General features: G+C 38.3%; 1 protein-coding gene, 1 long non-coding RNA gene and 1 other non-coding gene across 11 annotated transcripts; 2 read left to right on the plus strand and 1 right to left on the minus strand.

Moving 5' to 3' along the window:
• Window positions 1-8,539: 8,539 nt before the first annotated feature.
• LOC144295244 (uncharacterized) lies at window positions 8,540-88,853 on the plus strand. The gene is made up of 4 exons (XR_013362585.1): window positions 8,540-8,711; window positions 12,542-12,638; window positions 88,004-88,079; window positions 88,758-88,853. It is a non-coding gene; the product is annotated as an uncharacterized LOC144295244 (long non-coding RNA).
• Window positions 19,999-20,102, plus strand: LOC144295604 (U6 spliceosomal RNA). Its single transcript, XR_013362686.1, has one exon. It is a non-coding gene; the product is annotated as a U6 spliceosomal RNA (small nuclear RNA).
• Window positions 53,612-84,261, minus strand: LOC144295242 (uncharacterized). Of its 9 annotated transcripts, XM_077867650.1 has the most exons (8): window positions 84,242-84,261; window positions 76,709-76,744; window positions 68,419-68,509; window positions 61,366-61,542; window positions 60,038-60,117; window positions 57,266-57,393; window positions 54,888-55,070; window positions 53,612-53,791 (listed from the first exon to the last, which is right to left on the minus strand). In XM_077867650.1, the coding sequence occupies exons 3-7, from the start codon at window positions 68,420-68,422 to the stop codon at window positions 54,974-54,976; spliced, it is 486 nt and encodes a 161-aa protein (XP_077723776.1). In that variant the 5' UTR covers window positions 68,423-68,509; window positions 76,709-76,744; window positions 84,242-84,261; the 3' UTR covers window positions 53,612-53,791; window positions 54,888-54,973. The 9 variants fall into 9 exon arrangements, 5 of the variants coding, with proteins under 5 accessions (XP_077723776.1, XP_077723779.1, XP_077723780.1 ...); XM_077867653.1 differs by lacking the exon at window positions 60,038-60,117 and having other exon boundaries at window positions 53,613-53,791; XM_077867654.1 differs by lacking the exons at window positions 54,888-55,070; window positions 60,038-60,117 and having other exon boundaries at window positions 53,614-53,791.
• Window positions 88,854-144,179: the final 55,326 nt, after the last annotated feature.

Consider the following 144,179-nt stretch of genomic DNA (forward strand, 5'->3'; position numbering starts at 1 on the left):
TTTGCCTACTAAAACACTAACTTAATACCTATGGGATGTTTGTTTGTCTCATTCACTGCTATGTTTCCAGTTGGAATGATGTCTGGTATTACTTCCTCCATCAGCATTATAGAACAAATGGATGGACCTCATTTGGCATGCCATTTTTCCCCAGCATTGTAGAATTAGTCCTTCAGCTTATTAAGAAAGGTCAATAATGCTATTTTCCTGCTGAGAAAATGATGTGGAAATATTGAGTGTAAGTCACTCACAAATTAACTGTGAAAACCTGCTGGAGTTCTCAAATTTTAGAAGGAAAGGGAACATTTTTTAGGAAGAAAGCAGAAGAAGATGGGGAATTGCCATTCAGGGAGGATCTATCATGTGTCAAGTAGTATGTTAGGTGGTTTTCTCATATTACACAGTTATTAACCATAATAATAATAACAAAAGTATTGAAGACCTACTATGTGCCCAACACAACTCTGAAATCTTTCATTTTATTCTATTTTCTCATTAAATCCTCACCATTAAATTTATGAGGAAGGTACTATTATATCATCATTGCACAGTGATGGAAATCTTCTTGGGAGGTATTATTTTCTCATTTAAGACAGGAAAACCAAAGTTAATAGTAATTTTTTCAAGCCTACAAATCTAGTAAATGACAGAATGTAGATTTGAACACAGACATTCTATAACCTATGCTTTGCTCTTCTTGTGGCAAATTTCTATAGGTATATAGTACATTTGTATTCATGTGAGGTCTATCTCTGGTCAAAGATAGTTATTGATCCTTCACAGGGGAGTGATGGAAGATTCTCCAATCCCAGTGAAAAATCAATCATTTTCTGAGAGCCTACCCATGTGCTGAAATGAAATTTTTCTTAGAGTACACAAACAGCATAAAGGACAGGATAATCCGCAGCAGATTTGCTATGGAAGGATATAGTATAGGACATAGTAAGAATGATAAAAGAACAGGATTGGCTTGATTATTCTGTTGATTGTTGGATATGAGTGGAAATTCAGGACAAAGTTTTAGGGAGGGAGTACAAGATGCAGGCTATAGTCATTGGAAGAGGCTCCACATCATGGTAAAGCTTGGGAAGGTTCTTGAAGGATGGGTAGGAATGAAGAGAATAGAGAACATCAGAGAGAGAGAGAGAGAGAGGAGAGAGAATAGTGTTACCAAGTGTGCAGAGCAAGAAGCTAAGCATAATTGTGAAGGTATAAAGGAGTAGGAAGAGGTTAACTAGATTGGAACTGAGAGTGAGGGTGAGAGGTAGTAAGTGGCAGGTCCCACATAAGAATATGCTATTAAATGTGTATCTCCTTTTCCTGCTCTCCTTCTCTGCTGGCATCTTCCTGGCATGGGTGCTGGAGGCAGTGCAGGAAAAAGGGGAAGGGGAAGCTGTCTCCTGTTGTAAGTACAGTGATTGACCACAGGAGTCTTTAGGAAACATGCTGTAAGAGTAGTTTGACAAAAATGAGCCCCTCTTCATGATGCCCATTACAGCCAGGAATGAAATGAGTTACTGCAGTGTAGAAAGGCATTCTGACAATACAGTTCATTGTGCTTCTGATCAGTTTTCTATTTTTATGGTTAATTGCTTAACTACGGGCTCCTGCTTTTCTTATGAGCCTAGACGTCTTTATGAGGACGCCATATTTTCATGGACTAAAGAGACTTAAAAAAATGTCTCACCTCTTAAAATTAATTCTGGCAGGAAAAGTCAGTGTATAACATTAGCTGTTTGGGAGGCATTCTATCAACGAGAAAATCTGCTCTTGCTATTGCTTTAGCAGTACAAAGATAGATTGATGTTTACAAGAAAATTATCTTGCAACACAGAAATTCAAAAGTCAGAGTTTTTGCCAAGCATGCTTTATTTTGTTCTGAATTTTAAAAGGTTAATTAGTCTATACTTTATTCAACCAATATTCAATAATTAAATCTTTGAGGAACTACCATGTGTCCTGTGCTTTCACGTATATTATTTCATTTAATCTTAACACCCTTGTAAATTTATTAAAAGACTGAGGGTTAACTTTTTGCCCAAGGTCAGACAGTGAGTGGGAAAATTGGAATTTAAGCCCATGTGCTCTGACTCTATGTCTTAAGCTCTTCTTCCTTCCCCATAATGTTTTTATATTCTAGCACTATGCAGTTCCCTTACCTTGCTGGGTAATTATGATCCCCCCCTCCCTCTCTCCTCTCTTTCCACAGACAATTCATGATATCTAAGTTCCAGGAGTTATTCTAGGAATTGTAGATTTAAAAAAGGCCATTCCCTCACACGAGGAAGGAGTTACTCATCTACCAGGGGGACTAGGTATACAAATAATAAATGCAGTGGAGTACCAACTATGCCATGATTACGCCACAGTTGCCCCATTTTGCAAAGACAGTCATAAAAGGCTTCACAGTAACAGTGACAATTGAGCTGAGTCATAAAAGATAAGTAAGCATTTTCAAGACAATCTAGAGCCCAGGGCAAGTGACACCCCCCCACCCCCAGGGAATAGCATGTATGAAGGCACAGAGACTTAGGAAATATTGCAAGCAAAAGTCTCACATTTGCAAAAACACATGAAGAACAACAATCTATGCAGTCTTTCATAAATTCTCTCTGGGGTAATTAGCTTTGTGGAATATTACCAAGCCGCAGTAAATTTTCCTTTCTCAGCATTCTTGGGAATATCTGAAATACAGGACAAATATTCTTGCCACCAAACAGTGCTAACGTACTTAATTTCCATGGAACTTATGTAACGACACCTGTATTAAATGTTAAGTGGGTTGACTGCTTCCACACAGTTTCTGGGCAACTTTGTTCTGTAAGCCTTGTTAACCTCACCCTCAGAACTGATGTTATTCCCTTTACTGAGAGGGTACTCTGGCCTAGGAGTGCAATACCTGTGTTTACCTTGAAGCATGAACAGAACCACAAGTTCCTTCAATTCAAATATTCTTTCTCATGCATCATAACACCACCTCTTACGAATGCATTGTGCCCTTATCTCTTCCACACTTGTGCCTCAAGGAGAGCCAGACTTTCTAATTTTTATGTTCATTGCTTTGTCAACTCTCTCCTAGGAAAAAGTCTAGAGTTATAAACACAACAGTCATAATGACCCAACATCATTGGGGGAGGAAGACCCTTGCCTTCAATATGTTGGTCGCCATTTTTTTTCTCCATTGACATTTTCTCCCTTGGTTAGAATGTCACTGGCTCATCCAGGGGTCACTCTGTTCCTCCCTGCATTACAGCCTTTGTACAGACACATCACACACAAATTCTGCTGAGCCGGTACAGGTGTGTTCAGCAGGTGCCTCAGCTGTGTCACACCTGCTGTCAAAAACAGCCTTTTATAGGACATCAGTGTGGGCTTTACCACAGTGGGAGGCATGAAGGGAAAATTCTGCACTGGATTAGTCACCTCTAACTGCCTCATTAGGTTTGATGCCCATAATGAACAAATTGGTCTCAATTTAGACAAGACTAAGGTTTTTAAACCATATTTATTGAGCTGCTATATTTGGTACCCTCTTTGAGAGTGCAAAGTGGGTAAGAAAACTAAACCGTGGGTTTAGCTCCTCTCTTCTCAAAACATTTTCACTGACTGGGATGGTTGGGACAGGCTTCTAACCATGTCTTCCGAAGTTGCAGGGAAGTGCAGGCGATGTCTGCTGAACTGGGCTTGTGAGCTCCTCTGACTCTCTGTGAGTGGCTTGTACGCCTGCTAAATCTCCTCGCAAACACTCTTCACCAATTCCATTCTAACAAAATACCAATGTGCAGAGAGATAAGAATTTGAAAGAGCAGAGTCTTGGGCTATGGAGGTTGATAGATCTAGATTCGAGTTCTTGTTCCAGTCATTTACTAATTGTGTGACTTTGGACAAATTACAGTTGGAAACATAAGCAATGGAAGGATTGGTGTCTGGCTTCTTCAGGTTGTTTTCTTTATTTTATCCTAGAGAAAGAAGTTAACTATTGAAGGGCTGGTGATAATTATCACTCGATAGTTCATTTTGTGATAGTCAAGTATTTTATTAGTAATCCTTAACGTGTAGCACTTTACTACTTACTTGGCATATACTAGCTCATTTAATTGTCATAATGTATACAATAGGATATTCCTCAGCCATTAGAAACGACAAATACCCACCATTTGCTTCCACGTGGATGGAACTGGAGGGTATTATGCTGAGTGAAATGAGTCAATCGGAGAAGGACAAACATTATATGGTCTCATTCATTTGGAGAATATAAAAAATAGTGAAAGGGAATAAAGGGGAAAGGAGAAAAAATGAGTGGGAAATATCAGGGAGGGAGACAGAACATGAGAGACTCCTAACTCTGGAAAACGAACTAGGGGTGGTGGAAGGGGAGGTGAGCGGGGGGTGGGGGTGACTGGGTGACGGGCACTGAGGGGGGCACTTGACGGGATGAGCATCGGGTGTTATTCTGTATGTTGGCAAATTGAACACCAATAAAAAATAAATTTATAAAAAAATTGTCATAATGCACCTAAGTGGAAGACACTATCATTATCCCCATTTTATAATTAAAGAAGACTCAAAGCTCATGAAGGTCAGAAAATGAATTTTCTTTGCTGCCATGAAAGACATATTCTGTTTCCTTCCTTACCTGGATCCAGTAGAGCACTGTGCTCTCATCCTGCTCCTCCGCCACTCCAAGTCTGGACTGACCATGTGAAATGTGAAATCATCAACTCCCTGCGCCTCCCTGCTCTTTGGAGTTGTTCTCAGAGCAGCTGTGTTTGTGGTCCTGTGGACTCCCTGAATGTGGAAGAGGCACCTCCATGGATACCGATCAGGCCCCACAGCCTTCCCCAAATTTCAGAGCCAGCCAGGGCAGAGCCAGGCAGGGCTCAATAAGGGTTGTACGCCACATGTAATAAAAAATGCTTAAAATGGGATGTGCTTTTCAAGTCAGGAAATCAGAGAATTCCATTTTAAATCTCCGCATAGTACAAGGAGGAACATGTTATGTTCCCGTATTAAAGTTCACAAAGATTCACTATGAAAGATCTCATGTGAAGGGAGAGTGTGTATTCTCTGTAATTTTTATAAGTGGATTTTTTTTTCTGAGTAAATGTTCTACTCTTGCTGATTGTGTTCTTGAAAGCACATATGACTTCTCTGATCCCTTATGATTCATTAAGGGCACATTTTAACTTTAGACACAGCATAAACATATGCGCTCACTGGTTTGTTGTGTTTTTACAAATGTGTACAAACTTTACTAAAAAATGATCAGTGAGTCCTGTCCAACTATGAAATCATATTTAGGACTACTCAAAATATTTTTGCTGATTCCAGATTATCAAGATTACAAACAAACAAACAAAAAGAATAAAACAACAAAAAGACACTAGGGCTTTCACAAATCCATTCTGATTTTTTTCTTTTCCAAACCATAAATTAAATTCTCTAAGCCCAAATATCTCAAACTTAGCTTTTGGGAGATTCACTGTTTTTTTTTGGCGGGGAGAGGGGGGGTTCCCTCTTTTAACTTATAAGTCATGCATCACATATGTGTTGACAATACATTACATTTGTGGTGACAATAGACTCACTTGAAAGCATGCTAATGATTCAAGGTCACTTTGGAATGGCTTGGAGCTCAAATTGAATTAAATTCTCTTCTTGCTAACATCCTGGCATCTCCCTTTACACTGCCCAAGGCTCACCTCAATTATATTGTGTTCCTTCCCAGTCACCGTGGTGAAAGGTTATAGCTCTATTTGCCTGATCTTTGTCACTATTTCCAACTTCTTAGACTGGTGACATGACGTTTCATTTCAGCCTTAACTTGGTCAATCAAAGTAAATGCCTAAATTACAAAATTTCAGAGCTTCTATAAAGCTGCCAGCCAACCCAAAGACCCTATCCAAATAGGATAATGCCAAGTTACACCTGAAAAACTTTGGCAAAGATATAAATGCATGATGCATCAGAGCTGTCCTTTTCTATTGCTTTTCTCTTAGATACTAAGGGGGAGGTGGGTTTTTATTTTCTTTCATCTGTTGGATATCAGAGGAATAATACTCTTTCAGTTCATATAATTAAATGTTAATTATAATTGTTTTGTGTCATAATCCTGTGTGCCTATAAGAGAGTGGGAGGGCAAGTAGAAATGGGAGTAGAGATTGTTTTACATCTTACTGCTACCCTAGTCTTTGGGATTCCTTTCTAGCTATTACATTAAGATTCCATCATTCCATATTTTCATTTTGGGGTCCGGGCCATGAATTAATTCTGACAAAAGAGGGGCTGATAGTTATTAAATTTAAGTGAAGTCAAGCTCAGCATAGTCAGACAAGGCAAAACAAAAAAACAAACAAAACAACAACAACAAAAAAACACATCAAATACCATAGGTTGAAAAAGAAGGAGAAGAAGAACCCAGGCTATAAAAAAAGGAACAGGTAAGACAAAAGTTCTGGCCCATAAACATTCAGAAACTAAACGGGTATTTCATGCACAGGCTATTAGCAGCCAAACTTCTTCCTGTTATCTGCTATTGTCTTCATTGCCACGAGAACTCACCATGAGAACTCCTGAATCACTTCTCCAGAGATTTGATTCTGTTTTCTAAGGTGACAGCCAATTGGACAAATTATGTTCATATGATCCCAAGAACAATGGCTCTAGGCCCTGGCTGCACAGTATCGTCATGTTATCATCACCTGTAAGCTCTGTAAACATAAGAAAAGCCCAGGTCTACCATATACCAGTAAAATCTGAATTAGCCAAACCCTTGCTACTCAACATGTGGTCCCTGGGTAAGTAGCATCAGCATCATCTAGTAGCTTGTTAAGAATGCAGACCCCTAGGACACCTGGGTAGGTCATTCATAAGAGACACACAGAGAGAGACAGAGACACAGGCAGGGGGAGAAGCAGGCTCCTCGTGGTGGAACCCGATGCAGGACTCCATCCCAGCACCCCGTATCACACTCTGAACTAAAGGCAGATGCTTAACCACTGAGCCACCCAGGCGTCCCAGGAATGTTTTTTAATGAACTTCCTAGGTGCCAAATCAAGGCTGATAAGCAACATATTAGAAACTTTGTGTCTTCATTTCAAGTGTTGAAAAATGTAGGCAAAATCTAGATTATAATTCTAGAAAACAAAGAGAAAGTCCCCACATGTTTCAGAACATTCAGAAGCATCTGTAAATCCAATCAAGCCCCGCTTAGACCCTGACACACTGCCTAAACTTAGCCCATTGGGGGGTTGGAGGAGGAGGAGAGCAGATTCCACCCCCTTGTCATCTACTTATTGGATATTGACTGGCTATGGGCACATTGTTTGGATCCACACAGTTACCATCTGCTTCCTGAAGCCTTAGCATGTGCCTTGCTCATGGTGTGTGCTCTCACCATGGCTCACCATCTGGACTATGGGGCACTGAAGTGGTTTATTTGGTCTAGATCAAAAACCACAGAATCTCATCTTCTATTCCTTTTCCGATAGCCAGTAAGCCTGACTTTTGTAAACAAACACTGCCAGGCAGTGCCCTCATTTCTATGGGTCCAACAGCTAGCCTGGTCTACTGAAACTTTGCAGTACTGAGTACTGCTCCAGCACCTTCCAATGTTCTGACCAAAGTAAGTTGCAGCAGCTAATCATTCTGCACCTGGATCTGAAGTAGCATTCTTATTTTCCCTTCATTATCCAATAGTTTTCCAGACTCTCTCCCACTCTCCTGAGGATAAGCTTTATTCTCACTTCCTCCCTGAGGCTCTTTCATACGGCAAGAGCCTACAAACCATGGGCCTTCCAGCCCCCACTTACTGTTCCATGACGCCAAGTTGTTGGCCAGGAAATTTATAGAGCAGTTGGTTAAAAACTCTTAAATCAATCTGGCTGTTTAAAACTGGAGACTGCCTTTGGCAGAAACATCCTTAAGCATCTTGCTTGGCTGGTATTTTTAATTAACACAGCTAAATGCCTTGTAGTATTAGTCCAGGCCAGCAGGACAAAATTAGCAGAGAGACAAAGGCAGAGATGTTGACAGGGCTCAGAACTGACTTGGGAGAGCTTGGTTTTCATCTCATTGTAAGGCTAAGTGAAATCTCCCTAAATCCTTTGACACATTGCTCCTCTCAGACCTTAAGAAGGAGGTCACTAGCCTTTGGCAGCAGAGTTCATTAGACTGGTTCAGGCTCTGAGGACTTGAAAAGTGAGGGACTAGATTTAATTTATGCCTGATGCCTCACAGTCGAAAATAGCTATTCAACATGCAGTACCTATTCATGAATAGTGAATAGCAGGATTTTAGGCTGAGTAAGTATGATTAATCCACGAGCTTATCTCATTCTCCAACCAACCGCAGAGGTAAATATTATTATCCCAGTTTTTGGATAGGGAAACTGAGATGCAAAAGCTTTAACTGACTCTTTGAGGAAGAAAGATGTAGTAAGTAAACAGTGGGTTCAAAACTTAAGTCAGTCCTTTCTAATTTCAAGTAATGACACTGTGGTCACACTATAACTGATTTAATGAAGATTCTGACCAGTGAGCAAACTGCCAGTTGATACTTTGGGAAGTGCGTCCTGCTCCAGGAGAGACGTGCTCAGCATAGCACACCTGATCAACCCATCCAAGACGGAAAGTGCTGGAGACAGTCATCTGCAGTGGCCTAACTGAAGCCTGTGCTAACATGGGGAGCGCAGCTCATTGTGTTCCCTCTTGGTGAGAATTAGCTTGGCTTATGATCCAACTGCCTTGAGAAGGCATATTGGTATTTTTTTTAAGTAACAAAATAGGGAAGGAAGAGGAGGAAAAAAGAGACAAAGCTCCAGATTGAGGATGGAGAAGCTCCCTATTTTAGCCAGTGTTTGAGTTACAAATGCAGTGAAGATTCAGGCTGGTTAACCTGTTCCTCCCTAGCGTGTCTCTCTGCCTTAGAGTCCATGTTTATAAAAGTTTCTAATATGAAGGTTTAATTAGCAAGTAAAATCTTAGTTAGCTAGAGCTTAATTAACTAGATGATTTGCTTAGCAGATTTTTTTTTCTTTTTGAACTGTTCTCATCAAGAGAAAGATATATTTCAAGATAACAAGCTGACAGTTTAGATAAAGACAAAATAAAGATGTCTCCATATCCAAAGTGTGTCCTGAGTTTGGTACATATAGACCCACCATCCTGCACCTAAATTAACTGTGTGATCATGGACACAGCCACTTAGTCTGTGAAGTCTTCATTCCCATTGTGGCTAGTTGAAGGTGGTAGCTTGCAGGGGAGATGGGGGAGAGGGGCTCCCACCTCCTGAATACTGTCACACTCTGTTTCCCTTTGCTCATCTATAAAATGAAGATATAATCATCAATTTTTGAAAAGTTATTTTAAAGGTTAATTATGATAATTTTTTTCAAAACTTTTATGACCTGTATAGTACTGTGCATTTAATAATGAGTGACATGATTGGAGTCCTTGCTATCTACAGAGCACTATGCTAAGAATATATGTGTATTTGCACACATACACATATGTTAATTGTTGGATAGCAATTCACTTCATCTTCACCACATGTGGTAAGAGAATATTATCCATTTTAATTATGAGGAAACTAAAGCACAAAGAGTTTATTTGCATATAAGAAATATTATCATTCATTCAAAAGTATTTGTTAAGCACATTCTTCAGGCCAAGTACTTCTCTCCTTTTATCTTTTCTTCTCTTAACTCCTCCTCCCCTCTCCCCTTTCTCCTTTGCTTCCTCTTTTTCCCTCTCCCCCTTCATCCTCTTCAGATACTAGAGGTAGAATGCTGGACTCAGAGGCAAAAGATCAGTGCCAAATCCTGGTGCTGTGTGATCTTGAGCAAATCACTGTGTTTCCCTGTGTTTATTTTCTGCCAATCACACAGACTGGTCGAAACAATGAGAACATACTTCCTAATTTCAGAGGCTTATGCCAAGATAATATAGTGAAAGTCTTAACCATTGGTATTACAACCATTCTATTACTAGAAACCTCTAAGATCCTCTCGCTCCCGATCTCCTATGAGTCATGATTCCCAATCTCTGATACAGTGCAGAACCCATGCGATAGGATGAGAACTTAGGAAGCCATCCAGTGTCAAAGGTGGGCCAGCAGATTGGAGTGCAACCTTTAGTTACAGAAAAGGAAAGCAGCTAATCCATGCTTTGAACAGTCTGGTTCATAGATGTATTTAGTCTGCATGGAATAAGGGCTGATCTGCCTGGGAACCTGATAGAGTAGGAGACAAGACGAACTACTGAATATGAAAAGATATATAAGTTATGGTAGCAATTTGTCACATTCTAGTAACTGAATTAAGTTATATACTCTTATGAGGAAAAGAAATGGAGACTGTCTGCTCTCAAAGGGCAGGGAATAAGTCACTTAAACTTGCCCTGTGAAGCACTCATGTGGTTGCTGAACAAATGCTTATTGATGATGAACATGAGCAATTAGGAATTGGGAGAACAGTGATAAGCCTTGAAAACACTGGTCAGAAAGTCTTTGGCCACTATTCTAGACAACTGAATGAATCTGTGAAGAGTCCTGGTGATTTTCACTTAATTTAGCCTCAGTCAGTAAGCGTTGACCTCATGACGGGTGCTGAGCTTGATACAGCAATGACTGCTTCTCTCAAGAAGCTTTGCACGTGTCATATTAGTTGGCCTGGTTGTGATGATAGGTGGGGGAGAGAAAATGCCTCAGCTGCAGTGGAGTTTGGAAATTAATTGGATACAATAAGCTTTGCTGGGGTAGAATAAGAAGAGAAATCCAACAAAGCCAAAGGAGTCCAGCAAAGTCTCCAGACTGGTGTTCAGAGGAAGAATGCACAGCAAAAGGGTTCTTAGGGGGCCATAGTTCTCCAACTTTGGAGCATCTCAGTTTGGTCAGTAGGAAAGCTATGGGCAACAGCCTTACTTCTATTGGATCATGAAAATTCCCCATGTGGGTTTATGTGTATAAGGGAGCAGGAGGATTAAGATCTTGTTTCCAAACTAATATTCATTAAATGCTGGTATGCAAAATGTTGATTAGCGATTTGAAAAGAAAGGGTTCAATGCACAAATAATTTTGAGAAACGTTGTGTCCATGGATTACAGTGCTTCATGGAGACTATACCATGCCAATGCAGCTCATAAATCTCTAAGAAAGGCCACATCCTGTGACCGTGCATGGGGCCAGGACCCACGTTAGCATTCAAACCAGTGACCGACTGACCAGTTCCCACTGGGAATGTACAGGCGGCAGGAATTGTGCAAATATTTTAGTGAGGTTTTTGCATATGTCCTTCCCCATCTGGAGGAGTGCAACAGGACTGCCAAGGCTGCCTTAAGCCCTTCAAATTTCCTGACCAGTGCTTTCTATCAGAATTTCCCTTCTTATATCCTGAATCACACGTGGACACCCTACACTTATAAAATTCCATTTAGTTGCCATGATATATTTGGTGGCCATCAGCAAGTGACTATTATGGGTTTAGGGTGTGCATGCATGCACCCGTGTGTGTGTGTGTTCTCTTTTCAGAAGACAGAGCAGCAGCAAGTTCCCCGCTATTGTGTGAATGCCAAATACCACAGTGCAAGTCATTTATTTTACCCTGAATTGTTAGTGGCATTAATAACTGTGGAACTATGGCAGTATTTGTTGTGTCAGGCAGACATATTCCCACTATTAACTTTTGGATAAGAGCAGCAGCTTGCCTAATGAAAAATAATGACCTTAAAGCAAAGAATTCCAAAAAATTTGATTCCACAGGGAAGCCAATAACAGAAAAAGCAGGGCCTCCTCTTCAAGTTCCCATATTTCCTGCAGCACTCGTTCTGAATGACTTTATTAACTGTGTCTTCGTAGCAGTGTGGGAGACGTAAAAATTAGTATTAACCTTTTTTCCCTTCACTCCTTAGGTCTCTGGGGATCTGAGCAATGCCACTGAAGTGGTTGATTGTAATATTCTATTGGTTAAATTAACCTCCTAGTGTGTGGTGCTTCAAATCAGAAACAGATCGCAATATATGCAGATCTAATAAGCTAAAGAGCCTGGGTTTTGTTTTGTTTTGGTTTTTTTTCTTTCTTTTTTTTTTTTTTTTTTTTGGTAGAGGAGGTAGGATTTATCCATTCCTCTTAGTAAGTTGCAAGGTTATAAAACATAGGAAACAATCAAATTCTCAGCCAAATAAAAGATATTTTTTTTTGCATATTGCTGTGCCAATTCTAAATGTGCAATTGCAAAATGGCATCTTGGCCTATAAGGCACACTAGTTTGATTGTGTGGATTATAAAGTCATTTATTTATGCACCCATTTGTATACAGTCTTCATCGCTACAGCATCTGGGAGTCTGACATTACTTAAAAAACACAATTAAATTTGAATACCTCATACTGGAACCTTATTATAAACTTGTTATTTCCCTCTCCTTAATTTCATCCCATTACTCCTAATTATAGTTTTCTATCATAAACAGTTCTTCAATTATTTCTCCCCTGGGGAATTTACAACCCAACACGCAACCTTCTTTCTTCCTCCCACCCCTATTTTAGTCTCCTGAACAGTGGCAACGGAGTCCATGCAGCCCACACTTTCTATTTCTAGAACATTTCTGTGAGAAGCTCCTTAAAGAACAAAGGTCTTGCTCAGGTGAGTGCAATTTATCTGTAACTAAATTACCTGTAACTAAACGCAGCGTCAAAAACAGATGAAGCCGACAGTCAGCTTGGCCTTTAATTTTTGCTAGAATCCAGTTAAAGGTGCTCATTTTCTTGAAGACCGTATTTCTTTATTTGTAAAATATGCATAAAAATTTGTCCTCCCTATTTCATGGGGTGTTTTGGGCTTGTAAGTCCAGGAGAGTGTCTTCAAACCATGGAGTCTTATTCAAATGTTAGGAAAGAGTGCAGCATAGCTAATGCTAATGGAGCTTTTTCTGCTCCAGGTACTGTGCTAAGGAATGTATGGATGTTCTTTTATTTATCCCCTCAACAACTCTTGAGGTATTATTTTGTTCCCATTTACAGATGAGCAAAATGAGGCACAGGGGGATAAAATAGCCCAAGGTGAAGCAAACAAACAGATAAATAAATACTGAGAAGGAGAAGGCCTGGAATTCAAATACAGCTCTTTCTGATTCTCTAATCTGACTCAAAGTAGCAGAATTGGAACACGGATCATAGGTATTGCCATCTCCATTTTGGAGGCCGAACCTCTTGGGAGCCTGAAAGGTGGTCAGGGTAGGAATATTATCGATACTTGAATAACGAGAAATGTAATGCTAAGTTGAACTTTTTTTTTAAGACTTTATTTGAGAAAGAGAGAGACAGAGATAGTGAGAGAGCATGAGTGGGGAGGAGAAGGAAAAGCAGGCTCCTCTCTGAGAAGAATCTGAGGCAGGGCTCCAGCCCAGGACCCCGGGATCATGACCTGAGCTGAAGGCAGACACTTAACTGACTGAGCACCCGGGTGCCCCTAAATTGAACTTTCAAGAGTGGATTGGGTTTGAACTATGGAACCGGGGTTGTGATGGTTAATTTACGTGCCAATCTGAGTAGCTAGAGGTTCTCAAATTAAACATCGTGGGTGGGTCTCTCTGTGAGGGTGTTTCTGGATGAGATTAGCATTTGAATTGGTGGACCCCCCCAAAGTAGATTGCCCTCCCCAACACAAGAGGCCCATCCTATCCATTGAGGGTCTCAATAAAACAAAAAGTGGAGGAAAAGGGATTTACCCTCCTCTCTTTGTTTCTTACCTCACTAATTGAGGCAGGAAATCACATCTTCTCAAATGGAATGTATGTCACAGGCTCCTCTGGTTCTCCAGACTTCAACTCTGAATTACACCACCAACTTTCAGAGGTCTCCAGCTTGCAGACGGCAGATCGTGGGACTTCTCAGCCTCCATAATGGCATGAGCCCATTTATCTATCTATCATCTATCTATCATCTATCATCATCTATCTAATCACCTCTGTGATGTGTGTGTGTATGTGTGTATTCTCTCTCAATCTCTTTCTCTCTCTCCCTCCTACTGGTTCTGTTTCTCTAGAGATGCTGACTTATGTAGGTATAAATAGACCAAGCAAGGCCTCCACTGCAGGGAGAGGTCAGGGATCTGTAAATGGTGCCATTTTGCTAAAACACATGCTACACAAAGGGGTTAACTGGGAAGTAAGGCAGGCTGGGCCTTCTTACAGAGAACTCTGAAGATCAGAGATTCTGGGTTTTCTTTAGTAAAATAAATTGTTCAGTTTTGGAATGATTTTGTCAAAACTTAATACAAGAAGAGGAAGTATACAAGAAGAGTAGAAGGAAGGCGGTAAAGAAGAAAGGAAGGATAGGAGGAGGAAGAGATGCAAGGGAAAGAGGAGGTGAGGAAGAGAATGAAAGCGGGGACAGCAAGAATAAAAAGACCCGGTATTTCTGGCGTCTGCTCAGAGACAGAAGAGAGTTTTATATCCTCCACACTCCCACTCTCTACCCACGTTCCCCACACTCAACACACAGGCCAGGTAAACTTGTGCCCATGAACCTAATCCTAAAGCCATGTCCTGAATATTCAACCTCCATGCTGCTGGTTGCTTTGTGCGGAGGCTCAAGCCTCCTTTATTTTTTTTTTAATTTTTATTTATTTTTTATTGGTGTTCAATTTACTAACATACAGAATAACCCCCAGTGCCCGTCACCCATTCACTCCCACCCCCCGCCCTCCTCCCCTTCTACCACCCCTAGTTCGTTTCCCAGAGTTAGCAGTCTTTACGTTCTGTCTCCCTTTCTGATATTTCCCACACATTTCTTCTCCCTTCCCTTATATTCCCTTTCACTATTATTTATATTCCCCAAATGAATGAGAACATATAATGTTTGTCCTTCTCCGACTGACTTACTTCACTCAGCATAATACCCTCCAGTTCCATCCACGTTGAAGCAAATGGTGGGTATTTGTCATTTCTAATAGCTGAGGAATATTCCATTGTATACATAAACCACATCTTCTTTATCCATTCATCTTTCGTTGGACACCGAGGCTCCTTCCACAGTTTGGCTATCGTGGCCATTGCTGCTATAAACATCGGGGTGCAGGTGTCCCGGCGTTTCACTGCATCTGTATCTTTGGGGTAAATCCCCAACAGTGCAATTGCTGGGTCGTAGGGCAGGTCTATTTTTAACTGTTTGAGGAACCTCCACACAGTTTTCCAGAGTGGCTGCACCAGTTCACATTCCCACCAACAGTGTAAGAGGGTTCCCTTTTCTCTACATCCTCTCCAACATTTGTTGTTTCCTGCCTTGTTAATTTTCCCCATTCTCACTGGTGTGAGGTGGTATCTCATTGTAGTTTTGATTTGTATTTCCCTGATGGCAAGTGATGCAGAGCATTTTCTCATGTGCATGTTGGCCATGTCTATGTCTTCCTCTGTGAGATTTCTGTTCATGTCTTTTGCCCATTTCATGATTGGATTGTTTGTTTCTTTGGTGTTGAGTTTAATAAGTTCTTTATAGATCTTGGAAACTAGCCCTTTATCTGATATGTCATTTGCAAATATAATCTCCCATTCTGTAGGTTGTCTTTGAGTTTTGTTGACTGTATCCTTTGCTGTGCAAAAGCTTCTTATCTTGATGAAGTCCCAATAGTTCATTTTTGCTTTTGTTTCTTTTGCCTTCGTGGATGTATCTTGCAAGAAGTTACTATGGCCGAGTTCAAAAAGGGTGTTGCCTGTGTTCTTCTCTAGGATTTTGATGGAATCTTGTCTCACATTTAGATCTTTCATCCATTTTGAGTTTATCTTTGTGTATGGTGAAAGAGAGTGGTCTAGTTTCATTCTTCTGCATGTGGATGTCCAATTTTCCCAGCACCATTTATTGAAGAGACTGTCTTTCTTCCAATGGATAGTCTTTCCTCCTTTATCGAATATTAGTTGCCCATAAAGTTCAGGGTCCACTTCTGGATTCTCTATTCTGTTCCACTGATCTATGTGTCTGTTTTTGTGCCAGTACCACACTGTCTTGATGACCACAGCTTTGTAGTACAACCTGAAATCTGGCATTGTGATGCCCCCAGATATGGTTTTCTTTTTTAAAATTCCCCTGGCTATTCGGGGTCTTTTCTGATTCCACACAAATCTTAAAATAATTTGTTCTAACTCTCTGAAGAAAGTCCATGGTATTTTGATAGGGATTGCATTAAACGTGTATATTGCCCTGGGTAACATTGACATTTTCACAATATTAATTCTGCCAATCCATGAGCATGGAATATTTTTCCATCTCTTTGTGTCTTCCTCAATTGCTTTCAGAAGTGTTCTATAGTTTTGAGGGTATAGATCCTTTACATCTTTGGTTAGGTTTATTCCTAGGTATCTTATGCTTTTGGGTGCAATTGTAAATGGGATTGACTCCTTAATTTCTCTTTCTTCAGTCTCATTGTTAGTGTATAGAAATGCCACTGACTTCTGGGCATTGATTTTGTATCCTGCTACGCTACCGAATTGCTGTATGAGTTCTAGCAATCTTGGGGTGGAGACTTTTGGGTTTTCTATGTAGAGTATCATGTCATCGGCGAAGAGGGAGAGTTTGACTTCTTCTTTGCCAATTTGAATGCCTTTAATGTCTTTTTGTTGTCTGATTGCTGAGGCTAGGACTTCCAGTACTATGTTGAACAGCAGTGGTGAGAGTGGACATCCCTGTCTTGTTCCTGATCTTAGGGGAAAGGCTCCCAGTGCTTCCCCATTGAGAATGATATTTGCTATGGGCTTTTCATAGATGGCTTTTAAGATGTCGAGGAATGTTCCCTCTATCCCTACACTCTGAAGAGTTTTGATCAGGAAAAAAGATGGGGAGGAGCAAGATGGCAGAAGAGTAGGGTCTCCAAATCACCTGTCTCCACCAAATTACCTAGAAAACCTTCCAATCATCAAGCCTCCTTTAGATGGCCCTTCAGTTTGAGAAAAGTCATTGCCTGAGCATGTGTATGATGTAATGGTTGCTCTTACACATGCAGTTTTGGTTAGAGGAGTCAAACGGCTCTCTACAATGAACTACTAGGACTTTTAAGTTTCTCTTTCATGAACAAAGAAAATAGAAGCAATGTTTCTGGACTTTCACAGAAGAAGGCATTCAAGGATGGGTTTTCCGAGAGGGTGAAGTGAGGCCTCGGCAACATGGTGAGAAGCCATAGCCCACAGAGGTTGGTCACTGCCAACTTCCACCTCACAGATGGCTGATGTTCAGTTTTAAGGTGTTTTCTGATTGAGTCTGTGATTGTGCTTTGCCTTCCCTCCGTCTTCCATTAACTTGGCTTAGACATCTTGTGTAACTAATATGGAGAAAGTATGGTGTGGGAGAGGGGCAATATGCTTAAGTTTTGAAGCAAAGCAGATCAAATTGAGAGTTGGAACAGCTCCAGATCTTGGCAGGGTATCAGAGTCCATCTGAGAGAGGTCAAAACTGAGCCGGGAGCTGGACCAATCCTTGGGGCAGTAGACAACCTGCCTCCTCTCCCAATTCCAGGAATTCTCAGGCACCCAGTAGGGCATTTAACTTCTCACATTTGGGGAGACTGGAGTGTGGGGCTCTTTTATTTAGATATTAAAGCGAGGTAGATTCAGAATGTTGGGGGATCTGCTGGGGGATCTGGACAATGCAAATAACAACTGTGAGTGTCTACAGTCTTCCCTGTTTGTTGCTGTATATATTTACTCTTCTAAAAATAAGGGGTTTAAATGGTTTCCTGTAGCATCAAAGGTGTCCTAACTGTTGACACTTGACTATTGATGATAGCACTTTGCTTCAAATTACTGCCAATATCACACTCTGTACCAAAGTGTAGGTTAGGCCCTCGGTTCCTGGCTAAAGGCAGGAAGCATTCTATTCTCACTTATCATTGGAAAACATTTAACCTAAAACTATTCTAAGTGGTTTTTTTTTAATGTTTTGCTGTTTTTCACATGCTACTTGGACGATTCTTATCAGAGATTTTTCTCCTCAATAAGGTAGTTCTATTGAACTAATAATTCGTGAGGGGAAAACCTATTTATGGTTTGTATACCTGGCTGTGCCATCCTGGTTGACTAGCAGTACATGGGGGGAAAAGCTGTTTGCTTTCCCTGGCTTGTTTTAGGGCAAAGGGCCCTGTCCAAAAGATGTCACAAAGGAGATGCTTACTATGGATAGAAGCAATGTAATTGGATACAAAATATAATATTTTCATGTTAATCTATATCTTTTGAATGTCCTATAGCTACACTTCACCTCCTTGTAAAAAAATCTAATTATTTGGCAAGCACAGTGTTTTAGACAGTTACTGAGATTCATAGCAATTAGGACTAATTTGCTTTTCAGGAGTCCTCTTTGGTTTTTGTAGTTTTCTGAAGATAAATCATTTGACCTCAGGCTCACAGAAAAGATAGGCCCAAGGGAAATGTGACTGGGAAATAGCACAGCCTCAGCAAATGCTGAGCCACGAGGGCTTGAGTTCACCAGTGGGGACCCTAAACCATATACACTAGGGGCTTGCTCAAAGTGGTAATGAGGGGCTGACACAGCCTGAGAAGAAAGAAACTTTTTCTCTGAACTACCAGCCTGGGTATGTTTCCACTACATTCTACCCCTATAATAAACCGTTAAAGTTGGCCAGCATGCTTGAGCAATGTGTGCCTTTTTCCTATACTAATGTGAAGATCAACCTCTATCCTTGAAATTTTCCCTTAAATGGATAGTTTTCCTGACTTTTGTCTTTGCCATATTAATTTACCACAGGAGTCTTTTTGTGTTTTTGAGTTCCCTGTTCAAGATCTTCTGGTGGTCATGTGATCAATGTCTTAGAAATAAAGCTTCCTAATCTCACTCTGGTATTCAGTTTTTTTAATAATCTAATGTAGTAGCAATTCACCTTTGTCTTCTATTCATAAAAAAGAAATAGCACTTTCCATTATGGAGCACTATTCAGTACTAGACACTATATCTACAATTTCATTTAACCCAATGAAATAGGCAATACTGTTATTTTTATGTTTACAGATAACATCGTAATGCTAGAGAAGTTAAATAACTGGACCAAGGGTACGATTCAAATGCAAGCTATCAAGCCTGTCCAAGGCTTAACTCTTGAGCTGTGTCCCTTCTGGTCAGGAGCCTATCCCACCTCTTCAAACTGGTCAGGATCATACTTCCCACGGTAGGCTTGGTTCATTCTCACATATTAGCCTGCTTATCATCTACTACTCACTCAAATTGTCCCTCTTTTATTGTCTATCCAAGCACTTCTTTAAAGGCCTGTATTAATTTCCGATTGCTGTTAAATTTAATGGCTTACCAGGGTTTGCGATATAGACAGCTGTGTGGGCTTTTAATTCTGCTACCACAATGACCCATTCCAAGCTCATCTCCACTCTCAGGGTTTCCTGAAAGCCTCCATCAGCAGCCTATCCCATTCTACAGCTTATTGCTTGTATCTTCTGAGCTTGCAAAAATTTGCTTTCCACTCAGTTGTGTGATTTTGAAAATTGGGTTCCATTTGTTACGGGTTTGGAGTGTCTCAGCTACAACCTTAGAGATTATCCAGTCAAGGGATAACAAATAGGTTTTGTCTTAAATGTCACATCCATGCAGCTGGTAGAAGTAGCTCAAGGTTTTGCGTTGGGAGGATTTTGAGGCTCCTTCTGTTCTCAAAACAAAGAAGGCTGTGATCAAATAGAATGTTTGCCGTGAAGGCAAGAAGTGAAAATGGCAGCTTGGGTGCCACATGCTGGCCACTTCTGCTCTTCTCCCCTATCTCTCCATCTTCAAAATGAGGAAAAACAGTTGGAAAAGGGCAACTGGCTTTTACACAGGGCCTACTATGCATCTGACGCTGTTCTGGTATATTACCTAACTTAGCTTTTTTGACCTTCATAGTGACCTGCTCAATAGAAGCAGAAATTAGGGTTGAAAAGTTTATAACTTTACATTTTGTCCCAAATGTCCACTGAAAGAATTTGGGACAAAAAACAGAGAGCTATCATGCTCACTTCTGCAGCACAGATGCTAAATTCTGAAATTGGAAACACTATAGAGAAGATTAGCATGGCTCCTGCACAAGGATGACATGCAAACTCATGAAGCATTCCATATTTTTGACAAACAAACAAAAAACCAGTCTCTTAACTATAGAGAATAAACTGGTTGTTACCACAGGGGACGTGGGTGGGGGGAAGGGTGAAATAGTGAAGGGGATTAAGAATACACTTATGGTCAGGAGCACTGACGCACAGAATGGTTGAATCACTACATTTACGCCTGAAACTAATAAAATGCTGTATGTTAATTACACTAGGATTTAAAAAAATACAGACCTATGTAATTGCAAATCCAATTCTGTCCACTATAATAAACTCGAGACTTAAAGGATTTACACAAGGCCAGATGAAACTAGAAACAAAGTTGCGATTAGAATTATGGTAAATACATTTCCAAAAAACAAAACAACACAAAAAAACCCCACAGGATATAGAGATGGGCACATGGCCACGAAGCTGAATACTTACAACGGGGACTTTTATAAGAAATCCAAAGCTTTACAGTTAACTACAACCAATTATCGACACATATAACAGAGGTTTTCTGTTTGACTATATTCAATGATCATAGGACATTATTCGTTTTCCCTGAATGAAAACCTGGCTGATTTTTTGGCATTGAGAGCTTGCTTTCTTTTACTTACCCTGGGTATTTGTCTTCAGTTCTCTTTAATATTGTCCTGTAAAACAGACTTACTGCTTCCTCTTTCCCTGTCTTTATTAATTTGAATGGATTAACATGCTCTAGAAACTGAATTTCTTCTTCTTTTTTTTTTTTTTTTTTTTTTTAAAGAAAGATTTATTTGAGAGAGAGAGCAGAGGGAGAGGCAGAGGAAGGGAAAGAGAAAATCCTCAAGCAGAGTCCCTGCTGAGCATGGACTCCAGGGACTCAGGGTTCAATCCCAGGCCTGGGAGATCATGACCTCAGCCGAAATCAAGGGTCAGCTGCTTCACCACCTGGGCTGCGCAGGTGCTCCAAGGAACTGGAGTTCTCACAGAGACGTCAGGGACCAGCTATTCCAGCTCTCTGCCTCTGCCCGAGGGGCCTTGTGCTAAAGAAACCTTTGCCTCAAGCCGAGAACTGAAGCTAAGGTGCTGCTCATTGAAGAAACTCCCTGCAATCAGGTCAAAATCACTCTCCAAACAGTGGATCATGCCACTGTCTTGCTTAAAATGCTCCAGGGCTCCCCATCTCTTTCTGGAGAAAAGTCACATTCTTATTCTTGGCCACAGGTCTTTCCTTGTCTTACAGGCTGTTGGACCACTAACCTCATCTCCTACTCCTCTCCCTCTCCCCCTCTGTCAGCCCACTTAGCACCCTCCTGCCAGCTGCTTTGCTGCTCTCAATCCTCTTATCTGGCTCCCAGGTTTTTGTCTTGCCCTGAATTCTATCCCCTAGGTTGGACTGCTGCTCTCCTGCTGTGCCCAACACAGCTGCGTGAGTCATTCTTTAAAATGCAATTCTGATCATGTCATTATCTGGCTCAAATCCCTCTAGTGGCTTCCTTTCATCCAGGTCAGTGGTTCTGAAACCTAACTGATATCAGGGTTGTATAGATGTAGCTCTGAGTCTCATTGCCCACTCCATCCCTTAGCCAAGATTCCCATTCAGAAGGTCTGGGATTGAGGCCAGCGATAACTTCCAAAAAATTCCAGTGATGAACTAGGTCTACAGAGGATACCAACATCCCTGATGAGCACATAAATGAATCCTCTTGTTTGATCCCATTCAAATTCACACTTCCTCACAATCTACATTAAACCTCTTCCCCATTCAGACCTCACCTCCAATCCCTGCAACTGTTAGGTTTCCGCTACTCTAACTTGTTCCCTGCACATAACATGCTCCTGGCTATCTCCATGCTTTGTTTTTTTTTAATAATAAATTTATTTTTATCGGTGTTCAATTTGCCAACATACAGAATAATACCCAGTGTTCATCCCGTCAAGTGCCCCCCTCAGTGCCTGTCACCCATTCACCCCCACCCCCCGCCCTCCTCCCCTTCCACCACCCCTAGTTCATTTCCCAGAACTATTTTATGTTCTGTTTCCCTTTCTGATATTTCCTACCCATTTCTTCTCCCTTCCCTTCTATTCCCTTTCACTATTATTTATATTCCCCAAATGAATGAGAACATTTAATGTTTCTCCATGCTTTTATACAGGGCATCCTATTCTCTAGATGAGGAAACGTTAACGCTATGAAAGGAGACTTCCAAATCCAGCTCAGGCATTGTTCTTGAATTCTCTACCATCTGCTCAGACTGAGTCTATCCCTCCCTCTACATCACTTCTGATTACTCTATTTTGCTTATTTCATATGCACTGCTCTATTTTATAAAATAGACAACGCATTTGTTTTATGTGTTAAATGTTTCTTATATTTCAGCCAAACCTGCCATTGCGCTTGAGTTACAACTCCTTTTTTATGTATATAACTTACAAAATATTTTTATTCCCACAATATTGTATATGATCCTTACAACAGTTTCCTCTTGAGATGAGAGAAATGACATTCACAGAAGCTGTCTTGCCCCATATCACACACAAAAAATGATGAGAACTCAGATCTCTTACTCTAGTGATGTACCACATGTGATCTATGATATACCATATAACATCTCATGATGTGCATCTTATGGCGTGCCATTTAACTTTTCAAATTGATAGAAGACTCACATAGTAAGTACAATATATAGGTCATTAAATTTTGGTTAAGCAATGTAATAAACTATCCTGGAAAAAGGCTAAATTCTATTTTTTATCAATCATTTTTTTCTATTAAAAAGAAAATGAAATGATCTGTTAGAAACTAGAATTGAAAACATATAAACCTCCCAATCTCCAACCACTGCCACTTTTTCATTTTGATCCTGAGGGTGATTAAAATGCCCTCATTTCTATTTTGGTAAGGAGGTTTTCAGCAGGGTTCCCCTGAGGTCTAGCAAGCTCAGACAGATATAAGGGAAGCTGCATCCAGAAAGTGTTAGACACCAAGGAATTGATCTAAATTCTCTTTTTCACAGCCACTCTTCAGTTTATTCAACAACTCTTGGAGACCTAATCTATTAATAAAATGTCATGACTTCCTTTTTTTTTTTAATACTGACTGGTATTTTCAAAACCAGAAACAAGTGAAACTAGGTATAATTCTTTAGTGTATATGATAAAGGTTCTGTTTGATAGCACTTCTTTATTTAAAATCTAAAGATTTACACTTGTACTTTCAGAAGAATATAACTATTACCATCACAGGAAGAAGCTACATGAGGCCCAGGAACATAAGGAATTTATTTTAGGTACTAAACACTTCATAAATGGGGAGAAAGAAAACCTACTCTTCCTACTGATGCTTTTTCTATTAAGATATCTACTAGAAGCCATAGACTTCATCATGAAATGACCCTTCATCATGGGCACAGTCATTAACTGAAACACTATCATATGTCAGTTAGAATATTTTTGTCACCATCAAGAATAATCCTCTTTTGAGCACCTGGGTGGTTCAGTGGATGAGCATCTGCCTTTGGCTCAGATCGTGATCCCGGGATCCTGGGATCGAGTCCCACATCAGGCTCCCCGAGAGGAGCCTGCTTCTCCCTCTGCCTGTGTCTCTGCCTCTCTCTCTCTCTCTCTCTCTCTTTGTGTGTGTGTGTTTCTCATGAATAAATAAATAAAATCTTTAAGAAAAAGAATCATCCTTTTTTAAAATGCAATAAAACAATAAAGAAATGTATCACCTTATAATTGGAATACCAGAAATCGTGTGGGTTTCTAGAATATTATCAGTAGATCAACAGGATCGTTAAAGATCCATATTCTTGGGTGGTACGGTTGGTTAAGTATCTGACTCTTGGTTTCTGCTCAGGTTGCGATCTCAGAGTGATGAGATCAAGCCCCACATTGGGCTCCATGCTCAGTGTGGAGTCTGCTTAAGACTCTCCTTCTCTATCTGCCCCTCCTCCCCACATGAATGCTCTTTCTCTCTCTTTATAAAATAATAGATAAATCTTTCAAAAAAAAGTCCATATTCTTTCTACATTTTTAGTCTTCCTTCTGTGGGAGGTCTTCTCCTGAGCCTGTACATGAGATAACCTCAGCACTTACTGAAATACATTCAGAGACAACATCATCCAGATGAAAGAGTGAAATAGTCTCTGCCTATGGCCTTCTCTTAGGATTGGGGAGACTTTCCTCAGACTAACTCCCACCTCATGCTTCATTAGTCATAAATGTGTCACATGGACAACCTTCTCCATAGGCCAATTCTAGCAAAGAGTATAATGGATGTTGGGAGGCAATCACAATATTCATTAGATGCTATAGTTTACAGTTTTTCTCTGAACAAGAGATGCACAATTCTGTACTCATAGCAAGATGGAACAGATTAAAGAAGGACCAAGCCTAGCCTAAAACAGGGTAGATAAATAGGGTCTCTAAGTGTATGGCCATCAAAAATCATTTTAGACCCAAAATAATGTTGTGGTATCTCACAATGGTAGAGTCAAAGTGAGCTAAATGCATAAATCTACCTGGTCCATGAGCACTCGTTTCCTGAAGAATGTCCCTCTGTTAGCAGCAGCATATAAAGCCATTTTAATGTATTAGAATGTGAGAAGCTCTTAGTCTTTTACTTTCTTTAGGGTGAGAGATTCACCTCTTTCAAACCATTAAATCTATGGGGAGTGAGAAGTGGTATTAAAAGTTCCTTTTCTTTGATCTTAACTCTGTGCTTTTCGTATAAAGTCCTACTCATTTGGGCAAAACAAAGTATCCTTAATTCAACCATAGAACAAGAAGGTCTTTAGTCAGGCTAATACAGACATAAGCTCCTTTTGATACCAATAGGCAAAGCAATTTAATAATTAGTCTGCCAACCCCATCCACCACAAATACACAATGAGGAAAAAGAACTAAAGCTACCCCTACTCTTCATTCAAATATAAATTAAACTGGAAACCATGAGATTGAGAATGATGGTGATTAGTGGGTACAGGTGTGGAGGAGATAATCAGGAAAAATAATGTCTGAGTTAGGAGGGCTGACACTTCAGTTAACTAGCTCTATGCTCCATAATGCTGGCCACATAAATAAAGAAAATATTTCCATGAGCCATCTGGATGCCCATATCCCATCACTAAATCATGTAAAACCAATTCATCTTATGACAACTATCTTTAACTCCTTAACAGTTTTAGATCTAGCCTGGAATTATCATATCTAGTCTGAATTCTGCTTCATGTTCTTTAAGTTGCACTATTTTGAATGAACGTTTCCTTTTTTTCTCAGTTTAAATGCACTGAATGATATACAGTAGTCATTGCTATTTTAGGATATTTTCATTCCTAACAAACATTTAAGAGAAACTATTGTATGAAGATTTAATGAGAATATTCTGAAGAATTTAAGGTGAGATCATCTATTCTAGAATGATAGAATGTGATGGCTGGTGTAGATGTGATGGAAATGCACAATGTAGAATGTAATAATTAGGGGCACCGGGGTGGCTCAGTTGGTTAAGCGTCCGACTCTTGATTTTGACTCAGGTCATGATCTCATGGTTCTGGGATTGAGCCCTGCAATGGGCTTTGCACTCAGGGAGGAATCTGCTTGAATTCTCTCTTTCTTCTTCCTCTCCGTCTGCCCCTCCCTCCTCAGATAAATAAATAAATCTTTTAAAAAGAATGTAATAATTATTACTGCTATTATTAATATTTGACTATCAAATCTGTCACAGCACTGGGCAATAACAAATTCTCCTTACGGTTTTCCAGAATCTTCTCAGATCCTTCAATTACTAAGCTTTTATTTCCAACTTATTAAGTATCTAATAAAATAGAAAAAGGTAGTAAAGAAGAAATCCACCCATGAATTGCTCAGTTTTGTCAAGGTGAATACAATTTTTACAGTTTCAGAGCTACTTAGGAATAAAAGCCAAGTAACACTGTGAAACCTCATTCACAGAGGAGATGCTGGTTATTTCTATCTTTGTTTCTGGCATTCCAATGGATTTCCTTAAGGAAATCAAGTTTTCCCTCTTATAGCAAAGCCTCACTTCAGACCCTGGGGCTTTGGTGGAAATGGTTGTATAGTTTTATTATCTGAAAAGAATAATGCTGACTATATAATTCCTTCAAAGAGCCAAAGAGCTTTTTTTTTTTTTTTTTTTTTTTTTTTTTCAAGGAGGCAATATGAACAAAATGGGACTTGTCTTACAGAGTGAAAGTACCAAGGACTGCATAATGAGTAGCAAAAAGGAATACGGTGGAGGATTACAGTGTGTCCTGCTTCAGGAGACCAAATCCCAGTGTCAACTTCTAAGAATAAAGATAGATAGTAGAAAGAAGAGGTAATCAGAAACAGCTTAGTGTATGAGGAGAGTTTTCGCTGCTACAACATAACATTAATTTGAAGAAGTTATCCTTTGATTGTAAGAGGCTACCCGAATTTCCACCTGTATGTCTGATAGTCATTTCAAGTTAAGCATGTCCAAAATGAAACTCTTGATTTACTCTGTCACAAATGTACCTTCTCCCCTAAACTTCATTCGAATAAATGTCACTGTTGCTAGAGCTTAAAACCCAGGAGTTGCTTTGCATCATCTATTTGCCTCATTTCTAACTTCTAAACCATTAGAAATTCTGTAAAATATCTTCTGAATCTGACCACTACTTAGCACTTCCACTGCTAACACTCTAATCAAATCCATTGTCTCTTTCATTTGGATTATTATAATTTTTTAATCTCTTGCCTATTCCTACTCTTGCCTCCTAGAATTAATTCCTTAAACAGCACTTAAGGTGATCTTTTAAAAATGTGTGTATAATCCGATCATTCCTCTGATCAGAACCATAATATGGCAAGATGATCAGAAAACTATTCAACGTTCTGGAGGGTCTGAATCACCAATCTCCTTCTCACTTATGTAAAATTATCCATTACTACTTTCCCTTCATTGACTGTTTCAGCAACACCAGCTTTCTTGATATTCCCTTACACGCAGAAACTTATTTGTAGCCCAGTCTTCCCTCTTTCTGGAAGATTTTTTTTCTTTCTTTATTCAAGTCTCTACTTTCTCTTAATAAGAATCTTGGCAGTCATTTAATGTAACAATGATCAACAGGGTAAAAAAAATTCCATTTCTGGCCAACGTGGAGTAATAGGGACTAGCTTTACCCTCTTCCTGGAAACAATTTAAAAACTGAAAATAATATATGAAAAGTTGGCTCTCAAGTTACTGGACATCAGGCAACAAAGGACAGTGATCCCTGAGATATAGGAAACAAATGAGGAAACTGTAATTTTATAGCTCAATGCCTGGAGATAGTTTATAGGTTGCAGTGCAGGGAGGTGGACCTTAAGCAGAGTCCATAGTGCTTGGTGAGCTAAGAAGATGGAATAAGAGTATATGGAAGCCAAGGTGGCAAGAAGTCACAGGACATAGTGCCACAGAGAAGAGAATTCCAGAGAACTCTACAGGTCTTCCTCAGCTATTCAATTAAGCACTGATTACACAAACCTAAAATTAATACTTCTAGAAGAAAGATAGAAGAACATTTTGTGATATTGGGTGAGGCAAAATTGTCTTTCTTTTGACGTCAAAAGCAATATATATAATATATATTAAATAGCAAATTGAAACTTTGACTTCAAAAATTAATAACTTCTGATTTCAAAATCAGTCTTAAGAAAATTAAAATGTAAGCCACATTTTAGGAGAAAATATTTACAAATCATATATATGATAAAAAAAAAACCTTGTATCCAGAATATACAAAGAATTCTCAAAACTCAATAATAAAAAGACCCATTAAAAATGGGCAAGATTAAGTGTCAACAGATACTTCATCAAAGAAGATATGTAGGTGGACACATAAAATAAAAATCATTACTCAATAGGGAAATACAAGTTAAAACCACAATGAGATATAGCTGTATATTTGTAAAATGGTTAAAATTAAAGACTGGTCATACCAAGCACAGGCTAGGATATAGAGCATGTAGGGTTATTCTGAGGTTGCCTACTGTATCTTTAATTTCACATTCCAATATTTCAATTGCTAAGATAGGGAAATATATTTGATTTTTGTATATTGATTTTTGTATTCTACAGCTTTGCTAAATTTGCTTATTATTTCTAGGAATTTTTTTTGTAGATTCCATAAGATTACTTATATCCACTTGCTATTTTGGAAAGGATTTGGGGGCTTTATCTAGGCTTATCTGTAAAGAGTGGTATACTTAACTAGTGATATCTATCAGGGAAACAGAAGGGATAGTGGTAGCAACCATGCATCTATTTTTGGTACCAATTTACCCTCATTCCCCCTCCATATAAATAAGAAAAATAACATCAGAAAAGTTATATACCCACATGTGGTAGGATTAAACCAAAGCTCATGCATTGCACTCCATTTAAGCACAGTATTTACTATGCTTCCCACTATCTTCTCATCAAAGCCCAGCTGAATTCTAATTTCCTTCAGAAATCACTCAGTTCTAATCTTCCCAAATAGAATTACTTTATTTTTCCTAATGGATAAATGGACCTTAGATCATGTCTATACCATGACATATATTTTAGTATCCTTTTCCAATTACTACAAGGCAATCCTTTTAGATGGATTTGAAAGTGAATTTACAAACTACATTGTCAATGACTCCTAACTCTGAAATGATATCATAGAGATATCTAAGTGGTTTTTAAAAAAGAAGATTAAAAAGGTATTAATCACACGCTACCTTATAATACATTCATTTTCATGTCTTATCTCCATGTTCATTATAATCTCCGCTCCTTTACATGAACTGAAATACTTTAATATATTAAGAGCTCCCTGAATACAAAAGTATTCTTAAATCTTCAGAGTGTAAATTCTTAATGAACTAAAGGACCAAACCTCTAGAAAACCTTTGGGTTTTCTAGACATTAAAAATGTCTAGACATTAAAAATGACATTAAAAATGAGGTTGTGAAGGTGGACATCTGTCCCTCTACTCACAAGTCTTCCTGCATTGCATCTTCTTTGCAACTGTGTACTGTGGGCTAGAATTTTCACTACTTAGTGGAAATTATGTAATAATGATAATTAGTATGACTATGTAAATGATAAATAATTTTAAATAAAAGTATTAGATAAAACAAATGATAATTGTTATATTAATAAAACAACAACAATAATTTATTTAATGTTTATTTATTTGAAGTTGAATTTAAAGTAAGGGAATCATACATATCATATGTAGGAATAGTAAAACGGTTTATATCATTGTCCTACATGATCAGTTGATCATTATTTTATGAAAGTATAGCTTGACATAAACCAAATCAGACATTTGAAACCAACACCAACATTGAAAATACAAAGGACTGAACAAAAAGAGATCTTGGTTTATTGTGTGAATAAAAAGAAATTCTGAAAGTGACTAAGGACCAGTTTGTTCTGCAAGACCACACAAGTATGAGTAAATAGAATACTCATTCAGACAAATGGCAAAAATATACTCCCAGGGCATTCCTGAATACATGTGGTGGTGAACTAATCTTTGTTGCTGGCTATCTATGCATTTATTCTCACCAAAGCCAGGCATTGGCTTTTGTCATTGTCTTAACAACATCCTCAGAGAAATTTAGCTGACAAGTACCAGTGAAAGGAGTTAGAAGGTGTGTAGGCCATGACTTTATTGGGATTAGCCACTCTTCCCTGTCTGCCAAACTCTGCTTGTGCAGTCCTCCCACATAAAACATATGACAATCAATTTCTTCACAGATAAGTCCGGTAGAAGAAGGATGAGCTTTGCTAATAATGAACCTAGGGTCAATTCTTGGTGCCCTGATACTTAAAATCTATGACATAGGCAAATTACTTAACCTCTCCGCTTTCCTTATTTGCAAAGGATGGATGAAAATATCTGGTTTTGCATGTATTGTGAGATTTATAAATAATGCAGGGAGAAATCCTGTAAAATTGGTGATTATACATAATAATAGTAGCATGTTTTTGCATATATAGGAACTAATGGAATGTTTTTAAAATTTACATGGAGAATCAGTCTTTCATTGTGATCGCTATTTTGCTTTCCTTCCTGAGCTCTCAAATACTATAGCATTTGCTTTTATTGGCCTTTGAATGGATGTACGATATATGGTATTGACCTATTTCAATGTTTGTGAGCTTTCAGTTATAGAGTAAATTTACTCCTTTATAATGCAGGTGCCAATGTACAAGGTCAATGACCACATTACAGACTTGCCATGTGAGAGCTATTGAACTATAATATCCATCACTAAGTACAGTGGGAAATGATTTGACCTTTCCTTGAATAGTAGTTACTGGATCAGATTATTTTTCATCTTGAAAATAATTGCAGATCTGAGATGCCCATTTAAGCTACTGCCTTCTGAATTCACATCAATGCTTCATGTTCCCACTGCTGTTACTGGTAATCTCAAGGAGCAGTACACGAAATGTGCATGAGCAGCATGCCAGAATGGGATGACAGGTTTTGGATTTACATTATCTGAATTTAAATCCTGGCTCCTCTTCTGTCTTACAGATAGTACCTGTCAAATTACTTCTCTATACACTGTATGTTAACTATACTGGAATTAAAATAAAGTAAAATTAGTTCCCTATGTCCTAGTCTTGATGTGAAGTTTAAATGAAATAATACATTTTAAAAAATACTATTGTCCAGCTTTAGCTTCAATATGTAAAGAGCTTATGGGATGCCTGGGTGGCTCAGCGGTTGAGCAACTGCCTTTGGCTCAGGGAGTGATCCTGGAGTCCAGGGATGGAGTCCCACATCGGGCTCCCTGCATGGAGCCTGCTTCTCCCTCTGCCTCTCTCTCTCTCTCTTATGATAAATAAATAAAATCTTTAAAAAAAAAAAAAGCATGTAAAGTGCTTGAAAGTCATAACCCCAAATCTTTAAACATGAAAAAGTTGTATAAACTGAAAATCAGTGACTTTTCTTGTACTGTTAGAGAACTGAGGTTGCTAGACAAAAGTTTCATTACAAAATCTGGAGAGATAGGCAGATCCAGAGAGATACAGCTGAGATCTTACACAAAGCAGAAATGTGAATTTTGATGAATTGTAGACTAGTCTGTGAGTGAGAATTTCCTGGTGACTCCAGCCTTAGGGAAGCCCCTACACCTTCACAGCCTTTAAGTCCATAAATCCCATTAGGTTCCCATGCTGATGATCTGAGAAAGCAAGAGAGGTCCCCAAGTAGCTCTGTTAGAGGGAAAAGAAGAGTAATCATTGTGAAATACATCCAGAGCTTTTTCCACAGTAAAGCCCTACTTTCTAGCACAAAGACTTTACCAGAGCCTTATCTTAGCCGGGGGGGAAGGGAATTCCTCTCACTGTAGTCCCTTCCAGCCTTCCTGTTTCATCTGAGAGAGGGAAAACTATATTTTCAACAAGGGTAAGGCTGCATAGAAATAAGCAGCAATACTGCAGCCAGGGAAGAGAGTAGCAAGCAGAAGAAAAAAGATGTGTTGCTGAAAGGACATTTGTGAAGGTCACAATACCAAAATATAGGCCCACTAAAAGACCGGGACTTTAACTGCAAGATTGTAGAAAGTCCTTTCTATTCCATACTTTAGCACCATGTGAAGAAATCTCTAGTAAAGAAGAGTGGATTTTAGCTGAAAAGATGCAGGGCATGGAATGCCTTCAAGAAGGAATACTTAGCAAAAAAAAAAAAAAAAAAGGGAAGGAATACTTAGCGAAACTGGAAGTCAGAAGGAAAGACAATAAATGAACGAATGAATGAATGATACTAGAGGACTTTGAAGCCTTTGGCACCTATAGCTGCAGAACACATTAAACACAGCCTCACATCTAGCCAGATTAAATAAATCCTCACACTGAAAGTCTGCTTGCCTTAGTTGGTTCTATTACCCAGGACAAAATGTCTGGCTTTTCACAAAAAATTATAAGGCATGTCAAATAGGGAAGGAAAAGAAGCAGCAGTAGGGGGAGCAGAAAGGGGAAGGGAAGGAAGAGGAAGAGGAAGAGAAAGAAGAAGAGGAAGGAGAGAAAAAGGAAAGGGGAGAGGAAGAATAAGGAGGAGGAGAGGGAGGGAGTAGGGGGAGGAGAAAGAAGAAGAAGAAACAGTTTGAAGAGACAAAGCAATCATTATTTTGTGTCCCACCTCCAGATTCTTTTTTGTATTCATATATGACTGAGATATTGGAATCATCAGAGAGGGAATTTTAAAGAATTATGATTAATATGGTAACAGTGTTAATGATAAAAGCAAGCAAAAAGTAAGAATAGATGAGTAATGTAAGCAGAGGGTGAAAACTCAAAGAATCAGTAGGTAATACAAAAATAAAAATATAACAGAAATGAAGCATGCCTTTGATGGGCTCTTCAGTGGACTGGACACAGCCAAGAAAGAATCATTCAGCTTGAAGAAAGGACAAAAGAAACTTCCCAGATTGGAATGTAAACAGAAAAAAATAAACATGAAAATAGAGCAGAGCATCTAAGAAATGTGGACAATATCAAAAGGTAGAGCATCTGCGTAATTGGGATACCAGAAGGAGAGGACAGAAAAAGTGAGAAGAAATATTTGAAGTAATAATAGATGAGAACTTTAGAAAATTGATTACAGAACCAATTTACAAATTCAGGAAGTTTGGAGAACGTCAAACAAGGGGAACGCAAGGGAGTTTTAGGACAATGAAAGTATTCTGTGTGATTCTGTAATGATGAGCGCATGACATTAGACCCTTATCGAAGCCCAGAGAACTGTACAACAGGCAAACTCTAATGCAAACCCTGGACCCTACTGATAGGAATTGATTTATTAACTGTGACCAATGACCCATACTAATATAAGATGTTACATAAGATGTTAATAATAGCAGAAACTGGACGGGGGGGTATATGGTAACTCTGTGTAGTATATTCACAACCTTTCTGTAAATCTAAAACTATTCTACATTATAATATGTATTTTTTAAAACACTGGGTTTCCAAATATAGTAGGTTTTCAAGACACATTAGTTCCTCTTTACCATATAGACTGTGTATAGACTATAGACTTGACCATAAAAACAGCCCAAATTTAATCCACTGTACTTGCTATTGTATGGGATGATCATGGAAAGAAATTTCCTAGTACATTAAATATAAAATGCAATTAAGTATAATTATACAGTGTAAAGAGATAACAGATTAAAAGTTTAAAAGTTAGGTGCATCTCTACTGAACATAATTTAATTTTAATTTTTTTGATGATTCAGATGATACTTGGGAATCTTTTGAAAGCCCCAAGTCATCATTGTGAACATCAATTATTTCTGTGACAAGCAGAATTTCACTAATAAAGACCTCTTATTATGGCAATGCCAATCTTAATTTGTTTAGGAATATGGATTCATCAAGAGCATTCCAGCTTTTTGAAATTATACACATAAAAATCAATCAGCATACAAATAAAGGTCACCACTAGGCCACTCTAGTTTGGGAAGAGAACTGCGTTGGCATTTCCCTGTGTTAATAGCCTGAACTGTAAGAGCTGAGCAAGGGGTTTGAGAACTAGAGACAGAAATAAACAGAAAAACCGTTCTTGTCATCTTGGATAAACAAGGACACATGGCTTGCAGATTTTTCCCCAGAGTCTAGGCTGAAAGATGCTAAGTCATGAGGATGTTCTTTCCATTGCAAATAACAGAGCAGGATTCCTCTGAATAGCTCAGTGGGTCGGGTGAGAAATCTCTTGGGTCTCAGGTCTCCTTAGGAATGTCTTGCTACTGTGTGTGATAACCTAACAAGTGTTTATCCCTGCGTAATATAGGAATGCAGATCTTTTTCCAAAGAAGATTTTATTTTATTTTTTTTCCTTTCTGAATGCGGCAAGAGTCAAAAAAGAATCTGGAGGTGGGACACAAAATAAACTGGATAAGCAAGAGTCATTAGGCCCATGTGAGAACTAAGGGGAGTACATCTGCTGCCATCTTTGAGACTTCCCAAATCCACAGAGGTTTTCTTTGTTGATTTGGAAGTAAGATTTCAGTCGAGAGCAAAACTGTTAGAGAATTCTGCAAGTCTGGGGGCGGGTAGACACTAACTCAAGAGAGGAATCTAGTAATATTGTGATGTGCTGACTTAACAGGACATTTGTCAATTATAAAGAACCATAATCCAGGTGACCAAACTCAGTGCATTTGATCGAATACACGATCCTACAGCCTTTATGGAATGATGCTAGGCTTCTCTGGCCTGGTCCAAAGAAATCAGAGATTTAATTTAATGGAAACAGGTTATTTCATCTCTCCAACACAAATATCTTTAGTCCTTTAAGATGCCCATGTAAGTGTGAGAGAATCACAGTAGGTAGCCAGGGATAGAGTCTTTTCTAAAATGTCTAGCTATGGAAGGACGGCTACGTTTCTTTCAATAACAAACAAATAAACAAAACTAAAGATCATCTTCTCCTTCAGCTAAGCAGAAAATCCGTAATGGTTAATGTTCCTTTTTCGCTCTAGACCATGCTCATCCTTATCCTTGGCCATCAGGAGCAAGAAAATAACTTGCAGACATTTTGATGGGAGATCATTTCACCATAAAATGTATTTGGACACACAATTAAAAATATGTGGTCTTTTGAGCTCAAAGGCAGATAAACTACTAACCATAAAACCAATGCTCTATGAACTCACAGACACAAAAAATAATTATACTCTAGTCACTAAGCCAATATTTAAAACTATTAATAGATCTTTCTTAGACTCCCGTGTGCTTTAGATAACGTCTGTATCTTCAACCAACTTAATGTTGAAAGCTAGGTAAATCAACAAATTACCAAGACCCTTTTCTTACTGCTCTAGTTAATGTTTTGACACTGTTTCTATTTTAAACCTATTTGAATTAATGAAAAAAAATAATCTTACCATACTGACAAAATCAATTTTTGCTTATCTCTTTCCAATTTTTTTTTGATTAGAGCTTAAAAAGCCCTTGAAATTCAGTATCAGTGGATATATTTGGCAACCACTTTTTCCCTGAACACTATATAATTGGTCACTTTATTTTATTTTAATTTGTTTCAGGGCTTTTTGACTGTGAGATATCTACTGTGAGAAAATATGGTTTAATGAGATCAAAGAATTTGGAGTATTAAATATTAAATTCTAGCACTGTCACATCATAGCTATAAGACTTTGGGGAAGGATCTAACTAGAGTTTCCTCATCTATAAAATGGTGATAATATCCATACTTTCTTCATAAGGTGAATATGAGGATACCCTGAGTTCACCTCTGTATCGTATTAGCACAATGCCTTCTATAGCATATGTACTCAGCATATGACAGTCATTAATCCACCGTTGGCTGGAACAACATTCAAAATATTTAAAATTGGGATCCCTGGGTGGCTCAGTGGTTTAGTGCCTGCCTTCAGTCCAGGGTGTGATCCTGGAGTCCTGGGATCGAGTCCCACAACAGGATCCCTGCATAGAGCCTGCTTCTCCCTCTGCCTATGTCTCTACCCCTCTCTCTCTCTCTCTCTCTCTGTGAGTGTCTCATGAATAAATAAATAAAATCTTTAAAAAATATATTTAAAATCAGTATGACACAGGCACCTGCAGTCAGTCTGAGTGCCAACTTTAAACAACTGAGACAGTTGGTTAGGTTGCAGTAGCTAAGTATCAGCCCCAAGCAGTAGTAAGTGGAAGGGATAGAATTGGAAGAAGCAATTGTGGGAAATTTGATGGAGGCCTCATTTTATGTCTCAGGGAACACTTCAGAGTGCCTCTGGACCCTTTAGCACAAGCCAAGGTGAAGAAATTCTCATCCCAGCGAGCAGCTTCTCTGCCGACATTGCTCAGGTTGACAACTTGACTTCTTCCTTCCTTCCTTCCTTCCTTCCTTCCTTCCTTCCTTCCTTCCTTCCTTCCTTCCTTCCTTCCTTCCTTCTTCCTTCCTTCCTCCTTCTCTCCCTCCCTCTCTTCCCTTCTTTCTTACTTGACTTTAAAACTATGTCTATCTGACTCTAGAACCCTTGCTCTCTCGGCCACACTGTAGCTATTGACTTTATCTCTTCTCGAGTCCCCAATTCTGAAATGGTACCTTTGCCTTCCTGGTCCAGTGGGTTTCCAAACTGTATTTCTTGATGTGGAAATGATCCAAGTTCTCCTGGAAAAGGTATAGTGGAAGCTGAAAGGGCAGAGCTGATGTGTCTCTTGGAACATGGCCCTCACTTCAACTAGAACACTCATTTCTCTCTCATGCTGAGATTTCATCTTAGATTAAAAAAAAAAAGTTTTATTGCTTTAAAAAAGGAATGTTAAAAAGTCACTGCTCTATCCCCAACTCTATTCTTCGTTCCTGCTCATATTTTGGTAGAGCCTCAACCTAGGTCCTTGTCCATACATTCGGGTTTTCCAGCTCTCTGCAGCCTGGATTTCTGGTCAGTACACAGCTGATTCTAATGCTGGAGTTTGTATTTGACCTTGAGTTCAGAAAACTGCCCTCAGCTTTACTACCCAAACTCTGAATCTCATTTGACCCTGTCTTGTCTGTGATTCTAAGAAAACTCACTCTAACTCTGGTTTTCTTCTCAGGACAAAGGGTCTATTTCCTCAACTATCACAGCCTCTGCCTTGATCATTAGTTGCTCCACTCTGGCCAAGACCCTAGCTTTGTATTTAGTTTCTTCTTGACTTATTGATATCTAAGAAAAGCACATAGTTTATAATTTCAAGTGGGATCTGGAGGCCAACAGGTCTCGTAGTTTAAAAGTGGCTCCTAGAGGCCAAGACATCATCTGCCAGAATTAAAGTTTTCAACATCATTGGATTTTTTTTTCTTTCCCTCCAGATTATTTTGGGCCTCATTTTGACCCCTGCCTATGACATTGTCTATTAGACTACAGTCTGAGAAGAGGGGAGGGTGTGGACACTGTGTTTGTGGTGGCAGCTGGGACTGTTGAGGGGCTAATGTAGACACATGAGAAGCCATAAACATGCCAACTGTCATGGAGCAATGTCTGCTGCAGAGACCACCCAGCCTGTGGCCCACTCCCACTCCAGCTACCACATCAACAGGTTCAATTAAGTTCAGAAGAATCTATGATTAGAGAATAAATCAGTACCTGGCTATTTAACCTTAGAACCATGAACTATAGTCACAGAAATGGGTGGGAGCTACCCTGGTCATGGAGGCCAGCCATGGGCCCAGAGCAGTGAACTGGGGCCCCTCTCACTCTGTGCCACCCTATCCATTGGTCTCCCATATGTGGAGTGTATAGCATACAATATTTATGTCAGTAGCTTAGCTAAAAGAGTTGGTTTTTTTAATTATCATTTTTTTACTTTCTGTGCTATAATTTGGATGATTCCTTTTGACATGTGTTCATATTTACTGATCTTTTCTTTTATAGTGTCCAATCTGCTAAAGAGCACCTTCAGTGGATTTTTTTCATTTCATTTGTTCTATTTTTCAGTTCTGGAAATTCCATTTGTTTCTTTTCTATAGTTTTCATTTCTTAGCTGAGAAATCCCATTTCTTCCTTTGATAGGAATATATTTAAGTACTTAAATATATATAATAGATATCTTAGTGTCCTTATAGATAAATATATATAATAGATATCTTAATGTCCCTTTCCTGTTAATTCCAACAATTGTGCCATTGATGCATATTTCTATTTTTTAATTTATTTTTTATTGGTATTCAATTTGCCAACATATAGAATAACACCCAGTGCTCATCCCATCAACTGCCCCCCTCAGTGCCCATCACCCAGTCACCCTCACCCCCCACCCACCTCCCCTCCCACCACCCCTAGTTCGTTTCCCAGAGTTAGGAGTCTCTCATGTTCTGTCTCCCTTTCTGATATTTCCCACTCATTTTTTCTCCTTTCCCCTTATTCCCTTTCACTATTTTTTATATTCCCCAAATGAATGAGACCATATAATGTTTGTCCTTCTCCGATTGACTTATTTCACTCAGCATAATACCCTCCAGTTCCATCCACGTCGAAGCAAATGGTGGGTATACATATTTCTATTGATTGTTCTCCTGGTATCTATTGTTTGTTCTCCTGTTTCTTAGCATGTCTGGTAAATTTTAAATTTGTAAATGGACATAATGAGTACTACCATTTTGAAAGAGGAGATATTTTTTTCCTTGAGAGAATGCTGAGTTTTGCTCTGGCAACCTATAAATGTAATGGAGAATTAGCTTTATAAAACTGTTGAGGCCTGGTTTGAATCTTTGTTAGGATTGATACAGAAGAGCCCTTATTCCAATGCTAGAATAGCATTACTTCTAAGGTGTGGCCTTTCTAGGGTATATACAGAATGTCTGGGGTCTCAGATTAGCTCTTTCCACTCTCTCTGCTCTCGCTGATTCCAGCACTATGCCACTTCCATAGGCTGTTGTCAATCCATAGACTCCCAATGGCTGTTCTCTGCCATACTACACAGAGTTTCACTCTATCAATACACAGCTTAATATTTGGCTCAAATATTGGCTCAAAGTCACTGCCATGCAGATTTATAGACATTATTTTATTTACAAAATTATCTTTTATGTTACCACACTTGCAAATTCTGGTTGCTTGAGTATTTGCCTCCCCCCCACACCCATGATGATCTCTGTTTATACAATTAAATGAGACTGTCATGCTATTTATACTCATTTGCCCTCTTCAGCAATTTGGAAAGTAGATCTAACCTTGAGTTTTTCCTTCTCCCAAGTATCTCTGTGCTGTTGTCCAATACTTAAAACTCTTATTTCATATATTTTTCCACTTTTTAAAAATTGTTTTTGATGACAGGGTATCTACTTAGAAACTTTCCTTTTGCACTTACCTTTAGTCTAGCTAATTTTTTTAAGGGAATTCTAGATGATTTTCTATGATCTTCTAGCCTATAGTTGCTTACGGGCTGGATAGGGATCTATATCTTATTGAAAATTTTAAGTAACTCATTTTTACATTTAAAATTTTAGTAGTCCAATTTCAGATCCACAAAAGTAAGATCTTGTTTTGTGCTCCAGAAAATCAAGACACTGATAAATGTCTAAGGATGCTATTTTCCACAAATATAATAAGAATATGATTCAGGAAAGTAAACTCATTTAAACCTGTCCATCTTGCTGGACAGTGATGAAACAGAATTTCCGTGATCTATATTAAACTCCATCAAAAAGAACAAGTTTGAAAAGAGCTTGATAAAGTCTCCGTTCTTTTCTTTTGATGTCAGATGTATAAAAACAGTTTCCAAGTGTCAATGAACAGACACTGACTTGGATTTTTGTTTGGGTTGTTATTGCTGTTACCTCAGGATACTCAGGGGTTCACAACTTCTAGGTCCCATATTATTGCCCTCAACAACCTTCTTGCAATTATTTGTTTACAAGTTGCCTCTCTGGATTGTGAGATGCCCAATAAACATTACTTGAGCAGAACCAAGTGTTCATGGCCTAAAGGATTTTAATGCATTTTAAGAACCTTTATACAGCTCTAAAACCATTGCCAAGGTACTGACCAGGAAATCTAGCTTACCAAGTCTTCAACAGAAGTGTTCCAAGAATAGAGAGATGTCAACAAGATGTTATGCTTTTAAACAAGATAGTCCTCTGTCACATACTCTATAAAGTACTTATCAAGGAATAGTGTAATTGTTAAGAAAACACAGCCCTGCCTCTGAATAACACTATTTTTGTGATGCAGATTCTGCAAAAGTCAACCCTAGCTTTTGAAAGTAATGTGTGTAATTTAAGCAATCAGCAGGCCAGACACTTCCCAAAAGTGGAGAATGGAATTGCTTCTTGCAATTCTAATAGCGATTCTGCAGAACTTCACCATAGAAAATGATTATTCCAATCATTGTGAATCTTGTTCTTCTCTGTTTAAACCAGGAGTAGAGTTTGATATAACTGTGACTCACAAGATGAAATAAATACTTGATGCAGCCTTTCAAGTGTTGGTAAGATTAATTCAGAAGATTGAGGAATCAGACAGCTGGATCATGCCTGCCTTCCTTCTCTTCTTCCCTTTTTTGTCCTTCCTCCTCAATCTTTCTATAATATAGAAACTTGGGTACTCATGTAACTTTCCTATTCAGCTTACTTATTTGCCAGCTAGACAAAGGAAACAATATTGCATGGTTTTGTTTTGTTTTTTATTCTGATGACTATGGGTGCTCAAAATAATGAGTACAGTTTCAAAGCAGCTTATGAAATCATTTAGTGGGGAGGCTAACCCTATCTCAGGGGCAAGTCAGAAGGAAATAAATAAAAAATAATTTTAGTATAAGAGGTCACCCTTACTTTACATTTATTACTATTTTATTATTTTATATTAGAGTATCAATCAGAATCCCATCAGACAAAAAGACCAGCAGGAATATATATTAAAAAATATGTTGCAAGATTCTGGTTTAAGGAACTATGTAGACAGTCAAGGCAAGTGTGAAATCTATAGGGCAGGCTGTCAGGAAGGGCATGAGGATGAGCTCTAGTTGGAATTTCTAGGTGGAATTTCCTCTTGCTTAGATAAAATTTTAGTTCTGCTCTCAAAGCCTGTCCACTGATTGAATCAGGAGCCCCCATATTATATAAATACTCTCCCTTACATAAAGTTAACTGAGGGATCCCTGGGTGGCGCAGCGGTTTGGCGCCTGCCTTTGGCCCAGGGCACGATCCTGGAGACCCAGGATCGAATCCCACGTCGGGCTCCCGGTGCATGGAGCCTGCTTCTCCCTCTGCCTATGTCTCTGCCTCTCTCTCTCTCTCTCTGTGACTATCATAAATAATAAATAAAAAAATAAATAAATAAAGTTAACTGATTGTAGACCGTAAGCCTGTCTACAAAGTACCACTACTACAACAGCTTAATTGCATAATCAATAACTTGATTTCTAATCAAGTTGACACAGAAAACTCACCGTCACCATTTGTGTTACAACATTCTTTATTTTTTCATACTAGTTTCATAATAATAGAGAATTATATACTTTCTTAGTAAAATAAGTATTTGAAAATTATAAATTGGTCTGAAAAATAATTTTCTCAAGTTTTTACTGGTCCATAAAAGCCAAAAGTCTAGCAGCCAATGCTGAAGCATAATATTCTTCCTCACATTCCTATTTCACAGATGGGAAGTTACTGAACCCCAAAGAGATATTTTATTAATAAATCATGGGTGATATGTATTTGTCATTTTTGTAGAGTTTAATTTCCAAGTATTTTAGCTTACCTTGTTACCTCTTAGGTTATATTAGATTGTATCAGTTTTCTATCCTTGCAACAATGAATGAGGACAATGAATAGTCATAATGAATTATTATTTCACAGTTTTTGTGGGTCAGGAATCTGGGTAAAGAACCTCTGCTCGGAGTCTCACTAGGCTGAAATCAAGGTGTTGTCTGGGACCGTGATATTGCCTGGATTTTGGTATTCCCTTATAAATTCACTGGTCGTTGGCAGAATTGAGTTCACGGTGGTTGTAGAACTGAGATCTTTGGTTCCTGTGCTTATCTACCATTCCCTGAAATGTGGTTTTCTCCACAACATGAAATCGCTTCTTCAGGACTGGCAAGAGAGAATCTTTAATGGCTCTTATCATTTTCATTTCTATCTCTGACCTCACAACCATTCTTTAATGGACTCACCTATTAGGTCAGGCCGACTCAGTATAATCTCTCTTCATTAATTTCGTATTAATAAATGAAGGGCCTTAAATGCATCTACAAAATCACTTCGCCATTGCCACATAACAGCCTACTCAAGGGAGTGACATCCTCTCATGACTCATAGGTCCTGCCTACATTCAAAGAGAGGGGGTTATATATTGAATGGACACCAGGGGATAGATATCTTAAAAGTCTCTTTAGAATTCTGGGTACCACACAGTGTCAATTACCTTTTCAAATGCCATCTTATTCTTTATTTAACTTGGGACGAGGTGAAAGTAAGAGGAGAAAATTTAATTCATTCCATTCAGTAGATTTGGGAAGGTGCTAACCTGAATAAAATAGGTTAAAATTAGGTTTATAAAAGCAATAATCACCAAGCATTATTATGTAATAGATTTTGTTCAAATAAATCAATACATAATGGAACCTAGATAGGATTAAACTGGAAAAAGTACAGAGATTTTTACAAGCTCTAAGAAAATGGGATATAGATCATGGGCTGACATTTTTGAATCATCTCAGGCTATGAAACTGGGCAGATAGATTTGCAAAAGGATGAGGTTTCTTCTCATTTGGCTGCCATACAAATACACAATTGTTCATTACGAAAAATTTCAAATACAATGAGATTGGATGTCATGAGGGTAGAGCAACACTCAATTAGAATATGAGTGAGCTATTCTTGTCTCCAAAGTTCAGAGATCAGCAGTCCATGGCTATATCATATCTGCCTGGGCTTTCATTCTTCTCCCCAGAAGTGGAATTATTATAAAGCTAAAGAAGCCAAACATCATGGCCTCCCACATGCCCCTTTCAAGGCCTAAAGGTTTTTGTTTTGTTTTGTTTTGTTTTTATTTTTTAATTTATTTATGATAGTCACAGAGAGAGAGAGAGAGAGAGAGAGAGAGAAAGGCAGAGACACAGGCAGAGGGAAAAGTAGGCTCCATGCACTGGGAGCCCGACGTGGGATTCGATCCCGGGTCTCCAGGATCGCGCCCTGGGCCAAAGGCAGGTGCCAAACCGCTGCGCCACCCAGGAATCCCCCTAAAGGCTTTTGTGATATGTCCAGACAGGTTATAAATTTTCATAAAATTTTAAAAAATAAGTCTTTTAGTGCAACAGGTTAAGACTGTTGTCTCTTTTTACTCTAACTTTCCCTTGCTTATGCTGGGAGGAATAGGAGGAGCTATGAGCATTTTCTGGGTACAGTAAAGTTGAAGCTGAATTGAGGATCCATTTATTTGGGACTCAGTATGATATATGGACTGGATTGCAATCATGTCTGGGCATAGTTTTTACACATCATCCCAGGATAAAAATAGCTTTCAGGCATATTCTTTACCATCCATTCTGCTAGCTCACCCAGGAGTATGACAAAGACTTTTACCACGAACTTTCTAATGAGAATCAACAACTAAAGGAATATTTAAGACCAGTTGCTTTAAGTAAAAAAAAAACAAAAACAAAAACAAAACTTGATATGCTTTGAAATATGTCAGCTCATTTATAAAAGATACTTGAAAAAAAAATACTTGACCACTAATTCTCCAATTTGACAAAGATTTGCAAATATTTATACAACACAGCCAAAAACAAATCATAAGGCTGAAGGGAACATTTTTAAACTATGATTAATTTTTTTCTGCTCAATCATGCTTAAGACCAAACTCTTTAGCAATTTTCTACTTGGTTCTATCTGTAGAAAATTATGTTATAAAATCACTGTTACATCAAAAGATGATCAGTGAGTATAGAAGGAAATACTAAATGAAAAAACTTTAGAGGTATGTGAGATAATAAATATATTGCTAAATAAAACAAAATATTGTTATTTTTCTGTTTTACGATCCTTGTGACATCTGTCATATTTTTGCAAAATTAATTTCTTCTCTTACTTAAAATAAATATTTGCTTTCATATTTAACTTTATATCTATAATTTTATATTATTTTTCTTAGACAGGGACTCTAAATCTTATTAGCCTTACCTCCCTAAATCTGAATTTATCCCAAGATGTTCGACTTTGTTATACCAAAGAACACCTTTTATGGAAGGTCATAACCATTCTCTAACATTCTGTGCTATTTTATGACAACTATATATTTTATATTGACATGGAGTGTTTGCTTTCATTTGTTCTCTCTCTTTTTAAAAGATTTTATTTATTTATTCATGAGAGATACAGAGAGAGGCAGAGAAAGGCAGAGACACAGGCAGAGGGAGAAGCAGTCTCTCTGCAGGAGCCTGATGTGGGACTTGATCCCAGGACCCTGAGATCACGACTTGAGCCAAAGGCAGATGTTCAAACACTGAGCCACCCAGGTGCCCCTCTTTTGTTTTCCTATACAGTTAAACACTAAGCAGCGTCTAAATTCTGCTATGGTTTAACTTCTTTAAGCCTCAATTCGCTTATTATAAAATTGGCCTCCGATTGCTTATATCACATAGCAGGCTACAAATAAAAGTAACTTTGCTTGCTTTTCTCGCTATCACTATTGTCATTATTATTCTTGTAAATGGTAGCATTTTAAATAGTCGAAGGAGGTTAACCAAGCAAACATTCAAAAAATAAACTAGCAAATAAAGGCAAATTTAGAATAATTTCCTGAATGAGGCAGACTTCTAAGTAAAAGAAAATGTTCAAGATAACTTGATTTTAATCATGGATTACAGTTAGTCCCTCCAATAACTTTTCCTAAAGTGGCACCTCTTAAGCAGTGCTAGATGCACATTGGGTTTAAGCATGTTGACTGAATTTATCTCAACACTGTTAAATACTTCGCCTGTTTATACAAATGCAGAAATCTGCTTGATACTACAGTGGAGCGGGTAAAGATGGTAACTGAAGAATGGGATAATACCCAGGAGGTTTGCTCCAAACTTTGAAAGGAAGATGGGCTTAGAAATTTGATCTATGTCTTCAGAGTGGAAATGGCTGAAAACTGCTATAAAATGCGCCTATAAAGAAATATCATTTGGAATCTAAGTCTATAGCTGAAAACATAATTATAACTAATAATTTATGTGGGAATTTGTACATTCTAAGTTGTTTTCACAAACGTGATGCCATGTCATTCATTCAGAGACATGAACTAGGGATGATACAGAGATTATGTGATGTATCTGGTGATTGTTCAACATCTCACAGATGGAAACCCATGCCTTCTATCAGTAAATGGCCATGCACAATGACTGGGCATTGTACAGTTTCATAATAAAAAATGAAAAAGCATGGGCTGCCTGAGAGGCTCAGTTGGTTAAGCATCCAACTCTTGATAGGCTCAGGTCATGATCTCAGGATCCTGGATGGAGCACCGAGTTAGCTCTCTGCTCAGCAGAGAGTCTGCTTCTCTCTCTGCCTCTGCCTCTCCCCCTGTTCATGCTCTCTCTCTCATTCTGTCTCTCTTTCAAATAAATAAATAAAATCTTAAAAAAATGAAAAAGCAGAAAAGCAGAAAGGAGGGGATCAGAGAAGAGTAAATTCTAGTAAGGATCAAATAGAAAATTGGCATTTCAGCACATTCTACCTGCTTCAGAGTGACTCTTTATGGCCATTCTCCATGAAGCTCTTGCTCTGGGCAAGGTGGAAGTACCTTCTCTGGGAGTTACACCAGGATCAGACAGGTCATACCCCTAAACTGAAAGAATAAAAGCATTTAGAAGAGGTGATCCAATGCAGTAGGACTTGGAGAAAAGCAGAATTGCTGTGAAGAGTCAAAGTAAAGGTTATAGCTCAGAAAATGGTGAAAAATACAGAGTCAAAGGGCAAGACAAGATAGAGATGAGACATTAAATGTTCTGGTTGTATCACAAAAGTCGGTAACAGGTTGGAATGACATGTAAAGAAAGGTAAAGGAACAAGGTTCAGAAGGAAGACTTTAAGGTGAGTACGTGCTTGCCCTGGCGGTGTAGAATGGGTCCAGGAGAAGCATGTAGTAGGTGGTAAAGTGGCTTGAAGAAACATTATAGTTTAGGCAGTCACTAAATATTTTTTTAGATCAATAGTTTTCTAACTTCTGTTGGTAGTGAAGCCCTTCTTCAAATGATTCTTATGCAGAAATCGCATATATAAATGAATAAAAGGAGAATCAGTCTTACTTAGGTAGAAGCAAAATTCAGGGTTGTGCCACCTGGCCATCCAGCTGGATCCACAGCACTTTGGGACCCTGAGTACCTTCCCTGAGTATTAGGGCTTGCCTGACTTGAAAGCTACACTTTGAGATTTTCCAGGACTTATCTTTAGATAGGGTCAGATAAACAGAAAGCTGTATATTTGGGCTTTATTAAATTGATTTCTGGCATATCACCGAACAGTAATTTAATATGCCTTGAGTTTTAATTAAGGATCAGCGTAAGAAGCAACTATGACAAGCATTTATCTTCAGTGGAACTGCAGTTGAGAACATTATCCACCTTCTTACTTAATTTCTCAGAAAGATTTCATGGGATATTTCTTTTTTTTTTTTTTAATTTATTTATTTATGATAGTCACAGAGAGAGAAAGAGAGAGGCAGAGACACAGGCAGAGGGAGAAGCAGGCTCCATGCACCGGGAGCCCGATGTGGGATTCGATCCTGGGTCTCCAGGATCGCGCCCTGGGCCAAAGGCAGGCGCCAAACCGCTGCGCCACCCAGGGATCTCATGGGATATTTCTCTTAGAATATAAGACTCAGGGTCTGGCTAGACCTGATTTTTCCCCTTTGTGATGAATGGTCTGATTTGATAGATTGCAAGCCCCCCATTGTTTCTTAAGTTATGTTATTCTAAACAATTTAGCGGATTACAAATTAATTTTCAATACAATATTTATTCAGGAAATTACTTTTGATTAATTCTTCTGTTCATCAGGCTCAGCATAGAGTCTACAAAAGCAACGTGAATTTGGTTCATGCCACTATTTTCCTTGTGCCTTGTTCTGCCCCTGTCTCTTTGGCCTCCTGTTCTCAAACCTGCCAACTTTTCTTCTGTATCAAACCATCTCCCCATCTCTTTCGTCTCACAGGGCCTCCCTGGCTGGGTTCTTCTCATTCCTCAGATCTTGTTTCAAGGATCATCGTCTCAGAGAGATCTTCCCTGCTCTAATATTGCTTCTTCCCATCTACATCACTCTATCAATTCATGGCATGCCACACCATAGACAATCTGCAAATATTTCTTGAATAAACAAAAACACAAAAAAACCCTGAAGAATGAAGACTCAGTTCCTAACACTAGCATCTCACTATATTAGGTGGAGACAAATGTATAAACAACAATAAAATAAAATGATAGGTCCTCTAATGAAAAAGTGGGAACAAGTGCTGTAGATACACCAAAGTAAGGACTACGCTGGAGAATTCGAGGGAAAGGTAAAGACATTTGAGTTGTGGTTTGATGGTTGAATACAAGGTCACCAAACAGGGAGATAAGAGAATGCTATTCTAGGTAAGGAGAAAATGTGACCCAAAATACAGAGCTGAGAAAGGTAAGAGGACAAGTTTCAGGGATGTAAGGAAATTATGAAGTTTCTGATTTTGGAAACAATGCTAAAAAACGTGGACTTTCGTCTATAACTGCTGAGGAATTTTGAAGGATTTTAACTGAGCAAGCAGCATGATTGCATCTTTAGATGAAGACCATTTTGGGCTTGTGCAACAGCTGAGAGAATAAGAGAATGGGTCTCTCTCAGCCCCTTAGGGGAGGGAACAGAATTTCAATCAAAAGGGAAAACGTCCAGGCCACCTGAGTGGCTCAGTGGGTTGAATGTCCTGACTCATGATTTCAGCTTAGGTCATGATCTCAGGATTGTAAGACTGAGCTTCACATCAGGCTCCACACTCAGCGTAGAGTCATCTTGAGGTTCTCTCTTTCCCTGTGTCTCTGCATCCGACCCACCAAAGAGAAATAAAAATATTTTTAGAAAGGTGAAAATATCCCTTTGAAGCAGAGTTGAGAGCCATTTGTACAAATTTTTTAAGTAATTGTATATATAATGAACTTAAAAACATGAGCCACATAAAAAGTCTAGATGACGTAATTATTATCAGTACAAAAAAAAAAGATAAGGAAAATGATGTATCTAATCACAAAGGCCTTTCTACCTTAATGGCAAGTGGGAGCTGTTTTTATTTTTTAAAGTTTACCCAAAACAGCTCAGTGTTCATGTCTAGTTAGTCAAACCTTTTCTTCCACATTCATTGCATGCCAAGTTCTAGCCTGAAGTCTGCGGCTTCGGATGGATAAGGCCTCATCTATACACTAACAAATTCTTACTCCATTTCCATATCCTATGGCCATTTTACTATTTATCCTGGAGAGAATGATCCTTTTCCCTTCCTGCCACTACTCAAGAGACTCTCTCAACTTCCAATTACTTCTCGATATTTACTCAATGGATAATCATCGTTACATTAACTTTCTGTCATGTCATGTGTAATTAAAATGTAAGTCAATAAAATGCAATCGTGGCTCGCCACATTAACACTTAAAAACAGTTTAATAGCAATTGAAGGAAAAGAGTCAGTTTTCGTGTTTACATTTAACACAATTGTGAGTGAGGGTTCTCAGAAAATTTATAATAATTTATAATTGATTTGAGGTATCTGATGACAGACTTGTGCAATTATTGACACGTGAACATTACAGAGGTTGGGATCACTGACTCCTCTACAGTTGAAAATTCACACACAACTTTGGGCTCCCCTGAAGCTTCACTACTAAGAGCCTATGAGCAGAAGCCTTACCAACAACATACACAGCACTTATTGGTATGTGTATCACATACGGTATTCTTGCAAAAAAGTAAGCTGGAGAAAAGAAAACACGAAGAACATCACAAGGAAGAGAAAATAAATTCACAGTACCGTGCTCTATTTATGGAGAAAACCATCAGTGTGTAAATGGAGCCACACAGTTCAAACCCATGTTGTTCAAGGGTTAACTGTACTTTTATATAAAAGAAACGTTTTCTAAAATAGCCCATAATACTGAACTAACTTCCCTAGGATTTGTGGTGGCTTTTCTTTGCAACGTGGGACCTGAAAATAGGTTAGGACTTTTCTGAAGGCTATTTCTGGAGAAATCACCTATTTCTTCTTCCCTGAAATGTGGAAGAGTCGCCTGTTTCTTCTGGAAACAGGAATGTTGAGTCCCTCGTGGTTTAGGTCAAGACTTCAGAGATTTACTGAAGTAGCTACTTCTGGTCTCCCTGCGTCTCTCTGCTCCTGCCCCTCCTGTGCTCTACTTGCTATATGAACCCAGAGTGGTATCTTTGAAGCGTAAATCAGATCATATGTCTGCCTTGCTTAAATATTCTGCATTGGTTTCCCATGGTACTTGGAATAACCTCTGACATCCTTAAAATAACCAATTCTAATATCCTGGGTTGTTTTTTTTTTTTAATATGAATGGGGTGGGGTTTCTCAAAAGGTTTTTCAACATCTGTCAATGGAATCATATCAGTTTTCTGCTTAGATCTATTACTATCATATATCATATTAATAGGTTTCCAAATAGTGAACAAATATGACATTCTTCTAATAAATCTTACTTGATCATGGGATATTTTTTCTTCTTGATGTGCTGAGTGCTGTTAAAAAATGTTTTGTTTTATTTAAGTGATGTCAGTAAATAATTTTCTTTCTGCAATTTTTATCAGGTTTAGGTATTGCTTAAAAATTTGAATTTGGAAGTGCCCTCCATTTTCCAGGTTCTGGAGCAATTTATGTAACATCGGAACCATCCACTGTTTGATAATTGGTACAATCCATCTGTGACAACATCTAGGCCTGAGTTTATTTTTGTTCTTTAAAACACACTATTTCTTCACTGGGAATTGATGTGGTAAAGCTTTTCCACTTCTACTGTGGTATCAATGATCCATACGGTCTCATGATTTTATACATTCCTTTTGTTTCAATCTTTCTTTTCCCCTTGTCTCCTCTTATTTTGTATATTTGGGCTTTCTTTTTCCTTGGATTGACTAGTAGTTTGTCTACTTTGTTAATCAAAACACAGGATTTTGATTTATTAAATTACATCTATTGTTTTTTCTATGTTCTGCCTTAAGAGTTCATGCTTTTAATTTAATCATGTCCTTATTTCTCCTTTTGTTGAACTGCGTTGTTCTCTTTTTTTCCCCTAGCATTTTAGTTGGGGGCTAATTCACTGTTTTCACTTACTTCCTGGTTATTGAGTTTATTTATCTTAAATTTTCTTTGGCCATTCTTTAAACTATGTCCCATTGATTCCAATAGGTGGCATATTCTCATCGTTCACTTTTAGAAATTCTGTAATTTTAGAAATTCTGTAATTCTCATTGTTCACTTATAGAAATTCTGTAATTTTGTTTTTTTTCTGCTTTTAGCCATGAGTTATTACATGCCTTTTAAATTTTTTGAGGTTGCAAGGTTTTGTGTTTATATAGCTATGAATTTCTAGTTTTAATTACATTGTCACTAATGTGTATTGTTTCTGCTTTACAGAACTTACTAATTCATTCTGTGCCCTACAAATGACTAATTTTTGTTCTAAGTGTTCTCCAGATGAAGTGTGTTCTCTATTATCAGGATGCCCCGTTCAACATACAGCCATAAGACTGCCCTAATTGACCATATTATTTAGGTCCTTTGTATTCTTATCTACTTTCTGGCCACTTGACTTGTTTTGTACAGAGAGTGGCATCTAAAACTATTTTATTATTGGGGCATCCGGATGGCTCAGTTGGTTAAGTCTCTGACTCTTGATTTTGGCTCAGGTCATGATCTCCGCGTTGGGCTCCATGCTCAGTGGGGAGTCTGCTTAAAGATTCTCTCTCTCCTTTTCCCCCTCCCTTCCCCCTGCTCATGCACTCTCTAAATAAATAAAATCTTTAAAAAATAAAAATTTTATTATTAGTATATTTTTATCTATGTATCCTTGTATCTTCTACAGATTTTACCTTTACAGAGAGTCGCTGTCATCTTTTTGTATAGCTAATCATAAGTGCTGTTTTATTGTTTCCATTTGCCTAGTATACCTTTGTCTGCCCTTTTGCTTTTTAGCCTTTCAGAAAATAATTATGCAGATTATAGTTGGGTCTTTGTTTCCTATCCAAGTTGAAAACTTTTAAATAGCTTAAGCTATTCACTTTTATTGATATAATTGATTTATTAAGTCATATTATTTTTAAAATCTCCGGATTAGGCCAGACCTCAATGATCATATGGCTGAAATATTTGCTGGAAGATTTAATCTGTTAAATCCATCCAGAGACTGAATCAGACTTTCTTCTAGACTCTCCAAGTCCTTAATAATCACGGTAGAGTACCTTACATGGTGGCAAATAAGTAGTTTGTAGTTTGTATACGTATGATACTTTCATGTGCATCTTTTGAGCTATTCTTCACTTCCGTTTCCCCCAAAATATGAGATACTTGAGAACAAGCATCTTTGTGTACATTCTCCTCCCTTCAATTCCTCATTCTGTTACCATGCTCATACAAACCTCTAGAGTGCCAGGCACGTGGTAGGTGATCAGTAAATATTTGTTAAATAATTAATACTTGAATAACTCACAGGAAGGAGCCTCTTGAAAGTTAATTATATTTATTAAATTATGTGAATTCATTGTTCCATTTGCCTGTGGAATAAAATTATAGATATATACAAGTCATTCATCTTTCTGATTTAGGCAGAAAATGGTCTAATTGTTCTAATGCATCCTGTTTTCATGTAAATGGTTTCTGTCTATAACAGTTTCTAAGGTCATACAACTCTTAAGCATACAGATGTGAACCCACATTTGTTAAACTGTTGCTGCCTGTGCTTTTAACCTTACCACAAAATCACATCTCATTTGAAAAAAATTATACTGCTGCCCTGGATTCTCAATACATATATTCCCATCACATTTGGCATATGATTCAGATCTAAGCCTCAACCTTATTATTTTGACTAACATAATTGCTCTTTTCAATGAACCCTGGGAATTTGAAATTATGTTGATTTATTGGCTCCTTAGGAAAGCACTGGTACCTCTGACTTGATAGTGAGACCTTCCTGGCATGCTTCTCCTCAGTTCTTTGTGAGCTGATTTTGTTTCCAGAAAGGACTATAGAGGTTTTAACTTTCATTTTGGATCATTAATTTCACTAAGTCATTTGGGCAACAGGATACTTAAAGCTTCCTCAGCAATTTGAATAAAAGAAGACTTTGAAAGTGCCTCAGTTGGATGCTTCTTATCCTAAGCTGAAGTCTTTCATTAGAAATAGACTACACTGTCCATGGAAGATTTATGAGAATGTGATTGAACCAGGAAATGACAGATATGGTAATAGGTGAGGCTTTCACAAATGCATAGGGGAAAAGACAATCTTTTCCAAAATGCCATGAAATGATATTGGAAATTGAATTAACAGAAACAAGCTATTGGAGGAATGTCTGTAGTATCCAAGGGATATTCCTCTGAGCAGGTGGAATAATGAAAAATTATAAAAATACAAAGCAATGATTAAATATTGCTTTAGCAATCAAAAAAGCCACTAAAAATAATTAAGATAATTTTCTATTTAAAATGTGATTTCATTGTTTAAAATATTTATAAAATGCTGATTAGTAGAAGGGGGAAAAAACAATGCCTCAGCTAATAAGAGTTTGGTATAAGCTTCTGAACTTTTTAATGAATATATATGTGTGTGTGCATGTGTATGTATGTTTTTGATTTGAGATCTTATATTTTACTCAATATAGCCTAGTATAGCTATGCATTTCCTTCTAAGCATGGTTGCTTTCATTGTACCTCATGCGTTTTGATATGCTATGTCTTAATTGCATTCATCTTGAAGTATTTTTTTGACTTGTGATTTCATATTTGATCCACTGTATTTGTGTACTTCTTGGACTTATTTCCATCATTTCTAATTTCATTCCATTGTGGTTAGAGAAAATCCTTTGTATGATTTCAACCTTTCTTTTTAATTCTACTGAAGTTTGTCCTGTGGCCTGGGAAATGACATAATCTAGAGAATGTTTCATATGTTCTTGAGAAGAATGTGTATTCCGTTGTTCTTGACTGGAATGTTCCACATATGTATGTTAGGTCTAGTAGGTTTATAATGTTGAAACCACCTATTTCCTTGTTAGTCTTCTGCATATTTTTATAACCATTATTAAAATTAATAAAGTCTGGTTTTCTCATCTTACCTTTTCCTGCATGAAACCCCAGCCCTACAAGTGAGATAGAGTATGTTGAATTGGTGAATCAGTATTCTCAGTCTATGAATGAGGTTTATGAGGAAAGGAAGTTCCTGATTTCTCAGCTGCATAAACCTGGAATTTGGCCTTTGTGACATGGAGTTTGGGGAAATGGGAAAAGATGGCAACTTATCTTTCTGAAGGAGGTACCAAGGTCCTTGAATGGAAACTCTGGGGAGTGGGAGGCCCCTTTCTTGGCCTCACCTATCTCGAGTGGACTTCTATCATGCTGAATTGGGGTGAGAAAGTGAATCATAGCTCAGGACTAATAGACTCTGTGGACTCTTACTATTTTGTAAGACTGTATAGATTTTCTTGAATAAATGTTTTATTCATTTGTTGTGTAATCACAGGAAATTTTTAAAATATTAACTAGCTGTTAATATTATGGTTGTTTTATTATTTTAACCAATTATAGATTTTGGTTTTTTATTTTGTTTTCTTCTGTTTTCCAGCACAGTGATTTCATATTATTTATACTGTCATTCTGGAGACTGTCATCTAGCTCATTTCATTTAATAATTGCCTATTCTGCCTTCATGAGCTAGAGTTGGTTTCTACTGATTACAGCTAAGAAATTTAAATGACACACACACACGCACACACAGAAACATGGAAAACTGCCAAACTGACAACTTAGCATTACTTTATGTATAAAATATTTTTAAAGCTATTTTTTAAATATTTTATTTATTTATTTATGACCAACAGAGAGAGAGAGAGAGGCAGAGACACAGGCCGAGGGAGAAGCAGGCTCCATGCAGGGAGCCCGATGTGGGACTCGATCTCCGGTCTTCAGGATCAGGCCCTGGGCTGAAGGTGGCGCTAAACCACTGAGCCACACGGGCTGCCCTATGTATAAAATACTTCTGTTAAAAAAATAAATAAATAAATAAATAAATAAATAAATAAATAAATAAATAATTAAAATAAAATATTTCTGTTGAAATATATGCTTTTAGTCAAATGTAATAAAGGGTTTTTTGGGGTTTAATTCAAAGGTAGTTGGACTTTTATTTTTATTTGTTTAAACAAACTAATAAAAATGGAAAATTGAACTTTTGAGGAAATGAGTCAAATATTAAGATGTGATTTCTGTCCCTTAATGGTGGGCTAAAAGCCTATGCTGTTGAATAGGTTTGCTTTAGGAATTCTAAAAATATAATATTCATGTATAGACATATATACTTAAAAAGGAATCATACTACCTATATGTTATATATTCTGTTTTCTTAAAGTTAAAGCATTGTGAATATTTTATAATACGTTCATGTTGAATTTTTAACTTAGTAACCCCACATGCACTGTGGGGCATCTATGAACTTTCTGAACCCTGAGTATAAATTTAGGTCAGTTTATACATTTTAGAATGGAAGAGGGCCTGTGGTATTCATCTGATTCCAAAAATGGTCTGTGACCCTCAAATGTCTAATAATTATAATGTACAGTGATCATTAAAATAATGGAATAGTATTTCCTTTTATCAACATACAGTAACTAATATAGCATTTTTTTATATGGAAACTAGGTTGGTTCTAATTTCTATTCTTATAACTAATCTTGTCATGAATAACCATTCCCTAGACCAATCTTTAAACACAACTTCCTTAAAATTAATATCTAGGGTTAAAATTGCCTGGAGAAAGCATATGGACATTTTAAGGCTTTTGGTATGTATTGCCAAATTATCTATTAAAATGGTTGCATCACCTTTGTTGCCTGAAAAATCCTACAACCTAGCTAATTTTATAGATTAAAAATGGTTCCTGGTGTTTTTAGTCATAGTCTAGTGAAAGCCAGCCATCCCAATTAGACTTATTGATTTCTGTCCCTCTCCTGCTATGGATATGATACATAAACTCCTTCAATTGCACTTCTTCAACTGCAATAATATTTAAAAGCTCAGCTTCAAATGCAAAGTATCTCTTAGGGATGGCAGCCAGCCACATTCATTCTAGTGCTGACCTGCTGTGGATCCATGCAGAGTGGAGTCTGGCTTCATCGTCCTTAGAATTTCCTATGACATACTCCTTGAGGCAGCTATCTCTCAGCTACGCCACAGCATACATGCGTTTACAACTTTGGCAGACAACCCCTGGCTTTTGGCTGCTGATGGGATACAAACACCACTGTACCATCTGAGATCCTCTGTGGTGACAAAAATGTTGTCAAATAATTGTAGGGCCAGATAGAGATATGCTACCTGCCTGTGTGATATGTTGACATCAATGGGAATCATTTATAGGCCTCCAAAACTATTTTTGTCCAAGATACAAAATCCTTTCCCTCATAATACTCATTTTGAAGAATCATAAAGAACCAAGTTCAAGATCTACAGTTATCCATAGTTTTAAGTGATTTATAGGTTTTCTTTCTACATGTAACTATGCACACAATAAAGTTTTTGATGACATTCTTAGTAGTATCTGGGCTTGAATTTAGTTCATAGACTTTCCATTTCAACATCTGAGCATCTCAGTATAATTGATGAGAGAGTTTTGAACAGAGACCCACTTTCTGTCTCTCATTTACTTATTTTACATCTTTTTTCCTACCTCACACAGCCAACAATTCTCTGACATTCTTGTGCATTCCATTCCATGTAAACTCAGAATATCAGAAGTGACTTTTTTTTTTTACTCTACGTGATAGATCTATTTTATAATACTTCAATGGACTAAGCCTGCCTGCAGGAAATACAGATAAAGATTATCTGTCCTATAGTACAAAGAAAACATTCGAACATCTGATGTCTGACTCTAATATTTCTGAATGTAAAGTAGTGTTTACATTTCTATTGTTCATGATTTAATGTAAAATAAAAATGTCCTTGAACTTTCCAGAAATTTTCAATTATCTTTTTTCCCATTTCATTCCCATTCTGTTCCATAAAATGTTGGATGAAGCAAATTTATTTTAAAAGTTGAAGTGAAGTAAATTTCTCTGTGTTTATTTTAGAGAACTTTATGGAATTTAATCAGCTGAAGAAGAGTAAAGACTTTGAAAGACAGCTGAGTGTCAGTAGAGCACTGTCTTTGAGTGCACAGCTTCTAGAATGGTGCAGAGCCCGACTTGAACCTCACTTCTGCCAAAAGCTACCTAGGATCTATCTTCATTAAGTTACTTTCTCTTCAATAATAATTTGAAGATGTTAAGAGCATTATATGATCTCTGGCATATAGACATAAAGGACAACTAACATCTTGGCACACAGGTGCTCAGTAAAGACTTGCTTAATGATAGGATACAATATCTTTCCTGAGAAACCAAGGTTAAGAGTAAATTTTCAAGTTTGCCCTTTCATATTGTAAAGAATATGTGAAAAAAAAATATCAAGAGGACTTCTTTCTTGCTCAGTGCTTCCCATTGCTGCAGTCTTCCACACTGAGCACTTAGAAACTTCCAGGATGATTTTTTAGTGCCACCGTAACTAGTCTCCAGTTCATTTCATACCACCCATGGTAGACAGGACTCTGCAGTAACCAACCCTGAGATCGCCTACCAGCCTGACTGCTGCTGCCTCATATTTTAATGGCTTTTATTTGGCATCTCTTCGAGTATCTAGAGGGAAGTCATATGAAGGATTATCAAAGTTCATATTTGCATGACGTTTTAGAATTTTATTTTATTTTTTATTTATTTTTTTATTTTTTTATGTTTTAGAATTTTAAAAGTACTTCATTCAGTCTTGTCTCATGTAATCCTCAAGTGAATTTGCAAAGTCTCCCGTTAACAGATGAAGAGATTTCAAGAAGTTGTGACAAGTAGTTGAATGTCTAGAGAAGTAGGAGAGCCTCTATCTTCTTATTTCTAATTCACTGTCTGTCCCCCCCCACCCCTTTTAGCTCCCAAACTCATCACACTTACCCATGATTCAAGGGTTATAACCATGGAGTGAATTTCTAGAGGGCTTCCTCTGCTCAATGCAGTCATTCCCTTTTAGGTAAAAGCTTTGATAAAGAGGCAGGTCTCCCTGGGAGAAGAAATCCTAAATACTGAACTTCCCTTGGGATGCTTATATGAAGAGTCTGAGAGCAGGTTTACAGTTGAAACAAATACATGAGTATGGGAAGCCAGAGCTTAGGAGGCTTGGAAGTCAGCCATTACCTCCATTACAAATTGGCCTGGACCTTTATTTCCTCTCTCCTTATGCATATTTTCATAGAAGCCTACTCAAGGAAAAAGGCGAAAACAAAACCAATCTTTAATGCTTTCCAACTTCGTGCCAAACTCTGTTGGTTTCTCTATTTTTTACCCTCATTCGATTTTCACATCACATCCATGAGGTAGTTTTATCTTTTCCTACAATTTGCATAAGGTAACTGGGGGATAAGGATACTAACTTGCCCAAAGTCATCTTTCTATTAAGTGTCTGAGTCAGGATAAGAATCCAAACTGCTCCAAATGTGAAGCTCATTATTAGTCTAAGAACATTTGCTGCTATTGTACTCTTGCTGGTTTTTCTCAGAATCTGAAAAAAAAAGGGGGTATTGGTGACTAGAATAGCTTTTGCCATAAATTGTAAGCAGTGTTATTTGACAAATGTTAAGAATGTTCGAATAGCCCTTCCTCAGCTACCTAATGAATAAATAATGACCTTTCTCTGGCCCCACAATATGCAGAGATGGAAGCCAAGGTGCGCACAGTCTCACTCCCCTGCTGTCATTGTTCACAGATAATAATTTAGCTCTCATTTTCCAATCAACCTTCAAAGCATAGGCCTGAGTATTGAAATATGAGAAAGATTTCAATATTCAACAGAAGTTTGAAATTACAAATTCCTCAGTTGATGGTACATTATATTGTTGACCACTTAAAATGCAAGATTTCCTAGCAAAACAAAACAAAAATCCAAACAAACATTTTTCAGTAGTAAGGAGTTTTATAACTTTCGAGGCTCCTCATTTCTAAGAGGACAAAATTCTGGTTCCTGCTTCTATACATCTCACCTAAATACACTTTCATAGCTAGTTTCCTATTTACTTAGCTCTAGCATTATTAATATTTTGTCCATTCTTTATTACCTTTATGTTATTTTTTTCTCACTTGCCTAGAATTCTTCCAATGTCACTGACCTTTTCCCCAGAGACAATTCCTCCTCTTTATAAGAACTCATACCACCTGTATCACATCACTTAAATATCAGGATTGAGAACTGGGAACACCTATGTCAATAAGACTTAACTATTTATTCCAGGAAGATTTTAAACTGATAAATAACTTCAGTGTTTGCTTCAGGATATTCCCGCATATCAATTTATCTGAACAAACAGTTTGCTCATCTGGGCAAATAGTTTTCATAGTACAATGGATTGCTCAACTGGGCAAATAGCTTGATTGTCAAACAAGCAGTTTACTCATCAAGGCTTGCTTCAAGATGCTCACTATGCTGTGTCACCAATCTTAAGCAATTGTGTCATGTTTTGTCCCAATCACAAACAGTTACTTACCTTGAAAGACCTTATTTAAATGACCGGAGCTTAGATCCTGAACCTTATAAACATCTTTGATCTTTCTCTGTGAGAAACTACTAAAGTTCTGTCAAGATGCTATTGATTGGTTTCATAAATTAGCTTTGTTTACTTATATCTATTATTGTGGGTTTTTTCCTTAAGTCCACAGTCAATAATACATTATGCAGAATTCTTTCAGAGAAAAAAACAAAACAAAACAAAACAAAAAACCAAACAAACCTAACTCAAATTTATTTGAAACCAAAAAGGAAATATTTTGGTCCACATAACTAAAGGTCCATAGAAAGAATCAGAACTTAGTAGGGAAATTTAAATATTGTCACCAGAACTCAACTCTGCTATCTCAGATTTTACCCCCAGATAGGTTCTTCCCAGGTCAGCTTTTTTATTATAGAATATGTTGTTTGCAGTGAGCTCCAGGCTTACATTGTCTCTAAGTTGGGTTCTCTCCAGACCTTGAGAAAAAGTTTTAAGACCAAATAATTTATCTGAGAGGTATAAGTTATGTCAGTAAGAACTGGGGGAAGCAGGACAGGGAAGGCAAAGGAACAAATAAGGAATGCATTATAAATCAACTGCGGCCATGGGCAACCCTGAAAGGGAGACTCTGGGCAACAATGCAAAAGACACAGGTCAAATGTATACTCCCTAAAGGACCAGGAAGTTTGGACACTTGTATACCAATTGGTATTGGCTATTGTTTATGTGAAGCATGTCCAGGCTGATGCACATGAAGTTGGAACAGATTAAAATGGCTTTAAAGACTGCTTTTAGGCAATGACCGAATGCAAATATCCATAACTGGAAGCTGGCAGGCACGCGGTGAAGTCAGATGGCCCTGGGAATATAGGCAGTGCACCTCAAGTCACTACCACACTGAGACCTCAGACCTTCAGCATGTGCAAAAATAAAGCCATTTTTCTTAGGACCAGATCGAGTTATGTGCCCAGACGGGATCAGTCAGTGCAAAAACTAGGGGGGTTAGTGGTATCAGCCATATATAGCAGAGTAAGGATTTCCAAATATCCTGTCTTTCAAAAAAGGAGTGAGAATACTGGCAGAAATCATCCCAATCAATGTTTTCAGAACTCTGAATATTAACTAAAAGTTCTCAGCCACCTGGGGAGCATTTATTCAAGAAAAAGTTCTCACTAGTGGTAAGAACAGTGAGATTTATGGTACTTTAACCTCTCCTATTCCCATCCTTCTCATCTAGGCTCCACACCAACCTTGAAAACTAACACTTCACAATCATGTGAAAAACTAACAGTCTGGAACCATTGGAAGGAAAAGAATAAGATCATAGCTCCTCAAGATCTGTCCAGAAAATTGGTATTATTTTCCCTATTACATGTAAACATAGCATCGTTGTATGAATCAGTGACTCCACTCAAAGCATCTAGCCAACATAATTCATATCTTCCCATAAACACTTGTCCAGGAATGTCCATAGTGATGTGGGAAACAAAAGCAGAAGGAAATGTAGATAAAATTAAATCTCTTTATAACCCGCAGCCCATTGACAAATACTTGAGATAGGCAGATTATAACATTCCTCCAGGATCCCGAGTCTTAAACATATGAAAATCCTTTGGAGCTTCCCTTATCTTTACTTCTCCCAACCCCAAGGTATATAATCACCTGCTCCTCATGATCCCCGGGCAGCAGAGAGCAGCAAGCCACCGTAGCAGCCATTTCTGCCCACCGATGCTGTTCCTGTGCTTTAAAAAAAAACACCATTTTGCACTGAAGACACCTCAAGAATTCTTTCCTGGCTGTCAGCTCTGAACCCCACCAAATCTCACCAAAAAACATTCCAAAAACTACATCAATAGCAGCATCAGCCATAATACCTAAAGAATGGAATGCCCATTAACTGATAAATGGATGTACAAAATATGTAGTGTAACCATAGAGTGGAATATTATTCATCTGTAAAAAGGAATGAGATACTGATAGTACCACATGGATAAATCTTGAAAACATCATGGTAAGCAAAAGAAGGCAGACATAAAAAATTACATAGGATATGAGTCCATTTGTGTAAGATGTCCACACAGGAAAATCCATGGAGACAGAAAGTAGATTCATAGTTGCCAAGGACTGACAGTGGATGGGAATGAGGAACAGCTGCTAATAGGACAAAATTTTGGGGAGCGGGGGGGGTGATAACATTGTTTTGAAATTCGTTATTGCTGATGGTTATACAACTATGTAAATATACTGAAGATCAATGACCTGTAGACCTTAACAAGATGAATTTTGTGGAATGCATATTATGTCTCATTTAAAAAAAAATTGTAAAAAAAAAAAAAAAAAAAAAAAATTACAGTGCTCAGTGCTTTGTCAGGCCTGGGTTAAATCCCTCCTCCTGCAGGATAAAGGGAAGAAGTGCCAAAGGAGCTGACAGTGCAGTGGTTGCAAAGGAAATTCAAGGTGCTGTTATCAGAAGGAGGAATGGTGCTGAGCTAGCAAAAACAAGAAATATTTCTCTACTCTGGCCGTCTCATTGAAGGATCACCCCCCAAACCCCTTGATCAGAGCCTTTTGTCGGTGCTGCCAATTGGTGCTTTTACTACAAGGACTGCTTTCTTTGCTACAACGATGCCACACGTTCTAATGTTTCTTCTCATTTGTACTGGTTTCTTATTGTGGAAGCCGAGAAAATTAAGGCCATTACACCTTAAGTTCAGTGTTAGCACAAGTACAGCCATCCCAGGCCCCTGTGATTAAGAGCTGAACTTTACCTTACTTCAGTTGGGGGGTGGGGACAGCTTAACGCCCTAGAAAGCCCCATATCAGAATGAGAACAGAGCTCAATGCCCATGGTAGAAAGTCCCATATCAGAATGAGAACAGAGCTTAATGCCTTTGAAAGCCCCATATCAGAATGTAAACAGAACTTGAGAAATTTCTCCACCCCTTCTGGAGGTCCCCTAAACCAGCCCATAAAATTCAGCTGGAACCCACCATGGGGGCCAAGTCCCTGCTCCACTGCGTCAGGTCTACTTGGGCGCAAGCTCGAGCTTGTTAATAAACCTTCCTGTACTTGCATAGGTGTGGGCTCCTCGGTGGTTTCTCGGATTCGCAATCTTGGGCACATTCTCTCTTCAGATATCTCATGCACCAAATCATCTCTTTCTTCCTCTACAGCCGAAAAAATAGCAACAATCATGAAGAGTCCAGCATTCTCATTATGAAAAACCTTCCAAGCAAGACAACTTCCTCCCAAAATCCTTACGTAATCAATTAGTAAAAATATACTCTGGGTGGTGGAGGGGAGGGACAGTGGACCCCTAAGCTAGTGTCTTCCTAAATGTTCAACTGAGTTCACTCTTGCTGCATTAGCAGAGACGGGAAAAATAGTCAGGCCTCCTGACTTATCAGGTATCCTTTAGTAGAAAATCCAATTACTGAACATGTGACCATGGATGTTGAAAGAGGAAAAAAAAATTACCGAAAAAAGTATCAAATGTAAGCATAAAATGGCTGGTAAATTGTTCTGTGTTAGTGAATTTTGTGTATCCTTACATATTCTTTCAAATACAAAGTACTATACTAAAATAACCAATTATCTTTAAATGTTCATTTTGTAGGTGTTTGGTACAGTTAAAAAGGAACACAAGCATGACTGGTAGTAGGAGCTTGGAAATTAAGTAGTTAAGTAATTAAAACTATCATCTGTTGAGTAGAATTTTCTAAATTTTCTCTGTTAATTGATCTTGTCCTTGTCCAGAGTGTGGAGTTTTTATCTTAAAAGAATTTTTAAAAAGGAAGAAAACTATTGTCTCCAAATCTAAACTTCTGTATTCCTGCTTAAGAAAACAAAAAAGCAACTTCACATTCTAAATGTCTCTGAAGTGAAAATTTTCTCTTTTTTAAGCAAATGTGGCTCAAAATGCAAGAATTTAGCAAAGAATGGGCCAAATTCCCTTCTGGAAACCAATTTTTACTGTCAAAAACCTGTGATAGTAAGATTTTTATCTTTTCGGTAGATATTGGGAAATCAGTCAATGCATGGAATAAGATGAAGGCAAGGGTACTGGTGTCAGAGCATAAATAAAGCTTGTGCTTGAACAATCTATTTTTTCTTTGGTTTGCACTTACTTGCAATATCTTGAAAGCACAAAAGGTGCTTAAGTCCCAATCACAAACAGCCAAAGATTGATTATGGAAACAGGCCTTGACACAGAACTAAAAATTGATGGATGGTGGAGAAGGAGACTGATACTGAGTCACTGACATAATGTTTCTGAGTATGAATGCTTGTTTATTTTTTTGAGTCTGGAACAATGAATTAGAAAGTGCATTTCTGAGAGGATTATGGAAGAGACTGAGACTCTGTGCATATTTCTCTGATGGCTTTTTCTCTTACAATGGTGCTGCCTACAAGTCAAATAGTAATCAGATAGGTTTTGATTTCTGATTCAAAATCAAATCAGACACATTGTAGGAAAAGTACTACCTTAAGACTTTCCTGATCTTTGAACTCAATGTGCCTGCGAATATGATTCCATTTAAAAAGAAAAAAAAAATGACTATCGAAACTCAATGTTTGCATATTTTGAAAATAAATGTATTCTACTCTAAAAAACAGAATCAGGCCAAGGTGCTGTAAACACACACAAATCGCCATAATCTTATCATGGAAACTGTGGATTTGAATTTATAGGCCCTTCAGGATGTAGAAGGATTAAGTTCATTAAATTTAGAGGAGCTGAGTATAAACATCTCATGCACTTTACCTTCTAATGTAAACTCATTTTTTCAGTCGATTTCATCCTTCATGATGCCCTGCTCTTAAATCTTGCCTCTTTGCCCTGTTCAAAAATTCAGCCTCTTGTTACTATCCCTGTGATGATTTTAACTTACCCAAGTACTACTCACTATTCAAAATAAAACTAAAGAGCTATCTTCCCCATAAAAACTTTTCTGACCTCATATTTATTTATCCTCTCATGAATTTCCACAGCTTTCAATCTCTGTACCATTCATCATACATATGTATTTTTACTCCTTGCAATGAAATTCTCTAGGTGGAACGGTGACCACCCAATACTCAGCTCAGAGATTTTATTTTATTTTATTTTTATTATTATTATTTTTTTAAGTAGGCTTCATGGAACTTAATGCAAGCCTTGAACTCACAACCCTGAGATCAAGACCTAAGCTGAGATCAAGAGTTGGATGCTTCACTGACTGGAGTTGTGTGGATTAGAGAAAGTGGGAGAAGATAAGGCCAAAAAGTCAGCACAGAACCAGGTTGCATAGGATTCTACGGGTTGATGGAAAAAGAAAAGCCAATGAAGCAATTTAAGAAGTGGGAAAAACTGACTTATGTTTGGAAGTCTCCAAGACTTTATTTGGCCAGAACAATTTGAAGGATTCATTGCCACTTACAAAGTTAAGAAAGATTGTGGAGAAATAAGTTTGGATAGACAGGAATAGTGAATTAGGAGTTTGGTCTTAAGGTTTGAAAGGCTTACTAGATAACTAAATGGAGATACTATGTAGGCCATAACTGGGCAGAGTTCAGTGGAGAGGCCCAAGTGGAGATGTAAATTTTGGAGTAGATATAAATTTTGATGGCTTTAAAAATGCTGAGCTAACGGATGCCTGGATGGCTCAGTGGTTAAGCATCTGCCTTCAGCTCAGGTCATGATCCCGGGGTCCTGGGATGGTGTCCTGCATCGGGCTCCTCACAGAGAGTCTGCTTCTCCCTCTGCCTCTGTCTCTGCCTCTCTCTCTGTGTCTCTCATGAATAAATAAAATATTTTTTTAAAATGATGAGCTGAACAAGATTCTGTAAGGAGAGAGCATAGAGAGAGAGAAGACATCCAAGAAATGGGTCCTGAAACATTGCCATGATTGGTGGTTAGGGAGATGAGAAGGAATCAGCAAGAAGACTAAGAAAGGCCTTTAGGAAGGCAAGAGAAAATCTAGGAAAGAACAGTGATGTAGAAGCTAAATGAAGAAAGTTTTTTAGAATGAGGCTGTGATCACATGTGTCAAATCAGCTTAGTTGAATAAGTGAAAACAAAGAAATGTCCAAGGATTTAGCAACATGGAAGCCATATTGAGATCTTCACAAGAGCTATTTTATAGAGAATGGTGGGAGAAAAGCCAGAAAACAATGCACTCAAGAGACAATGGAAGCAGAGGCACTTGAGAAAGGGTAGCTAGGCAGGTATGCCAAAAGTTTTTTTGTCAAAGGGAAGAAAAAAATGGTGCTATAGCTGTAGAGGGAAGTGGAACTAAAGGGAAAAATTTATGTTGCAATCTTCTGAAGCAAATTAGAACATTACTAGAAATGATGCAATAAAGAAGTAAAAAATGATGGAAAAGCTGAAGCAATATTCTTGAGGAGGCAAAAGAATAGTAGGAACAAGAGGAAGGATCTTCTTCAGAGTCAAGGTAGGGTACAGGGGTTGGGTATAGTATACAGGTACAGATAAAGGTAGGGTAGTAGCAAACGGTAGCAATGTATGAAAATTCTCTACTGATTGCTTCTACTTTTCAAGGAATTATATTTATGTCAATTATGAACAAAGAGAGGAAAGTAGGTACTGAAGGTTTGAGGAGAGAAGAACACAGTGGGAAATTCCTTATCTAGCTGAATGAAGAAATAAATGAATGATGAGAGAAGCAGTTTTACAATTGTCACTGGGGCTCCTACAGGCCCCCAAGAACTTTTTAAAAGATCTTATTCATTTATTTATGAGAGACACAGGCAGAGGGAAAAGCAGGCTCCATGCAGGGAGCCCGACGTGGGACTCAATCCCGGGTCTCCAGGATCACACCCCAGGCTGAAGGCAGGCGCTAAACCGCTGAGCCACCGAGGCTGCCACCACCCCCGCCAAGAACTTTTAAGTGGGCCTGGGAGGTCAAAACTATTTTCAGTAGAATACCATTTGTTTGCTTTTTCACTTTCATTCTGTCATCAATATGCACTGGAATCTTTCAAAGACAGCATGACATATGGTATTGCAAGAGATTCAGCGCAGATGCAGTCATGGGAATCTAGCTGTCTCTATTAGGCCAGACACTGCAGAGATTTGCAAAATACAAAATGATATTCTTTTCATCAGCTTTTTTGTTCTTGCAAGGTAGAGATGTTATTCATAAAATATTTGTTAATGTGTAATGGATTTACTTTGTTTATATATATATATAAATAAATGTTTTAAATTTTCTCTGCTTTATATATTGATAGATATACTCCACATAAAGAGAAGTTCCAAAAAAAAAAAAAAAAGAGAAGTTCCTGGTTATATACATTGTAGGACAGGAGGGTCTAGAAACATAAAAATTTGAAAACTATTGAATTAGGGAAATTTAGTTTCATTCCTGTGTAGCATCAAAGGTACTCTTAAAAGGAATGATTATGCATTTAAAATAAATCCAGAGGGGACGCCTGGGTAGGTCAGCAGTTGAGCATCTGCCTTCAGCTCAGACATTGTCAATGCTCAATGGGGGCAGGCATGTTTCCAAGGCTCCTTGTGACTGCAGGATAAAAACTGAACTTCACCGGGTGCCAGGGTGGCTCAGTGGTTGAGCATCTATCTTTAGCTCAGGTCATGATCCTGAGGTCCCAGGATCGAGTCCCACATCGGGCTCCCTGCATGGAGCCTGCTTCTCCCTCTGCCTGTGTCTCTGTCTCTCTCTCTGTGTCTCTCATGAATAAATACATAAAATCTTAAAAATAAAATAAATAAACAAAATATAAAATAAAATAAAATAATAAAATAAAATAAATAAAATAAAATAAAATAAAATAAAGCCAGAATAAAACAATTCTCAAATTTGCATGGAGCCATAGATGTGAAAAGCCCAAAAAAAAAAAAAAAAAAAAAATCTTGAGAAAGAAGAACAAAATTCAGAGCATCACTTCCTGATTTCAAACTATATTACAAAGCTATAATTAAAACAATATAGTATGGAGTAAAAACAGATATATTGATTAATGGAACCAAATAGCCCAGAAGTAAACCCATGCATATATGGTCAATTAATTTATAACAAATGAGCTGAGGATATGCAATTGGGAAAGGATAGTCTCTTCAATAAATGATGTTGGGAAAACTGGAGTGACACATGCAAAAGAATGATGAAAATGAAATCCTATCTTACACCACACACACACAAAAAGACTTGAACATAAGACTTGAAACCATAAAACTCCTAGAGGAAAACATAGGTGGTAAACTCCTTAATATTGCTCTTAGCAATGATTTTTTGGATTTAACATCAAAAGCTAAGACATCAAAAGTATAATTAACTAGTATGACTACACAAAACTAATAAGCTTTTGCACCACAAAGGAAACCAACAACAAAATGAAAAGACAACCATGGAATGAGAAAAATACTTGCAAATCATATACCTGACAGGGGGTTAATATCCAAAGTATATAAAGGACTCATACAACTCAACAGCAAAAAAAATAAAGTAAAATAAAATAAATTAAAAAATAACAGGTAATCCAATTTAAAAATGGGCAGAGTATCTGAATACACATTTTTCCAAAAAAAAAAAGATACACAAATGGGCAACAGGTACATGAAAAGATGATCAATATCACTGATCACCAGGGAAGCACAACTCAAAACCATAATTAGATGTCACCTCACATCTGCTAGAATTGTTATCGCTAAAAATACAAACGACAACAAATGCTATTATGAATGTGGAAAAAAGGGAACCTTTACACACTATTGGTGGGAATATAAATGGGGCACCCACCATGGAAAACAGTATAGAGGTTCCTCAAAAAGTTAAAAATAGAGGCACTTGAGTGGCTCAGTGGTTGAGCGTCTGCCTTTGGCACTGGTTGTGATCCCAGGGTCCTGGGATCAAGTCCCACATCAGGGCTCCCTCTGGGAGCCTGCTTCTCCCTCTGCCTGTGTCTCTGCCTCTCTCTGTGTGTCTCTCATGAATAAGTAAATAAAATCTTTTAAAAAATTAAAGACAGAGCTACCATATGATCCAGCAATTCCACTTCTGGGCATGTATTCTAAGGAAATGAGATCACTGTCTTAAAGAGATATCTGACAGACAGACAACCTAAGTCCCCATTGACAAATGATTGGATAAATGGACAAAATGGATAAAGAAAGGTGTGGTTGTGTGTGTGTGTGTGTGTGTGTGTGTGTGTATATATATATATATATATATATATGCCTCCATCATGTAATCATGAGAAAGTATCTCAACCTCTAATTTTTCTTTTTTTTTTCTTTTTACTACAAATTGGGTCGATTAGCTATGGAGTGGTTATAAAAATAAATTTGAGACAACGTGTATCAAGAACTTACTATAATGCTTGACACCTAGTAAGCACTCCAAATGCATTAGCCATCATCATTATGATTATCTCCCAGCAAAATTATACTCTCTTTGAGGAAAAGCATCCTATTTCAATCACGTTGATGCCTCCCAATGCAACTATGATAGCTCTAGGTATTATAAATGTTTGTTAAATTAAATTCACATGACTCACTTGTTTTCTACTTCAATCAGCAGTTTTTAAAGAAAATGGCAGTAAATGAGACATTTGAAGATATACCTTAGCTCCTAGGACACTCATCAGTACCCAGCGGTAGGCCAAAAAAAAAAAAAGCTTAGTTATTTGCCTGACAACACTAATCTCCACCTATGCTTTGGAGTCTCTGTAAAACGAGGATAATGATACAGTACATGTTTGTAAATGGTTTCTGAATCTGTAGACGAAGGCAGCTCTAGCATTAAATTGTCACCAGATTTAAACTAGATCTACTTTAATGCAAGATGCCTCATAAACTGTTGTTTTTCTATTTAAATCCAAAGCAAACCTGTAGTTTTAACCTTGGAATGAATGTGTTAGCCAAGGAATCTTTCATTGGGGTTCAGAATTGTGTCTTCTTCCATAATATTTTTAATTTGTCTGTGATTCACCATAATATGCAATTTAAGGGTGCAAATGTGCCTTGAAAATGAAAAGCACAGGTTACTTTCAAATCAGTCAAATGCCTTCCTGTATTTTACCCATTTTCCTGCAATCCCTGGTCTTCTTTTTGAAATATGAAGATTAATTGTGGCCAATGTCTCAGTCTTCTGTTGCAAAGATCAAACATCTCTAAATGATGAGAAATGGAAGAGTACAGAGAAGAAAGGAAGTTAGTAATAACCATACTCATTGCAGCATGTATTTATTGAGTGCTTGCTGTATGCTATTTACAGAATTTATTTCCTAACATATTTAATTCTCGCAGTAGCCCTACCAGTGGGAGGTGCCATTATTGGTTTCCTTACACAGGTCAGAAAACTAAAGCTGAATCACACAGCTTGTAAGTGGGCAGTCAAGATTCAAACCATCAGTTAACTAGTGTGGTCACATTTTCAACCAAGATCTGAATGCTGTGACACTCTTCATTTGTTTCCAGTGGTAGTACCCCCACCTCTTGGTATTTAACATCTCTTGTGTCTTTAATTTTAAAAGGCCTTGGACTTAATAAAATTTATGTTTATGATTGTTGTGCACTCTCACGCAGTCTCTTGCTCCCTCTCAAATAAATAAATAAAATATTTCTTTAAAAAAGGAATTAATCAGAGATTATATTTTGATGGTGATTTTCAGCTTTCAGAGGGGTGGTCAAATATTCCCTTCTAGTGAGGTTGCTGGATGATGAAAGCTTAGAGCTTTCTGGGGTAATTCTTTAAGTGTGGTGGTAATAGAATTTCACTGAGTACGGACAGCATTTTGTCTTATTGAGATATATTTATTATTGCAATTTAAGTAATCTGAAGGGAGAAATCCACACACCCAAGGTGAATGATTCTTTCAAGGTGACCCACAGTTTGAGATAATCTAATTTTAGGCTTAAATGCTTCCTTATTTCATTAATTTATTTGCATTTCAAAAATGTTTAAGGGAAAATGGAAATCTCTACCATAGTGACAAAGAAAAATGTGGTCCTGGATTCTGTAGAATGAACACTGAATCAGAAGCCCTCAAACATTCCTTCAAATTTGTGCTTTGCCTTTAAGTAACTGATACTCTTGGGGAAAGAAAAATTCGTATTGCCTTTTACAAAATTAAAGTGTTGGGTTAGACGCTCCACTGTCCTTTCCAACATCTATTCTAGTATATTTCCTTACCACTGACAGTCAATGTACAATAAATTTATCTGTTGCTCTTTTTCTTTCTCTTTATTTTTTTTCCTTTTCTTTCAAATCTCATATGTCTGTAGACCTTTCAGGAGTAAATGAGAATCTCAGTTTCCAGGTGGTTTCCTCTAATGGTTTTTGAGGAACATACATCTGAAAATTAGGACTTGAAATTGGGAAACAAGTGAACCATACAGTAGTGTAACCACCATATGGAGACCATCATTTGTCATAACCATTCAATACATCATCCATGAGCTGCCTTACATTTTATATTCCTGAGTTTATTGAATTAAAAATTAAATAATTGGCCTATGTCTAAATATGCACCTTTTTAGAAATAGAATTGTGATCTTTTTGAAATAAACCCTGTTTGGGGAACATATTTTATCATGGTGTCATAAATCCGTAATCCATTAGCAAATATATTTAAATAAGAAAGTCTTTAAGAATTCAAAACACATTGTCAAAGTTTATGCCCCTGAGCATTATTCTTCCAAATTCTTTTCCCTAACTTCTCATGATTGCCTAGTTTAGCATAATAGGAGAATTCCAGCTAAATGCACAAGGTTTACAGTTTTCCCGACAAATTTTTTTCCAAGGTTTTCTGAAATGACCCAACTTCCCCACCCACAATTTATTCCTTGGAAAGTGTCAGTGAACCTAAAATAGATGTGAGGCTTATTTCTGAGTACTATGGCTGGCTGAACACGTAAGTGGACAGTTATTGATTACCTGTCTAAACTGATTGACACTAATTTTAATAAGCTGAGACCTTTCTCCCTTATTTCACAGAGTTGTTCATGAGTTCAAGATTTTATTCCTCCATTAAGACTAATAGAATGACTTGCTGACTTTTTCTAAAGGCTTTCTATGGTCAGAGGAGCAAATTATTATGAAAGCCCAGAAGCTGAATTGTGATTTTATAAAGATGCTGTTGGTCTTTTAATGTTTGATTTGCTGTTTGACTGCTTCCCAGATAATTAAAATGTTCTACTTCCAAGCCCCACACATGAACTATAGGACCTCTGAATATTTCACCTTAAGTAAAGTGGATTGTTGTTAGTTATGAGATTGTATTTACTGGTGCTGTATAACAATAGCTGGCAAGTGAGCAAATTAAAATCTGAAGAATGCTGCTTGCATTTGTGACACCGACTTGATAAGAAATTATATATACATAACAAATGCATGTATTTTAAAGCCATCCCCCTTTTCTCTACACAGTAATTTTTGAAAATGTCTTTGACAGTTAAAAATAAGATGATAAATGGGAAGTCAAAATACAGATAGAGGTTAAATCAACCAGTTTAATGACTCTCCCTCTTTCCACTACCACCTCTGCTCCGTATTTTAATTACTCGATCATGGACCAAAAGCTGGAATGAGGGCTCCTATTACAAATGGTAGCATCAAAAATTAATATCAATTAGCTTGATTGTGAGAGGGTAAATCTCTATAATAAAGGGATAAATCATTAGAAATGTACTGAGTTGGTTTCATCTTTCTCCCTTCTGGGAACCTAGCATTTAAATGAGATGATTACATTCCAATTTGTTCTCCTACAAAGGCAACTAATTTGATTGTATTCTTTGCTTACTTCTAAAAGGAGGCCATGAGAGCTGATGTATTTCCCCCATATATGATTAGTAATGAAGATGTCCATTTTCATCTCATCCTTGCAAAGAAACAGCCTTGCCAAATGCTCACACCTGCAAGGGTGTTTTCTAACTCCTCATTTTCTTCTCTAATTACTCCTTGATTGTGGGGTAAATTCTCTAAGCTGTAGTGCAAAGGAAATCATTGTCTTTTTATCACCTCCCCAGGGGATTCATTCTACTTGTTTACTGAAGTGTATGGCTGACTGAATAAAGTGATTCCTAATTAGAATATATGAAATAATCATTGGTCTATCTGGAGTCATAATTAATGCATTAGGAAAATTTTACTGAGTGGTAAGACAGGTATTAGCATAAATGAGCTTATTTTATCTGCTTTGAAACACAGAGGATACCTTTTAGATACAGTGTTGACTAAAACAGAGCGATAGTTTTATGGCAATTTAATCATTAGTGCATGTCATTGGAAATATAGATTATTGTCTCTAGACTCTTTTCTACAATGTTACCACAGTGAAAAGAAAAGAAAAAAAAAAAAAGCTGGTTTGATACCTTAGTAAAATGTAACTGAAGCCTTAAAGAAAAAAACAAAAAACAAAACACTTGTTTTTCTGTAGTGCTTCTTTGATAATTGATATGATCTTTAGTTAGCATTTTCCTGGGCTTGAGGAAAAAAAGAACCCTACTAAGGAAATTTTATCTTTGCTTGAGAAGGTGAAAAAAATCTTTGATTGCGTTAATCATGCTTCTGGGTAGGAGACAGTAAAGGTTTGAAGCTAAGGACACAGACATATCAAGGACCTCAAGGAGACAGCTTACTGGCTGTCAAGGGGTTCACAAGATGTCCTTGATTTGGAGAATTCACCATGGTCCACAGGCTGGCCTTCAGCCTCGCCAGCTCACAGACACAATTTTGTTAGCATATTGAGAACATATCTGTCTTTTTGGAATGAATTCCCACAAATCAAGCTCCAGATGAATGATGTAAAAAGCAAAGGCTATCATAGTGATCTACAATGAGAAATTTAACTGTCATAAACCTGAGCACATTTGCCTCAATATGACCAGTTCATTCTCCCACTAAGAAAATCTTCATGGGAAGCAAAATTACTCACTAAGTCTGCTTGCTGAGTATGGAAAATGGCCAGGTCAGAGAATAAATTGTACGATTTTGAGTTCAGGTATCACCAGACACGCTCTATGATGTCTTCATGAAACTACCTCCACACTAGAGATCATTTTGCCACAGGGACTAGAATATCAGGAGCTGTATCCGGACGCTGTTTCACATTAGATGGCGGAAGATAGGTCCAACCAACACTCACCACTCCAATTATTCCTTTCTGTACTTCCTAGCAGACCAGCTGCTTCCTAATTAATTCATTCCTCTATGGAGGAGTTAATCCCTTGGATCAAGTTCTTTGAGTTTTTTCCACCTCTTTATGATGCTTTTGTAGATCCTGGATCTTTAAAATTATACATCATCTCTACATTTTTAACTCCTTAAGGTCACACTTCTTTATAATTTCTTGTAGGAGAATTTACTGACCCATGTTAAATGTTTTCCTAAGAAAATATTTTTTTAGGGGCTCCTGGGTGGCTCAGCGGTTGAGCATCTGCCTTTGGCCCAGGGTGTGATCCCAGGATCCTGGGATCAAGTCCTACATCAGGCTCCCTGCGAGGAGCCTGCTTCTCCTTCTGCCTGGATCTCTGCCTCTCTATGTGTCTCTCATGAATAAATAAATAAAATCTTAAAAAAATATATTTTTTTAAAGAAATGGAAATTGTCATAAGAATCTCAGTTATATGACTATTTGAACTGAAAAGACTAAGATAACTTTACCAAGGAGTCATTGTCACAGCACATACAAGCATGCTGTATTAATGACAATAAATATAATTCAAAAAATATAATTCAATACTCTTCCCCACTCTGCCGTTTGTATACTCCTCCTTGTGGCTTTTCAGTTGCTCTCCTGTATTCCTTTTCTTCATCCTAGCTCTTATACACCTATAGACCACATCACAGACCTCAGGAGGAAAGGGCTGTCCTGAGGTCAGGGTGGTCTTGTGGAAAGCTCCCTGCACTAGCCTCCAGAAGGCAGCAATTCAAGTTGTAACTCTGGCGCTAACCAGCATTGCATCCTTGGTCCAGGGACTTGACCTTTCCCAACGTTCAGTCCCCTTATCTTGAAATGAGGGATTGGGCCTGGTAAACTTTTAATATGTCATTGAAACTTTAGTGTGAGTTAATTTAGCGAATAGTGGACAATTAAAGAAGAATCAGAATGAGGAATGAGGGGCAGCCCGGGTGGCTCAGCGGTTTAGCGCCGCCTTCAGCCCAGGGTGTGATCCTGGGGTCCTGGGGTTGAGTCCCATGTCGGGCTCCCTGCATGGACCCTGCTTCTCCCTCTGCCTCTCTCTCTCTCTCTCTCTCTCTCTGTGTGTGTGTGTGTGTCTCTCATGAATAAATAAATAATATCTTAAAAAAAAAAAAGAATGAGGAATGACACGCTGATGGAATTTATGCCCTGATGTGAAGGTTATGTTTCTCTCTAGAGAGAGCCTTCTTTCAGTGCTTATGGGTATAACCTTCACAAAGTGGATTGTATCTACTGTGTCCATTGCTTTTGTTTGCCAAGAATTCCTTGTTTCTTTCTCCAGGAACATCCTTCCCGTGGAGAACCTAGTATAGGAAGACTTTCCTACCTGGCTTATTTCTCTTACTGATCTAACACTATTCATTCAACCATTCTTTGGCTCCTCATTACTTGCTTTTTAGAATCAGCCCACTTCTCAGTTTCATTTCCTACTCCTTTTCCACCATCTCCCAGGGTTCACCCCCCTGATTTTCTTGCTGTTCTCAGCACAATGCCCTGTGCCCTTCATGACTAAATGAATGACTTTGCAGATGCTGTTCCCTCTTTTTTCCTACTCCACCTTCATAATTCTTATTCAGTTTCAGTAGTGAGCTGTTGGCATAGCACTCCTCTTCACACCTATACCTCTCTATAGACTGTCTAATATGGTACATTGAATCCTGCACTGAAATTACAACTACACTGTTCATGTAATAAGCAAAGTGCCTATACCACCGAGCAAAATTTCATCTGGCTTCTTCCATCTTCAGTGGGTCACAGCTTGCCTCAATGCGATTCTAAAACAGATCCATTTGAAAGCATGAGCTTTTTGGCTACCTAATTCTGCTATATTTCACACATCTGACAACCTTAGTCTCCTGAAGTTATACCTACATTCATAATTTAATTGAGCACTTACTATGTTGAAGGCATTAGATTAAAAATGTGTCTTCATCATCTCATTCCATTTTTTTCCCCATTTGATAGATAAGGAAGCAGGCTTAGAGAGTTTAGCAATTTGACCAGGGACACACTGCTAGTGACTCAGTGGAATTAGGATGCAAACCAAGGGGATTAACTGAAGAATCTATACTTAAAATGCATCACTACCTTCTATTCATTATTTATATTCCTATTATTCCTATAAACTCTCTTCACAATGCCTTTAGGTACTTCCTCCCTTTGACTAACCTCCCCCCACTCCTTCTCTTTTCCCCATCCATTTCTACTATGTCTTCTGGAACCCTCTACAGTACAAATACCTTTATTTTAATCTTTTGATATAAGATACTTGTTTCCTTTTACTGTAACCAAATCTGACACCCTCTCTTCAAGTCTTATTTCCCTTTGACCCCATTTTGGGAGAAATGCTTATCCTCCCTCAGTCCACATGCCTTCTGCTTCAAGAATGGCTTCCAGAACAATGTTCCTTCTGTCTTTTTATAAAATTCCCTCTTCCTTCAAGGCGTATGCTGCTATATTCTACTACTCTTTACCCTCCTTATTGCTGTCTTCTGTTGATACACTTTGCTGCCTTATTTTTTTCCTCAAGTATTTCTATCTTCTTTAGACCCTTTAAAATTCTAGGTGGATAACCTATTTAACACCCAACTCAGTGTTTCTTCTCTAACTCACTCTACTGACCATTGACTCCATCCCATTCAACCAGACACATCCTAAAATATTTCATCCTTGGGCCACCTTCCACCTACAAAATCTTACAATTTTATATGTCTGACTTTAACTACAACATCCTATTCTTGTAGGAAGAGATAGTCCGTCTCTTCAACGGACTTATTCTTCCACTATATGCAGTCCTCCATTTCCTTCTCCTCTAATGGTTAATCATTCCATCTTTTCTCAGCTTACAAACTCCCACCTGGTCAGGTTTTCATCCCTACCTGCTTAGACTTCATACTTGAATATCTGAACCACTTTCTCTCCAAAGCTATCAATTTCCAGACTTTTTTATGTTTATGCCTCAGCCTTCCAATAAATGGAAACACTATAATCATTGCTACATCTGTATTCTCTGCATCAGGGAGCTTCTGGAGAATATTATACTGTAATTATTACAAACACTCATACCGGGGCAAGGTAGTGTTTTGTTTTGTCTTTAATACTGAAATGCTATACATATACTATAAGCACCTGTACGGGATATGCTGCCTATCTCAGTTAAGATTATCTGTCCTTATCCCCTGCCAATCCACATGTAATTTATTGTCAGAAGGATCACTGGGAAAAAACTCTTTTTTGCCTTTAATTTTTATGTGGCTTTAAGAAAAATCTCTGCCTTTTTCTATGCCTCATTCTAAAAATTGAGGTTACTAAGTGACTTTAAAATGCATGGTTCATATGAATTTCCTTTCCACAAGTCCATAGGAACAATTTCCCATGAAATATTAGATTTGCAGAAGATTTTCCATTAATCTGATAATTGCCTCAATAATCCACTCAGGTGTGTACCTGTGAAATGTGTGCATATGTGTTTATTAGAAAAGTGTTTTCTGTTGGTATATATATATATATATATATATATATATATATACACAAATAGAGATTTTTTTTTCTTTTTTGCTTTTTTACAAATAGAGAATTGTACATAGACCAATATTTCCAAAATTTTATCTAATTAGAAAACCTTTGAAAAATAATGTTTACCCTAATGGGAAGCTAAATCCTTTGCAGTTCTGGATTGTGTAGTCTGGTCACTTTGGCAACCCCTTGCTTGGGCAGTGAGATCCCATATCTTGTGGTGTAGCCCCTCATCTGAATTTTTCTGAAATAGGGAGAGAATGTCTGAGTTTTATTCATACTGTAGGACCTGAAAGTTTTAGGATGTTTGTAATTATTAAAATAAATACCATAATTCTAGAAAAGAAAGGTGAATAGAGATTTAGTGGGTAGGAAATGGAGAGGGAGGAAAGAAAGGAGCATAAGAACGGAAAAGAATTATCTGTGCCTCGCAACCTCATGTTCTTATGTGGGCATTGCAACAGAGGGGGAATCTGATACACTCCCTGGTTAAGACCAGATACTAGAGATCTTCAGCACAAGCAATAGGACACAGAAGGAAGCCACATGTGAAGATCGCTAATTATAAGGTAGGATTTTGTTTGGTGAACTCCAGACATAGAAACATCATATTTCTTTATTCAATAAAGATAATTTTAGGGTTCTCGTTACCTTTGTGTTTTCATAAGAATCCTGGAGCTTACTATTCTGGAAAAACAGAAGAGGAGGCAGTTCTTAGTCCTTAGCCGTTACTACCATTACTATTGTTCTCTCTGCTACACAATGCTCCTAGGAGTGCTTGTTGTCCATTGTTTGTTGGACACTTCTGTGAATAAGCTACATAAATAAATTCGTCCCCTTGGTCCTCTTCTGACTGCAAGCTCAGCCATGGTACAACCCCGTGTTGCTGCTAAGGTAGTAGCCATTAATGTCGAACCTTCCACTCCCTCAGAATAACAAAGAGATGGGCCCTAGATCTCCAGTTGTTTTCTAGAATCAAAGTGGTAAGTGGTGGAGATATTATTTGAACCCATGAAACTCTGAGACTCATACTGTTATCCACAAGTAGATAGGATAAATCTGAGGGGTTGAGGCATTATACCTCTTTTCTACGGGTCCAAAGAAACTATAAGAGATATGTTTAAAGTGAAGACTTTTAAGATCTACTCTCTTAGCAAGTTTCAAATATGCAATACAACATTATTAACTATAGTCATCACACTGTATGTTATATCTCCATTACTTATTTATTTTATAAATTGAAAGTTGGTAGCTCTTGACTCCCTTCATTCATTTGCCTACCCTTTGCTCCCTGCCTCTGGTGACGCCAATCTATTTTCTGTTTCTATGAGTTTGTTTTTTGTTTTGTTTTGTTTTATTTTTTTAATACTTTATTTATTCATGAGAGACACAAAGAGAGAGGGGCAGAGACATAGACTGAAGGAGAAGCAGGTAACCTGTGGGGAGCTCAATGTGGGACTTGATCCCAGAACTCTGGGATCATGCCCTGAGTCAAAGGCAGATGCTCAACTGCTAAGCCATCCAGGTGTGCCTTGTTTTGTTGTTAATTCCACATATAAGTCAGATTATAGGGTATTTGTCTTTCTCGGACTATTTCACTTAGCATAATGCCCTCAAGGTCCATCCATGTTGTCACAAATGGCAGATCTCATTCTTTTTATGGGTGGGTAATATTCCATTTATATATGTACCACATTTTCTTTATCCATTCATCTATTAATGGTTTCCGTACTTTGGCTATTGTAAATAGTGCTGCAACAAACATGGGTGCATATATATTTTTGAATTAGTGTTTTCATTTCAACTTTTAAAATGGATTTACAAAGTGATCTTAATAAAAATATTTTTCATTGTTTCTCTCAGGAGCTCAATGAAACTTCTCATACCACTATTCTGGAAGTCAGTTCTAGGAGCAATTAATATTTGTTGAGGAATTATGCTTTCAAGCACTGAGATAAGATCTTTTCATATTTTATAACTTTTCTTACTTAATATAATCCTCAGAAATAGGTAGTAATATTATCCCTATTGTATAGAGGCAGGGGCTGAGCCCACATTTTTTTGCTTAATAAAAGTTTATTACATTAAAAAATACATCACTGGGCCTTAGGCCCTCAGGGCTCAGAGCCATGTGGCTACTACCTCTGAACTCAGGAACCACCCAGAATACATGCAAGCAGCAGCAGCTGAGGCCAGGTTTTGGCCACCCTGACCTCACTGGCAAACTCCTTTGCACCCTTAAATGTTTAAATGTTTCTATCTCAGGCAGCAGTGGCTGCTGCCCTCTGTGGCCACACAGCACTCTTCTTCAGGGGCAATGGCACCTAAAGGGAGCTCCACCAGTGCCTGGCAGAGGGCCAGGCTCACAGTGATACATGGGGACATCTGTTGACATCTACCCTTGACTCTTGCCTGGACCATGTGAGGAGGTCTCTGGGTCCTATGTTTTTAGCCTCTGACTTAATTTGTGGAAAAATAATAATAAAGGAAATAAAGGCAAAACAACAACAACAACAACATCATCATTCAGAATAGAAGGAGAGACAAAGAGCTTCCAGGATAGACAGAAACTGAAAGAATATGTAACCATCAAACCAGCTCTACAAGAAATATTAAGGAGGACACTGTAAGTGAAGAGGGAACCCAAAGAAACAATCTGCTGAAACAGGGACTGGAGAGGTAATATTATGAGTCTAAATTCATATCCTTCAATAGTTACTCTGAACATGAATGGGGCAAATGATCCAGTCAAAAGACACCAGGTATCAGATTGGACAAAAAGCAAGACCCATCTGTATTCTGGCTACAAGAGACTCATTTGAGACTAAGAACACCTTCAGACTGAAAATGAGGGGATGGAGAACCATTTACCATGCAAATATCCTCAAAAGAAAGCTGAAGTAGCAATCCTCATATCATATAAGTTAGATTTTAAACCAAAGACTGTAGTAAGAGATGAAGAGGGACACTATATCATACTTAAAGTGTCTACCCAACAAGAAGACCTAACAATTATGAATATTAATGCCCCTAATGTGGAAATGGCCAATTATATCAACCAATTAATAACCAAAGTAAAAAGATACATAGGTAATAATACATTAATAGTAGGAGACTTCGACATGGCATTCTCAGCAAAGGACAGATATTCTAAGCAGAAGACCACCAAAGAAACAAAGGCCTTGAATGGCACACTGTACCAAATGGATTTCACAGATATATACAGAACATTTCATCCTAATGCAAGTGAATGCACATTCTCCTCCAGGGCACATGGAACTTTCTTTCTCCAGAATAGACCACATATTGGGTCACAAATCAGGTCTCAACTGGTACCAAAAGATTGGGGTTATTCCCTACATATTTTCAGACCATAATGCTTTGAAACTAGAACTCAATTACAAGAAGAAATTTGGAAGGAATTCAAACACATGGAGGTTAAAGAGCATCCTACTAAAAGATGAATGGGCCAACCAGAAAATTAGAGAATAATTAAAAAGATTCATGGAAACTAATGAAAATGAAAGCACAACTGTTCAGTCTTTGGGATACAGCAAAGGCAGTCCTAAGAGGGAAATACATCTCAATACAAGCCTCCCTCAGAAAATTGGAAAAATCTCAAATACACAAGGCAAACTTACACCTAAAGGAACTGTAAAAAGAACAGCAAATAAAGTCTAAACCAAGCAGAAGAAGAGAAATAATAAAAATTAGAACAGAACTTAATGAAATAGAAATCAGAGAACAGTAGAACAGGTCATTGGAACCAGGAGCTGTTTCTTTGAAAAAATTAATAAGATAGACAAGGAATACTTCCAAACTCATTCTATGAGGCTAGCATTACTCTGATCCAAAAACCAGACAAAGACCTCACCAAAAAGGAGAGTTATAGACAAATATCTCTGATGAACACGGATGCAAAAATTCTGACCAAGATACTAGCCAATAGGATCCAACAGTACATTAAGAGGATTATTCACCATAACCAAGTGGAACTTATCCCTGGGATGCAAAAGGTGGTTCAACATTCATAAAACAATCAACATGAGAGATCACGTCAATAAAAAAAAAAAGACAAGAACCATATGATACTCTCAATAAATGCAGAGAAAGCATTTGACAAAATATAGCATTCATTCCTGATTAAAACTTTCCAAAATGTGGGGATAGAGGGAACATTTCTCAATATCATAAGAACCATCTATGAAAAGTCACACAGACATTTGTCCACAGCAAATATCACTCTCAATGGGGAAAAACGGAGAGCTTTTCCCCTAAGGTCAGGAACATGACAGGGATGCCTACTCGCACCACTGCTGATCAACATAGTACTAGAAGTCCTGGCCTCAGCAATCAGGCAACAGAAAGAATTAAAAGGCATTCAAATTGGCAAAGAAGTCACACTCTCCCTCTTCACAGATGACATGATACTATACATAGAAAATCCAAAAGATTCCACCTCAAGATTGCTAGAACTCATACAGCAATTCAGCAATGTGGCAGGAGACAAAAATCAATGCATAGAAATCAGTGGCATTTCTATACACTAACAATTAAGACTGAAGAAAGAGAAATTAAGGAGTCAATCCCATTTACAATTGTACCCAAAAGCATAAGATACTTAGGAATAAACCTAACCAAAGAGGTAAAGGACCTATACCCTAAAAACTACAGAACACTTATGAAAGAAATAGAAGAAGACACAAAGAGATGGAAAAACATTCCATGCTCATGGATTGGAAGAATAAATATTGTGAAAATGCCTATGTTACCCAGGGTAATGTACATGTTCAATGCAATCCCTATCAAAATACCACGAACCTTCTTCACATGGTTGGAACAAATAATCCTAAGATTCGTATGGAATCAGAAAAGACCCCGAATAGCCAGGGGAATATTGAAAAAGAAAACCAGAGCTGGGGGAATCACAATGCCAGATTTCAGGTTGTGCTACAAAACTGCGGTCAAGACAGTGTGGTACTGGCACAAAGACAGACACATAGATCAATAGAACAGAATAGAGAACCCAGAAATGGACCCTCAACTCTATAGTCAACTAATATTCAACAAAGCAGGAAAGACTATCCACTGGAAAAAGGACAGTCTCTTCAATCAATGGTGCTGGGAAAATTGGACAGCCACGTGCAGAAGAATGAAACTAGACCATTCTCTTACACCAGACACAAAAATAAACTCAAAATGGATGAAAGATCTAAATGTGAGACAAGAATCCATCAAAATCCTAAAGGAGAACACAGGCAACACCCTTTCTGAACTTGGCCACAGCAACTTCTTGCAAGATACATCTCTAAAGGCAAGGGAAACAAAAGCAAAAATGAACTATTGGGACTTAATCAAGATTAAAAAGCTTCTGCGCAGCAAAAGAAATAGTCAACAAAACTAAAAGACAACCTACAGATGGGAGAAGATATTTGCAAATGACACATCAGATAAAGGGCTAGTATCCAAGAAAGACTAGAAAAAGCCACGATGTCCTTCAACAGATGAATGGTTGAAGATGTCATCTATACATACAATGGAATATTACTCAGCCATCAGAAAGGATGAATACCTACCATTTACATTAATGTGGAAGGAACTGGAGGGTCTTAGGCTGAGTGAAATAAGTTAGTCAGAGAAAGACAATCATCATATAGTTTCACTCATATGGGGAATATAAGGAATAGCGAAAGGGACTATATGGAATAGGAGGGGAACTGAGAGGGGAAAAATTAGAAAGGAAGACAAATCATGAGAAACTCCTAACTCTGGAAGACAGACAAAGGGTTGCAGAAGGGGAGGAGGGTCAAGGGATGGGGTAATTGAGTGACAGGCATTAGGGAGGTCACATGATGAGATGAGCACTGGTTGTTGGCAAATTGAATTCAAAGTTTAAAAAATTTAAAAAAAGAAAAGGAGAAATTTCAAATACTGCATAACACACTTTTCTCCAAGTAAAAAAATAAAAATTGTAGTAGAAAAAGAAATCAGGTGTGTCACAGTGTCCTGGTCTGCTGGTCACTGCTCACGCCTTGCACCTAAGGTGTGTCCCAGCTGGGGCCTTGATCTACTGAATAACTTGAACCTGCAAGAAATTTCAAGGGAGGAGAGACTCTACCCATTTCTCAGTACCTCCTAACCTCTCATTGTACGCCCAGGCTGGTCTAGTCCTCTTCTGACTTAGTTAGAGACAGGCATCCTGTTTAAGAACCTCATTATTTATTTTTTATTTTTAGATATAAATTAATGAGTGTCTCACCGTGTTTCTCCTACAGTGAGTAGATTTTAAAAGTTACTGCTGTAACCTTTGCAGCCTTAAGGGGAGAGGGGGTAGGGGTAGGGGTAGGGGTAGGAAACCGGCACGTTGTGGATGAAGCAGTGCTGATTGGCTGAGCCAACGTCTCTGCACCAAATGGAAAAAGTCCTAAATGTTTCCTTTGTGCATGGACCTGGAGAATGATGGGAGTTTTTCCTGTGAAGAATGAAATGCAGAGGAGACTGTTGCTAGCCTCATGGGGAGGGCAGTTCGCTCAGGTGTCTGAATAAAGTGGATGATGATTGGAAAAAAAATGATCATACTCACTCGGGCACCCCCTTACACACACAGCAGGGAGAGGCTCAGGGGCAGCTGAATGGAGGGTGGTGCCAAGGTCTCATCACACTGCAATCTTATTCTTGGCCAAATTGCTCTTGGTGGCAGTGTCTGCATGGGCTTGGCACCCAATGATGATCTTTGTGGAGAGGCCCAGGCACTCCTTGCAGACCCACCCAATGTGCAGCATGGCCACCTGGTTCTCTGCCTCCCTCATCCACATGACAATCCCATCCCCCTTGGTCTCGATGTTGATGACAGCCCCCCACATCTCCCGGCTGTGCTCCTCAAAGCTCCTTTAGGTGCCAGACCCCTGACTTGCACCCAGAATGATAGATGCAAATGCCCTTTTGGTCACATCACCACTATTCCTTCTTATGCTCTGCTACTCTGTGTTAAGAGTTAATTCTAAGAATGGGGAAAAAAGTTATAACTAATGGACATATTCAGTGCCAGGGTTTTTTCATGAATGGGTTGTTCTGTGGAACTTGCCTGTGCAGCAAGAACTTAACTGAGTGGCTTCTGGGGAAGCCAAGCCAGCTGCTGGGAAATTGTGCCCTTGTTTAGAGAATCAGGTCCCTTTTTTTTATTTCTGCCAGCAGTCTTTGGGATTTCTATATTCTGATTTGATTCTGCATTCAGTGTATAATTGCAATACAAGATTGAAAATGCTGTTTACAATGTAATTCTAAAGTAGTTTATACTCTTGCATAATTGAAATGGCTTGCTTGAAACAGCTCACTGCACCCAAATATGCCTACTTAGCTAAGCAGGAGGACTTCCAAGTCAATTCCTTACAAAACATTAGAGCAACTAGGTGAAGTATGTCCTGTTGCTGGCTGAGTTTTCCTAGTGTACTTATGTCAAAGTTTTCCAGTTTGGGGTGATCATTCCTTCCTGTTCTTCCTGTTCTTTCCATTAGCATAGTATTGTAGAAAGGTGCTTATGCTTTATGATTTTATTAATGAAAGCCATTCCTTGATTGAAGACAATTGTCAAAGTACGTCAACAATTTTAGTTTTCTGGATGCAAGTTTTTCAGCATTTCTCCTCTAAGACAACAGCCAGAGTTGGTATTGCCAACATACTGTTATAAACTTTGCTGGGATGCATTCTCCAACTTTTTTCAAAACATACTTTATGGAAATAAGTGATATGAATATTCTGTAGTTTTCTCTGAGTTGTTTTTTTTTTTTTTTCTCTTCAAGATGAATTTCTATGAAGTTTCAGCCTCTAAGCTTTTGAACAGGTATTTCTTGCTTACCAAAGATTTAGAGAACACCATGCTAAGCCCTGGTAAAAATACTAAAGAAGGGTAATGGTCCTGGTCCAGATCACAAATGTATGTTAATTTTATGAAGATGGCAAAAAATATTTGAAAGAAGTAGGAAGTTCGAATTCCAGCTTTAATATTTGCTAATGACAGGACTTTCAGCAAGTTCTTTAACCTTTCTGAGTCTTAGTTTCCTCATCAATAAAATGAGCCACACTAATATTTATTTTGAAAATCTTTATGACACTTAAATGACTTAAGTAATCTATGGAAAATCTATGTAAAAACTAGCACCATATCAAACAGAGAGTAGAGCTTACCTTCTGGTGACCATGATGACAATAATGATGTAATAATCATCTTTATTACTTCATATATATATAAATGAATATTACATATTTTCAATGACAATGCTAAATTCAAAGTTAACTTTAGGTTCTGAGTTTTTAAATATATCCATGCGTAAAAATATAAATGATAAGCTTAAATACTTTTAACTTGCCAAATAACTAATAATTGATGCATCAAATACTGGTTAAGAGCATTTAAGTTTATCATTATATTTTATGCATAAATATGTTTAAATCAAAGCAGCCAACTTTAATTTATCAAGTTATCCAGAAGTTAATCTGATTGCATATCTGGGAGTCTGAGGAATGATATAGGATAGAATAGGTTTCTTGATAGTTAGTAAAATGGAAAAATCCTAAGAAGAGATTAAAAATATCATTAGAGCAGAAGTTTGGTTTCTGAGGCCCTCAGATTTCAATTCAGACTCTAATTATTTCTGGCTGTGGGACTTAAGCAAATGATGAAAACCCTTCAGTTTCCTTATTTTGAGAAAAGGTATAATATATATAAAATGCTCAGCAAAGGATCTGAAAAAGAGTAATGACTCAAAAAATGGAAATTATCATTCACTTAGCTATTTTTTCAATTATTAATTGGGTTGAAATTTGGTTTGTGTTTCTGACCAAGAAGCAACGAGCAGAATAAATTCCTAGGTTTAATATGTTCAGGAGCTCAGGTTAGTGCAAGAGGGGTATTGAAAACTGGATTCATTGCTAAAGAGGATGTCCTCATGAAATACCCAGTAAAAAGTGACACTGTGCCAGATTCTTGAGCCACAGAAACTGTGAGATAATAATTTTGTGTTGTTTTAAGCCACTAAGCTAGTGGTAATTTGCCAGGCAGCAAAAGAAAATTAATACAGAGCTCAAGACAAAGAAGTGCAGATTTGTTATGTTGAACTTCATGTTTAAAGACCTGAATAGGTATAAATGTACCATAATTAAGCATTTGTCGCACATTGTACATTTTTAATTAGAACATGATGAATTTCTTACACGACTAATAAACCAAAGCCTCAAAAATGTGCATACATGTGAAATAGGCTTGCCCTCTGCCCTCCAAGGAGCTAACAAATTAGTGGGCAGGATAGACATGTTCCTAAATTTAAAAAGACTCGGAGCAAACAATGAAGATAGGACAAAAAAGGTGCTGAGTATGCACCAAGGATGGAAGTAGTCATTTTCCTAGCTCCTGGGTAAGACAGTGGCTCCATGGTACAGACAAAAGACGTTAAAATCAGACTCCAGAGACACTGTGACTATTAGAGGCTTCTCCTCTGGGCTTTACCTTGATTTCTGCAGAAACCACTTACACTCCATTTCAATTTGTGAAGAACAAAGCACATCTTTGTTCCAAGTTTTTGGATTTTATTCAGTAAATATATTATTGGCCTGAAATGTTAAGAACGATAGATTGCTTCGCCATCCCTTTTGGCTTATGTAGGAGCCCAAATGCAACAAAATCTGATGTCATAGTAAAAAATTATGTAGATAATACAAAAAAAGCAGTGTCCATAGGAAAATAATATAAACAGTTGTATGTAGAGGATGCTATTCCAGTTTCTGAAAGTCCTTTTTTTTATTCTCCTCATTTTCAGTGGGATCTAATTATGATGCCCCTGAATGATAGGCATTCTAGGAAAAGGGTAGAAAATGGCAATAAAAAGCCTCTGTGGCACTAATGGATGTAATTCGTGTTTAACCCCTCCCCCCCATTAATTTCCAAATCCCGGAGTTGCAGTAATTTATGGTTATTACTCTACAATTCAGTGCTGCTTCTTCATGCCTTAACATACTGCTTGCTCCTCCTAACCTCACTCACCAGAATGAACAAATGAGAAGGCTAACAATCCTAGACGAGTGTGCGCATTTAGCAAGAATAAGTTGTCAATCCTATTGGGGTTTTCACTTTACATGAAGAGCTGAGATTTTCATGCCAAGGGAAAAAAAAGTAACAACTCATTTGGAACCTCTCATTTCTAAGTAAGTTATGATTTGGAAGAGGCAAAAATCTATCCTTTTTTTTTTTTTTTTTTTTTTTTAGAGGAGAAGGGTGCAGAGGAAGGGAGAGAGAGAATCTTAAACTGGCTTCATGCCCAGCATGGGGCTCAATCTCACAATCCTGAGGATCATGACCTCAGCCAAAATCAAGTCAGACATTTAACTGACTAAGCCAGCCAGATGCTCCAAAATCCGTCATTAAAAAAAAAAAAAAAAAAAAGCTATTTGTAAAGAAAAGGCTAAGAAGTCAGTTCATGCATGCATGTATCCATTCAATGTCGACTCAGAATGACCACATCTGCTGAGGACCAACGCTGCTGACTGTTGAGAATATAAATACAGCTAAGATATGTTTTCTGTCATAAAGAACTCTCCACTAAGAGGAGAGGATTATGCACCCAAATCACTTAAGACCAAAATGACAGGAACTCTAAGGGATTTGAGGGCACAAGAGACATATATCTGATTCTGAGTGGGGATAGAAGGGAGAGCTGTTTTGTGTAGAAAGTGCTCCATGAGCGCTTTTCTGCAAGCCTACCAGGACGACATAGGATCATTAGAATGGATTTCAGAGGAATTGAGGATAATTATTCCACAGCCATGGAGGTTCAATATGCCTTCTGTGTGGAACTGCCTCGAAAGGATTAGGCAGATGGTTGGCTCCCATGACTGAAGTGGAACAAGCAAGGGTTAGGTGCCCAACCAACATTTAGAATGGGGAGGAGACTCAGCCTAGCTTTGCCTTGAACAGTGATCATCCCCTCCAGAGGGTGTTACCGGATTCAACCCTGGGGAAATAGGAGATAAGTTACTAGAATGGGATGCAGCAGGAGTTGGATCATTTGGATAAAATAAAAAAGAATAGAGAATAGGGACTCCCTGGGTGTCTCAGCAATTAAGCACCTGTCTTTGACTCAGGGTGTGATCCTGGGGTCTGGGATCAAGTCCCACATTAGGCTCCTGCAGAGAGCCTGCTTCTCCCTCTGCCTGTGTCTCTGCCTCTCTTTCTCTCTCTCTCTGTCTCTCATGAATAAATTAATTAAATCTTTTTTTAAAAAAAGAATAGAAAAAAAATTTTAAAAAAATAAATAAAGAATAGAGAATATTTGAGTTTTAATACAAAGAGGATTAAGTCTATTACACACCACCAGATGCATAGGGAAAGGAGGGCTTGTTCATGGAAAATAGGAGGCACTCAAGTCACTTCAAGTAAACACATAATCTAAGCAAAAAAACACTGTTCTATCTACACAAATACAGTTTTACATGTGACTTCCCCCTCTTAACCATAAGCCCTCCATGTATTTAAAACAATAAAGAACAACTTCTTACTGCTCCGTATATAGTCTCTTAAACACAGAATAACTTAGGGTAGTGGTTAAGAGCCCCAAGGTTCCTTCAGTGGGGCCAGAGATTGCAATGTTTAAAGCAACTCAACCCCAGATCTTCACTACCTAGGTATACCAATGTTGCCTGACTGATAAGTTAGAGGAAAAAAGGAATTACAAAATGAACTTAATGATAGCCATTAGGGATACCTCATTCAAGAAAAAGAGACATTAAAACATGAATTCTGAGACAATTATGGTGGCCAGACTAGATTCAATGAAATCAGACTGCCTGCAGGCTAATTCAAACAAGATATATCTATTCAGTCAGCACTCCCAGAACAGCACCTGAGATGGACATTCTACCTCAAATGATTCTCTTGTGCCACAACGTGTTTTTCAGGGCAAACTTCAAGGAAGTCAAGGTGAGAGAAGATGAGCAAAATGGGCGTTGCACGTTACCTTCAAGTGGCCCAAAGGTAAATGTTTAATAAAACTCATCTTAATCTGTATTTCTGATACAAGAATTCTGACCTCATCACTACCTAATTCTTTTTAATAGCACCAATCAGTATCTATATTTTATTGTTAAATGCTTCAAATCGTCTCCTGGAAGCAGGAAATAAATACTAAAAAAATTATATATATATTTTCCTAAATACATATGTATATATATATTTTTTTCCTAAATACATATGTATTTATATTTATATATTAAATATTTATGTATTTACAGTTTTTATATATTATTAAAATATTTTAATATGCTTTTGAATATGTAAAGCTTTGTTTTTGTATTTATATATTATGTTGCATATTTAGGGTTGTGTGTACAAAACAAATATATATTTGCATACATTATATATAGTCATATATGTACTTTATAGGTTTATTTAAAACTATACAAATATATACACATACTGTAAAATAAAATTTAGCTCAATGTACAAGAGTGTTTAGTCTCAGCATAAGACTATATTTGCAAAACTTGTTTTCATCAAATAAGTTTTCACTTAATACCTCAAAAATATTAATATATTCATGTTTTTATTAATATGCAAAGTAAAGCCAAATAATGCATGATTTTCCACCTACTATAGCCATCTGATGGGTACATAGATGGAGTAATTGGTTGATTACTTATTTTATTCCTTTAGTAATGAAGAAATACTGACTGCCCATTGCTAGAATCAGAGAAATTAAAAATGAGTCTCTGCCTTGCCTTTGAGGAGCTAAATATAGTGGGAAAGGTAAATATAGAAAATGATCAAGTATAATTATTTGTGTTAAATGTAAAAGAGACTGCACAACGGGAGCACAGAGGAGAGAATATTATTAGTTACCAATTAATTCTCCATTAGATGCAGTAATACTGGTTATGAATTGATGCACTTTTACTATAAATCAGGGTTAAATGCTTTACTTGTGTTAATCTCAGAAAATCTATACAGTAATCTTATGGAATTAGCTACCAAAAGTGAGTAAATTTAGCCAGGTTAAGTGATTTGCTTAAAGTCAAAATGCTTGTATTTGTTGGAAAGAGAACTGTCTCCTGCAATTATGGAAGTCTCTCTGGTGAACAAATATTTGATTGAGGTTTTTAGATATAAATGATAACTTTCCTAAATATAAAATTGGATTCAAATGAGGTCTGGATAAAAATATATTGTGGACTTTCAGTGTAGATCTAGCTAACGGTTAACCAATTTGGTGATAATATTGATATATATTTTGCTTTTCACTGATCTCATCTTTTTTTCCATTATTAAAAATGCAATTGACATTCTGTTGTTTCATGTATGCAACATAGTGATTCAACATTTGTATTCGTTGCAAACTGATGACAACCATAAGTCCAGTTACCATCTATCATCATAAAATGTTAATACAATATTATTGTCTATATTCCCCATGCTGCACACTACATTCCCATGACTTTGGGTAACTGCAAGTTTGTACTTCTTGATCCTCCTGACTCGTTTTACCCCTAAGTGCCCTTCTCCTCTGAAAACCACTAGTTTGTTCTCTGTAGGAGCTTGAGTTTCGTTTTGTGTTTAGATCCACTTATAAGATAAATCATGGGGTATTTGTCTTTGACTTATTTCACTTAGCACAATACCCTAAAGGTCCATCCATGTTGTTACAGATGGCAAGATTTCATTCTTTTTTATGGCTAAGTAGAACTCCATTACATATATATCACATTTTCTTTATCCAATCATCTATTGATGGACGCTTAGGTTGTTTTTATAACTTGGCTATTGTAAATAAAGCTGCAATGAACAGAGAAGTACATATACTTTTTTCAGGCACCTGGGTGGCTCAGTCAGTTAAACATCTGACTCTTGGTTTCAGCTCAAATCATGATCTCAGGGCTGTGAGATCAAGCCCTGTGCTCAGCGTCGAGTCTTAAGATTCTCTCTCTTCCTCTGCCCTTCCTCCCACTCTCTCTAAAATAAATAAATCTTTTTTAAAAAGTATATGTATATATGCTTTTGAATTATGGTTTTCATTTAAGTTGGATAGGTACCAGAAGTGGAATTGCTAGATCACATGGTAGTTCTATTTTTAATTTTTTGAGAAGCCTCCACAGTGTTTTCCATAGTGGCCACACCAACTTACATTCCCACCAACACTGTACAAGGGGTTCCTTTTCTCCATATCCTAACACTTGTTATTTCTCTTTTTTTTAAGATTTTATTTTTTTATTCATGAGAGAAACACAGAGAGAAGCAGAGACACAGGCAGAGGGAGAAGCAGGCTCCCTGCAGGGAGCCCTATGTGGGACTCGACACTGGGACCCCGGGATCATGCCCTGAGCCAAAAGCAGACACTCAACCACTGAGCCACCAAGGCACCCAACACTTGTTATTTCTTGACTTTTTGATAATAGCCCATTCTGACAAATGTGAGGTGATATTCCATTTTGGTTTGATACGCATTTCTCTGATGATTAGTGATGTTGAGCATCTCTTCATGTGCCAGTTAGCCATCTGGATGTTTTCTTTGGAAAAAACATCTATTCAGATCCTTTACCCGTTTTCAATTGTTTGGGTCTTTTGTTATCATTGCTATTGAATTATACAAGTTCTTCACATATTTTGGATTTAATCTCTTACTGGATATGTGATTTGCAAATAACTTCTTCCATTCAGTAACCCACTTTTTCATTTTGTTGATGATTTCCTTGGCTGTGCAGAAACTTTCTAGTCTGATGCAGCCCCATGTATTTGTTTTTGCTTTTTTTGCCCTTGCCTTTGGAGTCTAATCCAAAAACAAATACACAAAAATGTTGCTAAGACTGATGTCAAGGAGGTTACAGCCTACGTTTTCTTCTACATTTTTTTGGCTTTGCTCTGTGTGTTCTTACTTCTGAAGTGAGCCTCTTCTGGGCAGCATATAGAGGAGTCATGTTTTTTGTTTGTGTTTAAGTAGGCTCCATCCCAGCACCAAGCCCAGTGTGGGGTTTGAACACACCATCCTGAGTTTAAGATGTCAACTGAGATCAAGAGTTCCCCGCTTAACAGACAGAGCCATCTAGGCATCCCAGGCATCATGTTTTTTAATCCATTCAATCACTGTATATCTTTTTGATTAGAGAATTTCATGCATTTACACTGAAAGTAATTATTGATAGGTATGTACTATTGCCATTTTGTTATTTGTTTGTTGGCTATTTTTGTAATTCTTTTCTGTTCCATTTTCCTTCTTTTCTTTAGTTTTGATACTATTCTTTGGTATTATGTTTAGATTCTTTTCTCATTTTCTTTAAGTATTTGATATAATTTTTTCTTTGTGGTTACTGTGAGGTTCACATATATACTGTTGTATGTATATAACAGTCTATGTTAAGTCGATAACAATGTAAATTTGAACACATTCTAAAACTACATTTTTACTCTCCTTCTTAAGTTTTTGATGCACATTTCATATCTTTTTTATTTTGTATATCTCTTAGCCAATTATTGTAGTTTTAATAAATTTTACTACTTTTGTCTTTTGACCTTCATAGTAGGTGGATGTTGAAAAAACTTCCAACTAAGGATACTGTACCCAGCTAGGTTTTTCTCCTTTCAGTGCTTTGAATACGTCATGCCACTCCTTCTGGCCTGTAAAGTTTTTGCTGAAAAATCAGCTTATGGCATTTCTTTTCTACCTAACAGTTTGTTTTTTACTTTTCCTTCTCTAAAATTATCTCTTTTTCTTTAACTTTGGACGTTTTAATTATATTGTCTTGATGTGGCTTTCCTTAGGTTCATCTTATTTGGAATTCTCTGGACTTCCTTGGCCTCTATGTCTATTCTCTTCCCCAGATTAGAGAAGTTTTCAGCCACCATTTCTCCAAATAAGTTCTATGACCCTTTCTCTTTGCAAATGGTATTCAACTTGCTATTATCCCATAGATCCCTGAAGGGGATCGTCTACTTTTTTTAAAGTTATTTTTTTCTTTTTGATGTTCTATGTGGGTTAGTGAGTTCCATTGCTGTCTTCCATCTTGCTATTTCACTCTCCTGCTTCATCCAGTCTGCTACTGAGCTTGTCCAAGATATTTTTCAGGTCAGTTAATATTTTCATAATCTCTATAACTTCTGTTTGGTACTTTTATATATTTGTATCTCTGCCTTGAAGTTCTCAGTGCACTCATCCATCTTTTTTCAACTTCAGTGAGCATCTTTATGACTATTATTCTGAACTCTTTATCAGGTAAATTACCTATCTCTGTTTTATTAAGGTCTTTTTCTGAGGTTTTGTCTTATTCTCTCATTTAGAACCCATCATATGCCTCATTTTGATTATCTATGTTAATTTCTAAGTATTAGGGCAAAGGAGCTCTCTCTCCCAGTCTTGAAGGAGTGAACTTGTGTAGAAGGAGATCCACAAGTGCAATCCCCCCTGGCCACCAGAACCAAGCCTTTTAAAAGAGGGATCTCTGTTCCCTCCAGTTCTCTGGTTCTCCTGGACATACTCCCAACGGTTTTCAAAGCCAAAGTTTCCAGGGGCTCATCTCTCCATTACAGAATCTAAGGGTGGGGTACTTGATGGTGGGGACTAATCCTTTGCTCCTTGGAGAAGTTTCATATTTTTGAGATCTATCCTGATTATGTGTTGCCATATTTCTAGAGTAGAGTTTTTGGTGAGAGTGTGTCTCTGCCTCTCCTATCCCTCTTGATGTGGCCCTTCTATCCTTTATTGTGGAAGTTCTGCTCATATACTTTTTGAGGCATTTTCAGAGGAAATTATTCCATATGTAGCTGTAAATTTGTTGTTTCCTTTGGAGGAGGTAAGTTCAGGATTTTCCTACCCTCTAAGCTTGAACTACTTCCCTGTTTTCGCTCATCTTAAGTAAGTTTTGGTAATTTCTATTTTTCTAAGAAATAGTCACTATATCACAATGTTAATTTTTTAAAGATTTATTCATGAGACACACACGCACACACACACACACACACACACACACACACAGGCAGAGACATAGGCAGAGGGAGAAGCAGGCTCCTACAAGGAGCCCAATGCAGGACTCAATCCCTGGACCTGGGATCATGACCTGAGCTAAAGGCAGACAGACGCTCAACTGCTAAGCCACCCAGGTGTCCCCACAATGTTGATTTTTTGCATTAAGTTGTATACAAATATTTTGAAAGATTAAAAAAAAACTCAACTGCATATAAAATTATAGCCTTTCGTTCCTAATATTGTTGATTTATATCTTCACTAATTATATTTTGGTCAATTTTTGGCAATTTCAGTACTAGTTTTCTAAAGAAGGAATATAATATTTGATTGTATCATTTCCTACAAGATTTGTTTTCATGAATTTTACTTTTGCATTTATTATTTCCTTCCTTTTACTTCTTGGATTTCAAGGTGTTGTTTTTCTTAATTTACAGCTTAGCAATTTTGTTTTCTAATACATAAATTTATCAATATTGCTTTTGTTGCATCCCAAAATTCTTGTACACAATGCATTCACTGTTTTTATTTAAATTTTTAATAATTTCCATTATGTTTTGCAGATTATGAAGTATTTAGCAGGGTGACTTCTTTCTTTTTTATTTTCAAACCTGACAATAGTTTTCTCTCTTTTCAAATTAATTTTACTTGAACAGCATTTTTGTCATAGCACCTGCTTAATATGATGTTGATTTTTTGGTATTTCTTGAGACTTCTTTCTCTTTTTTAAAAAAAAAAATTATTTATTTATTCATGAAAGACACAGAGAGAGAGGCAGAGACACAGGCAGAGGGAGAAGCAGGCTCCATGCAGGGAGCCCGACGCAGTACTCGATCCCAGGACTCCAGGATCAGGCCCTGGGCTGAAAGCAGCGCTAAACCGCTGAGCCACCCAGGGAGTCCCATTGAGACTTCTTTCTAAACTAATCATTAGGCTCTAATGCGTGGTAAATTTTGCAAATTTTTTATGTGTACTTGAAATTAGTTGTACAGATGATAATGTCCATGAAGGCAAGGATTTTTGTTCATTTTGTTTTCAGCAAAAATAACAGTGCCTCACATATGGATGGCCCTTAAAATATATGTAAGTCTAATAAATTTGCTACTTGATATATATATATATATATATATATATATATGTGTGTGTGTGTGTGTGTGTGTGTTCACCGTGTTCTATCTAAAGAATGGGAAGTTCATCAATTCTTTTTCCTTCCCACCTAGGAAAAAATATAAGCACCCAAGGCTATACTTCCAATCTTCTATCTTTCATTTTATGATTGTCTGGTATTTTAGTTCAATTTTGGTTTTCCTTATATTTTTATTTATATGTATATTTAATTTTCACTCATAGATTGAAGCCTAAGGCTCCAATTTTTATTTTATGCCTATTTGGTTCTCATCACCAAATTGTACACAAATGCATACCAATATAAGACTGCAGGGTAAGATTTATTTTGTTTTCACTATATAGTTAGTAGATTTATTTCATGAATATATATTAATAAATCAAGTTTATAAGATGAATTGTATAGACTTTTATTTTTATACATTTTAAATCAACTTTTATTATTCTTAAAGTAAAACATGCAGATGGTTTAAGAACTTAAATAATACACAAAAGCTTATAACAAATAAAGCTGTTCCCATCACTTGCCAACTCCTGCCATCAGAAATGGCTTTTCCAAACTCCTGCCTTTTCTTATTTACATTCTAAATTGTGAATGTGTACACACATACACATCCCTTCATCTCTTGAATTATCTAACATACTGATAGGCACAGTATTGATATAAGGTAAAATATACCTTTCATTCCCTCCCTCACCCATTCAATATAACTGTATTGTAACTGTTAAGTCAATATTAAGTGGTTTAATTATTAAAACTAACTATTTTTTACTCATGTACCAATTTTCCTTTCTTGAATATCTTTTATCTCCTGAAGTCAGTAATTTTTAATTTTCAGGTGCTTCTTGCCAAATATCTTCACTCTTTCCAATAATCCTGTAAGAAACTTTCAATGTAATATTTCAAGGGTCAAATCTGTCAGATGAGATAGTCACTCAAAAATAAATTCCTTAACTACCCTACTCTCCCACTACAAAGATGGCTTTAAAAAAAAAAAAAAGATGACTTTTCCTACCCTCACACTTGATGGATATTTTGGCTGAGCTTCAGATTCTATATTGAAAAACAATTTTCTGTCCAAATTTTTAATATGTGGCTTTATTGTCTTTAGTTGTCTGACTTTAAGAAATCAAAAACTGTTCTTATTCCTTTGGGGTCCTATGAGTCTATATAATGCTCTGCTGATAGCACAAATCTCTATCTTTTTTCCTCCTCCATCATCTAAGGTGAGGTGTGGAGCTGAGAAATAGGCTGTAGAAAACTTTGGGTTAGTCAAGCAAAGAGCAAATTCCAAAAGACTTTAGAATTGACTAAAATGGAAATAAAATCTGAAGTGAACAACAGATTTAGGAAAATACCATTACCTTTATTACCAATAACACTGAAATAGGAGATTGTGGCTTAGGAGTGTGTGTGGCAACAGTTGGTTTCCTAATACTAGACCTAGTGAGTAAACATATTAAGGTGCCCCTTCATAGCTATGCTGGAAAAATAATTCTCCTGTAACTTGGAACATGGATCAACAGACCAGAAGATGGGTTTTCTGATAGAAACAAGCTCCCAAAGAAAAGGAGAAGAGGAAAATGCGATGCCGTGCACATCCAGGTATTACTCTTATATATACATCCAGACTTCAGTCTCTTCTGCAAAATTGAATACATGAGCAGAGAAAAACCCTGGAAGAAAACTTGTCTCCCTTAGTAAACAGGTAGGAGAACACCTTACTGAGAGAGACCCATCTCTTTTTGAATTGTTTGGATGTACCTGCTTCTGTGTAGAAGCTGGGCCTCTAGGGTCTGAATATGGACCTGTTGGTACCTAGACTTTAAAGAAGTCAGAGCCTCTCTGTCTGAGACTGATTTCTTTCACATTTAAGAGGAAGAATAAGTGGGAAGGAAGAGCTTAGATCTGCAATGAGAGGAGAAAAGATGCCATGGCGGTGGTGGTAGAGTAGAGTGCTTTAGCAAGACCCTGAGGGAGAAAGAAATGTCCAAGGGGATTTTGAAGTTCCTAACTGTGATGCATGTTATAAGGTTGTCCTACCTCATCTCCTGAAAGGAATTTCAGTAAAGTCTACATTGGCATTAATGGAGCAGAGGACAGAAGATTCTTCCGCAGAAAACAAGGAAGTGATAAGCTATGGTTCCAGACTGGCACAAATAAGAGACTATTCACTTAGAAGCAGGAGTCAGTCAGAGGACAGGATGACATTGGTTCTAGAGACTCATGGCAACAAAGTTTAAACTAAAACAACTGGAATATAAGATCTTGGAAATAATCCTTGTAAAAGGACAAAGTAGAAATTTCATCTTTGAATTGCCAATCAATCAAACGTATGCCTAACAAAAGCAACATGAAGATTTTCTGTCACAATTTTGGGCAGCGTAAAAGGAATTTGTTATTAATCTTACAATTTTATACCAAGATAATAGTAACTGACTAAACCAGCTTAGAGTCCATAGCTTAACTCTCTGGTAAGATCCTTCCCGGTTACTTATAAGCTCTCGTATCTCCACCATTTCCTGCCCTCCTCCATGAACCCAACTATACACTTTTTCTGTGTCTAAAGCATCTCAGTGATACTGGAGAAAGTTGCTTAATACTGCACTTTATTACTGCTACATTTTCTTTTTTTAATTTCAATTCAATGTAGGGAACATATACTATTAGTTTCAGGGGGTAGGATTTAGTGATTCATCATTGCATATAACACCCAGTGCTCATTACATCAAGCGGCTTCCTTCATGCCCATCACCCAGTTGTCCTATCCCTCCACCCGCTCCCCTCAAGCAACCCTCTGTTTCCTACAGTTAAGAGTCTCTTATTGTTTGTCTCCCTCTCTGTTTTCATCTTATTTTATTTTTCCTTCCCTTCCACTATGTTCATCTGTTTTGCTTCTTAAATTCCACATGAGTGAAATCATATGGTTTTTGTCGTTCTCTAACTTATTTCATCTATCATTACACCCTCTAGTTCCATCCACGTGGATGCAAATAGCAAGATTTCATCCTTTCTGATGGCTGAGTAACATTCCAAACTCACACACACACACACATATACATATATACATACCACATCTTTATTATCCGTTTATCTGTTGATGGACATCTGGGCTCTTTCCATAGTTTGGTTCTTGCGGACACTGCTGCTATAAAAATTGGGGTGCATATGTCCCTTTGAATCACAGTCTACATCCTTTGGATAAATACTTAGTAGTCCAATTGCTGTGTCGGAGGGTAGTTCCATTTTTAACTTTTTTTAGAAACCTCCATACTATCTTCCAGAGTGTCTGCATCAGTTTGCATTCTCACCAACAGTGTGAGGCAGTTCCATTTTATCTTCATCTTCACCAACATCTGTTGTTTCCTGAGTTGTTAATTTTAGCCATTCTGACAGGTGTGAAGTGGTGTCTCATTGTGGTTTTGATTTGTCTTTTTCTGATGTTGAGTGATATTGAGCATTTTTGTAGGTGTCTGTTGGCCATGTGTATGTCTTCTTTGGAGAAATGTCTGTTCATGTCTTCTGCCCATTTCTTGACTGGGTTATTTGTTTTCTGGGTGTTGAGTTTGATATGTTCTTTACAGATTTTAGATACCAGTTTTTCATCTAAGTCATTTGCAAATATCTTTTCCCATTCCATAGGTTTCCTTTGTGTTGTTGACTGTTTCCTTTGCTGCGCAGAGGCTTTTTATCCTGACGCAGTCCCAGTAGTTCATTTCTGCTTTTGCTTCCCTTGCCTTTGGAGACGTGTCTAGCAAGAAGTTGCTGCAGACAAGGTCAAAGAGGTTGCTGCCTGCATTCTCCTCTAGGATTTTGATGGATTCCTGTCTCACATTTAGATCTTTCATCCATTTTGAGTTTATTTTTGTGTATGATAGAAGAAACTGCTACATTTTCTTGATCATCATCAGCGGATACAACTTCAACACTCTGTTGTAATACCACTATATTTTGCTGATCAGCCTACTTTTTTCTTACTACAATGACTTTTTCAAATTCTGTCTTCTCAAACCTTTACCCTTCTCACTTGTCACTCATCCTCAGTGGATGTCTTTACCTACTCTATGGGAAAAATCACAGTCATTAGATAAGACTTCCCTCAATTTCTTGCTATCACAATCTTAAATTTAAATACTTCTCAACCTATTACTTTCTTAGATTTTCCTATTGAAATAAATCATTCTACTTCTTCCTCCTTCCTACTCTTCTTAGGAGGCTATTTTCTTCCACATTTTCTAAATACTTGCAGCATCATTTTTTTCTCATTTTAGTTTATCCCTCTTGCTGTGTTTTTCCTATTGGTATTTTTAAATGTTCAGGTCAATTCTATCAAAACTAAACAAAATAGAACCTAACCCCCTTTCCTCTTTCTTCCACTCTCTCTCTTCCTTTTGAGAGCTGAATGTTTAAAAAAATATGTTCTTTGTATATCCAAAATTTCCACCAAGATCATATATCTCAACCCATTTTAAATGGTATCTGATTCAACTATCAATTCTTAGGGAAGCCGTCCACCAAATTCCTGCCTAATCTGTGCTCTCACTGCCTCATGTAATTTTCATTTATTGTTCATATCCTAGTTTCACATTATGCATGTATTTGATTTTTTTCTATTAAGGACTGTCTTCCCACACTAAATCTAAGGTTGGTTTGTGTGGATAAGAACTATAGTTGTCTTTGCTTGCTCTTGTCTCTTCAACACTTAGAACAGTGCCTATCATACAGAAAGATGCTAAAAATTGTTCTTGAAAAATTATGACTAGTCTTAGGAACAACATAAACTTCACTTCATGCTGCAATTAAGAGTCATGATTTAGTTTATCCTTTGTCTATTGACAACACTGTTTGAGTGTCCAGTATACACTGAAAAGTAGTGGCCTACAGGGATCTCTGGGTGGCGCAGCGGTTTGGCGTCTGCCTTTGGCCCAGGGCGCGATCCTGGAGACCCGGGATCGAATCCCACGTCCGGCTCCCGGTGCATGGAGCCTGCTTCTCCCTCTGCCTCTCTCTCTCTCTCTCTCTCTCCCTCTCTCTCTGTGACTATCATAAATAATAAATTAAAAAAAAAAAAAAAGAAGTGGCCTACAAAGTATGAAAGATAGGTTTCAATGGAAACTTTCCTGGGAAGGATTACAATTGTGCCCTCATCCCATTCAAATATTTCAATTTTATCACAATCTTGCTTTTATTCAGAACAGTTCATTCATTCATCTCAATATCGTTATTTTGTACCTAATAACAACAACAACAAAAAAAACATTTTGCCAACCACTGAATTAAATTTGCTTGTTCTTTCCAGAAAAAGTCTCTCTGACTTTTTGCTTTTACAAAGAGATTCCACCATCACTCTTGTTACCCTTTCCATAGGGCCTGTCTTAAAACAGTACATTAAATGTTCACTCCTGCTTGCCTCACAGCGGCCCAGATAAATGTTTGGATGGCAATGGTGTAATTATATTTGATTAGTGACTGAGCATACTAACCCCTTTTCTTTTATTTGAAATGACAACAACAAAAAAGAGAGGAAGTAGATGTTGATTATGAGGCACTAATGTAGGACATTTATGCATTGCTATAATTCCACTCATGAATATGCATAGTTTATGCATCAGTTGTTGTTCTCAACAGTATAGAAGGTACCTCAACCAGTGTTATACTCATTTAGGATAGAAAACAGACGGGGATATTGGAAAGCAATTCTGGGGAAAATATTGGGCAGAAGCCAAACACTCTTGCTTGTGCTCCATATGGAAGTGGTCCCTAGGCCTTTCATCATATAAAATGTGGCTGCTGATTTAAGATCCCAACAAAGGAGTTATAGCACTCTTTAGTGGCAGCCTGGAATAATGCTGATGTTGGGGTATAAAGCAACAATAATCAGAAGCAACACAGTACAGTGGAAAGGCTCTGGCTTTTGGCAGCCCTGACTCCAAATTTTGTTTGTGCTGCTTTCTAGATGGGTTATCTTAGGTAGATAATTATCTTCTTTCAGCTTCAATCTTCCCAATTGCAAGACTGTAATGGTGATGTCACCTCTCAGGATGTATATCCAAATTTAAAAGAAAAAATACATTTAAGGTTGTAGTACAGGGGCACTCAGGTCATGTTTATGGGATGAAATCTAAATCAACCATATTGATGACATTTCATTTCAGTACACCTCATAAATTATTAAAAATATATATCATCTAAAAAAACTTGCCTAGCTGAAACTATTTTGTTGTCTCTTAGTCAACAGCCAAATATTTTACCTACTATCTGAAATCTGCCCCCTCCATAAAAGCAATGTTCTCTCATTTACTCTATCCTAGATGCAATAGATTATTTCCCGTACATATTGAGTCCACTTCACCCTTCCTAAGGATTTCCTATCACACCATTAACTAGCAGAAGTGCAAGCCCATCCTTTGCTCCATTCGCCTTGTTCCCATGCCCACAACAGCTGATTGAACCAATAGAGAATACCTGACATAGGGTTGCCAGGTAAAAGTACAGGACACTCAATTAAACTTGAATTTCAGGTAACATAATTGTTTTAGTATAAACATGTCCCAAATGTTGCAAGGCACACATTTATTGGCTAAATCTGGCAAGTTTAATCTCACACAAAAAAGGGCCAATCAGGTTTTTTCCCCTCAGGATTCAGAATTGAAATATACAAGTTTAGTTAGTCCACAATGTGTCTTGGGACTAGTAGATCACATAGACCAACCTTTGGACAACGAGAAGTAAAGCAACCTGATGCACAGAGACAAAAGAAGGAATGATACAGCCTTCAGAAGTGAAGAGATGAGAGACCACATGGCCATAGAAAGATGGAGAGAGTCATTCCAGATTTAACCTACTATTTCCTTGGTTTGTGTCATTCTGACTCCACACTGTAGACTTTCATGCTATTGCATTCTATGAAGCATCCCTATATCCAATAAGTTTCCTTTTTTGCTTAAGCTAGTTGATGAATTTTTGGCTCTTACAAGCAATATTCCTGTCATGTAAGGATCAGTTTTCATTCACCATCTACACCCAACCTCCCCACCGCTCCACTTTCAGCAGCATTCAGAAGAACCTGAATCCAAACCTATTTATCACCTAGTATGAGAGATTGCCAACCCACACACTTGTGCCCTTACCTCTGTACAGCAGACTGTGACAATTAGAATTAGCAAAATCTTATGTATTTAAACTGAGAATGTTTTGAAACATTTTGGAGTGTGAGGGTAAAAAAAAACATTATTTGGGGAGAATCGGAAAGCCAATTTTTTAGCAAGCATTTCAGCATCAGGATCTGATTTTTCCTGAGTTCTGTCTTCTGATAAATGCATTTAAATGTTAGTGGGAAAATCAGCAGATTTCAGCCAAACCAAGCCTTTTAGTTTCTTGTCAAACTGGTCTTTTGGTTTTTGTTTGGTTCTTTGCTCTTTCCCACTTCAGATCTTTATAATTGTCATTCTGCCTTCTGTTGAGTCTTTCTAGAGAATAATGGTTGCATCTGAAAACTTTAACTGTTACTAGTTTAAGGAATATTAATGTCTACCTCCCGTTTATTTTCTCTCCCTACCTCTTGTTGCATTTTGCTCTGTCTCCCAACCTAAGAAACTGAGATTACTAATGACTATATCAATATCAGAAGTATTCCTTCTCTAGAAAATTCTAATAACATTTTTTTTTAAGATTTGTTTGTTTGATGAAAAGAGGAAGGAAGGGAGAACACAAGCAGGAGGAGCGGCAGGCAGAGGGAGAGGGAGCTGCATCTTAAAACCCTGGGATCGTGACCTGAGCCAAAGGCAGATGCCCAACTGACTGAGCCACGCAGGGGCCCCCTAATAACATTTTATGTATTTTTTTTTTGCATTTTGATTACAAATTAAAACAATTAAGTATAGGTAGATTGAATGGAAATGAAAGATGATGTAGAAAAATGAACTGAACTATCGATGATGTTATCTTGTATTTTACTCATTTATCCACCCATTGCACATCTTTGATTATCCATTGTTTGCCAGTCATCTACTTTTTTTTGTTTAAAATTAGAAGATCACACATAAGAAATTATTCCTGTGGTGAAATAACTGACAGTCCGATGGCAGAAAGCGGTAAGTAAGCAGATAATTTGGGGTTGGTGAAGACAAAAATGATGGAAAGAAACAATGCTTCAGCTGCCTACAGAAGTGGAAAGAGTAAAGCAGATAAAGAAGGAAAATGAAAGTTCTTTCCAGCCGAAAAAAATAGTACATTCAAAGTCTTAGAGACCTAAGAGAATGCAGAAGAATTTGGAGACTAAAAAAACATGTGATGTATCTGAACCAGAATGTTCACTGCTTTACTTATTCAACAACGTATCCCGGGACAGAGTGAGGAAGTCTGGAATGGAAGCCAAAGGCCAGGTCAAAAGGGACTTTGTGTACCTGATAGGAAGTTCAGAATCTGTTCTGACAGGGGCAGACTTTAAGCAGAAGAGAGATATAATCAGATTTGCAGAGAATGGTAAAGCTTTTAAGGCAGAGAAGAGACTTGTTCCAGGAAATCTGATTATTCCAGTAGAACAGGCAAGCGTGGTGACTGCTTAGGTCAGGACAGTGTTGAGCCCGTTGTCGTGTGTGTGCTCGAGGGTGGACTGCATGTTTAGGGCTTAGAACAGATAGATCTTGGTGACTTATTAGGAGGGGGAAGGAGAGAGGAAAGAAGGTAGAAAGCAAATGGTAAATTCATTGTTAGATGAGCCAATTTAAGGTACTTTGGGGCATACAGGGAGAAGTGTTCACCAAACGCACTTGAAAATAAGTGGCTGAAGCCAAGGACAGAGAAATACACAGAGATAAAGGTTGGTCGTCACTAGCACATCCTGGCTGCCCTCCATGGAGCATTACTTTTATAGTAGAAACTATATGTAAAGTTGAGTTATAGCAGGAATGTTCCAAATTCTCCTTAGAAGGGAGGTATGACTATGGAGTTATAATACAAATAGAAGTACGCTTCAGAAAATGCGGAGTCAGCTTATCAACAAAAAAATTGTAATCAAAATTTTTAAAAATACATAAAATGTTATCAGAGAGGTGCCTGCGTGGCTCAGTCCGTTGGGCATCTGCCTTTGGCATCTGAAAACTTCAGCTGTTACTCGTTTAAGGAACATTAATGTCCACCTTCTGCTTCTCTTCCCTCCCTACTTCTTGCTGTATTTTGCTCTGTCTCCCAACCCAAGAAGCTGAGATTACTAATGGACTCTATCAATATCAGAAATATTCCTAGTCTAGGGATCCCTGTGTGGCGCAGCGGTTTAGCGCCTGCCTTTGGCCCAGGGCGCGATCCTGGAGACCCAGGATCGAATCCCATATCGGGCTCCTGGTGCATGGAGCCTGCTTCTCCCTCTGCCTACGTCTCCGCCTCTCTCTCTCTCTCTCTGTGTGACTATCATAAATAAATAAAAATTTTTATAAAAAAAAAAAAGAAATATTCCTAGTCTAGAAAATTCTAATAACATTTTTTTAAAGATTTTTTTGTTTGACAGAGAAAGAGAGGGAGAGAGAGGGAGAGAGAACACAAGCAGGAGGAGCGCCAGGCAGAGGGAGAGGGAGCTGCATCTTAAAACCCTGGGATCATGACCTGAGCCAATATATCTGCTTCTTTCTCTGCCTCTCTCTGTGTGTCTCTCACGAGTAAATAAATATATTTTTTTTAGAGTGTAAAGGACTGATTATATACCTTCCTCTTTCTTTCCTCCCTGTATGTTTTCTAGTTCAGCATAGAGATGCATCTAGATTCTGGACTTAGTGAAAATGAGTCTTCTATTTTACTAATCTCTCTCAGGAGAGACCTAACCCTCCTAATTTAAACCTTTTAGTTAAGATCATAATAGCAGCTAAAGAAATCGCTGTGCTTGTCCGACGTGATATAACCTTTTTAAGATAAATATACAAAATATCTAAAAGGTGCTAATTCTGGATAAATAGATCATAGAAACCTTAACTCAGTTTTCCTTCTTTCTATCTGTCCAAAGCCCTAAGCTATGGTAGAAAGACCAGATCACATTCAAAGTCTCTTTCAACTATTCGAAGAGTACCCCTGGAGTATCTGCTCTTCTCAAAATGTTCATTCAGGCTGTCTCTGGGGCGTTGTGAAATCAAAGAAAACTTTTAGTTTGTGAGTGTGCAAACAGGATTTTGAAATCCGTATACTCCTTTCCAGTAGGTTGATCTGTGGCAATTTGTGGTTTTCCTGCCCTTAGAATAGTCCTAACCCTGAAAAGCTTCTTTATCTTTGTGGAAAAAAATAAGAAAAGGGTAGTGAAAAGGATTGACATTTCATGAACCCTTTTCTAGGCCAGGCACTTTGATTCTTTTATTTTTACATACATCATCTCATGAAATCTGTATGCTCACACTGCCAGGCAGGTTGTTCTTGCTCTGGTTTAAAATGGAGGAGGCTGAGTATAATAAGCTTTCAAAAGTCCTGAAAACTTAGGTCTGCTCTTATGAGTTAGCATGAGATCGCTCTAGCACCCCATCCTGATGCTTTCATTCTACTTTTGGCTTCTTTTCTGGGCTCTCCTCCTTCCGGTGTTCCTATCAGCAATACCTACCATTCACTTGTCTGCCTGCTTTGTCTCCCACAAAAATTGACTTGTATCATACCTACTGGTTCACTGCATGGAGTAATAGTTAGGTTTAGAAAATAGATTAACTATCCCAGAAACATTTCTAGATGCATCAGAATAGTAATTTCTTTTTTTAAAAAATGTTTATTTATTTATTCCTGAGAGACACAGAGAGAGGCAGAGACATAGGCAGAGGGAGAAGCAGGCTCCACGCAGGGAGTCCGGTGTGGGATTCAGTCCTGGAACTCTGGGATCACACCTTGAGCCGAAGGCAGGTGCTCAACCACTGAGCCACCCAGGCATCCCTAAGAATAAGAATTTCTTAATTGAAATGAATGGTCGACTAATGGTAGAAATTTCAGGGACCGGGATCCCTGGCTGGCTCAGCGGTTTAGCGCCTGCCTTTGGCCCAGGGCATGATCCTGGGGACCCGGAATCAAGTCCTGCATCGGGCTTCCTGCATCGGGAGCCTGCTTCTCTCTCCTCCTGTGTCTCTGCCTCTCTCCCTCTCCCTCTCTCTCTCTCTATCATAAATAAATTAATAAATAAATCTTTAAAAAAAAAAAAGAAATTTCAGGGACCATAGCATAATAGTAGATAAATAGCTTAGGCTGGTGGAATTTCTCAGTAACCTGAAAATTACAAGGACCACCTAGTCATCAACGAATCAAATAGTCCCTGAATCCAGATACCCAATGCCATTGTCATGTGATATTCAAGTCATCCACTTTGTATTTTAACATGAAACCAAGTTTGGATTTATATGAAACCAAACCATATGGTTCTTTTCTTTCTCAAATTTCTTGAGTGAAGTGGTCTTTCAATAGGTGAATGATTGTTTTGATCGAACAGATATACTGCAGATGTCATCAAGGATGTAAATAAATAAAAGGCCTCGAATGGTATAATCTTAGATCTAAAGGCGATGCCGTCAAGTTACTGAGGTGGGGTGAGGTGAAACCTTTCCTTGAAGGGGACCGTGCTTTAATCATCCCAGACATGTGAGGGTATCTTTCTTCAAAGTTGTCCAAAGGAAGATATTTAATAGCTGCTCTCGTTCAAAGTCAAGGAGGAAACTTTTTCAACAATAGGAATTTCTTCTGTCATACTTTAGTCTCTTCTGCTGTACGTTATAGTTCATATTCTTCTCTGACAGAATTGAGAAACCTGGACGTTCCTCTCTGAGATCATAAAGCAAAGTCATCTCTTGAAGATTGTTAATTAAGCTGCTTGCTACTCTTCCCTTTCCTTGTTTGAACAAAATCAATCCCTTTAATGTTTCCACAGCAATCTTATTTGCATGTTTCCCTCTGTGCAAACATTTCAATCTCTATGTAACTAATTACATGGTAGGGATTTACCACCACCATAACCACACACCTACCCCTATTCATTTATTGTGCTAAGTGCTGTAGCATTTCATTTCTGGGATTCCATGAATGCCAGCAACCCACTGCCACCAAGAAAACTGAACTATTCCCTGAACTGATTTATAACTATGTCTCTCTACTCTGCTGCCTTTAAGACCTAAGAGGAAACCTGAACCCCTGGTGTTAGGATGCATCTGTCAGGAAACCAATGATAAAAAAGGTGATTGGCGATAAAATCCACAGATTCTCTTAAAAAAATGGGAATAAGTGGTAATATCACCTGTGAAATGTTCTAATCCTACTGTTATTAATGATAATGATGCTGTTTAATAAAGAAACCACTGAGGGTTGCCTGGGTGGATCAGTTGGTTGAGCATCCAACTCAGGTCATGAACTCAGAGTCATGGGATCGAGCTCCATATTGGGCTTGCACTGGATATGGAACCCACTTAGGATTCTTTCTCTCCCTCAGCCCTACCTCTGCTCTCTATCTCAAAAACAAAACAAAACAAAACAAAACAAAACAAAACAAAAAAAGAAACCAAAAGGAAACAAAAGAAACAAAACTAGTGAACTGAGCTTAATCACTTAATATCATATTAAATAAAATGAATCCTGTATTAGAGGTCAGGAGATTTGGTTTAATTTTGGCTCTGTCTTCATTGAGGACTTGAAAAATTTAATGCCATTAACATTACTAAGCACCTACATAATGTATAGCAATATGTATGGTACTAAGGATAAAAAGGAAATATCTTCTACCTTCAAAGTACCTGTGCTATAGTGGGTCAAATCAATTAATTTCATTTCCCAGATTTGTAAAATTACAGTTGACAGTAGATTAAATGATTTCCAGGGTCACTTTGAATTTCGTGTTACCACTCTTTGAGTTGCATAATCTTGAACATTGCTTATTGTTTACTTTCCTTCTTTTCTTGTCTACAAAGAAACTTAGAGGGCTGTCCGGGTGGCTCAGTGGTTTAGCGAGGACTTCGGCCCAGGGCGTGATCCTGGAGACCCGGGAAACAATCCCACATCAGGCTTCCTACAGGGAGCCTGCTTCTCCCTCTGCCCATGTCTCTGCCTCTCTCACTCTCTCTCTCTCTGTGTCTCTTATGAATAAATAAATGAAATCTTAAAAAAAAAAAAAAAAAACTTCAAAACGCACAAGTTACTTTCACCAACAATCTTGAAACTGATAAGCTAATGTGACCTTAAAAACTTTTCAAACATATCCAAGCTGCAGGTCCCTCACTAGCAGAGTCAGAATATTAATATCTACTTCTCAAAGTTGAAAGAGCCAAAGGAAATAATTTAGTCAAGCCCTAGCACATAGGAAATACTCAATAAATTATAGCTATTATTAAATTAGTTAATAGATTTTTTAGAAGAATGAAATAAGATAATTTATATAAATTACCTAGCAGTGTTGAGTACATAGAAAGCTCCCAAATATGGGAGCTAATCTTGTTGGCTTATTATTATTATTATTTTAAACCATAATCATTACCTCATTTACATTCATTAAATTCATTACAAACTCATAAGGTGAATTTTTAGTACATATTAAGAATTAGACTCCTAGAGGATAAGCCTCTATGAGTTCAAGATCATATAGCTTCCCCCATTAAAAAAAAACTAAAACAGAAGTAATAAGCAAAATGTTGAGTTTAGAAAAATCACGATAGACCAACAATTATTAAAATGCATAGTCAGGGCAGCCCGGGTGGCTCAGCGGTTTAGCACCGCCTTCAGCCCAGGGCCTGATCCTGGGGACCCGGGATCAAGTCCCACACCAAGCTCCCTGCATGGAGTCTGCTTCTCCCTCTGCCTCTCTCTCTCTCTCTCATGAATAAATAAATAAAATCTTCAAAAAAATGAAATAAAATGCACAATCAGGTTCTCTAATCAGTCTTAGTCTCTGAAGGACCAGAGTTCTGCATGTAATCACAGGATGTGAAGGCATGTGAGTGTTACTTCCTTTGCTCCTTCAACACATTCCTGACCATTACATACCAGGCACTGTGCTGCTGATGGTGAGGACATTATAAGAACAAACGAGTCTCACTTTCCATGGAGCTGAAAGTCTAGTAAAGGAGAAATTCTGTAGCCAAATTATTAGCCCCAAATTGTAACTTGGACCCAAGAGAAGGTATTTGGACAAAAAGCGAGTGAATTTTTACATGAGGAAGTGATAACAGAGCCACCAAATTCTGGGTGACAAATAGGTATTGTTTGGGTGAAGGGAGGTGCCGAGTTAGGCACTGCAATCTGAGAGAAGCACACGTAGGAGAGAACATTGTGTATCCCAGCAATAGAAAACCATGACTAGAGCAACAAGGTCAAAGTCAGAATAATATGAAAAGAAACTGAGAAAGTAAGGGTCTGGAGGAAGCCAGGATATAACAACTTATATCCCGTGTTATGTACTCACTCTTCATAATAAAAGCGACAAGAAACCACCAAAGGCTGAACTTGCTGGGAATATGATCAGATTTATATTTTGGAATATACAAAATGGCTGTGTTGGGAAGAGCTGATTGGCATGTGTCATTTTGTTGTTCAAGGGGATAGCTCCAACTACTCCTATATCTGATCTGGTAAGGGAAAGGGCTATAACATATAGAGGAAGGTATTACCATCTCAACATTTTCCCCCTTCCTTAAGGCTTCTTATTACTCTTAATATAAAGAAAATAAAGATCATTATAGTTCACCAATTCTTTAATTAATCTGATATCCGGCAGCAGGATATCCTCAAGTTTGTTTCTCCTCAAAAAGATCCCAGCGTCACAATATCTTTTCCAATAGCTACACTGCCATCACATCATTTATTCCTTCGTTCATTTATTTATTCAGCAAATATATTGAGAACCTATCATATCTGCCATGTTCTAGTTCATTAAAATTCATCAATATATAAGAGACAAAAAAACTCTTTTTTTTCCCCCCAGGTAGTTTATCTCTTATGAGAGTAAGGAAACAATAAACAAAAAAATGAGGTAGATCTCAGATTACAAATCTGTCAGATTATGATTAATGTTCTGAAAAAAAACAGAGGAGTGCCAGAGGCAATATTCCATAAGAGAAAACATCACTGAAAAGATGATATCTAAGCAAAGAACTGGAGGGGAATATCTCGGGGAGGGGGAGTGTATTTAATGAGTATATGCAGCATGTGTAAAGGCTCTTGGTTGGGAAGATGTTGTGGGAACTTCAGAGATGCCAGTGTCTAGAGCAGAGTGAATGAGACATAATATATAAGATAAAGTTAGAAAGATAATGGGAGTGGGGGCCAGATTGTGCAGGATCTTAGAAACCATTCTTAGAGCTTTAGATTTTATGACTTACACACAAAGCCCTGGGAGATTTGCGGAGGGGTAATGTCAAGATCAGAATTTAATATTAAAACAATCACTCTGGCTTCTGGAGAGAGGAGAGATGGAAATAAGCAAAGAATGGAAGAAGGACAATTAGTTAGAAGGTGATTGATGTATTCCAGGAAAGAGAAGATGTTTACTTGAATCAGAAGGAGAACAACAGCAGGAACAAGAACTGTCAGATTTTGGATATACTCTGGAGGCAGAACCAAAGAGAGTTGGCCATGTGTCAGATATGGGAAGTAAGATAGAGAAAAATGACTTTAAGATCTTTGACCTGAGCAACTAGACAATTGGAGTTTCCATACAGGAAGGGAGAAGACGATGGAAGAACAGATTTTACAGGAAAGAGCTGGAGTTTGATTTGGGACTTACTAAGTCTGTTTTGTCTATTAGATATCAAAGCGGTGATTTTGAATTGGCAATTGGATTTATGAATCTGGTATGTTCAGAGGACAAGCCTGTCTTGGAGATTAGAACCTGGGGATCATCAGCATTGCCACTGATTGAGATCACCAAGGAGATGAGTGTAAACAAAGAAAAGGCCCTAAGTCTGAGCACTAAGTCATTGGGTGTCTTACGCTTAAGGGGGTGAGGAAGGATAAGCAAAGAAGAAAAAGAACTAGTTGCCAGTTTTATAGGAGAATAATTAGGGACTGTTCACCTTGAATTCAAGTGAAGAACTTGCATCAAGAAGGAAGAAGTGGGGCAGCCTGGGTGGCTCAGCGGTTTAGTGCTGCCTTCAGCCCAGGGTGTGATCCTGGAGACCAGGGATAGAGTCCCACGTTGGGCTCCCTGCATGGAGCCTGCTTCTCCCTCTGCCTGGGTCTCTGCCTCTCTCTGTGTCTCTCATGAATAAATAAATAGAATCTTAAAAAAAAAAAAGGAAGGAGTGAACAACCAAGTTAAAAATAATAGATCAAAGAAGGTGAGGACAGAGAACTGACCAACCACATCCTGCAGTACATAGCAGGTGGAAAGGCTTCGGAAATTTGTTGCTCAGAGCATCTGTTTCTGGAATTTTGTGACTCCAATCATTTCAGAATTACCACAAGAATCACTAGAATGATTATGCCCTCCGGTGCATGCTTCCAGTCTAACAAACAAACATCGAAAGTTCCAGTGGAGAGACAGATGCATTATTTGCCTTTCTCTTATCTACACGACTAGTCAAAATGGGTTATAACTCTCCTTACAGAAGAATGTCTACAGACCCAATTCTTGAGACAAAGATTCTTCTTTTTCTCTTTTTTTTAATTAGAGTGCCAAATATACTCATTATGATAAAAAAAAAACTATTGTGTTTTAGGGGGAAAAATGACAGATTCATAGTTCTAATACCATAAAAAAACAGAGGCAATGATATAAATCCTATACTGTTCAAGCTCAAGATCCAGCCAAGTTTATTCTAATTGTGTTTGAATATTCTCCTAAGTAAGTCAAACAAAAGAGTGAACTTTAACAAAATGGCATGAAGGAGGGCACATCACTGGGTATTATACGCAATTGATAACTGAACTCTACATCTCAAACTAATCATACACTATATGTTAATTGATTGAATTTAAATAAGATTTAAAAAAAAACAGAGAGTGGGTTAAAACAAGAGATGCCTGCTTCTTTGCTTTCAAATAAAATGTTTTATTTATGTAAATGGAAGATGCTGGAAATCTTCCACATGTGGACAAGCATAAGGTAAACTGCATTTGCAGTGGAGCTCACTCTTACTCTCCATTGAGATTTGGTTGTTTTTTTGTTTTTTGTTTTTTTTCTGGAATTAGGTTGCTTGATCCGTATCTCTGATTAGCCCACATTCTGATTCAAACTTTGAGTATTATTTCTTACCAAACATGGACCTTAATTTCCTCATTAGGGAAAAAGGATAACATATTATCTACCTCAACGGGATTTTACAAGGATAAAATATACACAAAGCATATTGAGTAATGCTTGGCCTAAGAAGTGGCTTGTTGGAAGAGGACCCCAGGAATATGCTGGGGGGTTAATAAAGCGGTGCTTGGAAAAGTGATGGTAGACAGGAAGAACAAAAATTGCTGATCTAAAGTTATCCCTAGGGACGCCTGGGTGCTCCGTGGTTGGGCATCTGCCTTCAGCTCAGGTCGTGATTCCAGGGTCCTGGGATTGAGTCCCACATGGGGCTCCCTACATGGAGCCTGCTTCTCCCTCTACCTATGTCTCTGCCTCTCTCTGTGTGTCTCATGAATAAATAAATAAAATCTTTTTAAAAGGTGTGGGGGGTGATATTCAGCTACTGTTACAGAAGAAGGGGAAATTTTAAGACAGGGATACCTCAAAGACTAGGATTTGCTAATGTAATATGTAGGAATGGGAATTTAAAACACCAAATTGTAAATGACTTCAAAGGTGACCTTCATTCTCCGTATTCACCCTTTAGGATCCTGGAGAGGCTCCATGGAGGTCCTGCCCTCTCAATCTATTATTTCTCCATTCTCTAAAACAGATCCCGCCCCCCCCAAATTTGCTAGAAAGAGCTCAGCGGAGGAGGGCCTGATACATAAATGTTTCCAATCTTGTTAGGGATCAAACAAAATCAGACACCACGGAGCTGGCTGGATAGAGCAGAAAGGCCTTTGAGGAAATGAGTCTCAGAGCCAGAGGAACTTGCATCTGTAATTCCTTAAATTTCCAGAGCTCTGTGGCCTTAGGCAAGTTACTGAACTTTTAACATTGTTTTCCCATCTGTGAAAGTGAGATAATTTTATCTACATCTTAAGATTGCTCTATGACTTGAATTGAATCATACTTTTAAATGTTCAGTATACAGCTTAGCACAAAGTAAGTGCTCAATAAATGCTTTATTCATATATGCTTTGCACAACTTGCATTTGAATGACTTGTGCTTATAACTATCCTACTCACTTAATTGAAAGCACTTAGAAAGTAAAGACCATCTCTTACTTATCTCTGCATCTCAATTAGTTCACAGTTCAATGTTTGCTCAAAATAAGTCATAGGGGATCCCTGGGGGGCTCAATGGTTTGGCGCCTGCCTTCAGCCCAGGCCGTGATCCTGGAGTCCCAGGAGTCCCTGCATGGAGCCTGCTTCTCCCTCTGCCCGTGTCTCTGCCTCTCTCTGTGTGTCTCTCATGAATAAATAAATAAAATCTTTAAAATAATAAGTCATATGTGCTTTTTAAATAAAATGAAACATTTGCTGTCGGTGATTGATGTACATGGACATATAACTAAAATAATTTTACTTTATTCTTAGATTAGAGTTGGCTGCAGATTAATTTTAACAAATTAGTACTGTCACTTTCCAAAAATAAAAAAAAAAAAATGTCATCCTTGGCTGAATGCGAGGTTGCATTAGGCCTGGCTTACTACTCACCAGACAGGCTGGGAATTTTACTCAGTAAAATACTGATACCAATTAGGAGGACTTATTGGCGAATTATCGTGTCCAAAGGGTATAGCAATCTTAACTTGTCTAATAGTCAAAGGTAAGGAATCTGAGAGGACATTGGGGTTTAAAAAGTGGGGTGAGAACAGTATACCTAATCTGGTGTAGGAGTTACTTGAAAGCTCAAAGGGGTGGTTTGTTCTAATGTGCCCTAAGACCTCATCTACAGAATTCTGATTTAGGGGGATGACTGCAGCCTCAGAATAGTGGTAGGAAGAACAAGTCAGGGCTCTTAAATTTGGGGGGAACCAAGACCTTTCTTTTATTTTCTCACAGGTATGGGTACAAAGCAGTTAGCTTAAAGGACTCATCTTCCTTTTCGGAGTTACCTTGGCCCTGTCAGCGTCCTGGGGTAACTTAAAAAAAAAAAGAAGAAGAAGAAGAAGAAGATGAAGAAGAAGAAAGAAGAAGAAGAAGAAGAAGAAGAAGAAGAAGAAGAAGAAGAAGAAGAAGAAGGGATCCCTGGGTGGCGCAGCGGTTTGGCGCCTGCCTTTGGCCCAGGGCGCGATCCTGGAGACCCCGGATCGAATCCCACGTCAGGCTCCCGGTGCATGGAGCCTGCTTCTCCCTCTGCCTGTGTCTCTGCCTCTCTCTCTCTCTCTCTCACTGTGTGCCTATCATAAATAAATAAAAAATTTAAAAAAAAAAAAAAAAGAAGAAGAAGAAGAATCATCTCAGGTGATTCTTATGAATCACATAATGTTAAATAAAATATGAAATCCAAATAAGACTGTGGAAGAGAACCTAGGAGGAGGGTATGAGGACAAATAAAACACAACATCTGAATTAGGGCACTCTTCATGAGTTTGAGAAAAGAATAATTTAGAAATTCAAGCAGTATAGTGGCATACCTTGTCTATAGTGATCTAACCCAAACAGGAAAGTGAATCCACAGAACAGACCGTGCTACAACCAGCTGAGGCTAACTCAACCACAATGGGTTTATGGTTAAGAAAAACATGGCTTCAGCTAAAAGGTCAGGGCTGCACAGGGTGAGTGCAATCCAATAGGGCTTGGGGTGAGTTCAACATATTATTAATCTTTTGTCTCAGAGTGAGATCTTTCCTCAAAGCAATTCAACAACCTTGTAATTAGAGTAAATATTCTTAATTTTCAGACATTTCTATCTACATATAAACCTATATATCCTTTGCTAACCTGTTAAACTGTATCGTTAGTTCCCTCAGCAAATTATTAGGTAGATATAATGAGATTAGACTAGTTAACAGTTTTCTATCCATCTGTTCTTTTGGTTAGGTCAAATATAATAAATAAATTAGCTCCTTAAATCTGTAACATACCTTTATATAAAGAAGCCAAGCTTTTTATCACCTTTCTACACCCAGAGTCACAGAGAGGTCGAATCGTCATCCAAGGTCATGTAATAGGACAAATCTAGCTCTGTTGCATCTTTCAACAAAGGGTACAATCAATAATCTGACTATAATTTAATAGGATTTCTTTTTTTTTTCCAAAGTGACAACTCTTTGTTAGAGTGATTTCTTTCTTTAGATCTATTATTCCAATAGTTATGGTGTTATTACTTCACAGATACTCTCTAAAAGTCCTAATAAGTGTGTGTGTGTGCGTGTGTGTGTGTGTGTGTGTGGTGAAAGGGAGAAAACTGTGTTAGAAAACTAAAACATAAAATTATTATATCTTTAATATACATCTGTGCTCTCTACATGAGGGTCTCATAAGTCTCTTTCAATAATGAGAAAATAAGAACATTAACCCAGCAAGATACTGCATCAGAAAAGATAAGAGAGCCAGCTTATTTGTAGCAATTGTAGTAGCTGTTGGATAAGCTTTTTGTCAAGGTTGAAAATATTGTTCATTTTTTTTTTAATTTTACATTCTCAAAATATAAGGGAATAAATAATTTCCAAATGAGGTTATAGATAAGAGATTTAATATCTGAAAAGACAGCAGGTCCAGCAAGATTGAGAGCACCTAATTAAATGTAATTTTCAATATCTAATTGTGCCATTAAAATCTGGAAAGGTTAAATTCAGAATAGTTCAGGAAAAGAGTGAAAAGTTCTTAGGTCAGAGATTCATCAAGCAACACAAAAACTCTTTAGGGCTATTTCAGGCATTATCTGAATTGGTTATTAACCACAGCTCCTTTCTTTCCTTGCTATAAATTCTTTGGTAGCTGAGGTCTTTCTTCTATTTTCCTCATAATTCTGGATACCAAGAATTTAACTTAAAGAGTGACTCACCCTCCTTTACTGGGATCCCATGGTTCTCTCAGCATCTTTAGGTAACTTCAAAAAAATACAGAAGAATGTCAGATTTTTGGAGCCATGCAGTGTTCAGTATAAAATAATCTCATAGTACACTCATCCAAGATTTTCTCAAAGGTTTATGAGCCATCATGTTTCATTAATTTCTCAAACCCTTGGCCAATTCTGACCTGTCAATAGAAACATGATGGGATTTCAGAATCTATTTATTCAGTGCCTTTATACCATGACCATCTCGTTGCCATCACAAACTCTATCTTCAGAACAATCATCAAAAATATAATTTATCAATGTATTATCTTGTGCCTGAAGTCACAGGGATCATTTTTACATCAACTATGTAATCGAATCCTCCGCAATAACTTAAATGCATGTACTATTGTTTCCATTCAACAGCTAAGCAAACTGAGGCTTTGAGCAATTATGTAACAGGTCCAATTTTACACATTAACAGAAGCCAAAGCTTGGATATGACTCCAGGCAGTCAACGCCCTGTTACCATTAGTATAAACGATGTTACATAGCTAAGCCATCTAAGTTTAGGACAGTTACTATGTTCCAGGCACTGCTCTAGGTCCATTATATACATTAACTTATTCAATACCTTCCCCAGATATGGTGAGATAAAGCCAGTAGTACTCTTATTTTACAGATAAGGAAATAGAGGCACAAGAGGAAACAAATTATTTTTCCAAGGTCCAGTGTTAGTAAGCTAAGGAGACAGAATTCAAGTTCAGACCACCTATTTCCAAAGCTCATGGATCAGTTCTGAATATTAACCATCACTGAATAGGTCCTAGTTATAGGTACACCGTAGGTTTTATGCCAAGACATTAGACTTGAGACAGTGAAGTAAAGGGGCCCATACTGATGCATACCTCAGATCCCAGTGCAGATAAAGAGCATCCCTTTAGGCAGGTCTTAGCTGCCTACACAGATAAGATCCAGAAGGCCAAGGCATCAGGAACCACTGAAAGTAGCCCTCATATTTGCAGGACGTACAAGGAATAGAGTATAGAATTAGTTTAGAATCCATCATCATGCTCCTAATATACACCATTCTCATCAGCATACAGAAGGCATGGACGGTAAGTTGAGTCTAGTCTTGGAATACGGGCAACTTACACGTGAACTTCCATAGAATAACCAGTGGCCATGAGGAACATTATGTAGAGAAGTCTCCTGTGGCCTCACTGGGAAAGATCTCTGTGAGGCTTGCCATGGATACAGGGAGTGGGCACGGTAGGAGAAGGAACTAGAAGAGTGGCTGCTCCCACGATATACATCACTATCTCTTCTTTAAATGTCAAGACTGCCAAGATCACTAATATTCCAGATTCTTTGCACATGGTTGACACCATTTAATTCTCTACCCTCTGTCTCAAAGGAGTAGCTTCATGAACCTCTTGACTTTTTAACCAGTTCAATTCAGAGAAATTCCCTTACTAACCCAGAAATCTTTCCACTGGAATTTCCATATCCTTTATTCTGGTTTCCAGCCCAAGGAACACAGCTCAAATCCCACTAATCATAAGGACAAGATGATTGAATCATCAGATTATGAGCTCTGGTTAGATAAAGTCTTTTAGATTTACTCAAATGAGTTCCTGCCTTTCATTTTATTTCCTGATGGGCACCAGAACTGTCTTGGAAGCTGACCCAAAGAAGAAATATAACAGTCAGCTGTGCTACTAGAAATATTGGTCTATCAATATAAAGTCTTTCCTGCATTGGAAGTGTGTGTGTGTGCACACGCGTGCAAGTGCACACACGCACATAATAGCCACATTGCATCATCAAGACAGATAGATGATGATAAATACGTAAATAGAGGATGGGTGGATGGATGGATGGATAGAAACAAATAGAACTAATAAAGAATTATAGGGCTAGGTTAGACACCACATTGAAGCAGAGAAGGATATGAAAGAGAACGAATATTGAATGCCTATCATGTATAACATATGTGCTAGATTCTTTATATATTGTGCTCAATGGTCACAGCAGTACAGTGAAATCAAAGGTCAAGAGCATGGTCACTGGAGTCAAATTGCTTAGGTTTGAATCCTACCTCCAATACTTGTTAGCACTGTGACTTTGAACACATTAACCTCATCGTGTCTCAGTTTCCTCCTCTGGAAACTGTGGATAACTATGTTATTATCTCGTGGGTTATTAAGTTATTAGAACAATGTCTGGCCCATAACAGGCATTATATGGATATTAGTTATTGATTTTATTACACTGAACTTAGCCAGTGATATTACACAGAAAGTGGTAATGAATCCTGATCAAATTCCAGAGAACTAAATCTATAATGATCCAAGAACATTCCTCAAAATGTAATTGCGTTTAAATTATTTTATTTTATGTTATCCACTGACTGTTAAGTAACACATATCCGTGAGCACTGACTATGTGCGAGGCACTTGGAGTATACCAGTGAACGGAAAGAGATGGAGGTCCCTACCCTCTTGGAGGTAATATTCTAGCTGAGGTTTAAGGAAGGCAGACGGTTAAGAATAACCATACTAAGTAAGTGTAAAATACCTCTTACATTGGAAAAGAGATAATTGTCATAGAAAAAAAAAAAAAAAACCAGTAGAGCAAAGCCATGGAATCCAGGAGAGCAGATAAGGTCCAGATAGAGATTTTAAACAGTGTAATCAAGATAAATATGAAAATGAGGACAGTTTTTTACTTTAAACTTCTTCGTGGCAGATAGTAAATGCCCCAAGTGGTAACTGTTCAGCTTAGCTAACCATTGAAGAAATTAGGAGGTCTGTCTGTCTCTCACAGTTGTCTGGATTAAACAAATCTGAATTTGAATATTGTTGCCAAAATGTAACTAGTATATGGTCTTGGGCAAGTCCTTGAACCTCAATTCCTTAGAATTTTTATTTCTTTGTTTTTATTTTTAAAGATTTATATATTTGTTCGTTAGAGACACAGAGAAAGAGAGAGAGGCAGAGACATAGGCGGAGGGAGAACCAGGCTCCCTGTGGGGAGCCTGATGTGGGACTCGTGGTCCTGGATCCTGGGATCACGTCCTGAGCTGAAGGTAGATGCTCAACCGCTGAGCCACCCAGGTGTCCTTGAACCTCAATTCCTTTACCTATAAAGGGGGATAATAACATCCACAAGGCAGAGTTACGAAGATTAAAAAGATAATTTAAGTGAGGTGAGCTTCTCACTGCTTATTAAATGCTCTCTCACCGGCTACAGTTAATGAGAGCTGTGGCCCTATGGAGCATGCTTGAAATGGAGGCTAGGGATTAAGGGCTCACCATATTTAAAGCCCCAGTGTCTTGTGAATGAGGATGTTGTTTTACTTTACCTGTGGATTAAAAAGCATGATGTAGTTTCAGCTCCTAGGCAAGGATCAGAGATTGGAAGCCAGTTTAGTGCTCCTGCAGAAAGAGCATATTGTGGCCACCACCACAGACCCAAAAGCCTGGCACTTCAGAACATGAACCCAAGACTAGAAGCCATGAACAGAGCCCTTCTTATAAGCCATTCACTAGCTTATCCTTTGCACACATATCTGCATTCCTGAATTTGGGCTTTGTTCTAAAGTAAAGCCTACTCTACTGGGGACTTGTTCTATCAGGGACACCATCTTCTACTAACCCGAAAGAAATGAATGTGTCCTAAATTTCCTTTGGAAAAAAGTACAGCCTAATTCCTATAGAGGAAAACAGAGTAAATGAATTTCGTTCATACAAAATCTGAAATATGTGTCCCATGTGCTCGCTCCGTGGGGAAATTGGGCACTAATGGTTTTCTATTACAAATCCTCTAATGAAAATATAAAGTCCCTCTTTTACCTGGAGATATAAAAGGAATGTATTTGTATTCATAAGCCACCCAGGCACCCCTCTGCCTTAGTCTTGAGTGCATTGCAGTTAAGTTCATGTCTTTCACAAAGAAAAAGTGTGCTCCATTGCGGTTTCAGTATTTTAATTGAAAAATACACACATAAATCAAATAGTATCAGGTTTATCCCAGTGTGGTGCAAGGAGGAGAGTTTGGGGGCGGGGAGCGGGTGGCTAGTCAAATTCATTTAAAACCCAGGAAAGGGACATCTGGGTGGCTCAGCAGTTGCCTTCAGCTCAGGGCATGGTCCAGGGATCCCAGGATCAAGTCCCGCATCAGGCGCCCTGCAGGGATGCTGCGTCTCCCTCTGCCTATGTCTCTGCCTCTGTGTGTCTCTCATGAATAAATAAAATCTTAAAAAAAAAAAAAAGGATAACCTATTCCCAGCTCTGTGAAACCATAACCTCTCTGATCTAACATTTAATCTTACAAATATGACATTTGGCTAATATTTCTTATTTCACAAGAATGAATGAATTACATCAATAAAGTGCCCAGGCTAATGCCTGGAACATATAGTGGCTGATTAACAAATATGATGTTTTGCTTGTCACCCACACTCCTGAAATACATAGCCTTTAAGTACAGATGACAATATGAAGAAATTAGACCAAGGCAGAGTACATAATGTGTGTGTGCACAATTATACCAGCCTGCCATGCGTGCAATGCTAAGTCATACCATTTCCTTTGTTTTAAATTCTAATTATATGTCAAAACTCTAACATAATATATATTTTAAAATCACTTTTTCCTTCTTTTTTTTATTGTGACAAAATACACAGCCCATAAAATTAATTTTAACCACTCAAGGTATGCAATTCAGTGGCATCAACTACTCACGCAATATTGTTGTGCAACCATGGCCACCATCCAGTTCTAGAATTTTTTCACTGCTCCCAAAGGGAACCCTTGTGCCCATTACCCAGTCACTCCCTTGCTCCTTCTCTCAGCTCCTAAAAACCACTCATCTGTTGTCTCTATGGATTTCTGTATTCTGGGTATTTCATGAATCATACAATATGTCTTCCTTGTGACTGGCTTCTTTGGCTTAGTGTAATCTTTTCAAGGTTCATGTTTATTGGAGCACAGACCAGGATTTCATCCCTTTTTATTCGTGAATAATATTCCATCATAGGACTATACCATTTATGTTCACCCATTCATCAGTTGGTAGACATCTAAGAAGGGGGAAAGAAACTATACACTAAGTGTGTAAATCAACTGCAAGAGGCATCCACATTTTCAAAATGCTAAAATACAGCAAAACATGAATCTTACAATTAAAGAATTGGGATCATTTACTGAGAAACAGTCTATTTGAGTTGTGTCCCTTTGTGTGTCATTTCACAGGATTGAATCAGAGACTGGATTTAGTGGCTGTTCTCATATATTTTTGTTTATTGGTTAGACAGCAATGTCTTTGTTTTTGTGTAAAAAAAATCATTAGAGAAAAAGAACTAGCAAATAAACGAGCCAAATTTCTGCTTACCTGACACCTGTTATGTGGTTTCATAAATTCCAGGAAAGCCGTATATGTCCATTCCAGATGCCAAAAAAGTGCTGATTTAGTTTGAGTCCCTGCTGTGAGATATAAAAAATATAGGAAATTAAAATGTGCATCCCATTGATGAATGCTCAAAGCAACATTATTTATGACAGTCCTAAACTGGAAACAACTCATATAGCCATTCACAGGTGAATGGATAAACAAGCTGTGGAATAGTTATGCCATTACTACTCAGCAATAAAAGGGATCAAGCTATTGAGACATACAACAGGATGAATGGATCCTAAAATAACGATGTTGAATGAAAGAAGTCAGATGGGGGAAAAAAAAGTATATGCTGTATGATTTCATTTACATAAAACTCTAGAAAATGCAAACTAATCTATAGCGACAAAAAGCAGATCAGTGATTATTGGGTAAGATGAGTGGAGAGGATAAACAGGGAGGAGTTAGAAGAGAAAATAAGAAAACCCTCAGGAATGAGGGTCTTCCCTTGATTGTGGTGATGGTTTCACAAGAGCAAACACATGTTGAAATATATAAGATTGTACACTTTAAAGATGTGCAGATTATATCTCAGATCTTAATAAAGCTATTTTTAAAAATACATGAGTAACTAAAAAATAAATGCATACATAAATAAAGACAGGTCCCAAATTTGAGGCTGCGAATGACTTTTCTTCCAGATAAAATGTGAAACAAATTATTACTATTAGCATTTTTTTTACTTTATTTCGTTACTGAAGTATGGTTGACGCACAATAATAGCAAATAGTATTTTTAATATGAGGCACCAAGACCCGTCCTATTGGCTATGCCTCGGGAAAGAATTTCGGGTATAGACAATCTGATTTGTTATTTGGTAATGCATAGGAGCCTATAGTTAGGCTTCCAATTTTTAACCTTCTCACAAAATTTCTCCCTGAGAATTAAGAAAAAAATTACAGGACACATGGGTCTATCTTACTATCGTAAGCAGGTTAAAGCTAACAAGCATACACACCCACACTGAAAACAATTCTACTGTTTCGCTACTGTTGGGCGACCAGACCTACCAAAACCTGGTTGCCTCAGGAGTGAGCACTGACAAGTCAGTTGATGCCACTTCTTTGGGGAGACAATGAATGACTAGGCGGGAAATGCTTAATCCATTCACGTGCCTACAACTTTCTGGTTTTATCCAATCTCAGTCAAGTATACAGATTTTATAAATAACCAAAGAGCTTCCTTAGCATAGGATTTTGAGAAGAGAAAACCATTTACTGAGGATGAAGACCCCATGCTGAGAATCATGTTGATGGTGCAGAGACCTAGACAACCAGCTCTAAACCATGTTCCATGAGTTTCTGCCCTAATCTCCAGTTGTCCTTCACCTAGGAAAGTAGATTCATAACACAGAGAGCTAAGGATATAGATAGGATTCATTTAAAAAAACATTCTGTGTCCCACTGGTGTGGATACCCTGGAACCTAATTACTCTTACTCTTGCTTTAGGACCTCAGTCATTTCCTGTTAATTTCCAGAATGCCCATGTGCTGCTAGAATACTGTTCAATTTGAGTGTTTTCGTTTTAATTCATGCTGTCTTTGCCACGTTATCTTTTAGGATCAGCATTAATTTCCCATCCCTGACCTATGTTCTCATTTTTCTTCAATACTCCCTTGCATTCACGCACGCGTACACACACACACACACACACACACACACACACATCAGTTCAGTGGGGGATATCCACTTTTTGCTTCAAGTCTTGCTGAAAACCCATTGCCTGTCGGTCAGAAACATGGAAACATTGACGCCACAATACCTACGGTTACAACTCCATTTCCTGTTGCTCTGGCAATATTAGCTCAGGAAGTTACTACTCATTCCCTTCATGCCTAGCATTATGTGAGTTTTGCAAGCCGGGCAGGAATCTGCAGTACTTACTGGAGGTCAGGGTACTGTGCCCATGTGTATCTCACACAAAGTAATTTTCTCCCAGCACTGGATCCCAATATTCTAATTGTGTCTCAGCAATAGAAAGCGTGCTTCATCCTACTACATATCTCAAATGAAAATTTTAAAACCCACATCAGGCAAAAGACATAAATGAACAGAAAATATTATCTAGGTTTTCCTATGTCTCTCTGCCTTTTGATTTCCACCTTCCATGTAATTGGAAGGTGGAACAGATGGTGACAATCTCATCGAATATGGTGTGCCCATTACGATAGCCTGTGCTGCCAAGCAATTCTTCACAAGCAAAGGATGCATTAAAAGGGACTGTGGCTTTCAAAAACCGATGATGAGCTCTGTGGGATGGGCAATTAGGCAGGGGGTAGACTGGGTGGTTTATGGCCCTTAGATGCAGCTGCTTTGTGAAACTGGTGACACCTGTTGCAATCCACAGAGGTGGAAATGGAGGCATACGACTGGGTGGCTGGTTAGACTGATTATTAGCACCACAACTCCAGCTTAAAAAAGCTTCCAGATCTTTTTTCCCAGGGGAGTCCCCTAATTCCAGCCTTACCTGAGGATGAATAAAAGCAAGTCTTAACTATATGGATGCCTCATATTTTGAAAAAGGAGCCAGTTCCACCTCTGGCAGCCCTGCACAAGACACAGATGGAAGTGGCTTTGTTCTGTGACTAATTGGCTTACTTTCAGGACCAGGCAACAGGTAGTTCTTGACATAACCCAGCTCTCCACATCTACTGTCTCACTGCAAAACTCCTCTCCAATTATGATAGCAAATGCAATAACTTAAAATGAAACTCATTTCATAATTCATAAAATGCCACAGGCGAATGGAAATCAAGGTGCTTGTAAATACTGTGCCTCTGTACATTTTCCAGTTTGCTAGGAGTCTTAGAGAGACTTAATTAAGCATTCTTGGGTTCTACTTGATAAGGTGGCTTTTGTTATCAATTTATAGGTTTGAATTTGCGAGACAAGCAATCAAGAGGCTAGTTATTTCCTTCTGGGTGTTTTGCACATAATTGGAATAAGCACAAACAGAGGAGCCGCAGCTGTAGGTGCGGCTGGTGTGTGTATAAGAAACACTGTCCTTTTCCCTGCCAGAGGAAACAGTATTCTTCTCTTAAAACAAAAACCTTCTCTGCCCTCTGTGGAACATTTGCTTGAAACTTATTTGTATTGCTTACATGTTCCTCCTGTTAGATATAATCTGTGATTCTCAGCAGTTTTTTCAGCCTGTCCTTTCTTAATGGAATCACATCTTCTTTTCCCATTTTCTCTCCAAGCTAACAGGAAGTCTCCTTTTTAAATAGAACCAGGCAGAGATTATTTGGTATTTATTTTTTGATTGCAAAAATTGTGCATGCTTATTAAATAAAATGGGACCATCAGGAAAAAGAAAACACACAAAAAAGCAAGAATTTGTAGAAGTCTGTCCATGTCAACGTTTCGATGTATTTTTCCAGTTTTGTTTCTTATGCATGGGTTTTCCAAAACATTTAAAAATCATTATAGAGATATAATTCTGTATGCTTTATTTTGTAATTAATTGGTACCATACACTTTGTGAATGAATATTTAAGTTGTTGAACAATATTCTATTGGTTAGATATTTTCCATTAAAAAAAAAAAACATTCATTGTATTTTTGAACATTCAAGAGGTTTTTAAATGTTCACTATTACAAATAATACCCTGGTGGAGAGTTTTGTGTATCAGAACTTTCTATATTACAATTATTTATTTAGAAAAAAATGTCAAATTTAGAGTTTATGTTTTCAAAAATGGTCCAATTTTACAGCTCATTAGCAGCTTATGAAAGTTCTTATGGCTATTACAAGGTTTTTAAAAATGTTTACTGATTTGATAAGCAAAAATAGTATCTCGCTTTCATTTGCATTGCTTTGACTACTAGTGAGGTTTAATATTTTTCCACTTGTCTTTAATTGAATTTCCTCTGCTATGAATTGTTCATGTCTTTTGCATATTTATCTATTAGGGGCCTTCTATTCTCTCCCTTGCAGGAGTGCTCTCTGCTATAGAAATGTGCTGTCATATTTGATGCATATGTTCCCTAACTTGTTGCCTTCCTTTTAATTTTGGTTTTTAAATTAAAATTTGGTTAGTTAAATGTTAGTCTCTTCTTTTGCACTTATTCTGTGGCTTTTAAGTTTAGGAAGTCCCCACTGACATCAATATTCAGAAGCTCCACAGTTGAGGAAAAGATTATGTGAATTCTTTTTATGTATTTAACCCTCAATCCATCCCAAGTTTATATTCTTGATAAACCATGGAAACCAACAGCGGATTAACTTGTCCCCAAGTGTTGTTAATCAGCAGTCCCAACACCAATTTCTGAATAATCTTTCTCTTTGTTACTGACAGTGCTTACACACACACACACACACACACACACACACACACTCACACACCCCATGAGGATAATTCATTGTCATTCCTTTCACACAGTGAAGTTTCCCCAGCATGAAGGATCACTGCCTTAAATTCAGGTGTTACTAGGGCTGAGACTCTTGTCAGAGTGTTCTCTGTGCTGAGTCAGGCCCGCTCAATGCCACCTGAATGAGTGATATCGGAGTTCACCATGACCCTTTGGACCCTGCATATTAGAAGTGTTCACTACCCAACTCGCTTGGATCAGTTTCCTAATCTCAGCAGTGTCATTTCTGATTCCACCTCCCCCCCAGCCTCAATTTTCAACAAAGTTTGTCTCTAAAATGGCAACACACTATCCAAATGAGCTTCATTCCAAACCAAAGGAATGGCTCAATGACTTAAAAACACCCAATGCAGACTGCCTTCCAACTTCAGTCAGGAAGAAATCCAAGACTAATTATTTTCCCTTTCTCCCATCAAAATCTGTATCTATTTGCTATTCCCATAGGGAGGATCACACTCTGTACTTAGCCAAGTAGCAACTAATCTATCAAACCCAACTCCTTCAAGTCAGACACTAAATATGCCATCAGAGGCCACTACGCCCAACCTATTAGTTTCCCAAGGCTGCCATAACAAATTTCCCCAACCACAAACTTTGGTGATCAGAACAAAACAAATTCATTCTCTTATAGTTCTAGAAGTTAGAAATCTGAACTAAATTTCAATGGGCTAAATTCAGGCATCAAAAAAGGCTGTTTCCCTTCTAGGTCTAGGGAAGAAATCATTTCTTCTCCCAGCTTCCAGAAGCCACCAGCATTCTTTGGTTTATGGTCCCTTACTCCATTTGCAAAGCCACCTGCCTACAATCTTCAATTAACTCTCTGACTCTTCTTCCTCTCAGTTTTATTTAGAAGGATCCTTGTGATTTCATTGGGCCTACCTCAATAATCCAGGAAAATTTCAAAATCCTTAATCTCATCTGCAATGTCCCCTTAGCCATAGAAAGCAATATATTCACAGGTTCCAGAGATTAAGAAAGGGCTTCAATATTTGGAGATCATTATCCTGCCTACCACTCTAGAGTTGGGCTTAGGAAACAACACTGCATAGACATGAGCTTTTGGGTCAGAATCAGGTTCAGCATGCTAATTATCAAGTATATATATATACATATATGTAGGGTGGGGGTGCCCATTTTATTCTTTCATTAATTTTTCTTTTACTCTTCTAGGAGAGACAACCTAGAAGAGTGTTTAATTAACTAATCACTAATAACAGAATGTTCTGTTTATTCCTTGATTCTAAATCTTACTACCTAGCAACTTAATACCCCATGCCTTAATTTTCTCATGTATAAATTGGTAAAGATAACAGCATCTTTGTCATAGATGAGCAGTGTCCATAAAAATCATTCATTCATGTGAAGAGTTTTAAAAATGCCTAATCGATAGAAAATATTCAAAAAGTTAGCTTCTATCATCTTCATCTTCAGCATTATCATCATTCATTTAATAAATAGTTTTCTAAGCCCCAGGTACTAGGGTATGTACTAGGGTTTACATGCATTTTTTCCAAAACTCTCAACATCTAAGAAAAGTGACAGGCACTTAACTGAGTGACAAGCCATACTTTACTAAAGCTAAACCATTTATAGACACACAGAAAATCAAGCAACTAGTCCTGAGGCTCTTGCACGGTGTGGTATGTGTTTGGTGGGGAGCAGAGGGAAGATGTGCCATTTAAGTTACATATTAAATAAGAGTTTGATGAGTGAAGAATTTAATGTGTGCTTAAATTTCTCTCCTAGCATAATTGGTTCGATCCTACATTGGCTTGCAAAACAGATAATTTTTGGCCTCGTCCTGATTCTATATGCAGTGGAAAAGAGAAATCATATATAACAGAAATGAATTGCTGTCACCAAGGAGACAAGGCTTACATGCTCAAAACCACGGAGACACATGTGCCTACCTACTTACTTTGGAAATAATCAAAGGAAAGACTGAAGGAGCAAGAATTAATTTCCCAGAATACTGAAAGAACCATTCCATAGTATACAAAGGAAGCCTTTTATTCTATGGGTAAAGCTGAAATCTAGATTCATCAGAACTTCTCGCTCTTCGATGGAAGACCTGAAATCAAATCCTGGTCACAAAATGCTCAATCATGAGCTTGTGGGGCAAAAGCAAAGTGCCTCAGCTTTGAGCTATAATCTTTATCAAGCTTTCTCCAGTTCTGCCCAATTTCTACCAGCATAATGTATATCTCTGACACAGCTTTGCTGCTTTGGTTAAGGATAAATTACATTTCCGATGTCCTAAGGAAGCATCTTTACATTCAATACTGATTTTTTTTTTTTTTTTTTAGAATTGGCAAACTGACCATAAATAATAAATCATTGTAAGAAGTGCAGGGCCTTTGCCTCTTGCTTCAAGATGCGTGTGCATGTTCCAAGAATGAAGCATTCATTCAGGCTCACCCGAGATTCTGTGGCTGTTGTTAATCAGCACAGAGACATAAAATGATTCAATAACTTACACGAGCTTACATTACTACCAAGTGGAGAAGCCAGAATTTGAACCTATTTCTGCCCATTTGAAGAATTTGTGACCTTACAACCTTACTGTGCTTATTTGTGAGTTTGTTTCCTAATTTAACAGGCTCTAGAGGTGAGTTGGGCACCGAAGAGGAGAAAAAACACAGACTAACCTTTGTTGTTCTCTGGAAAAATGGCTATTTCTTCTTGGCAAGGTCCAAGATAGATACACTCCTCATCTAAGATCCCATGTAGGTGAAGTGAGAGACCAAGGAAAACAATGATTAATATACTCTTCATTGATGGGTGCAGTCAGTGCCCTCATTTCAATCTGCTCTCTAGAAGATTATGGTTGGAAGCACAGGTTTCTGACTGTCCAGTGAAAGTGTGCAGGGAATAAGGGTCATCTCATCAACATCATCTCCAATAGCTCACTCCTCAAATGCCTCACCTTTGAGAACAAAGTGAAGTTTTTTTTTTTTTTTTTTTAAAGTCCCTAGGTATCTTGATAATTTATGAGATACCCTTCTTCTCAAAGATACTATATGGGATTTAAAGTTCACTGCTCTTGAATACTTCACTAATATTTTCCCAGAAAGGGCATCCACAACAGTAATGTTCCACGTTATTTCATTTTATTTCTGTCTGCAGTGAATTCTGTTTTTTCCAAGCCCTTCTTTCTAATATTTTCTCCATTTGTTCTAGAAATTGCTTAAGAATGCTGGTGAACTCTAGATGGAGCAGAACTTTTCTTCTTAAAGAAGATATAACATTATCGTGTCGATACAGGTTAGAATATTTATTATTACAGTTGAGGAATGACCAAGGCAGCTGTGGTATGCCTCCCAGTATTTGAAAGTCTGTCCCATGAGGAGGGCAGATCTGCTATTCCTAGGACTAGCAGTGAAATAGGCAGAAGGACAGAGCCTTTGAGGAAACTGGGCAGGCAGGACATTTTATGAGGAAGCAGATTTGAGGTCAAGACAAGGAAATATCTTTCCTAAGTGGTGCTATTCTACAACAAAATTTGCTTCCTCGTGAGTTAATGAGCCTTTCATCATGAGAAGCAAGCAAGCAGAGGAGGAAAGACTAGCTGCTGGGAATGATATAGAGAATATAACCACGTAGGTAAGAAATTAGAACAAGTGGTATCTACGGCCCTTTCCAAATCTGAGATTATGAGTCTGTGTTGTAAAATATATATAGAAAAAAAAATACCTAAACTCTGGCTAGCATATCCAAAATCTTTTATATAAACACTTCATTGTCTATAGATGCCAAGAGAAAAAACAACTTGCTTAATTAAGGATTTGCTATTTAATAAATAAATGAACAATTGACAATTCTCTAAATGGTAGCTATCTGTAGAAAGAAAGAATGGTGTTGAAAAAGAAGCCTTTCTTTTTCCCTGTTTCCTAACAATACTGCAAGGCAATTTATCAACAAACTTTTTTTTTTTTTTAATCTCTTTGTTCACTCCAGGAAGCCCCGGGAGACAGCAAACGCTGAAAAGGAAGGAGGCAAGTCCAGAGTAGTGTCTACATTTACCAGTCCAAATTCAGCAATTTTGGCAACCGCAAGTTCTTCATAGAAAAGCTGGAACACTTGAAAGTTGGAAACTGAGTCATCTCTCCCCACGCTCTGAACACACAACTAGTTACACATTGTTGTACAGCAAACTTTGTAGTTGAAAGCAACACAAAATGGGTGAGGGGATATGGGAGGTACAGGCTTCCTGTTAGAGAATAAATAAGTCACCGGGATCAAAGGCACAGCATAAGGAATGTAGTCAGTGGTACTGTTAATAGTGATGTAGGGGCACACATGTGAACCCTGTGTAGTGTATGAACTTGTGGAATCACTATGTCGTACGCCTGAAGCTAACATAACATCAGCTCTACAAAAAAAAAAAAAAAAAAAAAAAAACCCTCACACTTCTATTTAAGTCACAATGCAATTTGGATAGGGTTTAGCTAGGCAGTTCTTTTGCTCAGCTCTGTTAGACGTTCTCACCACGTTCAACCCCAAGTCACCTGGGTGTCTCTGCTTATGTAGGTTAGCTGTGAACTGGTCATGTGGGTGACAAGTGGGCCATGATTCTTGCATCATTCAGCAGGCTAGTCTTAGAGATGGTGGCAGCTTCTTCAAGGTAGTAGAAGAGAGTAAGCCCCCAAAGTACCAGCACTTTTCAAACCTTTGCTTCATCACCTTTGCTATTATCTCACTGAACAAAGCCAAGTGTCATGGGTTGCATTGCGTCTTCCCCCCAAATTCATACACTGAAGTCCTAGCTTCCAATACTTCTGGATGTGAACTTATTTGGAATTAAGTTTGTGGCAAATGGAGTCAGTTAGATTAAGAGGAGGTCATATTGGAGTCGAGTTGGGACCTAATCCAACAGGAGCTGAAAAATACACTAAGACCTTGTAAAAAAGGGAAAATTCAGAGATAGATACACACACAGGGAGAACCCCATGCGAATGATGAGGGAGCAGAAGGCTAGCTGAGGACAAAGCACAAGCTGACAACCCTACAACCACCCCCTCCTGGATGGGACCTGTGTTACATTCCCAGGAAGTTCCCAATTGTCTTGATGTTAATTCCTTGCTAGAGGGAAAAACAACCTTGACAATGGCAAGGCCTCCAGTATCCTGTAGGTCCTCCTTAGCAAATGAAAATTCTTTTGAAACCTCCCTTTACCTTATTTCCCCAACTCCCAGGTACATAATCAGCCACCCCTCACAACTTCAGGGCAGCAGCTCTTTCTGCCCACAGCTCTTGTCCCCATGCTTTAATGAAACCACAATTTTGCACCAAAGAGGTGTCAATTTTACACCAAAGACATCTCAAGAATTCTTTCTTGGTCATCGGTTCTGGACCTCATCCCACCAAACCTCGCTTGTATTCCAAAACTACAAAACGAAGATTGGAACCCTGTTGTCACAGGCCAAGGAACTACCAGAAACTGGAAGACGGGCCTGGAACAGATCCTTTCCTGGCACCTGCAAAAGGAACATTGCCCTTCTGGTATCATGATCTCAGACATCTAACCCCCAGATTTGGGACACAATAAGTTTCTGGTTTTAGACCACCCAGTTTGTGGGACTCCGGTACCACAGCCCTACCCCTCTGGCAGCCCTAGCAGACCGATACAGGAAGTCACATACCAAATCCAGAGTCCGCATGAGACTGACCAAGAATGTGGATGACAGGGAAGCAGGGCAAACTGGGGACCAATTCTGCATTAATACACCACAGAGAGTTAAGAGGCGAATCAGTAGGAGCTTGGATTCCTAGTATATTCAACTAATATGCACTTGCAAAGAGGTTTTTTTTTTAAGAGTTGGGCTTTAAACTCATTTTTAAGTGATTCCCCTTGTTGCTATGCCATCAGTTTGACCCACAGGTTCATTTACTTGTTTTTTTTTTTTTCCTTTTAATTTTAGGGATAATTTTTAAAAATTTAATATTATTTCAGAACTGTGTAAATTATTTACATTGTCCCAGATTCAAATTTGTAAAATGAATTACATTCTAGATATTTTAACTTTTACGGCCATTCCTGTCTTGGGGGCAGAAGTGATCTATATAGATTGTTAGCATATAAGAGACCTTTCTGTCTTTATCCCTACCTTTATTATAGCCCTAACCACATTAATTTTAATTCTTGAATGTTTCTATTTCCTTCTTAATCTTATAAGCTTCACAGTGACAGAAGCTATATCCTAATTTTCTTAGTCTTTAATACGCAGCTCAAATATTCATTCATTTAATTATTTATAAGTTCAGAAAATGTTTATTTAGTGCCTACAATGTGCTAGGACATACTAATAAAGACGACAGACCTGTTTCCTGCACTTACAGGGCCTAAATTCTCACAGAAAAGGTAGTCCTTAAAAGGATAGCTATAATAAAGTGTGGTGAGTATTATAGAAGAGGAAGGAAGTGCCCTACAAATGCTTATTCAAATGAATGTTGTTTTGCTGCCAAAGCACTGCTAGGATAATTCTCATTATATTTACCTCTGGAAGGCTGAATAGGACTTGAAATTACTCGTGTAGCTGAATTTGTGGTTTCAAAATGTCCTACCCCTCCCCACCCCCCATTGAACTGACAATGACCAATCTCCTAGTTGTCCTGAGGAGTCCCCAGGCTAGCTCTGCTAGTCCCCTGCTAGTCTGCTAGCCTGGGGACTGGAGAGCTAGCCTGGGGACTGGAGAGCTTTTCAAATAACACTTTCCATAGTGTTCCTGCACAAGTCAGTCACAGGTAAACAGCAGAAAAAACATCAGATTAGATGGGGAAAAGGGGCAAGAGTAATAAACATGGAAATTAACCCAGAAAAGCTGGCAGCATTCAACAGATTAAGTCTGTTTACTTCTTGCAGGAGCCCGGGTTCCTTTAGTCACAGAAGTTAATGGAAGCAGGAGGAAAGTAAGACTTTTCAATTATTCATGGACACACATCAGTAATAAGCAATTATTGCATTTGGTTATAGGGATGCAGTTGGCTTCGAACACGGAACCAGATGTCTTTACAGAAACTGTACAACCTCCAGAAGAAGAAGATAGCATCAATGTCTAATTACCAGCCATCGCATCCAATCTGCATATCCCGACAGTGTAATCTAGCATGTCTCCATTAGAATCACCTGAGATACTAAAAAGGAAAACAAAAAATCAGAGACTCATTTCTCTGATTCTGCTTGAATTGGCCTGGGCATCATGTTTTTAGAAATTTCACAGTGAGACCTTCCAATGTGCAGCCAGGTTGAGAATAATTGGCGTAGCCATTTGAGATCACCTTTAGATAAAATAATGAATAGACTCTTACTAATGTTTATTTAACCCCTTTGCCATTTGTATTAAAATGACAATGAACCAAAACTCCCACTGGGGGTCATTGCTAGCATACTTGTTGGTACTCAAGTACTGTACAGCTAACTCATTCTGCAATTTTGAGGAAGTCCTTTTACATCTCAGATACTGAATTTCCTCATCCGTATAAAGGAAGCATTGGCCTAGATCGAAGTTACAAAAATAAATGCCTACAGCAGAGCCTAAGAGTAGGCCTCTGGAGTCAGGTGGCCTGGATTCAAGTACCTGTGCCGCTAATACCATCTCTATGCACTTGGTCAAGTGGCTTAATTTCTTTCTGCCTTAATTTCCATTTCTGTAAAATGGAAGTACTTAAAGTGCTTCAGAGTGTTGGTGTAAATGTTAAAAGAGTTAACATATACAAAGGGCTTGCCAACGGTGCCCCACTAGTGCTCTTATCATTTGCAAGGTAGGATAGTTTATTAGCATAGCTGTGGAAATTAACTTCTATTGTGTGAACCAGGAGAGTTTATTTGTTCTGTTTGTTCCCTTGGTCTAACTCAGAGTAAAACACTCTTCCTAGAGGGTTGTGAGGGCTCAATAGTTAATGAGACAGGAGAGCTAGGTTCATGCCTCACAGAGTTGAAGAATGAATCTCGCAGAACAAAGGGAGTGAGTAAAGGGATAGAAGTTAACTAAGTAAGGATACAGAAAAAGCTCTCAGGAGCGAGAGGGGTCCTGATAGGGTTGCCACTGGGGACTTAAAGGGTTTCTTTTTTTTGTTTCTTTTTATTGAAAGCCAACCAAAGAACTTAAATCCTTTTAACATGTCTATTGATATCACATGGACTAGTGATAATACCTTCTAGGGTTTATTTCCTTTTTAGGGTCTGATAATTCTTTGGTCAAAAGTAACTGTTCTACTACCTCTGACACCTGATGCTTTGGTTTGTTTATTTCTAGTTTTCTTTCATCTCCACATTTTTGAGACTTTTTAAAAAAGATTTTTATTTATTTTTTCATGAGAGACACAGAGAGAGGCAGAGACATAGGCAGAGGGAGGAGCAGGCTCCCTGTGGAGAGCCTGATGCAGACTCAATCCCAGGATCCCAGGATCATGACCTGAACCAAAGGCAGAGGCTCAACCACTGAGTCTCCCAGGTGCCCCCATTTTGGGGATTTTTGTGAGGCTGATTCCATGGGCCCCTAACTATCTCTCCCTACCCAGCCCTGCTTGTCCCTTACTCATTTAATATAGGTAAAAGCACTTGGATGCTGGCAAACAGCAATATTTGCTTAATAATTGAGCTCAATAATTGAGCTTAACCCAATAAATGGCACTGATAATATTCTGTAGCGTAGGGCAAGGCAGGTGAAGTAAGTACTTAAAATGGCAGGAAGATTCACATTCTAACACAAGATGCTAACACTAAGTTTCAGTTGACTTCTGCCATGCCAGGTCTTCTGATGTTTTCCAGAAAAAGGTTTTTATCTGAAATCTCTGGATTTATAATATTGGCAACTAAATAACTTCAAAATAATCATGTTAAATGAACATGTCCAGTCCAGTATCCTCAGTTCTCAACTTTGGTCTAAATTGTTTGGGGAGCCCTTTGAACAGAAGGAACACTTTGCCACAGTTCTTAAATCCTCCCCAAATGGTGTAATTACACAGAGAACTTGTTTGATATGCACATTTCTGAGCCCCACACCAGACCTAACAAATCAGAAACTCTGGGGGTGGCTCCCAGTAATCTGTTTAACAAGCCTTCCAGGAGATTCTGATGTATGCTCGGTCACTGAACAGCTGGTGTTGTAGAAGAGCATGGTCTTTAAAAGAGATTCAAATCCCAGCTCCAAAGTCCAGTAGCTGTGCAACCTTGTTCAAGTTGGATGAGATCTCTGAAACCAAGATCTACCAGAGTGTGCTTAAAAGACAAACTTCCCCTTTCAATATGGTCCCTCTTCTCTGTTTCTATGAGGAAAGTCACCATCTTTCTGCCACCACCTTCTACTTCCAGGATAATAATTCTGCTAATTAAAATGTTCAAGACATGCCTGGGTGGCTCTGTCGGCTGCTTGATCTTAGCTCAAGTCTTGATCCTCAGGGTCATGAGTTCAAGCCCTGGGCTCCTACTTAAAAAAAAAAAAAAAGTTTACCTCTTGTATTCTGGGAGTCCAGTTCCATTGCAGTCTACACATACATGAAAACCATCTCTCAAAAACAAAACACTTTCTGATGTCTTCTGGAAAGCTCTCAAGGCATCAGAGCAGTTAAATCCTAGTACCTTGTCTCATTTCCAGACTCCTGTTTGCTATGAATTTCCATCTGTGATTATTAGGTTTCTTATCTGTGAACCAGTAAAGCTCCTTCTTCCTCCCCTAGTCTTACTTTTGGAACATGTCTACTTTTATTTTCTTTTATTTTGTTGTAAAACATCAAAGCAGTACAACAGTGAATTTATTCTGCTAGTAATTTAGGTCTTTATACTGGTCCATAAAGAAACTTAAAGTAAAAGAATACCTCTGCAATCCTAAGCCACATGGATAATACAAGAAAAATGGAAGAAAATGTCACTAATTTTCCCTTACGGCCCTCTGACCTTCCTCAGTCCTGCTTTTGGGAGAGGAGACACACAATGAGTAGAGGGTAAAGAGGGGTATAGGAACACAGATACTCAAGATTGAAAAAAAAAAAAAAAACCTGCAAAAGGCACTTTTACAAACACAAACATATAATAAGAATTAACTGGAAAGAGGTCTATTAAAACAAAATACAGATTCCCAAGCGACACTTGTAATCTACTGAATTGCAAATGGTTACAGTGGAACTTCAGAATCTGAATTTTGTTTTTAAACTCTGGTAAATGGACTGATATTTCCACATCTTAATCTAGTTACTCTTGCTTATTTAATACTCTAATCTCCAATTGAATAGCTTGAGTGAGAGAGAGAGAACTCATTACCAGGAGAGTAATGCACTGCTGTGACCACGAATGTAGGTTCTGAGCCAGACTGCCTGATTTCCAGTCCTGACTCTGCCCCTGGAGCCGCATGACCATGACTTTCAACAAGTTACCAATCTCCGTGTCCCTCTGTGCCTTAGCTGCAAATTGGGGCCGATGCATGTTTTCATACCTGCCATGAGTTTCCTGTGGCAGGTAGTGGCTGAGAATAACACTGCTAGAGGCCAGAGGTCTGAAATCAAGGAGGCGGTGGGCTACGCTCCTCTGGAGACTCTCAAACAATGTCCTTTCTTGCCTCTTCCAGTTTCTGGTGCCGGTCAGGTTTCCTTGGCTTTCCTGTCATTGGTCCTGTCATTCCAATCTCTGCCTTGACCTTTTTTTTTTTTTTAAAGATTTTATTTATTCATTCATGAGAGACACACACAGAGAGAGGCAGAGACATAGGCAGAGGAAGAAGCAGGCTCCATGCAGGGAGCCTGATGGGGGACTTGATCCCGGGTCTCCAGGATCACACCCCAGGCTGAAGGCGGCGCTAAACCACTGAGCCACCTGGGCTGCCCTCTGCCTTGATCTTTAAATAACCTCTACTCTGTATCTCCCACTTGTCATTGGATTTAGGGCCCACCCTGAAAATCAGGGTGATTTCTTCATCTCAAGATCTTTAAAAGAGAATTTTTAAATAAGAAGCCATTATTCACAGGTTCTGGGGATTAGGAGATGGGCTTGTTTTTTGGCATCTCATCATTCAACCCACCAAAGTACCCAAGGAGCTAAAGCATCTAGTAAAGTGCTTAGTATGTTCTGGGTATATGGCAAGTGCTCTATAAATATTCTTATGCAGTCTCATTCATATTTAGGAAGCTTTGACTCTGCTTTATCTTAAATTAAAATAGCTCTGTCATATTCCCTTATTGGGCCTGATCCTGCCTTCTGGGGTCAATTAGACCATCCAAATTACATTTTCCACATGACAGCTCTTAAATAATTTGAAAGCATAGTTCACATAGAATTGATGGCAAACACATCCACCTCAATGGCTTCTTTCTCAGTTCCTCCTGAGAGGAAGCATCTTTAGCCCTTCCTCCCTGTTCCTCATCTCCCTCACACATTAGGAAATAGCAGTTTTATTTAATTTAAATGAGTTTAGGATGGCATTCCAAAGACCTTTGTAATAAATAAAATACTCCGCTCCTCTCTGAACTTTGCAATTCTAAAAATAGGAAGGCTGAAACCAGGAAAAATGTGTACTATCAATAACTGGGGCTGCCGGGCACCTGGGTGGCTTGGATAAGCATCTGACTCTTGGTTTAGGCTCAGGTCATGATCTCAGGGTTGTCAGATCCAGTCCCTTGTTGGGCTCTGCACTCAGTGTGGAGTCAGCTTGAGGTTCTTTCTCCCTCTCTCTCTGCCCCTGCGGTTCATGCTTGAGCTTGAGCACTTACACACTCTCTCTCTAAAATAAATAAGTCCTAAAAAAAAAAAAGAAGAATTGGGGTTATCAAAAGATTAAGGTGACATGTGACCTCTATCAGAGATGATCAGAAGAGAGGTAAAGATCTAATTCAACATTATCTCAAACCCAAAGATTAACATATCTTAAGAGATAATATAAATAACTAATTTTGATAAAAATTAGCTTTTTGGATACTAGGCTAGACATGTAAAGACTGAATAAAAATATATAATCAATAATAATAATAATAAACAAGAGTTTTTGTTTTTTTTTTTTTTAAATTTGCATCAGACAATATAAGTATTAGACTGAATAAGGGGCAAGACCCCTGCCCAGCATGGCAAAAGGTGAAGGATAAATTTCTGGATTAGCTCCCATGCCTTAAAATTCCCACCTCAGGACTGTACTTCTCATAGCATATTCATGTTCAAGATCTAAGGGTCTTGTGCAGTTCTTTTGCAAGCCTGAGCGTTTGTGTTCCTATACCTCTCCTCACCCTCTACTCATTGTGTGTCTCCTCGCCCAAAAGCAAGAGACTGAGGGAGAGGTCAGGCCTGAAAGCAAGAATTCCCTCCAGAGGATCACTTCACCCGCTGTTTTCCCCAGCAGTAATAATACCCGGCCACAGTCTTCACCAAGAGACACTGTCGTCTCTCAGACCAGTGAACTCACTCCATGCATCTTTCTCCTGTTTCATTATTCGGGTAACCATTTGTCACCAGTGAGACTGGGGCCCCTAGCATGTAGAGGGAAATCATGCATAAGGCCACCTATGTGGCATAAAAGACACAGAGAGCTGGGGGGAGTCTGGAGGGGGTTGGAGAGAGAAGGGAAAAGAACAGGGAAATGCTGGGGAAGATGGGGCTAGGAGGAGAGAGATTGGGGAGAGAGAGGGACCGGGGATGGTGGGGAAGCAAGAGAAAGACTGTGTGGAAAGAGAGGAATAGAAGCACGGAAAGGAAGAAGGAAAAAGGGGAGGATGTTATGGAGGAAAGTTCTGGAAGAGAGATGAGAGGCAATACAAAGGGAAATGGAAAAGAGACTCAACTCCCTAACTCCTGTCACTTTTACTAGGGTTTAGACTGGATAAATGATGTTTTAACTTCCCTTTATTCTCCTACAAAGCTTGAAACCAATTGAGAGATAGTCGCTGGAGTCAACCAGACAGAAATCAAAATGTCAACTTGATAATGGCTAAAGCTAAGTGACAAATCTGGATTTACTTCTGCCTCCAACCCAGCACTGAACTTTCCCCATCTTCCGCAGGAGGATCTGGGAAGCTGGAGCAGCAGCGCAGCCCCCACCCCAGGGCCAGGGGACCCGGCGTGCTGTACTCCCCACACGGTGCAGGGCTGGACCACACACATGCGCTTGCACACTAGGGTGCCCCGCTGGAGAGACCCCAAAGACTCCCTTTAGCCCCTCTGTGTTGAAACCACCTGCTGCTTATCTGGCTCCAGATTTCAGGGCCTGTAAAGTGTGGGGTTGTTTTGGGCTCATCATTTTAATCCCCAACACCTGGAGGGCGTTCTAGCCTATGGGCAGCACCCGGGAACTGAATTCTTGTTGGGACTGATCCCAGTCTGTCTAAGGTCTGAAGAGGAAAAGGGTCAAGTACGAGGAGTTGGTGGCCTAACTGGGAAAAGCTCAGACTTCAGAAGTGAGCCACTCTGGGGTCAGATCTCCGTCCTGACATTTAGAACCTGTGCAGTCCTGGCAATTCTTGAGCTGTTCTTTAAAAAATAGAGGGTGACCAAATTCTCTTTTCCAACTGTTCTTTAAAATAAAGGGAATAAAACGTGTTAAAAACAACGACCACGGAAAGTTGGCAGAGAGTTGTCACATGTTTGTTTCTCTCTGCCTCTTTTGTTGGTTTTGTTGGGTATCTTATGCCTAAACATCTCTTATCTTCAGGCGAAGTCCCCAAAGACGTAGAATCCAGGGCTTTTTCCCACTGTAGATGTTTCCAGAAGGGCAGATGTTCCTGCATTCCAACCCCCTGGCTGCTAGGGCAAGGGCGTGCGACTTAAACCTGAGTAATCAGCTGCTTCTGCCTGAGGCTGCCGAGGCAGAAAGGTGTGAGGAGAGCTAGAGATTATTCCTGATGGCAGCCGCACGGTGTACCAGGTGTGCCGTCCCACGTGCCACAGCGAGCGAGATCAAGCGGTGATCAAGTAGTGAGATCTCGTGATGAATTCTGATCACTCTTCCAGAGGCATGGCTTTACGTTTCTCTTAATGCTGGGGACGTCATAGAAAAGATGTGACCACTGACTGACCCGTGAGCAGGCCCTGGGCACTTGGAGGCTCCTCACAGCCAACCCTGTCCTTGGAATGTGGGTTCTGCAGGCCTTTCCTGCTCCAGAGGCTCCAAGGACACGGCCTTGAGTTAGTATCATAATGTTGGGAACACCTGCACGGGTAACCTTGTCAAGGCCACTTTATAAACCTTTTTTTTTTTAAAGATGTATTTATTTAGGTTAGAGAGAGAGCGTGGTGGTGGGGTTAGAACAGAGAGAGAGAGTCTTAAGCAGACTCCCCACTGAGCAGGGAGCCCGACAAGGGCCTCAGTCGCAGGACCCAGAGATCATGACCTGAGCCAAAATCAAGAGGCACATGCTTAACTGACTGAGCCACCCAGGCACGGCCTCTTTATAAACTTTTAAGCTCTGGCAGGAAGGAGTAGGGATCCTTTTGTCTTCTGCCTCCCAAGACAAGCTTCACATGTTAGTTCCATTTGCTTTAAAAATGCCACCTGCGCACCTGGAGTGGCCTGCTTCTTTTCCTGGTCTCTCCCTGCCCTCTGAGTACAGCAGCCACACCAGGGAGCTCCAGGGAAGGCTACAAACCAACATGCAGCTACTGCTCCATCCCCCAACCTCATCATCTCCCTTCCCTGTGTGCTCTTTGTGTTACGCAATGTCTTTTAATAAACCCCTTCTCCGCTGAAGCTGGCTGGAATGATGAACTAAGTATGTCATTTGAAAATGGGAACTAGGGATGCCTGAGTGGTTCGGTGGTGGTTGAGTGTCTGCCTTTGGCTTAAGTCATGATCCCCGGGGTCCCGGGATCGAGTCCCGCATCGGGCTCCCCATGGGGAGCCTGCTTCTCCCTCTACCTGTGTCTCTGCCTCTCTCTCTCTCTCTCTCTGTCTCTTGTGAATAAATAACATTTTTAAAAAAAGAAGATAGAAAATAAAAATTGTTGCAAAGAGGACAAAAGGAGGATATTTGGTCTATTTCTGTCTGTGGTGATTCAGAGAGAATTCACATAAAGCAAATATTCCATCTGGAACTGTCCTTCCCTGGGAACTTGCACACATGGCGGAGTGCCGGAAATCTTTGCCCAAAACTCACCAAAGAAAAAAGAGGATCAGTTAAAATGGCTCTCCACCAGTCCCCCTTCGGCCACTTCTAAGAAACTTCAATCTGTAGGACAGCCACAGCAGTCCCAGCAAGGTTTCCCCACGTACACCATTTTTAGTTTTTGGGCCATTACCCCACACCCCTTACTGCTGCCAAAACCACATGGGCTGGGGGCTGGGGCTGGATGGATAGACACCTCCCCCTACCCAAACCCCTCCTGTGTGTGGTTGGAAAACTTTTTTTTTTTTTTTCTGAATAAAAAAGATTCTACTAAAAAAAAACAAAAAACAAAACAAAACAAAAAAACAGATTGAAACACAGATTGGACAGTGTGCTGCTTAAGCACCGCAAGATAGTCTGAATTACGATGCAGCGGCATCTCAGTAGAGATTACAGCCAGGCCTACCTTCCCGTGGCAAGTCAGGGATGAAGTCCCAAGCCATGCAGGAAAGCCTGCACCACAGCACCCTGAAGACCTGCAAATGCACATAGAGGGTACGATGGCGCAGGTGGAAGAATATGATGACAAAAGATGTTTCATTTCCCTAAAACGAAGTCACTTGTATTTCAGAACGATAGTGTATTTATATATGCATAGAAGTTTTAGTGTTTACAGTTACAGAGTGAATCCCTCAAAATGCATTTACGGAGGTAGGAATAAAGAGCATAAAATATTCATCCCCTACCGAAATAAGTGGCATCTTGAAATCATCTTTCTTGCAACCCTTAAATTGTCCCTGGTAGTCAATGAAAATGGAGCCAAGTTGACTGCATTTTAGTTAATTCCCTTAGTAAATTCAAGGTCATTGCTTAGGTTATGGGAAATATTTGTCTTTTTCCTGACAATATGGCACACAGTAAGATCTTCACTAGACGCTGCTTGAACCCTTTAGAAAAAGCTTCACTTTGACATCAGGGCTGGGGTGCTGAGTCTCATTAAGAGAGTCAAGAATTGTTTTGCCAGTACGGGATAACTGTGAGATTTGAGGCATCATGAGGATGGGCCCTGCTGTGCTAACAGCAAGTGGGACCAACTCAGCTCCTCTAAGAAAGCCTATCGTAAAATCGAATGTACAAGAGAAGAGCAATTTGGCCTCTCCAAGCAGAAGTTCAAAAAGGGATTGGGAGTCAAAGAAAGTGAAAGAAAGGAACTCATTATAAAAATCTATACCCTGTGGGTGATGCTTTTGTATACATTCATCAGCTGTGTACAATATTTAATTAAATGTGTCCTCTCACCTCCAGCTATTTTTTTGTACTGAATTAAAATTGAAGCACGACAGTAAAAACGGTGGTATTAATTTAGGGCCCCTGTTCCAGGAACTATGTGCTATATAAAGTCAAGTGCTAGTAAGAAATGCTGGCCCAAAAAAAAAAATAAAATAAAATAAAAATAAAAAAAAAAAAGAAATGCTGGCCCAGGAAGTCCTTCTTGTCATACAGGGGAACTTGTAGGAAGTTTGTGCTTCAGAAAGCTGTGGGACAGATTGGGCTAGTAGAGCTTATGGGCCTCGAAAATGATAAAGTGATCCATCCGTAGAGGAGGAGGGGCCTTCCGGACACATGTAACTCTTTGCATAGTGATGACAAGAGTGGCAAAAAACCAAATCCCTGCAGCAGGGAACAAGTTAGAGTTATTACCTCCAGGACAGTGTTCTTGCCCATCCTGAGTTATGTAATGCGCTTTTGCTATGTACTATCTTAACAGACTGTAATTCCCCTATAACTCAGTTGTTTTTTTTTTTTTTTCTCTCTCTCTCACCATTCTCTACTGAAGGCAAGGAATATAATACCCTGCTCTTGTTTTCCTAAGGCTCGTGACAATTTCTTGCCCATAAAAGATACTAAGATAATTACTGAAGAAAGAAAAGTGGACACAAGGAGGGAAAGAAAAAGAAGGAAGGAAGGAGAACAAAGAGGGAGGAAGAAAGAAAAACCCAAAATGTACCTAGGTCTGGAGTCAGCATCAGAAAGGTCGAGGAATCAGTAGGTTTTCAAGAGGCAAGATGAGTTAGCTGTATGTAGAGAGAGAAAAGTAACCAAGAGGGACACCTGGGTGGCTCAGCAGTTTGAGCATCTGCCTCCAGCTCAGTGTGTGATCCTGGGGTCCTGGGATCAAGTCCCACATTGGGTTCCCCATGGGTAGTCTGCTTATCCCTCTGCTCTGTCTCTGCCTCTCTCCATGTCTCTCATGAATAAATAAATAAAATATTAAAAAAAAAGAAAGGTAATCAAGAAAGAGATGATTTGGTTGCAGGTTGGCTACAGACTGATATTAAGGAAGAATCTTTTCAGGCCCTGTTAAGTATAATGAAGAGAGGGGCCCCTGGGGTGGCTCAGTGGCTGAGCATCTGCCTTTGGCTCGGGTCATTATTCCAAGGTCCTGGGATCAAGTCCCACATCCGGCTCCCTTCGAGGAGCCTGCTTCTCCCTCTGCCTGTGTCTCTGCCTCTCTCTGTGTCTCTCATGAATAAATAAATAAAATCTTAAAAAAAAATCAAAGAATAATGAAAAGAAAGAAATCCCATCCTTAACAAAGAGGAAAGTGTAGGTTAGACAATGCCTATGTGGTTGGCATCGGGAAGAAGGTGAAAGGTCAAGTATTTCAATAAGGATGTGGGAGCAGAATTTAGAACAGGACAAGAGTCAAGGATGATTATTTTCACAATATTCTATTTCTCCAGATCCTTTAAATCAACTTACCCCCTTTCCTTTTGTTTATTAAGATGTTAGTTACACACAATAAAATTCACTAATTAAGAACTTCTGCTCTTCAAAATATTCTCTTAAGAAAATGATAATATCAGCCAAGTCTTGAAAAAGATATTTGAAAATCACTATCTGATAGAGGACTGATATTCAGAATATATAAAGAACCCCCAAAACTCAGTAATTAAGAAACCAATGACCCAACTAAAAATGGTCAAAAATTTGAAAAAGCACTTCTTCAAAGATGTTATGAAAAGCAAATAATGAAAAGGTATCCATCATCACTTAGTCATTATGGAAATGTAAAACAAACAAACAACACAATTTAGAAATGAACAGAGGACTTAGACGTTTCTCCAAATAAGATATCAAATGGCCAATAAGCACATGAAAATCTGCTTGGCATTACTAATTATTAGGGAAATACAAATCAAAACTATAGTGAGGTACTACCTAATATCAATTAGGATGGCTACTATCAACAAAATAAAAATAAAAACCCAAACAAAAAATGATGAATGTTGGCGAGATTATAGAGAAATTGGAACTCCTGTGCACTATTGGTAGAAATACAAAGAGATACAGCCTCTCAGGAAAATGGTATAGTGATTAGACAGAAAATTAAAAATAAAATTACTGTATAATCCAGCAATTCCACTTCTGGGTAGATACTCAAAAGAATTGAAAGCAGGATCTTAAAGAAATATTTGTACAATCAGGTTCAAAGCAGCATTATTCCCGAGCTAAAACTCAAGCACCTCAATGATCTGTTGACAGGAAAATGGATGAACAAAATGTGGTATGTACACACAATGGAATATGATTCTGCTTTAAAAAAGAAAGAAACTGTAGTGCCTGGCTGGTTCAGTCAGTTAAGCCTTCAACTCTTGATTTTTGTTTTGTTTTGTTTTAAGATTTTACTTATTTATTCATGAGAGACACAGAGAGAGAGAGGCAGAGACACAGGCAGAGAGAGAAGCAGGCTCCCTGTGGGGAGCCGGATGTGGGATTTGATCCTGGGACTCCAAGATCACGACCTGAGCCAAAGGCAGATGCTGCTGAGCCTAAGGCTCAACTGCTGAGCCACCCGACTCTTGATTTTGGCTTGGGTCATGATTTTAGGATTGTGAGATGGCTCCCCATGTTGGGCTCTAAGCTGAGCATAGAGCAGGCTTAAGATTCTCTCTCTCCCTTTCTCTCTGCCCTTTCCCTCCTCATGCACCTGCTCATGGTCTCTCTCTGGAAAAGAAAGAAAGAAAGAAAGAAAGAAAGAAAGAAAGAAAGAAAGAAAGAAAGAAAGAAAGAAAGAAAGAAAGAAAGAAAGAAAGAAAGAAAGAAAGAAAGAAAGAAAGAAAGAAAGAAAGAAAGAAAGAAAGAAAGAAAGA

Source organism: Canis aureus, chromosome 23, assembly GCF_053574225.1.
Source record: "Canis aureus isolate CA01 chromosome 23, VMU_Caureus_v.1.0, whole genome shotgun sequence".
NCBI classification, from domain to species: Eukaryota; Metazoa; Chordata; class Mammalia; order Carnivora; family Canidae; genus Canis; species Canis aureus.

What these genes read in the sequence shown, in the direction of transcription:
- LOC144295242 (XM_077867650.1), bottom strand. An exon ending in CCGGGGATCATGAGGAGCAG is followed by an intron (nt 57,394 to 60,037) that starts GTGATTATATAC and finishes TTTTTTTTTCAG; the next exon opens with ATTCTGAGAAAAACCAGCAA. An exon ending in AGAAAGATGACTTTGGGCAA is followed by an intron (nt 55,071 to 57,265) that starts GTTAGTATCCTT and finishes TTGTCACCACAG; the next exon opens with AGGATCTCAGATGGTACAGT.